A 139,203-nucleotide genomic window follows, 5' to 3' on the forward strand; every position below is an offset into this window, starting at 1 on the left:
AAATGACAACAAAACACACACACAATTGACCCCAACAAAAACAGAATTATTGAGGAAACGATTAACCAAATGACAACAAAAATACATAAAATGACTTGAAAAAACCAATAAATGAAAGAAATGTGTATAAAATAACACCAAAAACACAAAAGATGTACTCCAAAGACTCAAAACAATAACAAAACAAAATACACAAAATGACTTCAAAAACACGCCAACTGAGAAACTCAGACAAAATGTCGACAAAAATACGAACAATGAGAGAAAAATAAACAAAATTACTGCCAAAAACACCACAAAACAACCACCGTATGCACAAACCTTTTGTGCTTTCTTGTATTAAAGCTCAGGTTGATCATTATTCTAAACACTGAACCCCCCCCACCCCCACCCCCCCAAGAGACAATCACATTTTTGTGGCCCTTGCTGCAATTGATTGGTCTCACCCCTTTAGTTTGTGCCCTCGATGTTAGAATATCACATTTCATAAACTCATATTTAAAAAAACAAGCTGACACATGACATGAATGCTTCAGAGAGCATCTTTAAAATGATCCTAAAAACTCATAAATCAACTTATTTCTGTCTATATTTGCTATCTAAACACTCTCTGACCTTGTTCAGAAAATGATAAATTCCCAGATGAATGTATGGGAATAGCCTGTAATGTGGTGCGTTGTTGTTGTTGTTGTTGTTGTTGTTGTGTTCAGATTGTTTCTTCTCTTCTTTTTCCTCCTCCTCCTCTCCCTCTGTTTGTTTTCTCGTGTTAATCCTGTGTCTTGCAGCAGGAATACACCCACTTAGTTAGTTACGTAAGAGGAGAGAGGCTGAGGATCAGCAACAATCTATAGATATACAGCAGATTACAGCACATCTATCTATCTATATCCATGTCTGTGAAAAGGCTGGTGGCTGATTGACTATAAATGACTGAAACAGGTTGAGTTGTCAATGGCAACCCTTTGTTTTCTCTATTAATATTCAGCACACACACACACACACACACAGAAGCAGACATTTCTCTGAAAGTAATCCACTAATCTGCTCTATTTAAGGAAATAAAGTGTCTTTAATTACAGCCCATCAATCAGAAAGAAGCACAGTGGTGTCCAACATCAGGTCAGGGGGGTGTAAATCTGTCATAAATTGTGATTTGAGGTGAATCTGTTATTATGGAGTCCCTTTATGTTCTATGAGAGCAGCTTTCTCAGTAAACTGTTATATAAACAGTTTTATCCTGTTGGTGACAGAGCTGTGGCGCCCTCTGGTGGCCTAAAAAGCAACAGCACGTCACAACACAAGTAGCTTCAATATTATTAATAATAATAATATATGAGAACACGTGAACAAATACAAAATGAAAACATCCAACGTATTTATTTGATTCATTACATCTGTTTTAAGTTAAAAAAAAAAAAATAAAATCAAAGTCCGATTATCAAAGGCTGTTTCAGCCTCATTGGTTCTCTTTGATGTCACTCTTAGTGAAAATTTGACATCTTTTTTTTTTTATCTAAATTGGCATTTTATACTCAACGCATACATGAGGGAGGTTTGTGTCATTAAGGTAGTGTTCATTCCATTAATATAAAAAAATATATATAAAGTAAGATAATCAGTTTTTTAAAGATGTTTTTGTAAGACGTATTTCTATTTATTCTAGATTTTTATAAATGACATTAAATGGTGTTTTTCCTCAAATTCTCAACGTGTTCCATGTTAGCTTATGATGCTATTAGCTACTATTTGGTTTTATGTATTGTTTTTAAGTCCACATGTTCAGTTTTTTATTCTTATAATATTTGATATTTTTATTATATATTTTAGTTACATTTAAAAAATCTTTTTTTTTTTCAAACAAAAAAGTTGAGAAAAAAAACGTTTGCGTGATATATATATATATATATATATATATATATATATATATATATATATATATATAATGTAAAAATATCTGTTTTTTAAAGATGTTTTTGCAAGACGCATTCTATTTTTTTCTGAAAAATTCCCATAGTTAAGTTACAATTGTAGATTTAAATAAATTACATATTCAATGGCAATTATTTTAGGTAATAATGCTATATGCTACTATTTGGTTTTACTTGCATATTTATTAAAATCAAAGTCAGCTTTATTGTCAATTTCCACTATATGTACAAGATACGTAAATATTGAAAAAATTACAGTTTACTCTGATCGAAACACAAAACACAAAAACATGACAATGTAGAATATATAAATTATAAAGATAGAACAACACAACACGTATTTACACTATGTACAGTGAGATAAGATTATGAAAATATACATAATATAATATATTTATTTAATCATTCATAGTTGGGGGGTAGTGTGGGGCATGTATTACTTCTAAGTAATACAATTAATACATGCTTTTTGGTTTGTTTTTTCACACAAGGTCAGTTGTTTATTCTTTCCTTTGGATCATATTTTTCCAGACAATATTTGATATTTTTTGTTAAACTGCATTTTTTTTTTTTTTTTTTTAAATTGGGGGTGGGGGGAGTTTAAAAACAAGTTTTAAATCTAATTTACTATATTGTCTGTGGGTTTTACTTTATTTATTAGAAGGATATAAAACATTCTTATCTGAATTATATCCAAAGATTGTGCTATACATGGAAGAAAAAAAAATCAGAGGGCAGTAAAGATCAATTATAAGCGACCATAGTCAACAACACCATTACTACAAATTCAACAAACTTAAAAGAGGCGATTTAAAAAATAAAAAATAAATACATTTAAAAAAAAAATTATTAAAACCCATTTTGATACACCTTTATGATACATTTTTAGTGTGTTTTCCCATTGTAAATATATAAAAGTACAGGCTAATTGTACTCCCATATTCACGTAATAACCAAATAGGAGGGTGTGACCCACACGTATCAAACTCAAGGCCCGGGGGCTAAATCTGGCCCTTGCAAGCATCAAATTCGGGCCACAGGAGAAAGTAAAAACAAAAAAAAATCACAAATCATTGTGGAACTTACCAAATAATTCAGTTGTAGATGATCTTAAAAAATCAGAAATTCAATAACACTGCACAATATTTGCAAGGGCTCCGCCTATATCACATGACTGCAGCCATTTTTAATCACAAATTGTAGTAAAAACTCAAATCCTGCAATTTCTGTCAAACAGTGGTACAAAATTCCTCTAAATTACATTAAAATTACTGACTTAAATGTTTATTTTTGTAACATACACAGTGTGTTAATCCAGTGAGGATGTTTTCTTACCTTTGCTGTTGTTTCCTGTTCACGCTGTCACTTGCTTCCTCGTGTGACCAATTAACGTGGTAAAAAAAACAGCTGATTGGGCCGGGAGACTTTTCAAAATAAAAGCACCCGACCTGGCCATGTCAGCTCTCAGCAAGCAACAGACATCCTTACTAGATTTACTGAAAACGACAACAAAATGACTCCAAAAACACAGTAAATGAAAGAAATATGCATGAAACAACAAAACTATTACAAATGAAAACAAAAAACGGCAACAAACAACAACAACAATAATAATAATAATAATAATAATAATAATAATAATAATAATAATAATAATAATAATAATAATAATAATAATGCGCAAAATGACTAGAGCAATACAATAAATTAAAGAAATATGTATAAGTGACAACAAAAACGTACAAAATAGACTCCAAAAACAACAAAAAATACACAAAATGATGTCAAAAACACAGTAAATGAAAGAAATATGTAAGAAATGACAACAAAAACGCACACAATTAACCCCCCAAAAAATAGAAACAACAAAAATACACAAAATCACTTCAAAAACACAATAAATGAAAGAAATATGCATGAAACAACAACAAAACTATTACAAATGAAAACAAAAAACGGCAACAAACAACAACAATAATAATAATAATAATAATGCGCAAAATGACTAGAGCAATACAATAAATTAAAGAAATATGTATAAGTGACAACAAAAACGTACAAAATAGACTCCAAAAACAACATAAAATACACAAAATGATGTCAAAAACACAGTGAATGAAAGAAATATGTAAGAAATGACAACAAAAACGCACACAATTAACCCCCCAAAAAATAGAAACAACAAAAATACACAAAATCACTTCAAAAACACAATAAATGAAAGAAATGTGTATGAAATTACAACACTAACACACAAAATTGACTACAAAAACACAATATAACAAAAAATACACAAAATGACTTCTAAAACACAGAAAAGATTTACCAAATGACAACCAAAAACTATCAAAACGTAAAACACAAATACACAAAATTGACTCCAAAACCCAATACAACAAAAGAAAAAACAAAAAACACAACATGACTTCCAAAAAACGTTAAATGAGAGAAACTAATAGAAACTGTCACCAAAAATACAAAGAATGAGAGAAAAATATACACACAACAAATACATACACAAACCCTTTGTTCTTTTCTGTGTTCTGGTGTGTTACTGGACTAACACATTGTGTCTGTAAAAAACAATTAAGTCAATATTATAAAAGAAGACATGACGAACACAATCGATTTATTAAATGAAAATTGGTCACAAAAGCAAAGAATTGTAAAGTGGACTGATTATGAAAACTATAGTGCACAGTGATGTAGAAATGTATTCATTTTTACACCTAAAATCTGTGGCCCTTTTAACATCAAACTGCTTGTGAAAAATGTCAAATTAGCCACACATGGGCGTGGCCAAATAATCTGTGTAGCATCATGTGACTATTTACACGTGCGGATGAAACAAGCAATTTCGTCATTGACTAGAATTTTTTTAACTAAACTTTGACTTATTTAAAAAAAAAAACACACACATGAATAAAAACCATATCAAAATATATTGATACTTTTGTGAACTAATAAAAATTTTGTCTCATGGGACGAAATCCAATCAGATTGTGATTTTTACGCATTGATCACATTAAATGTGTCAGTGTAAATAATAATACCAATAATACAATAATCCCATCCAATATCAGGCTAATCAATCAACTCAATCTTTAGGTAAAAAAGATCTATAAACTCTTATGATTTATATTAAGTCGACTAAAATCTTGATGATATTTAACTGACTAAAACGATAGACTAGAACTGAAATTGTATTATATTTTGACTAAAACTAAGTAGCATTTTAGTCAAAACACTGTGACTAAATGATCCGTGCTGAGTGACAGCAGAGGTTCACAACCTACGTGACCCCATTTTTATATCACACATTTATGGCGACCCCCAAAAAAACATTTAAAAGCCAGTTTTATTATTAATAATAATAATAATAATAATAATAATAATAGTAAAAATAATAATCATTACAACAAATCATAATTATGAGTTAGTAAAGTCATAACTGAGATAGAAATTATGACTTTTTAATAATTATGACTTTACTAACTCATAATTATGACTTTTTATCTAATAATTATGACATTACTAAATCACAATTGTGACTTTCTTTCTCATAATTCTGAATTTATTTCTCATAATTATGACTTTTTATCTAATAATTATGATGTTACTAAATCACAATTGTGACTTTCTTTCTCATAACTATGAATTTATTTCTCATAATTGTGACTTTTATCTCATAATTGTGACTTTACTAACTCATAGTTATGATTTTCTTTCTCATAATTGACTGTCTTTCTCATAATTATGACTTTAATGCTCATATTTATGAGCTATTTGTGTAAAAGTTATGACTTTTTATGTAAAAATTACGACTTTTTATCTCATAAATATGATTTTCTTTCTCATAATTATGACTTTTCTCTCATAATTATGACTATTTATCCCATAATTGTGACTTTTTTAATTAGTGGAAACAAGCTTCCATTAAAAAAAAATGCATTTTTAATCATCAGTAATTATTTTTTTAACACATTCCAGGTGACCCCAATTAAAATTTCAGGCGACCCCACATAGGGTCACGACCCCCAAGTTGCCTTTCATAGTGTCCGTCAGTTGTAGTGGTTATTGATGTTGTTCACACAGCTGATGTGTGATGGGGACACGGTCCCAAAGGGGCCCGCGGGCTGCAGGTTGTGGCCGTGGTACAGTGAAGGAGACCCGGGCCAGTAAGAGAAGCCTGACGCCCCCACACCGGGGGCCACCAGGTTGAGTTTGGAGATCCCGGGGAAGGGAATGGGAGAGAAGTTTCCCTGGAACTTGTAGATGGCCTGTTCCGTGCACGTGGACGGCTGGCACACCTGCGCGAGGCCGTGGAAGTCGAACTTGTAGGCGTAGCGCTTCCCGTGCACTTTGGTCATGATGTTCTTATCGTAGTAATAGCGCAGCGCGCGGCTCAGCTTGTCGTAGTTCATGTTGGGTTTGCTCTTGCGCTCCCCCCAGCGCCGGGCCACCTCGTCCGGGTCGATGAGCTTGAACTCCCCGTTGGTTCCTTCCCAGGAGATGCACGACATGTTGGAGCTGTCCGACAGGAGCTCCAGGAGGAACTGCCACAGCTGGATCTGACCACTGCCTATAGGAGGAAGAGGCGGAAAAACACATTTATTATTTCTAATAAATAAAATATATCATAAAATATCACATGTTCAATTTATTTTTGGCCGTATAATATAGTAACACAAAAAATAAAAGAGAGAAGAATAGAAAAGAGAGAGAAAAAAGGAAGAGAATAAAGAGAAAAAGAAGAGAAGATGAAGAAAAAAGATAGAAAGAGGGGGGGAAAAATCTAAGAAAAAAGAAGGAAGAGGGAGTAATAAGAAATAATACAAAATCAAGTAGAAACAAAAAAGAGAGAAGAAAAAATGGAAGAGAATAAGGAGAAAAAGAGATGAGGAGGAAAAAAGAAATGGAGAAAGAGGAGAAAAATCAAAGAAAAATGGAAGAAAAAGAAAGAAAAAGAGCGAGAGAGAGAAAAGAAAAACGCAAAGAAACAAAGAAGAGAGAGGGAGGAAAGAAAAAGAAGAAGAGGAGAAGAAAGAAGAAGAAATGAAACAAAATAAAATTAAACAAAAAAAGAGAATAAAATAAGAGAAGAGAAGAAAAAAGGAAGAGAATAAGTAGAAAAAGAGAGAGAAAGAAAATGAACAAAGAAAAGAAGAAGGGAAAAAAGATAAAGAGAAGAAAAAATAAAATAATAGTGACAATAATCTACTCTTACCCTCACTCATGTGTTTATTTTAGTACTTGTTATTTATAATATCACATGCTGCACGTGCAAAATATGTATGTTATGCTTTAATTTGGCCTCTTTATTAAAAATGAGTATTTGTCATTTTCTCTCCTTACATATAAATAAAAAGACATTCATGTATATTTTTTTTTTAAAACCTGGTTTTTTATGTCCTTTGTTCCACTGAAATAAAATAAAAACATTCTCCTAATTTCATGTCTATCCTACTGTTCTTACTTTTTTACACTATTATCCCATGGTGGTATTTATTTAATTTCTTACTTTCTGCTCTTTTTATTGTATAAAAATGTGTTGCTGCAACACGTGAATTTTCCCTCTTGGGATCAATAAATGCATTCTATTATTCTATGATAAATTACGCAAGGATTCTGGGTTATAAAAAAAAAAAAAAACATTTAAAGATGCTCTTTTGCCTTATACTGTTAAGGGATAAAATACAAAAAAAGCAATAAAATGTTATTAATATTTGCATAGTTATATAAAACAGATATATTGTTATCATAAATCATTACAAATTAAAACAGTGACTGTATTTATGATGCTATTGAGATGTCATAGATTCTAAATATTGTATCAATTGCTGCTTAGCTTATACTGTGACATTTGCGTGATAATTCTTTAACAGAAAACAACCCTAAAATTCTTCATTGTATGTCTAATAAAGTATGAACCTATTATCTGATTTATTTATTTCTATTATAGATATTTATTCTGTTTGTGTTTGTTTCTTACCTTTTTGCACTCCTGTGTTTAACGGACCCCAAGACGTTCCTTTGCTCTCTTTCAGTAAATTGTCTGTTGGGTCTGAAATGGAGAAAAAAATAAAAAATAAAGTCTGCAAAAATTGAAAATGCATTTATTGCAATATATATATATATCTATATATATACAACGATAAATTAATAGCAACAAAAACCCTGGCAATTATTTTTTTTTATTTTAACACAACGTATAATAGAGTGACTTAATGATATAGCTTATATATTAAAAAAAAAAAAAAAAAAACAGGGATATTTTAAGGCCTTTTTAAATGACGTATAAATCAAATATTACGAAATGTGTATTATCTCATCAACTCAGAAAAACCGAAAAATATTTCCTATAAAAAAAAATTTTTTTTAACTCGGCCAATTTTTATTTATTTATTGTACTTATCACTTATCTCATAAATTCAGGAAAAACGGGAAATATTTCCTATAAAAACCAAAAAACAGGGAATTTTTTTTAAAGCTTATTTTTATCTCATCAAATCAGGAAAACCGGAAAAAAAAATATCCTATAAAAACAGGAAAAATGGGGTCAATTTTGTATTTACTTGTCTCATCAATTCAGAAAAAAAAAAATCTGTGAACGCAGCTTCCATAGCTAAAGAAAAAAATAAATAAATAAAAAAGCTTTATAATATCCGTATCCGATCTATATTATTACATCACACTATTTATATGCTGTAAGGAATCAAATAGTTTGAATTATCTGTTATAATAATATAAATAATCATAATAATTTCGCTAATATATATTTTTGGGGGAAAGTAAAAATACTATTCTGTGTAAAAATGAAAGTAAAATAGTTTAAAAAAAATAAATAAATGTTTGGAAATCAATTAGTTTGATTGAAGTCCTCTGTGCGTTCCGGGCGCGCGCATGCAGCCATGTCTCCACGTGCGCTCCTCTGCGGCGGGAGAAAGCTGCAGGAAACGCGTGCAGGAAAAAGGATTTCCGATTTCCGACAAAAGAGCAGACGGGCTTTCAGATTGAAAAAGGCTGAACAAAGCTGTGCCCTCGAAGGCAGCAGGAGGACACCTACCGCCACCCGGCACAAAAAAAGAAAGAAAGAAAGCACAAAAAAAAAAAAACCATTGAAATGTCCCTCATGAACGAACCTGAGAGATACATGTTGAACATGAGCTTTCCTCCACAGTCCTGTCTCATTGTGCTCACTGCTTCAGAATGGCTTGGATTTCATTTCGTTGGTGCATCAAGAAAAAAAGAAAAAAAAAAGGATTTTTATTAAACTTTATCTCATAACTGAGATCTGGAATAAACGCGGGTGGACAGATTGAAGTTTCCAGGCAACTGTCACTGGCCCCCATCTCTGAGACAATATTCAGACAGCAATTTCCCCTGGTGCATTGCTTTAATTAAAAGAGCAATTTACCTCTGTCAGCCCGCCTGGTGCCCACAATAAAAAATAAAAAAAAAAAGAGCGATAGAAAATTCGGCCCCTTATCAATCCACCATCACAGTCTAATAATAAAGTTTCCGCGTTAAGATCTGAGTTTCTATGGTGAATTGAAGTGTTTGACATGGAAACCAGTTCAGATCCAACCCCCACTTTTCCGCCTCTTTACCTCTGGGCAAACAACAAAGACCTTTTTCATGTTGGTCAAAGAATATTTACCTTAAAAACACGCTTCAGTGCACACGAGAAAACAAGCTTTAAGGTTATATGGCCTCCATCAGGAGACTAAATGAGCTTGTAACTTTAAAATCATGGTTTCAGCTGAAGGGGAGAGATTTTTGGGGCCCATCCACAAAGTCAGCAAAATGATGGTCCATTGTTCTATGATTCTGTGACATTCACATTTATTTATTCATCTGAATAACATCCACTGTTATCCAGGAAGTTTATTATTATTATTTGCACTATCAAGTCATCTTAAATATGTACATCCTTGCTTTAATCAGAAATATAATGGGGTAAAAGTCACCCAAAATGGTGGAAAACGTGGTGAAATAGGATTTTTAAAACCACAGAAATTGGTTAAAAGATGTAGTGTAAGCTACAATTTGGCTTAAGAGTTCCAGAATAAATTAGGAACAATTAGTTTAAACTAGCAAATGATGGTCATGACAAATTGTGAGTGTGGTAAATTACAAAAATAAGCATAAAATATGGTGAAAAAAGGTTGAAATGGGTTAACATATGCAACATTAGGTGGGAATAGTGGTGGAAAGCATTTATAAGTGCCAAAAATGTCTTGAATGTGGAAAAATGTGCAGAAAAGGTTTTGACATTTACAGGAGAAGTGGCAGAAATGGGAGTAATGCAGCAAAAAATGCATTAAAAGGAGCAAAAATATGGCAAGAAAAAGTGATAAAAATAGGTGAAAATAGGGCAAGTTTGGTGTAGTTGCAGATAAAGGGTAAAAATAAGCAGAATTGTGCTCAAATTGTTTAGAAAATATTCTTAGTTTCTTGAAGGCATCTGGCGACCCCCTTCTATTGTCTCGCGATCCCAAATGGGGTCCTGGCCTCAAGGTTGAGAAGCCCTGCTATATAGGTCACACATAGTAACAGACACTAAGTCCCTTATTCACTTTTTTTTTCCTATTTATTCATCTCGTCTGTTACCATATACATGATTGTATTGTCTTTGTGCTTTGATGATGGCTGTTACAGGTGGAAATCCTTGTTATGCACATGTACTATTTACATTTTAGCTCATTTATTATGATATGTAAAAGCTCAGCTATAGGGCAAGAGTTCGTGTGCATTCATTGCACTGGAACTATGAACGTAAAACTGTATCGGAAGTCGAGGAAACATCAAAGAAAACATCAAAGTGATCAGCAGACACCTCTAACGAAGACTGGCAGTTGATTGTCGAAACATGTCAGGAGATCAAAGTGCATTTCCTGAGGAACAGTTGTCTGAACAAATGAAACCATATAACCTATAACCGTATATTATAGGTTTTATTTTGGTTTTGTTTGTTTATAATATGGACTAAGAGTCTAGAATACATCTATCTATCTATTTCAATTAAATTCAATACAGCTTTATTGGCATGACAAACAGGTTAAATATAAAAATCATCATTTGTGTTGTGCAAAATAATAAAATAAAAATAGGGTTTCACTATATAAATGTAGAACATATATATGCATACATGTACAATATATCTATCTATCTATCTATCTATCTATCTATCTATCTATCTATCTATCTATCTATCTATCTATCTATCTATCTATCTATCAATCTATCTATCTATCTCTCTATCTATAATTATTGATTATACGTGACAGGAAAACTTAATAAGGGGGTACAGAGCAAAGCTTGTTATGTTCTTCATTAAAAATAATGACGTTAGAAATAAATTCAAAGTCCTAGTTTTGCATCCCGTCAACTGAGTGAAATTTTGGCCTTATCTTTATTTATTTACTGACATATTTACTAAATCAAAAATAAAATGGGTTAAAAGTGACCAAAAATGGTGGAAAAGGTGGTGAAATGGGAATTTAAAAACCATAGAAATTGTTTAAAAGTTGCAGTATACATATTGGCTTAAAAGTTGCAGGAAAAAAGAATGAACAATTAGTTTAAACTGGCAAATAATGGGCATGACAAATTGTGAAGGTGGTTAAATTGGCAAAAAATAAAGCATGAAATATGGTGAAAAGAGGTTAAAAGTGAGAATAATGGGTCAATATATGTGACATTAGGTGGAAATATGGTAGAAAGGGTTTAAAAGTGGCAAAAATGCATTGAAAATGCTTTGAAATTGTATGGAAAACTCACAGAAATGGGAGTAATGTAGCAAAATTACATTAAAAGGGTCAAAAATATGGCAAGAAAAAGTGATGAAAATAGGTTAAGCTATGACAAGTTTGATGTATCTCACTTCAAAATCCAAAAACTGTAGATACTGAAATTTTGTAAACTTAGTTATTTTATTTTTTTCAATGAATTGCCAGACAAAGAAAGAGGCGATAGACGTAAAGGTACAAATGTATTTATTGGTAGGAAAGGTTCCACTTGATCCATCTAAAACATGAACTCTAGTCGTGCACATATCAAGACTTTATTATCCCAGAGAGAAATTGCTTATGTTACAGCCGCTCAAGAAATACTTGAGCAAACACCAAACAAGAAGAAAGAAGAGAAGAAGAAAAGAAAGGAAACGTTAACCAATAATGAGTCAGGAATAAATACACTCTCCAACATATGGCATTACTTGGTTACATGCATTATAAACATATTCACAACTGATCTCAAAGCACATAAACAGATTTATTGGATATCAAACATGTTGGAGTAAAGTTTCGTCATCTGCTGATAAGGTTGAAGGTGTGTCTAAAGCGTCCCAGGCTTGCTTTAGCTGCCTGTGTCAAAGTACCCGTCGCAGGCAACTTAAAACAAGCCTGGAAAACCAGACCTGAGACCATATGGATGAAGTGGGAAGTCCAAACATCAAGGAAAACATCCTGGTAGCCTGCAGCCAATCACAGGTGAAGACAGGAAAAAAGTTGGGTTTTTCATTAAATTGCACTTTTATGGAAATAAGAAACCTGATAATCTAACAAGACCTTAGAAAGTAAAGGTCAGATAAGCTAGATAAGACATAATATCGGACATTTTCTCCAATTGAATATCTTCAATTCTCTTAGCAACTAAAGTTCTCAACACCAAAGTTCTCTACAGATATTCCACTTACCTTGAGCTCAGAGTTGTGCACTCGTACTATATCGTCCCCCTCGCTTGCCATTTTCAACCCAAGTGTCAGTCGTCTGTAGGCTGCTGTGGAGCGACTGCTTTATTCACTCTGCAGAGGAATGTATGTTTGAGAAAGGTGTGTGTGCATTGGTTACACATTTATTAAAAGATCCTGTTTTTTTGGGTGTGGTGCCGCGAGAGGCTGCGTGTTTTTGGGTGTGCAACACGGAATCAGACGTCCTGGACCAACAGGAGAAGTGTGTGTGCGAGTAAACACACTCCAGGAACCTGTGTGGTGTGTGTGTGTGTGTGTGTGTGTGTTTCTGTGTGTGTGACTGTAAGACAAACACAATGATGTTATATCAGAATAAACAAACAAAATGCTGACAGAGATAAGTATGAACGTCTCATTCGGAGAGGAAAAACCAAACTGTAAACGCTGGAATGGGAATTTTCTGCATGAAATTCTTTATATTTTTTTTAACTGTGTATCTTAATATGAATAGATTAATCTGTACAGCACTAGTTTGTACAATTGGAACAATAAAGAATGAGGCAAAGGTGGCGAAACTGTTTGACAATTAGGAATTGAGTTATTTCATGTCATTTCAACACATGGCCTAGGCATTATGGTCTAAAAAAATTTGAGAGCAAAGTGTGAAAAACTGATAAACAACAAATGCTTATAAGACACAGAGGAAAAGCCACAATAGCCTCATGTAAAGGACTTTACATTTTTGTAGTGAAATAGCCTGAAAGTTGGAGTCCAAAATAAAAATGAAGAAGTCGCATAAAGAAGAATTGTGGGGAAATGGGAATTTTCTGCATGAAGTTCTTTAAATTCATTTTAAGTGTTTATCTTCATATGAATGGATGAATCTGTACAGCACCAGTATGTACAATGGGAATAATAAAGGACCAAGCAAATGTAATAAAACTGTTTGACATTTAGGAATTGAGTTATTCCATGTCATTTCAACAAATGGCCCACGCACTTTGGACTCAAAAAAATACTTTCATTTGTTACTTGTAAAACACTAATGAGCAACAAGCTACAATGGCCTCATGTAAATTATTTTTGATATTCATGAATGGTGAAATAGCCCAAAGAATGGCATCCCAAAAAAAATTGAATAAGTCGCATAAAGAATAATTGTTTTATATCCCAAGAAAGGATCATCTTGATACTGTAAATTAAAACAAAACATGTGAACAGTGTATGTTCATAGCTCAAAGCTGATCAAATTACAGGTAGCTGAAACATATGCTAAGTTATTTACTGAAGGCCCAAACATGTTCCAGACCCAAACACACAATAACTTTTTTCCAATTTTGAGGAGCTGTTATGTCCACCAGATAGAATGTATAGCAGATATTTTTATATATTCTGAGAGAGTAGGTGGAGCTGTATTACTATACCATTTTTTTAGTTTCCTATGTGATGCAGTTCCTTGGATGTTGGAAGCTGAAAATGGAAGAAAAATAAGGACGAGCAAAAATTGACACATACCCCCCCCCTCACTAAATTGGCCATATCTCAAGAAGTATTCATCTGATCAAATAAAAAATTTACAGTGTGGATATTGAGTTACTTACTGAAATGACTTGAAATGACCCAATTAGAAAGATTGGATTTGTGTCTCCTTTATGTAAAACTAGTGCATTGTTTGATATCCGTTACATTTAGCTTTATGCTACATGCTGTTTATTTCCTGTCACTGGTGGCAGGGGAATCCCAGCACTAGAAAATGCCTTGCCTAGAGGCAAAAGTACTTCAGGAATTCAACTGCCAACAAGTAGGAGTCGTTGAACTTGTTTCCAAGTAGGAAAGTTTAAGATCAAAGAAGGAAAACATGAAACAATAAGAAACGAGAGCTCTAATGCAGAAACCTGAGCCAAGCTCCAAATCTCCTCTTTTCCATATATTGGCATTTATCTGGATCAATGCTTCTGATAGTAGTACCATGATCAATCACACTTTTAAGGCTTGGAAGACATTTAAATCCACAACTATAGGTCCAAATGTATGGACATCCTTGTTTTTAAAAAAGGCAATGAAATCAAGATCAGTGAGGTAATTGAAAAACCAACCTTATATTCACATTTCCTAAAGGTTACTCAATTACAAACAGAGATATTGATTTTTTTTAAACATTTCGCCAATGATGGAAGATCAGGGTTTTTTGATCCCTTCCCAAATTTAATGGACTATTCCACTGCGTAAGGTTGAAATTTGGTCAAAAACTGTTGAGTACACATGACGTAATCCTGCTAACAGACAAACAATGAATAATACATATTTATTAACTTTTTCTGCATTATCTTTTCCTCTTGTTTCTTTTTTTTGACACATTCTAATCTCTAACCAAGCACTTCAGTGAAGCACTATAACATCATGGTGAGGCTTAATTATAAGCACCTCGGGTTTTCTGCCTCAATGGGAAAACAACTGCCCCCTTTTCTCTCATTTTGGGCTTATTTTAGATGTTTTTAGTGTAAAACATGCTCTGAATCAATTCGAAAACACTTATTGGTGGATTGTAACTGGTTTCAGGCTCCATATGTCATCAATGAAGACGACTTCTGCATCACTTGATCCAACTAATCCCCGTGTTCTGTTGGGGTCCCCTTTGTATTAATTTACAGCAGTTCTACATGGTATAAAGTCACCCACTATGACAGCTGATCAAAACATTTGTTGATCACGACTTCTCTTTAGAAGATCGAGAAAAGTGCAGACAATTACAGAGGAACACAGAAACAGAGAAGAAGAAGAAAATGACATTTAATATAGTATAATAAATAACTCTTGCATGTCAAACAACTGCAGGAAAAGCAGAATAGCCTTTCTAACAAGAATATTTAGTGATAACTTTTATTCAGAGGCGTTTCTGGCTATACGCGTACTATGCATTTGCATGCGACCTCATAAGGCACTAGGGACCCCAAAGCTGAGTTGTTGGCCTCATCTCTGAATATTGAAATCTACCAGTCTTTATCCCAGATTTACTTAGAAAAAAATATTGGACAGAAATAGCTAACTGGCTATACGCACAAAATGACTAAAAATACCCAATAGACAACTAAAATAATCAAGATGACTCCATAAACAAACAAAACAACAAAAAATAATACATAAAAGAACAAAAATACAGAAAATAGGAACAGAAATCCACGATTGATCAAAAAAAATGCTGCAAAGTAACACAAACTGCTGCTGTAGGCTATAGAAATATGATAAAACACAATTATAGTGTGGTTACAGTTTGTGTTCTTGCTCCTAAAGCTTTAAATACATTTTTTAACATCTGCTTTATTTACATATAAAGGATTGTTTCTTCTTGATTTTTTAAAAAAGTTATACTCATCTTGCATTCTTTGCTCAATTTGAACTGGGGGCCCAGAAATAGCATATTGCCTATAGGGGAAAATCATTTTTATTTCTTTTCTTTTTTGACAAAACCATTGGCAATTATCAATCTTACCAGTATTGAGTGAGAGAAAGGTATAAAAACGTATAATAATGTACAATATTTTCATTTAAAACTAGGCATTGCTTTTAATACAGGAGAAAATAATATATTGATATTTTTATTCCACTGCAAGCATGACATGAGTATTCTTTTTTAATGAATTCAAAGCTTGTGCACGTGCCAAATGACATGTGCTAAAAACATTTTTAATAAGCAACGACAAGATATTCAGAGTTTATGTTATTTATTTACTGGAATCAAGCAGATTCACAAAAAGAGACGGACAGGCGTCTAGTTTGGAGCAAAAAGCCTTTATTTCCTATTCCTAGAACATGCATCAGCATGGTATAGAAGTAGGTACTTTATGAAATCCATACATGCAGAGCCACAGAGAGCTATAGAAACATCTACTGGTCTGTGACAGCAGCCCGTCCAGGGTTCAAGTTAGCGACATTAGCAATGATGATGATCCCAGGAAACATTTCTCCTGTGTTTTGGGTTTTTTTTCAGGTGTGGAGGGGGGCGATGTCACTTAGTGCTGGATCCTACGGATGGACTGCACCTGGTTGGTGTGGGCCTGGGTGCTGAACTCATTGTAGTTCCTGTAGTCGCCTTGGTGTCTGTCTCTCTCCAGGATGTACTGGTAACCACGGTAACCGGGGAACTGATAGGCCACCCAGCTGCAACAATGGAGGAGGGGGTTGGATCAAAGCCAAGCATCTTCACTCAGAATAACCAACAAAAACTAGAAGGAAAAACATTGTTCTGCTACTTTTGATTCATATATTCTGGTATTTTTAGTTCTTCTAACGACAATGGTTCTCAACCTTTTCAGCCCGCGGCCCCAAAATAAAGATACCAGGGAACCATTGATAAGGGGGAATAAAGGGGAGAGCTTTTTGGGGTTCATCCATGAAGTCAGCAAAAAGATGGTCCATCGTGATAACCACATTTATTTATTCATCTGAATAATATCCACTGTTATCCAGGAAATTCATTGTTATTGGTGCCATAGTATATATTCATCTTAAAGATGTAAATCCTTGTTTTAATCAGAAACAAAAATGTGTTAAAAGTAACCAAAAATAATGGAAAAGGTGGAGAAATGGGATTTTAAAAACCACAGAAATTGGTTAAAGGCTGCAAATTAGAGTGGCCAAAAATGGGCAGAAAAAATGGTTAAAAATGGTTTAAAATGAAATGTCGGAACAATTAGTTTAAACTGGCAAATAATGGGCATGACAAATCGTGAATGAGGTTAAATTGGCAAAAATAAGCATGAAATATGGTGAAAAGAGGTTAAAAGTGACAATAATGGGTCAACATATGCGACATTAGGTGGACAAGTGGTAGAAATGGTTTATAAGTGCTGAAAATGTCTTGAAAGTAGAAAAAATGTGCAGAAAAGGCATTGAAATTTGATGGAGAAGTGGTAGAAATGGGAGTAGCATAGCAAAAGTGCATTAAAAAGAGCAAGAAAAAGTGATGAAAAAAGGTTAAAACATGGCACTATGTTAAAAATATTGCTAGTTTACTGAAGGCATCTGGCAACTCCCTCCCAGTGTTTCGCAACTCCAAGGTTGAGAACCCCCGTTCTGACAAATGAAAAGAATTGAAAATGAACTGAATGTGTAGATACAGTAGAGCAAGAGGGGAAAGATGATACGTCAGATTCTGTTTTAGTTTCAATCCCTGAACAATGTGAATTGAAAATAACTCAAATAATGTTGACAAAGGCAGGAAACAGAAAAGCAGATGGATTATAAGAAGGTTCTGAGTGACTCACGCTCCTGAGTTGACTTTGATGGAAGGAACCTCCTTGCTGCACCAGCCCATGGCCTGTAGGGAGGGGTAGTCGTCACACATCTCAAACTTACGTCCCTGGAAGTCCTCGCACTCGTACAGGGTCACCTTGCTGTCGCTGTGGTTCTGAGACAAAGAGGATGAGGACATGTGAGGATGATGTTGATGATGATGATGATGATGATGATGATGATGATGATGGAGCAGACAGAGAGGAACCTTGTGGTATTAATCAATAGAGGTGAAAGTAATGGATTGCAAGTACTCATTTTATCATAGCTGAGTTGCTTTTATTGGTACTTGTAGTTTTTTGAGTATATTTCTAAATCAGTCATTTACTTTTAACCTTGCTATTAGCCTTGGGGTCACTTTGACCAAATTCAGTGTTTACGATTAAAAAAATAATAGACTTTGTGTTTTTTGCTTCATATTTCATGACTTTTCCTAATTTGATCAATTGATTAAGCATAAAATTATCAAAATGATATTTTTTCCACTCACTGAATGCATTTTGTATCATTGGTGTTCCACTGGGGTCATTTTGACCCCAAACTGTTTTAGCTGTAAAAAATAAGTTAATGTTGGTAAATTTGAGGAGGTTTGACCTAATGATGGCGCTTGAGAACAGACGAAGGTTTAATTATCAACGGGTTATTTATGTATTCAACAAATAAACCAAATGCCTGACACAAAAAGTTGGTCAACAATTTTCGTAAAAAAAATCATTTTCTGGAGGTAAATATCCCTGGGGTCATATTGACCCCTAGGGTAAATTAGGTTTTTTGAGGATAATCGGAGGGTTAAAGTATTTCTGATTCGGATTCTAAGCTAAAATTAAGTTTTTAAAGTTGACAAAAAGTATCAAACTAAACCTTTTTTTTACCCTAGAGATTTTCTAAAATAAATTCTAGAGGCCCAGCTTTGACGCAGCTTCACTAAAATAAGAAAAGTAGGTTCTAGACTTCCTTCACTGAAGCAGAAATCTGAATGAAACTCCCTCAGAACTTTAAGTTCCTTAGAAATATAATTTTCTTGGTGTCCGAAGGTGGATGGTGGACTCACAGCACACTTGATGGGTCTGAAGGAAAGCATGTGCTCTGTCCTGTAGCTGCTGTTTCCGCTCCAGGCCTCGTAGCGAGGATAGTCTCCCTTCTCCAGGATAAACTGCTGTCCCTGGAACTCTGGGTACTCATAACCCACCCAACTGTGGAGAAGACACAAGCATACGGAAGAAACATGATTTTAAATGAAAGCTCTAACCCTCCTCAGACATGGTGGGCAGCTGGAGGCCCTCAGTCGAACATTGTGTGGCCCCTAGAGGTACAAAGTGACTCTAAAAACACACAAAAATAAAGAAAGGTACACAAAATAAGAGCAAAAATTCTCAAAATGACTCCAAAAAGATAGAAAACACCAACAAACACACACAAAATGACAGAAAAATACACTACGACAAGAAAAATAGACAATACAACAACAAAGACACACAAAATGACTCCAAAAACACAGGAAACACCAACAAACACACACAAAATGACAGAAAAATATACAAAACTACATTAAAAATACACAATACAATAACAAAGACACACAAAATGACTCCAAAAACACAGGAAACACCAACAAACACACACAAAATGACAGAAAAATATACAAAACTACATTAAAAATACACAATACAATAACAAAGACACACAAAATGACTCCAAAAACACTGGAAACACTAACAAACACACACAAAATGACAGAAAAATATACAAAACTACATTAAAAATACACAATACAACAGCAAAAATACACAAAATGACTGTAAAAGCACAACTGACAGAAAAATACACAATACGACAACATAAATACACATTCCAACGACAAAAATACACAAAATGACTCCAAAAACACAATATTACAACAAAAAACATGCACAAAATGACTCCAAAAAAGCATAAAACACTAATAAACACACTAAATGAGAGAAAACAATACAAAAAACGACATTAAAAACACCCACCCAACCATGGAGAAGACACAAGCGCATGATTTTAAAACAGTTGCTATGTTAGGGTCCTAATGACACTGAAACTGTCTTTTCTTTTTGTTAAACATGAGCAGGAGGCTCCTTTTGTTTGTGCAGAGCGTAAAGCAAACAGTGCCACCATCACTATAAGCTGTTATCTGATCAGCAGTCACTCAGCCATGTTGGCTCCCAGCCCACAGCTGCACACAGCACAGCTCATATCACAAAGATTCATGAATACAGACGCACACAAACACAAAAACGCCGGCGAGCAACGCAATAAGACCACAGGTTAGAATCACAAGGTTTGGTTCTTCCTTTTAGTGAGAGTGAGATTGTGAGGCAACAAAAAAAAGCCATTTTAGTGCAGATATTGAGTAGTGTTGATATAAATTACTATTCACTGTTTCTTTTTGACATACTCTAATTATATATCCCTTTCCTAATTATCATTTTACCAAATATATCCTTACATAAAATAGTTCAAACTGGTCAACCAAATTTTTTGAGGCCTAAGTCAGATATAACAACCTCAGGGACACTCAGTTTATCAATAAAGACAGTTTGAGAACTGATCAATCAATAAATATTGCATAGTAATTAATTAGAAATGTTTTATTCAAAGACTTCTAATTAAAGCCTAATGTTAGATATAAACTTTTGAATTACTGCCTGGTTCAGTGTCTTTGTCTCTTTTACCTTATTATAATGTGCGACGGCTAATGTTTTGACTCTGACAATTAGAAATATGAAAGTATTACGTAACTTAAAATAAAAGAAGACACGTGGCCAAAACCATGCGCCACGCCAAAGGGAGGAGGGACCAGATAACGACTGATAAAAACTACAATCTGGGCCTGTTGGTTCGAACAATGTCTTTGCACATTTAGAACGTGTGTCTACTCCAGATGTGGTCGACAGCTGTGTTCGACGAGTGCCTGTTTTCCTATTGAATTGATATTCTTGCTGATTCATGTTCTGTTCATTGAAAATCTAATAACAACAACCGATTGATTGATTGATTCAAGCAAAGCAAAAACCTCTGACTCTGATCCATCTTAGGTTTGAACAACTACAGAGTCACTTCACCAACACGGTGCCCATGGACCCCAGGTTGCCCGCATGGACCATGTGAGGGGCCCTTAGGGGCTCTAGTCACAATGAGCTCCATCTAAAATCTGATAAATATATAAGACAGATGTATTTAATAGTTTAAGTTAAATAATGCTGCATGTAATAAAGTTTTAGTATTAAATATTAAATTACCTATCTTTAAATGATTATTATTTTCACTTAAACATGGTGACAAATGTTTTAAAGTGTAGCAGATCTGGTGTATGGTCAGTGGTATATTGTATATAATATGATAAATATAAAAAGGATTTTTTTTAAAAATGCAATATGACATAATTGTTCCATTTTGAAAATGTTACATGTTATACAATTAGTTATAAGTTGTTTGGTAATAGCTAGTAAAATAGGAAGATGATTGTTTTCAATGAAATGTAATGAAAATTAAACAAATGCAATAATTAGGAGAAATAAAGCATTTCATGTCCTACCTATGTAAGTTACAGTGAGCCTTCCTTATTATCTTACCCTCTAATTAAAGTGAAACCATGAAAATGTAGTTATTTAAGAAGTGCTTTTCTAACTGGTAGCCGTACGGACTACACAGTATCTATGAAGTAGCGCACAGTGTCAGAAAGGTTGGTGACCTCTGCTCTATTCTAACAGTAACCTATCAGGCTATTGTTGGATTACAGTAGAGACGTAACTTTAATAGTTTGTGACGCAGGAGGAAAAGCGGTGAGATGTTGAGGATGTGGCGACTTACGGGCCATTCTCGACCTTTATGGAGCGGATCTTGGCGAAGCCTCTCTCCATGATGTTCTGGCACTCCAGCATGAACTCACAGCGCTTGCCCTGGAAGTTCTCCTCCTCCCACACTGTGATCTTGAACTGACCCATCTGCTCCATCTGTTGAGTGTTCATTCTGCTGCTGATGCTTGTTCTCCTTCCTTCAAGGTCACTCTCTGAAAGCATGAAGGTCAAAACATTTTTGTTTTAAACTCAAAGGTTTCCGAATGAAACCTTTTCACCAATCAAATGCCCAGTACCAGGTTACACCCACGTGTGGCTGAACTTACAAACGGTACTGGGGGTGGGACAGATCCAGTGTAATAATTTATTTATTTTTAATTCTTTATTTTTCTGTATTTTTGCTTGCACAACTACAAAGTTTATACAAAGGGTGACATACAACACAATTTGATCGATAAATTAATAATAAGTAAAGAGATGCCTGTGGTCTTTGAGTGTTTTGTTTTAGGAAAGAGGACTTGCAGAGAGAAATAATAAATAAATAAATGAAATAAAAGGTTCAAGTCACCCTTTTCCATAGGTTTCAAAAAATATATAATTAAATAAAATAAAAGAAGAAGAAAAGTGTACATAGTTTTATATATCAACATACATACCCACAAACACATAAGTTGATTAAATTAAATGTCCAAATTTTTCAGAACTTAAAAAGTCAGATGACTAGCTACTTGTACTTTTTGAGAACAACTCAATTAAAGTGCTAAATGAATGAAGTTTAATTTGAAATAATAATTTGAAACAACAGGACTTTATCATTCTTACCATGTATGTTGAACTTAAGTTGTGATTTTAAGTTATGCTTACTTATAAACAAATTAAAAATTATCAGTTAAAGAAACTCAAAAAGGAAGAACATGTTACACCTACTTGACATAATTAAGTAAGTAGAATTTTTTTCTATAACTTTGAATATAAACTACTTAATCTATTTAATTACTTTGAATGTTTGGGTTTACATGCAACACACAAAAATTTTAATTTACCATAGCTATATGCAACGCAATTACAAATTAAACGGAGATGGACAAACCTGAGCATCTTTTTTTCTACTTATTTGCCATTAAAACCTTTTATCTTCATACTCAAAAGTTTAAAAATAAACAGAATTAATGTAGCAATGTTCTCTTTTCCTGTTTTTTGTGGATTTCTCTTCTTCTGAAAAACACTTTTGTGTAAAAATGTATGATCAACCATGGTTTTTTTGTTTTTGTTTTTTTTTTAAATCAAAGGTTTCCAAATCAAGCCAATCAAATGCACAGTACCAGGCCCCACCCATGTGTGGCTATACTTACAGACGGTACTGAGGTGGGACAGATCCAGTGTAATCAATGTCGGGAGTGGGTGCATGGGCCGGTCTTTTATAGGGTCGGGCCCCCCTGGATCCGGCAGCCTTGCACACTCAGCAGCTGAGCAGAGCCGCTTGCTTTGTTGAAGCCTCCAGACCCCCATTGTCCCCCAGAGCCCCAAAGTGACTGAATCATCACTATGGCAGCCATGGTCAGAGGCAGCCTGACCCACGGCTACACAATGGTAACACACTGACACAACAGTTTGATTGGTGTGGAAGGATAATAGTAACATTCTGGGAGCTGATCCATCCTCTGGCTCTCACTGAGAGGAAACCTGGGTCCACACATGGTGAGAGATTTAAAATATTGTAATATATGTCTCATTAGGGGACACACTTGTCTTCTTCAGGTAAAACATACTGAGAGGCAGGTTACTCCAACTCAAACATGGACCTTCAGTCTAATATTTAGTGGTCCCCCAAAGGTAAATGTACAAAATGGCTTCAAAAATTCACAAAATTAAAGAAAAGTGCACAAAATAACAGCAAAAATACACAAATGACAACAGAAATAGACAAAACTACCCCAAAATAACATGTTACGACAACAAAAACATTATACAAAATATTGACAAATATACAGTACATGAAAATGCTTTTTAAAACCAAATATGACAGCAAAAAACACAAATTGACAGAGATATACACAGTATGACAACAAAGACAAACAAAAAGAGAGAAAAAAATCAAAATTAACAACAAAAACACACTTGATCTAAAAAAAAATAATCAGAAAACACAACAAACTGACACGAAATGAGAAAAAAATATTGCAAAAGGACATAAACATTACACAAAAAGACAGGCAAGATGAAAATAAAAACACACAAAAATGTAGCCAAAAACACAATATGATAACCGAAACGCTCAAAATTACTTGCAAACAATAAGACAACTACAAGAATACATAAAAATGACACTAAAAACACAAAATGACTCCAGAAACACACAAAACAACCACAAAAACACACATAATGATTCCAAAAAACACAACAGACACAAATATGCAAAATTACACAAAATGACAGAACATATTTAAAGCTAAAATAAAAAATACACAAAACTAAATACAAAAACACAATATGACAACAAAAATGCTCAAAAATATTTGCAAAACACACAAGACGGCTACAAAAATAAACAAAATGACAGAAAAATTTAGAATTTGGCGACAAAAATACAAAGATGACTCGAAAATAGCATTTTACCACAACAAAATACACAGAATTATGGAGAAATATACAACATTGACAAAAATACACAAACGTGACTCCAAACACAAAATGTGACAACAAAATGATGGAAAAAAACAGAATAGGACAACAAAGACACACAAAATTTAAGATAAAAACGCAGAACGACAACAAAATCTCTCTTAATGACTTCAAAAAGACAGAAAACACCAACAAACGCACAAATTGAGAGATAAAGATACAAAATTACATTAAACGGGAATAAAAACACACAAAAATGACTCCATAAACACAAAACAACAACAAAAACACACCTAATGATTAAACAAACCATTTACAAACAACAATTAATACACACAACATGACAGTACAAATACACTAAATGAATCCAAATACACAAAACAACAACAAATGAGAGGAAAAATATACCAAATGACTACAAAAACACACAGAAACCCTTTGTTCTTTCATGTATTAATGCTCAGTTTGCTCATTAATCTAGTTGCTGTGATGAATGTTGATAATGGGAGCCTGCTGGGATAATAATCTCTTTAATCTGCTTTAACCTTGTGATGTCAGCTTTTATTTGCTACATTTGGTGCCTCTAATTAGATTTGCTTCGCACCCTTACTACAAAATAAAAGTAGACTATAGAAAAGACTGATTTACATGGTTTTAGTGTTTTTTGCTATGAATTGAAATTTAAGCTCGTCTTCACATTTAGTATTTACTGCTTTCCACAACTGTGTTTCCATCAAACTGCAACTTTTTGGTATCTTTACCACAGGATTAAACAGTTTGTTTAGTAAATGTACCTAAAAGGATTAGCAATAAACATCAAATATCATTATGATCATATATGAGGATCATGACAGGGACCCCAAACAGATCGAAAAGCCTTTGTATCACTGTTAATTTTGTATATTTGCTCTACTTTTAATATATTGTTAACACATTTGACAAAGTCTAGAACCATCTCGCACTCATACAGCATATGGATCAGTGTACCCCGTTTTCTTAATATTTTAATGAAATCAAACATGTCTGCATGTCTCGTGCTGTGGAGTACCATGACTGTAAAACTTTTACCCAAGTCACTTAACACCATCATAGTTTGGAGGTTAGTATGTTTTCTCAACTCTATAATATAATTGTACCATATTGATGATCCTTAAAAGGTATGTCCCCCCCCCCCCCCAAATTCTGGATTCACCGATTTATTCAAACGACATAAAACTGTACATAAGCGTCCGCAGTGTGGCTTGCAGGGTGTTTATTCCAGCAGTGACAAACATCTCACTCGCACTGGACCATCTCAGCCTCCTGAGCAGCACATGCAGAGCATCGTTATAGGCAGTGTTGGGCGGTAACGCGTTACTTGTTACTTGGTGAGTCAATGCAAGAGCAGGACGAGCTTCTCAGAGTGAAAATACGCGCATTATTTTTGTCTCCAAAAGATGCATCAGTGAAGCTAAGCTAACGCTGCGGCTGGATTTTAACGGACTGTGACTATAATCCAGGGACAGGTCAGCCAAACTATTGCACGGTATGTTGTTGTAAATGAGAAGCCTGTCGCTACTGCTGAGTCACTGCTAACAGCAACTCATTAGCCTGATATGTTTAGCATTGTGTAGCTGAGAAAAATGCTGTGAATTAGTTTTTCCACATTTATTTTTATAAGCATTTTCAACAGCAGAATGTGCACCTGGAATATGCACAGCTTACTTTACATTACTGTGCAAAGGCTGAAAATGTACTGTTTTAATTTTGGAGCAGCTGTTTTGTGCTTTATATGCACATCATTTATGGTTGTTTTATAGCAGTTGATCAACAGTGGATTATTATATTATTACAGCACTAATATGAAGCTGTATGAACACAAATGACCGAAAATAAATAATACATTCTTTAATTCTAAGTAACTCAAAAGTTACTTTTTCCAGTAACGCATTACTTTTTGGTGTAAGTAATCAAAATAGTAACTGAGTAACTTTGTTAATGGAGTAACTGAAAAAAAAAAAAAATGAAGTAACGAGTAACGGTAACAAGTTACTTTTTTTTAGTAACTAGCACAACACTGGTTATAGGCCACCTGCAACCTTTGCAAAGTTCCTTTTTTATAGTTCGACCAAAGCTACGCTGTGTACAGAGCTGTACAATATGATTTGAACAACATTATTGTCACTTTGTTCGTACAAAATCCAAATTTATTCACCAGCGTGTTCGCATGGGCACAGTGTCGCCGTCGTGGGGGGGCATTCGCGGGCCGTCGCAACTGACTGTGTCCATTCACTGACAGCGGACGGGAGTCTGCTCCATAGATATAATATACTGTGGTGTAATTGTTTTACATTTGTGCTATTGAACGTACCCTAGAGCTGTTGCTAAGATCAACCAATCGAATGTGTATATGTCTATGGCCTGCTCTGTTGATTCACGTGACGTCACTCATATTGCTGCATCGTGACAAAGCGAGAGCGCTAAAATCAGATGGAGGGCAGGAAGTGAAGCTCGAGAATCTGCCGTCTGAAATCATCAAACTGCTCATGTTTTGTGGAGTTTACGGCTGCTCCAATCGTTCTAATCGTTCTAATAAACGAAGATTAAACCTACGTCAGCGGTCGGGAGGAACAGAGTCTGCTGATGCCCGTGTCTGTAGCGACCACTTCATCAGAGGTATGTTAGCGAGCTAACTTCGTTTTTGTGGCTGTGTTTATATAGCATTAGGTTGTCGTTTAATGCTCAATTACTATTATTTACTATTCAGAGAGGAGTGTTTTTGTGCCCCCTGCAGTTTTCTTAATGCCCCCCCACATTTAATACTGCCTGGCGCCGACTTTGCCTGGGCACACAACGGTCTACATTGTCTGTTTATGTCGGCATCATCAGACACGTCCTCTGGGAATATATACCCAAGATATTTTGTTTTGTTTGTAATATTAAGCATTGTGTTAGACAAATACAAATCAGGAAATGTTGTACTTTTATCCTCCTTGGTTCTACAGATCATAACCAAACTTTTCACTGCATTATATTTGATGCTACGCTCCAGGCCATGGCGTGAACAAATGTTAAGCAGCTGTTACAGTCCAGTAGTGCTCAGACTTAACACCACTAGATCGTCTGCATACAACAGATGATTTAACACCAGAATCTACAGTACATCCAGCGTTACAAGCCTCAAGTCTTGTTGACAGTTCATCCAGATACAAGTTAAAGAGAATCGGGGATAACGCCCCCCGTCTGACCTCATTGCTGACCCTAAATGGAGCAGACACACAGTTCCCCCACTTAATCTGCATCTTATGCTGAGTGTACCACAAGGTCAAGATATGCACAATGAATTTAGGAACACCTTTTTAGAGTTAATTTAATAAACAATTTCCTGTGATTGACTCTGTCGAAGGCCTTAGAGGCGTCTTAAAAAACACATAAAAACTGAAGAGTTTTGATTCTTATATTTAGCAGTAATTTCTTTGAGAGCGTATATACTGTACACATATCTGTGTCCAGCTTAGCTTTGAATCCAAACTGCTATCTGAACACAAAACAAATTTTATCCACTTTTAGACACAACACTGGCCAATGCTATTGGTCTATAATTGTCTGAACAGCCAATCTTCCTAGATTTATCTTTCAAAACAGGGACTAACAAAACAGTTAGCGTAGCTCAATATATATTCTATATGTATATACGCTTTGCTTTTTTGTCATTTGTTTTTTTTTTATGTTTGGATTTTTTCTGTTGTGTTTCTCCTGACTTGCTTTGATATGTGTACATGATTTGTAAATCTGTGATGTATGTTAAAATGTGAAAAACACAATTAAAAAAAAAAAAAGCTCTGCACTGCCCGGAGTGATGGTGACATCCAGTGGCAGAATAAGATAATACACCCTTTCTTAATAAACCACATTTATAATTTTCAAAATAAAAGCTCATTTTTCCCCCACTCTTGTTTGACTTTCGAGTTGTTGGTTTGAATAAAATTAAAACCTTTGGACTTCTTTAGGAGTCGTGTACGCCTGCGTGTGAGCCGCAGGGCATGATGGGATCTGTTGACTTGTATGAACAACTCCTCTTTGTCGTGTGTGTGTGTGTGTGTGTGTGTGTGTGTGTGTGTGTGTGTGTGTGTGTGTGTGTGTGTGTGTGTGTGCAGGTGAGAGGAAGGGCTGTGTGTACACAGATGTGTGTGTGTGTGTGTGTGTGTGTGTGTGTGTGTGTGTGTGTGTGTGTGTGTGTGTGTGTGTGTGTGTGTGTGTGTTTTCATTCATAATTATGATCCATAAGTCAGTTTGTGTGTAGATTGTAGAAAACACACACACCTCATTTCCCTTGAAAATGCAGCAGAGAGAAATTTGCATTTATTTGCACGTGTTTGGGCCCGATTTGAACAACATACATGTTTTCTATAAGCTTTGTGTGTGTTTTTGTTGTCTTTTTTTCATTTTATTTTGAAGGTTGTGTTTTTTGTGTGTGTGTAGTTTGTGGTCCTTTTCAGTATTTCTGTTGTAATTTTCTGTATTTTAGTTGTCAGTTGGTGTACTTTTCTATTTTGTATGTTTGATGAGTCATTTTGTGTAATTTGGTCGTCCTTCTATAACATTGTGCACAAAATGACAGAAAATTACACAAAATGACGACAGAAATACACAAAAAAAACAACAAAATTACACAAAATGAGTCCAAAATAACATGTTACGACAACAGAAATGCACAAACTTATTAAAAAAACACAACGAAACACCACAAAATCACAGCAAAATTTACAACACGACAACAAAGGTACACAAAATCTGAGAAGCAATATATGAAAAATGACATTAAAATAACACAAAATGAAACAAAACATGTAAAACAAAAATACAAACACACAAAAATAAATCCAAAAACATGATGACAACAAAACACCCCCAAAAGATGGAAAAATGTACAATACGACAACAAAAACACACAAAATGGCTCCAAAAAGACCTAAAACACCAACAAACATGACAATAAAACTACACAAAATGATTTATATTTAAAACAAAAATAAAAAAAAAACATGTTACGACTACAAAAATGCACAAAATGACTCCAAAAACACAACATGACAACAAAAACAAAATTACTTCTAATCTATTCTCCTATGGCAGTAAAAGGACATTGTTCGGCAGGTTGTTTTTGTGAGTGTGTGTTTGAATAGGTAATGAACACACACACACAAAATGAGTGAAAAATATACAAAACAACATTGAATTTATACAAAATGACAGAAAAGATTTTTAAAAGTACGCAAAATAACAGCAAAAATACAGAAAATGACTCCAAAAACACACAAAATGACGACAAAATAATATGTTACGGGAACAAAAAAGCGCAAAATGTCTCCAAAAAGACAATATAACAACAAAACAAACACAAAACGACTCCAAAAAGACATAAAACACCAACACCAACACACAAAATCAGAGAAAAAAATATGAAAAACAACATTAAAATGACACAAAAATGGCATCTCTTCTCTTCTCTTATGGCAGTAAAAGGACTGTATTACGCAGCTTGTTTTTGTGAGTGTGTGTGTGTGTGTGAGTCTGTTTGAATAGTTAATTAACACACATACACACACACCTCCTACTTTCTCTCAGTCCTGACAGTTGGTGTGTTCACTCGTGCACACACTGACACACAAACAGACGTGTGTGTTTTGTGTGTGTGTGTTTACTTCCATGCCCTGAATAAATGCCCTTCCTCCACAGCTTCAGGTGGAAGGTTACCGTGGCGACTAATCCAGGTGAGGATGATGTGAGGAGGACATCTGCTCACTCCTCCTACACATGTTTGGACGACACTGGGCGACCAAAGCACCTGGATTCATACGCACGCTGGAAAAACACCAGGAGAAAAAGCCACGTTATTGTCTGTGTGTTTGTGCTGCTGTGTGTTTAAGAAGAAGGAGTTTAGGATATGTTAAATAAATGCTGACTGTTTACTCATGGAACAGCTATTCTAACTACCACACAGAGCAGAGAGAGAACGCCAGGGTAGGGAAGGGAACGGAAGGGAAACAGGCCTGGGGGGCCATTTGCATGACTCGTCATTATGATCAGTAACTGTCAGAGGAAACAGCACACAGCCTACAGGCACCATGCACAGAAACACTCTGAGTACTGCTCCAAACTCAAATAGAATCATCACGGCCCAGCTGTAGAGATAGAAACGTCGCTCTGAGGCAACAGGCGGAGTGAAACAGGAGACGATCAGGCTTAGGGCCACTTTACTTTATCCATGGAACACATCAGTGTGTAGGTTAGCTAAGCGTATCCATATTCAGCTCCCTCTGTTATTCTACTGCTGACCTGTGGCCGTCAGGAAAGAAAAACAACAAAACACATAACGTATAGATAGCGATTCATCAATTCGATTAGTGGTTCTCAAACTGTGCAGCCCACAAACCCCAAAATAAAGGTTCCAGAGTGGGGACCCCCACTGTTGCTAAAGGTGGTTCAACACAGACATGAACATTGAAGAACATGTGTAGACAGGACCATCTATAGGAGGAATAAAGGGGAGAGATTTTTGGGGTCCGTCCATAAAGTCAGTAAAATAATGGTCCATTGTTCTATGAATCTGTGATAACCACATTTATTTATTCATCTTAATAATATCCACTGTTATCCAGGAACTTTTGTTATTATGTGTGACCCAGTATATATTCATCTTAAAGATGGAAATCCTTGTTTTAATAAGAAATAAAATGGGTTAAAAGTGACCAAAAAATGATGGAAAAGGCAGTGAAATTGGTTTTTAAAATACAAAGAAATTGGTTAAAAGTGGCAGAGTGGCCAAAATTAGACAGAAAAAGTGGTTAATGAAGGTTGAAAGTGTCAATAATAGAGCAATTAGTTTAAACTGGCAAACAAAGGGGGTCAAATTAGCAAAAAATAAGCATGAAATATAGTGAAAAGAGGTTAAAAGTGACAATAATGGGTCAACATATGTGACATTAGGTGGAAAATGTGGTGAAAATGGTTTGATATTTAATAGAGAAGTGTCAGAAATGGAAGTAATGTAGCAAAAATGCCATAAAAAGAAGTGAAAACATGGCAAGAAAAAGTGATGAAAATAGGATAAAATATGAAAAGTTGAAGTAGTTGCAGAAAAATTGCGAAAATAGTTCTCATAGGTAAAAAAAAGAAATTGTTTTTCTTAAAGGTATCAGGCGGTTCCCTCCTAGTGTCTGGTGACCCCAAGGTTGAGAGCCCCTGCTTTAGATCAGTATTTCTAAAATAGGTGTCCCAATCTTTTCTGATGGAATCGCCCTAAATTAACCAATATCATCCATGTATCGAATCGGCAACAACAAATCATGACTTTAATCGAATCGACTGAATCGTTACACCCCTAATAGACCAGTATCAACTCTCTCTAAGGCTTTCATTATAATACAACATATTCAACCATTTTCAACCTAAAGAACTCTACAAAAAGTGATCCAATACATTGAGAGATGGTACAAATGTTCACTAATAGTCCAACCTATTCAATTTGCATGGACTGACTCATTATTATTATTATATATAATAATATATAATATATAATAATAATGATAATATATAATTATTAATTATTATTATTATTATTATTATTATTATTATTAATAACTCAGACTGAAGACAGAGGGATTTGGTTAATGCATTGAGTAAAGAGAGAAGCAGTTTCCCCTGCAGCCTAAACCTAAAGTAGCATAACTACCAAAAACATTGTGAGGTTAAAGGGATCCTCCACTATTTTTACAAATGTGGCCTAAAATATTTGAAATGCACTTATTAGAAGACCTACGCCTAACAAAACACATTATTTTGCACCATATTCATTGATGATTGATGATGTCACACTGCCTGTAAACATCCCATTGTTTCTATTGGAGTTAAACATTCAACCCAGCAGCTTTTTTCAGTTAAAATGACAACTTGTGCTGCTTTTGGTTGTTGTAAATCAGGGGTTCTCAACTAGTCTCACCCTGGGACCCACATTTTGCCACTGTCATTAAATTGCAACCCACTTTAGTTTTTCAAAAATAGCTGTTGAAAAAACATACAGTATATAATCTTTTTTAAAACATAAATCTATATATTTTCCTGTGCAACATGCACTTCACAGCATGCCTGTCAAAAGAAAAGTTTCTTTCAAAATGAAAGACAAGTCCAAAATGAGAAACATTAAGTATTTATTTATTTTTGACCAGCCATCCGTGACCCACTTTTGGGACCCGACCCACCAGTTGAGAATAACTGGTCTAAAAAAGTAATCATGAAAAGTCAAAGATGTCGATGTAAACCTCTTTTGTTTACTGAAAGAGGATAAAAACAGAAAAATCTTGCAATTTTGGTTCCAATTTACACCAAATTTTAAATCAACTTCAGATTATTTCTTAAAAAGTCAATCATTGTTGGATTCCTACCAGTTGCGTCTTCATGTCGAGTACAATCTGTGTGTTTGTCCTTTCTCAGTTGGTCAAAAGGCCAAAGGAAAAGACAGACAAACATTTTAAGGCATGCTCTGGAGGAGAAGGTGCTCCGGGAATAAGGTCCCTGAAGGAAACACTGGTGGATGTTTTTTTAAGTCCCACTTCCAGGATTTGCTGTTGCTTCTTCAGGCTTGGAGTGAACTCTACTTTACACTTTAAAATAGTTTGTAGCATTTTTGTGCTCCAACTCAACAGTAGTGGACAATGAAGCAGAGAAGAAGAGCTCTCCTAATGGGCCTTTACTCTTCCTTAAATAGTGCAACGCTGACACTCTGGTGGCTGAAGTTATTGAGTAATCACAGACTGCTGAAGACACACAAACCCTGAGAATAACCTCTGTCTTAGGGAGGGTAAAGGTCCTTTAGGAGAGCTCTTCTTCTCTGTTTCATTGTCTACCGCAAAACTACAGAGTTGGAACTGTCACCACAACTGTTTTTATCCTCTTTTGGTCAACAAAAGACGGTTACATTAGCATCTTCAACTTGTCCTGATTATTTAGAGCAACTAAAAGCAGCACAAATGGTCATTTTGACAGAAAAAGCTGCTAAATGATCTGAAAAGCTGCTGAATGATGTATAGATGAACTCCGATAGAAAACAATGGGATGTTTACAGGCAGTGGGTCCGTGTGACATCATCAATCACGTGATTTCAAGAATTTTTAAAAGTTAATAAAACTATGGTGTGATTTCAGCGTATAGGCGTGGAGGCAGACTGTAAGACAGCAAGACTGTAGGAAAAGTATTTCCCCCATTAATAACAATACAGTAGGTCCAAATGTAAGGACACTCCAATTTGTTTTGAAAAATCGCGATCAGGATTGATTGAGGAATCAATCCGACCTAAAAGAGCCAAATTTCATAAAGATCGTTCAACTACAAATCAAGATATACATTTCTGAAATCTCGCCAAATGATGAGAATGATTTTTACAACTGATCTAGAATTAGCACATTGATCCGGTTCCCCTCCAAAAACAAATGGACTCTTCCGTGGCCCAATATCTGTCTTTTGTCAAAAATCTCTTCAAAACTTTTGATGTAATCCTGCTAACAGACAAACAAACATGACCTCATTGGCTGAGGAAATATATCAGGTGTTAGGTGTGATTTATTTTAGTGTTTATTCCGTTATATTTATAGTTATAGTGTATTAATATTCTCAAATAAAAGCTTGGATTGATTGGGGCCAATTTTGATGGAGAACATTTTTTCATGCAAATCAAGAAGAAAATCAAAATGTCAAGATTAAAGTTGAAAAGATTAAAATATACAGGAAATTTCGAAAATTAACTTAAAATATAATATTGTGATAAAAGTTGAAGGTTTGCTAATAAAGTCAAAACTATGGAAGCTGACTAGAACCAATTCACCATATGACGACAAACAGCAGATCGTGGCCATCTACAAAATGCCGTATATCGATGTATGTGTTAAAATATGTACTATGCGTTCTGCTTTAGCTCATGAGCGTTATAATCTCTTTAAGGACTCTAGAGAATTGTCGTTTTGGCCGCGCTACCAACAGCTGCCACTAGTGTCAGTCCGTTTGTGGCGTTTGAGGAGCTACGGAAACAGATTAGGGTCAGTTTTGATGGAGACTGTTGTCGTACATGGTGAATTGGCCCTAGTCAGCTTCCGTAGATTTGACTTCATTAGCTCACATTTGACTTTTATTACAATATTGTAGTTTGAGTTCATTTTCTAAATTACAACTTTAATCTCGAAAATCTCAATTTTAATCTTGACATTTCAACTTTATTCTTGATTTAACCAAAAAGGATTTTCTCGTTCGACATTGGCCTTAATCCGCTTCCGTCGGATTCATCCTTCCAAGCACGTTGTGTCTTTTTTTTCCTCCCACACGTGGAAACTAAAGCCTGTGGTTTGTTGCCTGAGCCTTGGTTTGGTTTAGTTGAATCCTGGAGAGATTATTCTAATGTGGAACCTGAGGCTTTATTATGGCAGGAAGGAGCAAAGCAGCAGGACCAGTTAGGATGGTCTAACTCTGAGCTGTATACGCATACTGTATATACCAACGTAACCAGGATATACTGGGGGGGGGGGAGGGGGAGAGCTCGCTTCCCTTTGCCTTTAAACAAATATTGACTGGAGTTTTAAAGCAGACAGAAGAGAGGCGGAGAGGAGAGGCTCTCAGGTAGAGCAGCAGGTGAGACCGACTGCACAGTCAGCAGAACATTTGGGCTTTTTTAGGTAGAGATAATGAAGGGATTTCATAAAAACACTAAAACAAGGGTCTCACTTCAGCTACTGCTTGATAATTCACATTAAAGATATGTTGAAAAGTTGGAACATTTGCTAAATTTAATTTAATTGTCCTTTTTTTTTTTTTTTTAATAAACTGTGGAATAATCTTGAATAAAACAGTAATTTTATGCGGATAACTGTTTTTCAACACAACAGGCCCTTGATTAAAACCAGAATGAGTTGAAAAGTGTGTTTCAAACATTATTATATTGGACATCCTGCTGTTTACACACCTGATCTAAAGCATATGAGTGTATGTTTGTTCTGTTAATTATGTGTGTGTGTGTGTGTGTGTCATCATCTGACACTGTGTGCACTGCTCACACTGTTTCGTTGTGTACTTCATAATTTATACATATATATATATAAACTGAAGATGTATATCAACATGTTGTTTATATGATAAAATACGTTGATTGTAGGGAATTTATAAAGTTCACTTTATTCTCTGAAAAACAACAGCTTTATCGATGTGTCACACAGTCAAAGCTGCAGCTTGTCGACAGAACTTCAAAATAAAATACGCAGTCACGCCAACAACATGTCCACGGGAATAAATGGAGGGTGAAATGGGATTGATCGCTGATGGCAGATGGCTTGTATTATAGAAGCCTGCTGTGTGTGTGTGTGTGTGTGTGTGTGTGTGTGTGTGTGTGTGTGTGTGTGTGTGTGTGTGTGTGTGTGTGTGTGTGTGTGTGTGTGTGTGTGTGTGTGTTCAGGTAATGTTTAGTGAATGATTAACCAGGTTTCCCATCAGGTCCCATCTCTACTCCCCCACCCCCCAACCCCTCACCCCTTATTGTCTGTGTGACGTAGGAGATAAAGCAGTGAGAGAACAAATGCAGCAACAGTTCATGCATCAAAATATTAGATTCACAAACAGAATTTATCAAAACTTCATTTTACATTTAAAAAATGTTATTTATTCTACATGTTATTGTAAAAACAGGTTTTACCCTTTAAAAAACATACCAAATGTTTTATATTAAAATGCCATGTACAATTTATTTTGACATGACATATGACATATTTAATTTCTCTAAACAGTTCCAAAAAATAATCCAAAAATATTCAAATCCATGCAGAATTTCCAGAAATGCTAATCTCCTGACATGGTTTAGACTGCCAACTGTCAGTCTTCCTCAGAGGTGATTGCTTTGATGTATCCCTATTTGAGTTTTTTCATAAGGAATGCATGAAAACATCTACTGATCACTTATGAAAGAAGTCGTATGGGACCCATCAAAGCAGTCACCTCTGAGGAAGACTGACAGTTGGCAGTCAAAAACATGTGAGGAGATTGCATTTCTTGGGATAAAAAAAAAAAAGTCTGAATAAACAAAACCGTAACATATTATTTCAAAAAAGAAGACAAAATTAACTTTTCTGGAATTACAAAGCCTTAATTTTACAATTAAATTTTTTTTCTTGATTCTATATGTTACTGTAAAAAACTAAACAAGAAAAACTACAGGTTTTAGCCTTTAAAACACATAGTTTACTTAATGTTTTACATTAAAATGCCATTTACAATTGTTTTGGTTTTTTTGCCATGACATATGACAGTTTTTTTTTTTTTTTTTGCTTGATAATTAACAGTTTAATTGTTGTAAATCACCCAAAATTGTTAAGATTCGTGCAGAAATCCCCCTTTCACAGATGTTTCTGAGTCTGTTGCACCTATTTTATTTGCTTTTTAACTGGTTAGATTTACCTGCTGCAGACAAACTGCCACCTGTATGCAAATCCACACACACACACACACACGCACACGCACACGCACGCTCCTACTGGCTGCACAGCTGTTTCATAGAAATCCCAGTTTATTATCTCTGTCTCTTCCACTTTGTAACTGCACCTCCACGACTAGTAAATGATCAAAACACACATTATAAAACCATCTCAGTGGTCATGATGTGGATCTGAGCTGAGGAAATGGAGGAAAACCTTCTTCCATGATGGAAAAACATGAGTTTCTCCTCCTGTTGCCAACCTGTACCTGCGTAACGCGAGCCGAACGAACAAAACTTCATCTTTAGGTATTGTACGTGAGGCTCAACGTGAAGCAAATACAGACGGACGGACGGACGGACGGACGGAGTGCTGCTGATGCTTCTCAACCTGAGGTCCACCTGAAGGAGAGAGAGAGAGAAGAACTGGATGAAGGTGAGGCATCACATGGAGAAGTGTGAGGAAGGAGAAGAGGAAGAGGAAGGTCTGGCCTACCTGTGGACGGACGCGCTCCATGGCGCAAAAAGTCAACTCACAACTTTTACGCACAGTGTTTGTGAGGCTTCAGTGACAGGTACACACCTTTTATACCCCCTCCCTCCCTCCCTCCCTCCTCCCTCTCCATCTCTCCATCCAGGCTGTCTTTTTCTCCACCCCTGGAGGTGGATGGGTGGATGGTGAGGGCGCACACGGACACCTGTCGCACGGTGCGTTGCTCTAATTCAATATTGACTCCAAGTGGGGGAGGGGTTTTCACAACGTTTATCTCTTTTATCGCTGCAGGGGCCTCAAAAACACGTGATCAGTTTTTATTTTCAGGCACTTTTGTGCGTTTTTGTTACTTTGGTATATATTGTTATTTGATGTCGTAAGTTTTGAGAGTCATTTTGTGCCTTTTGAGGCCGCACAAAAATAGACAGAGGGCCACATGTGAGATGGTCAACTTTGATCACTATTATTATGGCATCGGGGGCCATAAAGATGTAATTGTTTGATTCGAAGGTCACATTATTAACATTTAGAATAATGAGCAATCTGAGCATTGACAGGAAATTTCTGTTTAGTTTATTTTCAGATCATTTGTGTGTTTTTCCGCTGTTTTGTATATTTTTGGAGTCATTTTTGTTTTTTTCTATCTCATTTGGTGCGTTTTTGTTTGTTCGTTCATATTTTTCTTCTTTCATTTTGTGCAGTTTTTGTTGTTTTGTGTGTCATGAGTCATTCTTGTGCATTTTGTTGTCCTTTTGTGTATTTTTCTGTAATTTTGTATTTTATATACATATATTTATTATTTTGTGTGTACAGTAAGCTATATTTGTTGTTTTGGGAGTCATTCTTGTATATTTTTATCTCATTTTGTGTGTGTGTTTTGTTTGATGTTTTGTGTATTTTGGTGGCATCTTGTGTTCTTGGAGTCATATAGTGCATTTCGTTGTTTGGTGTATTTTCCTGTAAATTTGTATTTTTTATGTATTTTGTTTTGTGTATAGACTATATTTGTTGTTGGCTTTGGGAGCCACACACAGACGGAGGGCCACATGTGGCCCCCGGGCCACCAGTTGCCTACATCAAACCCCTCTCCTCCATAGAGCCTTCCTCCTCCTCCTCCATGCCCATCACCCCTCCTGACCTTTGCTCCTCCTCGTGTTGCCGTTTTGGCTCCATTTGTCTACTCAGCATTATTTCCATATCATATGACTTGCAAATGCTTCTCCACTGTGGCTGTATTCTCATTTCTCTATGTGATGTGTTTAGATAGTGAACGGCCACAGTCATGGGGCGTTAACAAAGGAGTATTTTCCAATGTTTAAAACAGGGATGGACAACATTTATTACACTGGGGGCCACAATTATGTGATTGTATCTGATTCGAGGGCCAATAATGATCAACATTGATGTCAGCATTTAGAATAATGACAAATATAAGCTTTAATATAGGGAAGAACAAAGGGATTTTGTTATTTATATTATTCTCCAATTATGTGTATTTTAGTCATTGTTTAGTAGGTTTTTGGAGTCATTTAGGAAATTTTTCTTAAACTTTTTGGATGTTTTTGAGTAATTTTGTTGTCGTTTTGTGTTTTTGGAGTCATTTTGTACTCATGTTGTATTTGTTGTAATTATGTGGGTTTTTGGAGTCGTTCGGGAAATATTTCTTGAAGTTTTTGGACCTTTTTGAGTATTTTTGTGTTTTCAGAGTCATTTCGTGTGTTTTTTTCAGAACGACAACCAAAATTGGAGTAATTTTGGTTGTCGTTTCATGTGTTTTTGCAGTTTCTGGACTCATTTTGTGCATTTTTGTTGACATCATCCAGGTTTTATGAGTAATTTTATTGTTCTGTGTATTTTCCTAATATTGGGAGTAGTTTATGTGTATTTCTGGTGTTGTTTTGTACTCGTCTTGTGTGTTTTTGTCAAAGAAATAGTGAATTTTTCTGTCAGTTTGCAAGGTTTTTTGGAGTCATTTTCTGTGTATTTTATATCACTAGCTGATACAAAAATGTATTTTTAAAAAAAAAAATTTTAAGTATTCATTTGTGGTAAATTCTTAGTGTCCAATTAGACACTCAGTGATTCATTTCCACAGTAAATTATGATTTATTTTGCATTTATTCATCCCAGGTCACATGGCAACAAAACAGACGGTGGAACAAAAAACAAAAGACCCCATGATGACAACATTATAGCACCTTTATGATTGTAAAAACAGTGAATAAACACTGTTTAGAGCAAACTTTAGTATAGAAATGCTCCTGTATCGTCAACTTGCAAGAAATGCTAAGATGACATTATGTCAATCAAAGGCAAATGTTAAATTATACAATAATGTGTATGTGTGTGTGTAAGCATTAAGAAAGAATCCTGGTGATTTAACTGGTCCAGAGCAGCTGCATATACAGTCAACTATATGCATTATTAATATTAGAAGTCTTTACATTAAAAACAAACCAGACATAGGAAAACATCCCTATTTAATCTGTCGTTAGAGTTCGATCATGAAAACCTGAGCCACTCGTACGTTAACAAGCTTTTGCCAGAGTATTGTGTTTAACAGAAAACCCTTTCATTTCACAGCGTTCAATGCATTTAAAGGGGAACTCATAGTTTACACAGGACAAAAATCACCAGCTGTGTCCATTCTTTTAAACATGTGTTCTGAAGTCTTCTCCTATTTGCTGCTCTGGCTCAATCTCTTCTCGTATGCGTCCCAGCCACATTTACGGTACGACTCAGCAGCTTTCAGCCTATCAGAGGCTTCCAAAATCCCTCGTCCCACAATGATGATGTCAGAGCCTTTGTGGTAGATGACGTCCTCTGGGGTGGAGTACCGTTGGCCCAGAGAATCACCTGGAAACACAACGTGTTAAGATGGAGGACAGAAAGAAGTGTGAATGGGATGGAGACATTAGTGATAGTGCTACAGCTCCCTCTGGTGGAGAAGAGGAAGAACAGCAGATCAATACGTTTCACTGTAGTCTGAAAGTTTATGGATCTTTTTGAGTAATTGTGTGTATTTGTTTTGTCATTTTGAGTGTTTAAGGAGTCATTTGGTGTCACTGCAGTCATTTTAAAGTCATTTTGTGACTTTTTGTTGTTGTTTTATGTGTTTTTGGAGTTGGTCTGTGTATTTTTATAATTTTGGGACTTGTTTTTATGTATTTTAGTGTCATTTCATGTGTTTTTGTTGTAATTTTGTATGTTTTTGGCGTCATTTTGTGTTTCCAGAGTCATTTTCTCATCATCTTGTGTGTTTTTGTTGTTATTTTGTGTATTTTCTTAATTTTGGGAGTCATTTGTGTGTGTTTTGGAGTAATTCTGTGTTTCCAGTCATTTTATAGTCATCTTGTGTGTTTTTGTTGTTATTTTGTGCCTTACTTGGAGTAATTTAGTGTTTGCATGGTCATTTTGTGTGTTTTTGGAGACTTTTTGTGTATTTTCGTAATTTTTAGAGTCATTGATGTGTATTTTTGTTATTGTTTTGTGTGTTTTTAGAGTCATTCTGTGGATTTTCATAATTTTGAGAGTCAGTTTGTATAATTTGGGAGTCATTTTTTGTGCTTACATTTTTATATCGTTAGCTGATACAAAAAGTGTTTTATTTATTTTTGAAAGTATTTACTTGTGGTAAATCTTTAGTCTCTAGTGGAGAAGAGACAGGAGAGTGGAAGACTTCACTGCAGTTTTTAAATGTGAAATAAACGGTTAATAATCCAACATTCACAGGGAAACATGAGGGATCATTTTTACCTCCAGTGTGCATCTGAACACCAGGTGTCATATGGATAAACTCTGGCCTCTTTGTGATCCTGGAGCCACAGATGAACCCAAAGACAAAGTCTAGATGCTCCTCTGCTATCTGCAGCTAAAACACACACACACACACACACACACCAGTGTGGATATAGAGTCTCTGATGACACATCATGATGAAGTCCATTAAAGAACTAGCTCTCCTACCACAGCCTGTGTGTATTCTCCTGAAGCCAGCGAGCCCTGGGAGCTCATCTGAGCGATCAGCAGGAGGCCCCGACCCAGAGGTTTCCCCACAGCGCTCAGACCCTTCACCACACCAGGGCCCGGCACGCCGTGGGCGTTCACCATGTGGGACCACGAGGAGATCTGGTAGATTCCACCTGAACAGAGACGCAGTGTCACTTTCACTGTAACCTGTGTATAGGTTTATTAAATTAGAGTAGGAAAAATGTGATTGATCAACGTTCATATCAATATTTAGAATAATGAGCAATCTGAGAATTAACAAAGGAAAAGACAAAGACTTTGTGCCTTTTTATGGTCATTTTGTGCTTTTTTGGAATATTAATGTACATTTCTGTTGGATTTTTTAGCAATTTGGGTCAGAATGGCTGTGAGAACCTATTGTTCTTGCTTTTCTTGGATGGAACCGCACGACCGCCAGGTTTGCCTGATTCAAACAAAATTCGCCACATGTATTCTTGACCCCAAGATGAACAAAAAGTTACCCGATGACCCACGCCAAAACCAAACAGGAAGTCAGCCATCTTGAATGAAAGGTCAAAAACGGTGAAACGCATTTGTGTGAACTAGTCTGAGGGGCTTCAAACTCGTCCAGAACACTTAGGACCCTCTGAAGATTAAAAATCATCAAAAATAATTTGCGTATCTCGAACAGTTTGGTCGTGGCGCCGCCGAAAAGTTGCAATGCTAATTTCAGAAGCCCGCCACAATTTTAAAAACCCAGAACTCTGACACATAGTTCAATCAGACAAAAACTTTAAACAAATGACATTTGCCCAAGCCTATTCCTGACTGCCATAAAACATTTCCCATCATGCCTTGTGTTTTCGACTGGCGCTATTTACAGTCATGTTCACTGTTAGCAACTATGGCTCGCCATAATGGAAAACTACATATAACTCTAATGTACAAAGTTCAAACCGCTTCATATTTGATACACATGTTGACTGTCCATCCCTAAACAACACAAAATGTGATAATTACCCATCATGCCTTGCGTTCTCAGAGGGCGCCGCATTTAGTGACACCTTCGGACCCTGCGATGCTGCTCGTGGCTTTAATTTATTGTTATTTATATTATTTCTCATTTTGCGTGTGTTTGTTCTTGTTTTGTTTATTTATCTATATATGTGCTATTTTTAGTAGTTTTATAGTAATCTTGTGTGTTTTTAAAGTATTTTTTTGATTTTTAGTTGTTTTTTCTATATTTTTCTTGTTTTTGAATCGATTCACTGAACTCCAGATACGATTTGATTCACGATACAATTCTGTCACGATTTATTTTACAAAAATGAGACTGTAGAGTAGACAAATGACTGAAAAATATTCATTTTTTTTCTTTGAAAATAAAAAATACTGTACAATTTTCTTTTATCTTTCATTGTCAAAAGCATCCCTTGATAAACTTGGCAAACCAATGCAATTAATTAAAAAATAAATCCTGAATTAAATAAATAAAGAAATAATACAAATGAAGAAGAAGACTATTCGTTTAAATGCTGGTTCTATAGTAAACAATGCAAAACTGCATAAAAGTTCCTTTTCTTTTTAAATGTGCAACTGAAAATGTATTTTGTGCCTCAACAATTGGACTTTAAAACAAATCTAATATCAAAGAAATCTAAATAAATAAACCTCTTTCATTGTGTCTTGGAGAAGCCAAAATGCTTCCACACTTCTGATTAAAAACACGGTGGTGCGTCCTGAATTTCAAATTCTAAATAGATGGCGCCCTTTACGATAAAAAAAAAAAAAAATTAAAGTACTATTAGTATTATTGTGTTATTTCTTAGTTGCTTTGTAGTCATCTTCTGTTTTTAAAGTTTTTTTTTTTTTTTTAAATATTTTAGTTGTCTTTTGCATATATATGTTGTCATTTTCAATATTTTGTTTATTATCTCTCATTTTGTGTGCTTCTCTTTTTGTTTTGTGTATAATTCTGTTACTTTTGTAGTCATCTTGTGTCATTCTTAACTTTTTTAAATGGAATTTTTGCATATTTATCTCATGATATTCAGTATTTTTTTGTTTTTTTGTATATTATTTCTCATTTTGTATATTTTCATTGTTGTTTTGTATTTATTTCAATTGGTTTTTTAATCTATCTACATCTTGTGAGTCATTTTGATTATTGAAGTAGTCTTTTGTGGTCATTTTGTGTATTTTTCTAAAGGTTTTAATGTTTTCATAGTCATTTTGTGTATTTACTTTGGAGGCAGCCAGTTACCCATGTCCATGAGTTTGATGAATCCCTGGAGTGCTCTCACCTTCGTACTGATGCTTCACTGTGTTTCCAATGTCTGCAAACTTGCGATCTTCAAAGATGCAGAAGTTGTGCTTCTCAGCCAGAGTTTGGAGTTTCTGTCCCAGGTCAGAGGTGAAGTCCTGTGTGAACACGGCGCACAAAGCGTTCCCATCATGGTCCAGATAAACCTCACACACCCCCTCCTTTCCCTTTCCCCACCTTCAGGATGTCCACGTGAGTCTTCAACACACAGATCTTTGAACCTAGAGTCTCAGCGAGCTGCAGCAGCTCCTTGGTGGAGGTGACGTCTGCCGACAGACACAGGTTGGACTGTTTCTCCTCCATCATCAACAGCAGTTTAGACGCCAGAGGGTGAACGTCTGCAGGGAAGGAGCAGCGTAGAGGGAAACTCATCAGCAGTTTGACAAACACTCACAGAGATCAGCAACTTTTATCACAGCGAGGGCCACAAAAATATGATTATCTGATCGATCATTCTCCAATAGAAGAATGATCAATCAGTATTAACACAGGGAAGAACAAAGACCTTTGTCTTTATAGTCCTTTTGTGTTTTCCTTATTATTGTTGTTGTTTTTAGACATTTCATGTGTTTTTTTTTTTACTCATTTTGTATTTTTCGAGTCATTATGCGTGTTTTTGTCATATTTTTTGAGTTATTGTTGTCATTTTATAGATTTTTCTGTCATTTTGCTTAATTTCGTTAGAATTTTGTGTTTAAGTTGATGTTAAGTGTGTCTTTGTTGTCATTTTGTGCGTGTGTGTTTTTTTTTAAACTTTATCTTTTTGTTGTTAGTTTGTGTAGTTTTCTTGACATTTTGTGGCCGCCAGTTGCCGATTTCTGTTTTATCTTAACATAATAAAGCAGTAAATGGTCAAATATCTGACTACAATTGGAGTAAATTTAATGCAAAAAAAACTAAAATGATAAACTATGACAAAATATGGGACATCTTTGTATGTTCCTATATTTATTGTTTTGTTTGTTGTGTGTTTTTGAGTTTTTTTTTTTTTTTTAATTTTAGTTGTCTTTTGTGCATTTATGCTGTCCTTTTGTGTATTTTTCCTGTAAGACGTTATGTTTTTGGGGGTTTTCTGTTGTTCTTTTGTGTGTTATTTCTGATGTTGTGTGCATTTGTTGCTGTTTTGTATGCTTTTCTAACTAATTTTGTGTTTTTGTTGTTTTGTGTGTTTTTCAAGTCATTTTGAGTATTTTACTGTTATTTCTTTTTAAAATGCATAGTCATTTTGTGTATTTTGAGCTGCATGTGGCCCTATTTCCTCACATCTGCTCTATAAATACAGTTAAAGTTATTCTGTGGCTTCTTTTACCAACCTGTGCTGATGTTAAACTAGCTCTGCACCTGATCATCAGCCACATTTAGGAACTCAGAATGATTGTAATTTGCTATTAAAACTAAGTTTAAGCTACTCTTTCTAGATCCAACACGTGTCCCTCCTCTCCAATGATGTATCACAGTGTTGTTCTCACATGTGTAAACGATGATTTATACAAAAGCAGTAAAACCGTTATGACTCTGGGTTAATAAAGTCAGGATTTTGAGCCCAAACCTGGTAGTTTGGCTCTCTCTGCGTAGCTCAGCTGCTGCTCCAAACACAGCTTCTTAGCAGGAGAAACGCCATTTCCATTTTTCTCTTTGGGACTAAGGACGGACAAAGATGGTGGTAAGGTCACAGGCTCGGTTACACTCAGCTCCACAGGGTTTACCTGAAGGTGTTGTTTTCCTGGATGAACTTGCGAACACTTTGAGCGGTTTGTGCTGTGATGCGTTCAGCTGCTAACAGCACGTTGACCAGTTTAAACATGGAGATGATGGGATGGAGTCGAATCCCTTTAGAGGCCAACATGTCCACACCGCCCTGCTCTCTGTCCATCAGCACAATGGCATCAGTCACCTGGACAGAAGGAAACCATTAAAGGAAATCAAATATGTTAAATGTATTAATAATAAAGGTCAAAGGGAACAGGGAGGAGAGACTCAAGGGAGGACAAGGAAAGGGTGGGGAAGAGTTGATTATTTTAAAGTGAGATGTGATGTTGTAGTTGTGCATATAGGGCTCTATTCTTCCATGTGCGTAAGTCCAAAAAACTGTGAAGGCGCTGTTTTTGGCTGTGTGCTATTCTCCCCCTGTACTTAAATCAGTCGCTGCGCGCCTTCATCCCAGTTACGCACTGTGGGTGCAGCAGCCCTGAAATGTGGGCGTTCCCATTCAAATCTGGCTTTAGGCGCATTCTCCGGTGTGCGTAAGTTATTTTCCTCTTACGCGCTTCTAACCCTGGAATAAGGGCAGCGCCCCCATTAAGTGAAAAATTATATTGCACTAAAAATATGGACTTAATTACATTTGAAGCCACACGGACACGTGCGTCACGCAGCAGCAGTTGTGATCACTCAGCTGCTGCGCGATGAATTAAAACTCTGACAGACTTCTGTCCACGTTGGTCACAGTGATTCAACTATTTTCATACTATGTCCAACGTAAAATCACAGTTTGATCCACTACAGAGTGAAACACGCTGTCATATGTGGATGAGGATGGACCACAAACTGTTCCCGCACATATATTAATGAGGCTCAGCTCAGGTCACTTTAAACAATTTATATTTAAAACTGTGTATTATGGAAGCCAATAGTTCTGTTTCACTGCAAACATAAGCAGGACGCTCTGCGGCCGCGTTATTTCCTCATATCTCCAGCATCTAACTCAGTCACGATTTACAGGGACAATGATGATGATGATGATGATGATGATGATGAAGCGCCTAAGTTCAGACGGGAGAATAGAGCGCTTAGTGACAGGTGTGATGCTTAGGTATAATGGTGGTGGTGTCTGTGAACAGAGGGAAGGAGTGAGTGGTTCTACCTAAAACAGGTATTTATATTGTATATTGTCATGCTTTACTGCTACTTACCCATCCTGGACGTTTTGTTTTACTTGGTTGTGTACGTGTATATTTAAAGTTCAATAAATGTTAAGAGTTCTATTGGTGTATTTAATTTAATTTCTAATATATACATTTACATCATATGAGTGTTTCAATTGTCTTTCATAATCAATATTAGGGCTGTAGTCAACCAAGGAAATGGTTGGTCAAGACTATGACACGTAGCAATTGTCGTTGGAGAATGAATGATCAGGTGCAGAGGAGGACGACGAGAAAGGAATAGAGTGACAAATATTTAGTTTTGGTGTTTCGTGGTGCCGATTTGCTTTTAAACACAGACCATTTATGATACAAACCTTATTCGAGCTTTGACCAGAATAAGGCAAAGGTGAAACCTACAGGTCTGACAGACATTAGGTATTTATATCAGAGGCCGACCTGAAACCAACAATTAAAACCTATGTTTCCCTCATACAAATGACATATTTACGTTTGTTTTAGTGTTAAGCCTGCTTTTATTAATAAACTATTCATGTATAAAAACTAGAAATTTGGTCAAATGCACAGTTGATAAATAAGGGCCAATGTGTGCATACTCTATGTATTAAAATGTGCATCTTTAGACAATTTTCCATCTTAAAAAACAATCCATGTGGAGCAGCCATGTAAAGTTGTTTATTCCTCTTTATTTAGGTGTTTGTAGTGCTTTTAAATGACGCGTTATATTCTATGATAATTTGTTAGAGCTTGTAAATAAAATCCGTCATCCTTCTCTTGCGTATATTTGAACGTGTGCGCCCTCACCTTCAGTCCTTCCTGGTAGAGAACTTCAGCCGTCTCCAGGATGCTGCTGCCACTGGTCACCGTGTCCTCTATGATCAGACAGATGTCCCCCTCACGGTACGAGCCCTCCACCAGGCGCTTGGTTCCTGGCACGGGACAGAACATCAGTCAGAACTTCAACAAACACGTGAGGGGTAACTTCCTGTTTGGGACTGACCGTAGTCCTTGGCCTCCTTCCTCCTGATGAGCATGGGTAACTCGTGTGTGGAGCAGATGATGGTGGCCATAGGCAGGGCGGTGTAAGGGACCCCACACACTGAATCAAACTGAAGCTCCTCCTCCAGCACCCGCTGATAGATCAGAGCTGATACCTGCATCAGGATTAAGGTCAATTACTGTACACTTTTCAGTAGTGGTGCAACGGATCCCAAAACTCACGGTTCGGATCGTATCACCGTTTTGAGTCACGGATCGGATCATTTTTCAGATCAGCAGAAGAAAAAAAAATGGCAAGACAAATAACTTTGCTCTCCATTCATTTTGTAGAACACTTTGTGGAAAATTTTTCTGCTCATTTAATACAAACAACACTTAACTTGAGGTGTCAATCCAATGCTTAAAGCTAGGGTAGGTAATTTTCTCCAGATACTTTTTAAGCTTTTGGGTGAAATTGTCTTTATGTCCTGAGAGAAATTAAGATCTTATGTGAAGGAATGAGGAAAATAAATCATCTGTAGCAGCTGTAAATCTGTAATAACTTCGACCAATGGAAAAAAAAAAAAAAAACGTTTTTTTCAATCACGTCTCCCTGCTCGTTTTTCTGATTTATTCTCTGCTCTTAGTAGTTGCAAGCCAAACTTTCCATTATTTCACTAATGCATAATTAATTACATTACTTGTCATTTGACGTCAGCATCACATGAGACTGCACAATGAATCAAATTTTAATCGTGATTACAATTTGGGCCTCCATGATTAAATTAACCTGATTGTCAGCGTTTTTACGTTTAAAATGCAGCCTCTGATGGATATAAAACTGGAGTTTTAGGGGTTTTTTTTAAGGTGGGGCACTCGTGTTGAACGTGTCGACACGCCCCCATGAGTTATTTGACACAAGTACCTAATTAATTAGTATTAATTAATTAATCCAGCAGAAACTCACGCCAGAAACCTCTAGCTTAAGCCTAATGTTCTTAACTTTTATTTATAATATACGCTGTAATTGTTTTCGAGGAGTTTTATTCTGTAACAATGTATTTATAGTTAATGCAGACAGTAAATGTTTGCAAATTCTTGTTTAAATTTTAAAACATTTCAATATTCTTGTGTAAAGCTTTTCTTTTGCACTCTTAACCGTCCACATATTGTTGGCCATGGCTATTCATATGGAACGCCCCTCATTGGCCAGTTTAGGTCATGTGATAGGTGCACCACGTGACTTAAAGTACAGTCTTTTTTTTTTAACTTGTATTTATTTTTAGCTACCCCGCAAACCTTTTTATTTTAACCCTGATTAGGGATGTAATGATTAATCGTAAGGCAGTTAAAAATCAATTCATAGGTATCACGGTTGATATTGATTTTTTGATAATTGAAACGCAGTACTTTTTTTAAACAGCAGAGGGCGCTATATGTTTATCCTTCTCTTGTCCAAATGCTGAGGCGGCAGGTGGAATCTGCTACTACTTTATTTCTGGCCGCCTTATACTCTTAAACATGTTCCTAAATGATTCCTTACCCCTTTAGCACCAAAAGAATATCTGTAGTATTACGTGAATACTTCTAAAAGTTAAGTTTTTCTATTAGCTCTGTCTGCTAGCATAGCATCTCTTCTTCACTGCTAGAATAGCTGCATCTCAACCGACCACTGGATTAACAGCGATCTCTGCTGGTCCAAACAAATATCTGACATAAATACAGTGCAGACTGGTTTTTTTTTTAAAGTCCAATTCTTAAGGCACAAAATACATTTTCAGTTGCACTTTTAAAAAGAAAAAGAACTATTGTGCAGTTTTGCATTGTTTACTATAGAACCAGAATTTAAATTAATAGGCTTATACTTCATTTGTATTATTCCTTTTATTTATTTCATTCAAGATTTATTTTTAGCTAAATTGCATTGTTCTGAATAGTTTATCAAGGGATTCTTTTGACAATGAAAAATAAAAGGAAAATAGTACAGTATTTTCTATTTTTCCCCCCAAAAAATAAAGGAATATTTTTCAATCATTATTTGTCTACAGTCCCATTTAGTAAAATAAATCGCGAGAGAATTGCATCGTGAACCCAGTATCGTGAATCGAATCGTATCGGGAGCTGAGTGAATCGATACATCCCTAGCCCTAACCCTAAACCAGGAAATACCCTAAAATGTTTTTTTTCTTCTTTCATATATGTATTTCTAAAGGTGAAATTTGATGTGTTAAATATGTTAAAATGCAAAAATATATATGACAAAAGCGGGATTCGATTCCGAGGCAGAGGAAGGATGAATTCTAGACAAGCGCTTTGCATATTATTTGTTAAAAAGTTGTTGAATAAAGATCCAATTAATTAATTATAAATAATCGTGATTAATGAGTGTTTAAAATATTGATCCAATTAATCGTGATAATCATTTTGGTCATAATCGTGCAGCCCTAGCATCACTTAAGCATTAGTACTGCTGGTAGTTTTATATATAAGCACATTTATCAGTAAATACGCATAAATTAGAGGAAAGTCTGACCACAGTGAGATCATAAAATGCCATAGAGTCGTAGTTTTTTTTTTTTTATAAATTGTATGTATTGATAACAGATTAAATATGAGTAACTTTCATCAAAGGGGGGGACATTAAAATGTGACACCCATGTATTCAAACAGCAGCTCTTAAACCTGCTGATGTGTGTTGAAAAACAGAGCTAGTTGCATATTTAGATCCTGTTTCTGATTCGCAGCTGGTTTAAATAAACATAAACTGTTTTAATGACTGTGTGTGTGTGCATGTGTTGGAATGAGGGCAGCACGTGTTTACCTGGTTCATGAGAACAGGATGCGACACCAGAACTCTCAGGTCGATGTAAATCGGCGTCATCATACCGCTCTTCAGCTTATAATCTCCAAACTTCACCGCGTTAACATCGTGAAGCTTCAGGATCAAACTGTCGATGCATAAATTGTCCATTCTGACCGACTTGGGTTATTTTTTAAAATACCTCCTTCTCCGTTTCTACCAACTTCTCTACAACTTCCTGTCAAAGCGGAAGAAGCAGCCATGGCCAGAGCCGGACTTAAAGCTTTTCAAAATAAGGCTTTACGATAGATTCAAATTTTAGAAATGTATTTTTCTGTCAGAAATTCATTTTCAATGACTTGAAAAATAAAATTGACTGAAAACTCACAGAGTTTATAAAAAACAAAACAAAGAAATATAAAAAAAGATTAAGAATAAACAAATAAACAAACGTATAAACACCGTCTCTTTAAAATGAAAATGACTAAACTCACTGATCGAATCCAAATAACCCAATATATATATATATATATATATATGATGACGGTGAATCCAGCCTTGGTGTTGTTCTGTGTTGCCATGTCTGGGTTGCCACGTTGGGTGTTTCCCGTGTGTGTTTGCCGCCCTGGGTCGATGTATGTGATTGTGACGTTTCCTTTTGTTGTGTCCTCACTCTCGCGTTAGTTCGTGGCGGGCGGGAGTAGAACGAGATTTAGATGAGTGTTGGCGGGAGGAGAAGTTAGTTCATGTCTGACAGTGTGGATGGTGTGTGTAACAACACTGTGTACGATTGTCTTGCTCTATAACCAGCAATTAAAAGCGACTTCTGACAAGACTTCAGCAATCCTTATTTCACGGCTCATCCACACTACAATATATTTTTCTTTATTTATTTTTATTATTTATTTTTTATTTTATTTAAAATTTAATTTGGTCAAACGTGTTAGAAATGTCTTTATTATAGAAATTCATTTTAATAAATTAAAAATAAAAATGACAAAAAATTCACAGAATCCATAAAAACCAAAAAAATTATTAAAATACATTTTTTTTTTTTTTAAAGACATTGGTCAAAAATGTAGATAGGGAGGATGACCACTGCATTTTCATATAGTGTATGCATCGTAGTTTTTGTTTTTGTTTTTTTTCAAACAGCATTATTTATTTTTCATTTTATATATGCAACATTTACATGGACCATCATTTTTGGTATAACAAGTATACAAAAAACATGTCAACATTCTTTTTTAAAACTACAATTAAGGACATGGGAAACTGCTCTAATTTTGTGCAAATACACAAAATAACAAAAATACATCAAAAAGACAACAAATTACACAAAATAAAAGAAAAAAAACACAAAAAGAACAGCAAAAATACACAAAATGACAACTAAAATACCAAAAGGGAAAACAAAAACACATAAAGGACCACAAAACTACACAAAATAATAATAAAAACACACGAAATGACCAAAAGAAATATAAAAAATGACTCCAAAAATAGAATAAAAATACACAAAATAAGTAGATTGGTAATTATTCTCAATACTGACATTAATATTTATAATGTGGCCCTTGGATCAGACAACATTCACTCACTGAAATGTTAAAATATTTACAAATGTCACTGTATACTTAGTGTAAGTTTCTTAAATAGAGAAATTTAATTTAAAATACTTTAAAAACCACAAGATATATATATATATATATATATATATATATATATTATATTTATAAAATATTAGGAATAATTATTGATAATTTAAAAATAGAAATATGTCTATATTAGAAAGTTAATTAAGTCAGTCACTTTTTGTGTCTGAACAAATATTTAATTTACTTCTTTAAAGAAAACATAAAAATCTACTTTTTCACCCTAAACTTTTAGTAAATTGTTCCCAAAGAAAAACAACAGGCTTGTTTTTTTAATTAAAAAAAAAAAACTTTAATAAAAAGTTCAATCCACAGTAGTCAAAGTTCAGCACCAACAATAGAAAAACAAGTTGATCACAAATAAAGTTTACACCTTAAAAAAAAAGCACTGAACAAAAGGCCGTAATAAAAAAGGGGATAAATAAAAATGAGTAAAAAAAAAAAAAGGCACAATGCGCTCGTTTTGAAATAATGATGTTTCAGATTTATATTGAAAATAATTATTTTGCACTTTAATCTTTCTGCAGTTGAACATTTATGGGAGTAGAGTCTTGATTTATTAATCATATTCATGTGAAGAAAATGCACAATTAAGGTCATAAAACAAAACAAAAATTGCGTTTGGGATTTTATGGTAAAATTCCCAAAAACTTAAAAATCTCCAAGGAGCCATAAAACTCATTTTAGTAAATATATGAACATCTGATAAACATAAGTCACAGTGAAACTTGATAATGGAAGGAAATCCATCTCAATTGTGATTGAGTGATGTTGTGTATTATTTAAATTTGGAAGAAAGATTCCAAAAGTGAAGAAGAAGAAACGACAACGACAGAATAGCGCTGCATGGTGAGCATTGGCTTTGGTTTAAAGTGAAGAAGCAGCAGCTTTTGCATCAAAACTTCATCTTTTGATGTGATGGAAACCTTTGAGGCTCAAATTAGATGCAAAAAAATAAGAAATTTTGATAAAAGCAAAAGGGGATAATGTCCTTCTTCATCTAATTCTGTTGTTGATGATGTTGGTGATGATGATGATGATGATGATGATAAAGGTAACAGCGATGGTTCTACTCCAAAGGACTGTTTGCATCTGCCAGCAGCTCAGGCCTCAAACATTCAATGGGACACTGGATGTTCTGCAGAATAACACAAAGTAGGGCGGGAATAAAAACAAAATACAGGCATTTTTACCAAAACATACTTATATACAAAAAGATAAATATGCATGTAAACAATTGTAAAAGTGTAGAAGCTTTTAATTTATGTACAAAACCATAAAAAGTATATTTTTATACTGTATTTTTTTACTCTTTCTTCCTTTTTTTATATACCACGTCATTTTATTTGAACTACATTTATATTTGAGAAAGTGAAAGAATAGAATACAGTTGTTTAACATTGTGTCTTGTGTTTTATTTTAAAAAAGAATAATAATAAAAAAAAATTTTAAATAAAAAAAAATGATGAAAGCCCGTTTCCGCCACAAATTTTATTTATTTTTTTAAATCACTGTGGCAAGTCATAGGTATAAGTTAGTAAAGTCATAATTATGAGATAGAAATTATTACTTTCTTTTATCTCATAAATATGACTTAACTAACTCGTAAATATGACTTTTTATCTCATAATTATGACTTTACTAATTAATAATTATGAATTTTTACCTCATAATATGGACTTTCTTTCTCATAATGACTTTTTATCTCACAATTAGGACTTTATTTATCATAATGACTTTTTTTATCATAATTAAGGCTTTTTGTCTCATAGTTATGACTTTTTATTTCATAATTAGGACTTTATTTATCATAATTACTTTTTATCTCATAATTATGACTTTTTGTCTCATAGTTATGACTTTTTTATCTCATATCTATGACTTTATTTCATAATTATGACTTTCTTTCTCATGAATTTTATTTATCTCAAAAATATGACTTTACTAACTCATAATTATGGCTTTCTATCTCATAGTTAGGACTTTCTTTCTCATAATGACTTTACTAACTCATAATAAGGACTTGCAGTGGTGATTTTATTTTAAACTGGCAGAAATGGGCTTCCAGAAAAAAATGCATTTTTAATCAATAATTATTTTTTTGACACATTCCAGGTGACCCCCATATTTAAATTTAAGGCAACCTCACATGGGGTCACGACCCCAAGGTTGAAAACCCCTGCCCTAACCCCTGTGATAGCAGCACAACTATCAAATCCATCATATTAAACAAGAAGTTTGTAAAATTTTAACAAATATTAAAGACTTTCAGCATGTTAGCAAATAAAAACAAAATCATAAATAATAAAATCAATAAATAAAATATAATGGACACATCTTTTTTTTTTTTTTTTCACAGAGCCGAAGCCACACAAATTATGTTTGTGTTTAAAAATTAATGTTTGCTTTTATTGTGTTTATTCCGTACTGTATTTTAACTGACTTATTTTATTTTATTTAGATTTTTGTACATTGTTTGTTTCTCTTGTGTCAAGTATGGATTGTGTTCCAGTTATAATTGTGAGAGTTTTAGGTCAGGCTTTGTTTTTATCAGTAATTATTTTGTTATTTGTCATACTTGTTCTCTTCTGGATTTTAATAACGTTTACATTTTAGGTTAGCCAGGGATACCAGATGAAAACTAGCTTGTTTATTTGTCCCTTTAAATTAATCAGTAAAATGAAATAAAACTAGACTAGATGAAACTGTATGAAATACTGTACGCTGAGACTGACCAGTTTGCGTCGAGCATTTTCTCGGTAGCGGTCAAAGGCGTCCGTGTGCACCGGCTGCAGTAGATCCGCCTCCACATCGGTGTGCGTTCCAGGCCTAATGCAGTTCTCACATCGCCAGCCCTTAACGAAGACAGGAACGCTTTTATTTTGTAATTCTCAGGTTGCTTCAACACAACAGAACATCATTAGCTTCTGGTACCTGCTGTCCTCCATGGCACGTACAGGTACAGATCGCACCCAGGTATTCCTTCTGCCACTGGTTTCCAACCTGGTACATTTTTCCATCGTCGTAGCACGTCGACTCATCTGGGAAAAAAAATTGCATGTGAAATTAGATTTTTTTAAAGTCAAACTGTGTCACCATGCAGTGTCACCTGTCCCTGACTATATATCTGATTATATTAAATTATCCCAATCAATGTGGGTCACATTCATTTCTGCCTCTGGTTTGATGTAGAGAAGTAAACTACAGTTCAGAAGACAATAATAGTATAAAAATAAAAATAAAAAACAAATAAATGACCACAAAACGACTCCAAAAAACATACAAAACAGTAGAAAAGTACATAAACTAACAACAAAAATATACAAAATAAAAGAAAAACATTATAAAGAGCACAAAATCCCTAAAAAAACATACAAAAGGGAAGAAAAGTATACAAAATGACAACTAAAGTACACAAATTCATAAAAGAAGCAAAAAAACTATAGAAAAAAAGAAAAACACACTAAATGACAAAAAGAAATACACGAAATGAGTCCAAAACACACACAATAAAAGAAAAACACATAAAAGATCACAAAACTACACAAAAGAAAAGAGTTACACAGTAAATGATAAAATAAAAGACACAAAATGACTCAGAAACACACACAATAAAATAAAAATATGCAAAAAGACCACAAAAGAAAAGAGACACACTAATAGAAAAGAAAATAAAAGACACAAAATGACTCAAACATTAGAAATGCAAGAAAAACACATAAAAGGGAAACAACAATACACAAACACAGATTACAAAAAGATCACAAAACTACAGAAAAGAAAAAAGACACACAATGATTTAAAGTACACAAATGACTCCAAAAATAACAAAATATAAGAAAATAATATATAAAAAAATCACAACATAAATACACAAAACGACTACAAAAACACCCAAAATGACCACAAAACTACACAAAAGAAAAGAGACACACACTAAATGACAAAATAAATGCACAAAATGAGTCCAAAACACACAAGATGAAAGAAAAACACATAAAAGGACGACACATATTCACAAAATGACTACGAAAACACATACAAACCCTTTGTTCTTTCCTGAATAAATTCATTTAGTGTGTTTGTGTGCGTCTGTACGTACGGGGTTCACATTTGAATTCTCCTTTTCCGTTTCCCAGACATGTGCAGCTCATCATGTGACCATTCTCTCCTTGGCGGTCCCACTTTTCCCCGATACGGTAATTATTATTGTTGTCATGGCACCACTCTGTTAAACAGAAAAATAACATACAGGAAAACCGGCACAAATAACAGATGTGGGATTATTAAAGAGTATGAGGTACAAATATTTACAAAAAAACCACCAATAACACAATAATCACATTTTGTGAGGATGATAACAATCTTTTAGTGCACACACACACACACACACACACACACACACAATGAGCCAATGTGGATCCCAGTTTCTGGTATTGTTACGTCAGCTTTTGGATGTTTATAGCTAATACAAGAACTGGGAATGAGGCATTTTCTGCTTTTATTTTGAAAGGTTAACAGCAGAAACATCAGCAGGGGCAGACTTCAGGGCGAACATCTATTTAGGAATATGAAATAATCATTTTAGTTCAGTAGCAGTAGTTCAGGGGGCCAAATATGGAGTTTGACCTCAAGTGGGCCACAGATTTTATGCGAGAAAACGAGTAATTTCAACATTTTTGTTCCACGTAAACATAAAATACAACATATGTAAGTGACAGATATCAGTCCCAACAGGATCTTCACTTATGAATTTCCCAGATTTTGTGACCAATTTATATTTAATTAAGTAAAATGTTGTGTAATAATTTGAGGAAAATTAAAAGATTTTGTAAGAATTTTGAGTTTTTTTCAACAGTTTAACATTAAAAATGACTGCAATTATGTGATATAAGCACCGGGAAAACTGTGAAACCCTGCAAATATTGTTGAGTTTCATTTACACAATGATTCATGTTTTCCCTGTTTTCTCCTGCGGGCCAAATTGGATGCTCCAAAGGGCCGGATTTGGCCCCCGCGCCTTGAGTTTGACACAGGTACATTAATGGTTTGTCTGATAACACAAGCTGCCCGTGGTGATGTGTTCCTCATAGAATATTACTGATGATTCTATGACATTTGAATAAAAGCAAAGGAATTCCCATAGAAGTGTTTTTTTCTATGTTGCACTGCGGCGTGTGTGCAAAGCATGATGGGTAAGGGGTTAATAAGCCACTCACTGGATGAATCACACCTAAAGTGACCGCTGCCCAGCCCCAGACAGCGGCACCACAGCTTGAAGCCCGTCTCAGACATGCGCTCCCACTCAGAGCCAATCTCATGGTAGGTGTGTGTGAAGGTGTCATAGCACACGTCCTTGTTGGGGGTGACGGAGACGTCACCTGGAACTAGGAAAGAAAAGAGAAAAAAGGGGAAAATATAAGTAAAATTAAACGTTCGCATTAAAAAGTAAAACAGAAGTAAGCACCTCCCCTTTTTCAATCCATTTAATATCAGATATAACAATAGTAAAATAGTTTACTCGTGCACAAGTAGACTTTATGAGTAAAGCAGGAAGTGTCACTCGTAGCACTAGTGGGGTCAACCTTGGGGTCAAGACCCCATTTGGGCTTGTGACACAGGGTGGGGTCACCAGATGCCTTCACGAAGCTAAAGAATATTTTCTGAACAATTTAAGCCATTTTTTCAGCCTTTTTCTGCAACTATACGAAACTTGCCATATTTTAACCTATTCTCATCACTTTTTCTTGCCATATTTTTGCTCTTTTTAATGCATTTTTGCTACATGACTCCCATTTCTGTCTTTACTGCACATTTTTTCCACTTTTTAAGACATTTTCTGCACTTATAAAACCTTTCCACCACTTTTCTACCTAATGTCACATTTATTGACCCATTATTGTCACTTTTAACCTCATTTCATCATATTTAATGCTTAGTTTTTGCCATTTTAACCACATTCACGAATTGCCATGCCCATTATTTGCCTGTTTAAATTAATTGTTCCAATATTCACACTTTGAACCCTTTTTTTTTTAACCACTTTTTCTGTCAGTTTTTGTCCACTCTAATTTGCAACTTTTAACCAATTTCTGGTAAAATCCCAGATCACCACCTTTTCGGTCACTTTTAACCTATTTTATTTTTGTTAAAAAACAAGGATTTACATCTTAAAGACGACTTCATATCATGATGCAAATAATAAACTTCCTGAATAACATTCAGATAGATAAATACATGTGTTTATCATAAAATCATAGAAAATGGACCATCATTTTGCTCTAAGCATGAGTACTAGTAGAGCTTCCCTGTGGTTGTCACATTTATACTATACTATATTTATAGTTTTTCATCTAAAAGTCTTTAACAGAAGATGTAGAACTTCAGTCAAATGTTTGTACCAGCGTTCCCAACGGTTACAACTTCCTCCAGAACCTTCTCCTTAGCTCCGCCCCTCATGGCCTCCACTACAACGTTATAGGAAGCTCCAGATGTGAGTCCAATCAGGGTGGCGCTGTTGGACGTGCCGGGAAGACGCATCTGTGCGAAAATAGTAAAAATGAAGTTCATCTTTTCCCATGATGTTCGCTCTGTGAGACGTTCTTTCTGTGGCACCGATTGTAAAGTTGCGGACGCTAAAATAAACAGCAGTTTTTCGCAACATTAAGCAACAAACCATGTGTTACTTTTGTGTAAATTTACTTCTCTCGTAAAAATATGTCAATGTTAAATGTAAACGTTACATCTCAATCAAAATGTTTAATCTAAATCTAATGCTAAATGTTGAATCTAAATATGAAATGTTAAACTAAATGTTGAATCTAAATCTAAATGTTGAATTTAAATCTCAACGTTGAATCTAAATCTAAATATTAAATGATAAATCTAAATGTCACGGGGAAACTAAATATATAGCTAATATGCAAATTCACGGGAAGCATAACAAAATAAATGCAAACAAGGGTTATCCGTGGTCTAACATTTAACATTTAAATTTAGATTTAACATTTAGATTCTGATTTCATATTTAGATTTTGATTTCATATTTAGATTTTGATTTCATATTTAGATTTTGATTTCATATTTAGATTTTGATTTCATATTTAGATTTTGATTTCATATTTAGATTTAACATTTAGATGTAGATTTAACATTTAGATTTCATATTGCGATTTAACATTTAGATTTACCATTTAGATTTAACATTTAGATTTAATAGTTAACATTTAGATTTTGATTTAACATTGACGTTATATTGTTACGTGAAAAGTAATTATTACAAATGTAACAAATATTGTAAATCTGGTTAAAAGTAAAATTCACATGTTTTTTACACGTGGTTTGTTACAAAAAGTTGCTGTTTATTTTAGCATGCAACTTTACAATGGTCACCCCATAGAGCTCTGTGTGTTTGTACCTGGAAGCCACTTTCCTCTAGGTGTGTGATGGGGTTACAGGACACCTCGTACTCAGAGGTCTGAGGAATGGGCTGCCAGGAGATGGATGTGATGGTCTGGGCTTCCTGAGGGAACTCCGTTTCGTTGTCAGGGAAACCAAAGGCGAGTCCTGGCAGGGGGCCGTCGCTCACCTCAAAGGGGTGGAGGGGATGGATGATTAAAGAGCAAAAATGAGGATCATTTCTTACTCAATGTGTGAGTTATATTCCCTTACTTTGACTAAAGGCACCCTGTGTCCATCAGGCCCTGCTGCTGGAATATAAACCAGAGGTTCTCTAAGCGTGGGTCTCTGGCCTTCTTTGGGTCCACTGAAGGGCCCGTGCAGGCCATTATTGGGGCCCAGGCTCTGGAACTCAGTGTAGATGTGTTGACCGTGCTGGCCTGGATGGTTCTGACCACTGGTACCAGCCAGGTGGACATAGTTAGTGTCAAAACTGGGGAGAAAAAGGAGGAATGAACAGAGGGAATTCTGATGAATATACAGTGGCGTGAGGACACAGTGTGGGTGCAGACGTGTACATTTTGTCGTTGAAGGACTCGGGGACGTCCAGGATGTCGGTGGCGGGCTGATGAGGGACAGGAAGGTGAGGAAGCTCAGGGACAAGGAGCTGGGCATCTGTGGCTGGTTCTGATTGGACGAGAGAAACAGACAGAGTTAGAGTGTTTTAAAGAGAGATACATGACAGCATAGGGGAGTGAAAAGAATTGATTTCACGATATATCGCGATTTTTTTGGGTGCCAATTTTTAATTTTTTTTTTTTTTAATTTTTTTTTTAAATAAAAAAAAAAATCTATTTTTTGTTTGACATTTCATCAATAATTACTTTGAGACTTCTACACAGTAGTTTCAGTGAAAAGAAACTTGTTTCACTTTTATTTATGATGGCAGTGTGTGTAACACTGCATTTTCTTTTTTTCAGTGAAAATGTGCAAAAACACTAATAATAAATAATAAATAGGATGTTTTGAAGCAAATACTTTTGACTAAATTTGTCCTCTGAATGATCAATATTTTCTGATGAACACATACGGCAATTTCATTTTTCATCTTTACATTTAATTTTGATAACTGGGTAAAATATCGCAACATATCATGATATCGTGATAATATCGCATCGTGACCCAAGTATCGCAAAATCCCTGCCAATACTCACCATTTCAAACACACACATTATATAAATTGACTCCTTTTCAAACAATAAAATATAACTGGAATTGTATGAAAACGCTCATTTAAAGCAGTGGTTCTCAACTGGTCCCACCCTGGGACCCACATTTTGCCACAGACATTAAATCAACCAACAAAATTTTGTTTTTTAAAAATAGCTGTTGAAAACACATATATAATTTTTTTTCCAACATAAATCTACACATTTTCCTGTGTAACATGCATTTCACAGCATGCATTATTTTCTTCCAAAATAAAATACAACATGAGAGACATTAAGCATTTATTTAATTTTGACCAGCTGTCCGCGACCCACCCAGTACAGGTCCGCGACCCACTTTTGTGTCCCGACCCACCAGTTGAGAATCACTGATTTAAAGCAACTCTTTCTTGTAAATATTATGACCGGCTTTCACTCACTTAATCGTTGCGTTTGTTGTATTTTGGAACTAATTAGTATCAACCAATAATTTTAGCAAGTGAAAATGTCTCCGAAGATATGTTCCTTAATTCAAAATGAAAGATTCATTCTTCATTCATTTTAGTGCTGTAGTTAAAATAGACAAATTAACATAAACTTTGTCTCTGTCACCTTTGACTCCAACAACCAAACATTTTGACTTATCCTCTCGTAACTTCAGCATCCTTGAGCGTGGACTACAAAATAAAAGCGAGAAATAAAAATGGCGGATTGCTCGAAGTGTTGGGCCTGGAGTCGATGTCCTAATTTGGCAGTTCCGCTGCAAATACTGTGACGTTATTGTTCAAAAAACATAATAGAGAATAGAAAAATCGAAACAGATTGTAAAATATGACCAAAACAGAATATAAAGATATCAACGGAGCACCTGAAGAGACTAATTTGAACTTTTCTGTACTTCTAAACACTCTAAATATACAACAAAATGCATTTAAGGGCTAAAAAAGTGGATTTAGCATGATATGTCCCCTTTAAGTGGGCCGCAGATTTTAGGCGGGAAAATTATCGGTCGTAATTTAATCATTATTGTGCTGAAGTTTGCACTTCCACGTACGAATAAATGATAAAATATATATGACACTGATAATATCAAAGCAAAAAGTGACACAGTGACATCAGTCGTTGTAGGATCTTCTTTTTGAATTTGTGGAAATTTTGTGGAATAATTTGAAAAAAAATTGCAGGATTTTGGAAAAATAGATTGTTCTTTCAACAATTTGAGATTAAAAAAAAAAAAAACAACTGCCAGCATGTGACATAAGCATGGGGAAAATGTGAGCCCTGCAAATATTTTGGACTTTAATTGAATTTGTGTATGAATTTGGAGATATCTACAACTTCAATAGTTGGGAATTGACACAATAATTCATGGCTTCTCTGACTTTTTGGCGTGCTGCCGTCGGCCCAATTAGACGCTCTGAAGGGCTGGATTTGGCCCTCGGGCCTTGAGTTTGACACGTGTGCACTAGAGGAGGGAGATAATTTATGTTCCAGTAGAGGGCAGCACTTCAACATGTGGAAACTGTTGCCGCCTCAAGATTTTGGTCATCATTTGGAGTTTCTAAATCTCTAATCTTAGCTTTATCTTTAGATTTATGGCTTAATTTAATGCATCCAGTCAAAAAACAACAACTGCCATAATAAACATGGTTTAAAATGTAACATCATTTGCAGGAAGTTGATATAAATACATATAAATTCTGGATTTTGGAATGAAAAAAACAATCATGACTTACGAGTTCTGGCTTTTCCCACTAGAGGCGTGCTTCTCAAGGCGTTCTGCAGAGCAACTATTTTAATAACGTACTCTGTCCCTGGTTTCAGACCTATAATCAAACAGAACATTAGGAACCAGGGGTATATTAATAGTATAAGATCCACTCCTCCTCACCGTCGATGCTGGTGTAGGTCTGGCCTGCGTGAGGTCTGGGAATGACTTCTCGGGGCAAACCACCAGCTTCCTCATAGGTGACGTAATACCCGGTGACCCTGGGGCTGCGTGAAGGCTCCCACATGAAAGAAATACTGCTGGGGTTCAGGGAAGTGAAGCGAATGTTGGTGGGTGGAATGACCAGAGGCTGAGCTAGAGAACAGAAAAAGGAACTCATTAAAGAAAGTATAACAAACATATGCATTTTTACTTATTTATTTTTTAATGTTTAACCATATGATCATGAAACAATTACAAAGATTTTCAACAATACTTCTTTTAATGGAACAAAGAGAAAAACTTAAAGTCCTTTCCTCAATATCTACCTTAAAGCCTAAAACAAAGAGTTATTTTTTCAGACTTTAGCTACCTTTTGCCGATAAATATCACTTTTTCCCAATTTTTTGTCCCTTTTTGCAAGTTCTTTTTGACACTTTTATCCAAAATATGTCCTTTCTTTAAATTTTTGGCCACTTTTAATCCATATGAGCTAACTTTTTCCAAATAAATACCACTTTTTTTTTCCTTTTTTCCCTTCATTTTGCCTCTTTGTTCCACACTTTTGACCTTTTTCGCTATTGTTTGCCACATTTTGCACATCAAAGCTACCCTTTTACATTCCATATCAGCTGGTTCATCTTTATTTGCCCATTTCTCTGCCACATTTGTCACTTTACACTCTTATCTTGCCATGTTTTTGACACTTTTGGACCATTTTTGGCCACTTTTTAACATGTCTGCCTCCATTCTCACTTCCTCAGAAAAAACAAAACAAATATGTAGCGGACCGTACAAACTTCAGGTTGACGGCCCACCAGGACAGTGCCTGAAATTTGCAAGATGTCCAGTCTACCCCTGCCAACAAGCTACAACAAATATTCACAGGCTTCCACCAATAACATATTTATTAATGTATCGAATCACTTATATACACACATATATATATATATATATACATATATACAGTATATATACAGATTTTAAAGGGAGATAGTCATCTTTAGCCAAAAGCTGAAACCTGTCTGGTTGCAAGGGGTTCTCAAGCTTGGGGTCAGGACCCAATGTGGGGTCGCGAGACACTGGGAGGGGGTCGCCAGATGCCTTCAAGAAACAAGAATATTTTCTGAACAATTTGAGCCCATTTTTGCTTATTTTTATCCTTTTTCTGCAACTATGTCAAACTTGCCATATTTTAACCTACTTTCATCACTTGTTCTTGCTTTTAATGCATTTTGCTACATTAGTCCCATTTCTGACACGTCCCCATAAAATGTTAATGTCTTTTCTGCACTTTTAAGACTTTTTCAGCACTAATAAATCCTTTCCACCACTTTTCCACCTAATGTCACATATGTTGATCCATTATTGGCTTATTTTTGCCAATTTAACCACAGTCATGATTTGTCATGCCCATTATTTGCCAGTTTTTATTCTAATTGTTGCTACTTTTTAAATTACATTACCCCAACCCTCCATTTCACCACTTTTTCCACCATTTTTGGTCACTTTTAACCCATTTTATTTCTGATTAAAACAAGGATTTACATCTTTAAGATGACTATATACTACCAGCGTTCATTGTTACCTGTGGTAGCAGTGAGTGTTAGAGGTACGCTGCGTCCATTCCCCTTCAGTGTGTACAGGTTGATCTTATAATTGGTTCCAGGCTCCAGACCTTCAATGATGGTTAGAGAGAAAAAACAAAACAACCTGGTGTGTGTTTTTGTGATTTTCAGACTAATATTCCATGGTTTTATATACAATTTAAAATACTGTATACAGTATATACAGTACATACCTGTAATGCTGTATGACCGCGACTCCGGACCAATAGTTTTCTGAATGGGTTTATAGCCAGAGGAGGAGGATGTAGGTGTGGCTTCTACCAGGAATCCGGAAATGGTTTCCATCTTGGACCGCCAGGTCAGCAAGATGGAGGAATCGTTGACATCGGTGATGCGAACGCGACGAGGGGGGCTGATGTCTTCATTAAAATCAGAAAAATTAGGTTTGTTTTAGAAAGAAAACAAAATCCACAATGTTGTGCATCAAGTCTAGACAAAGAAGTTCTTTAAACCAGTGGTTCTCAACCTTTTCAGGTTTAAAGGTTCCAAAAACCGGGGACCCCCAATGTACCTAAAGGTAGTTGAACACAGACATGAACATTGAAGAACAGTCATGTGGAGACAGGACCATCTATAAGGGGGAATAAAGGGGAGATATTTTTGGGGTCCATCCATAAAGTCAGTAAAATGATGGTCCATTGTTCTATGAATCTGAATTTTGCGTTAATGCAATTTAAAAAGTGGGAAAAATGTGTTTAAACTGGCAAATAATGGGCATGAAAAATTGTGAATATGGTTAAATTGGCAAAAATAAGCATGAATCATGGTGAAAAGAGGTAAAAGTGACAATAATGGGTCAACAAATGCAACATTCGACGGAAAAGTGGTGGAAAGGGTTTATAAGTGCTGAAAATGTCTTAATAGTGGAAAAAATGTGCAGAAAAGACAGTGAAATTTGATGGCAAGCTGGCAATCATGGGAATAATGTAGCAAAAATGCATTAAAAGGAGCAAAAATATGGTAAGAAAAAGTGAGGAAAATAGGTTAAAATATAGCAAGTTTGGTGTAGTTGCAGAAAAAAGGTATTAATAAGCAAAAATGGGCTCAAATTGTTAAAAATAAATAAATATATATATTGATATATATATATTCTTAGTTTCTCAAAGGCATCTGACAACCCCCTCCCAGTGCCTCGCGACCCCAAAGTTGAGAACCCCTGCTTTAACCATTAATGAACGTATGACTCACTCTCCAAGGTGGTGACCACACCCTGAACGGGTCTACTTGTAAGAGAGTTCTTTAAGGCATAAACATGGACTTCATAGGTAGTCGCAATCTATAGTGAAAAAACACAGGTCAGATTAAATATTATGACTTCAGAAATTTGCACTTGTATAATATTCATGTGAGACAAATTGGATACATTGATTGTCCACTCACCATGAGTCCTGAGATGTGTGCCTGAGTCGCGTCTGGGGCCAGGTTGATCTCTTTCGTGGGACCGCTTTTGTTCTTTGGGTTCACAACAACCCGATAGCCAGTGAGTCCCGGGGAGCCGCTCAGGTGGTTCTCCTGACCCGGTACGGCCCAGCGCATGATGAAGGAAGTGGGGCCGACCTGAGAGAACTGGAGGTTTGTGGGAGGAGCAATCGCTAGATGAAGGAGGAAAAATGACATTGGGTGAGGAGAATTTGGATGATTCTTGTTTATTATTATATTGACACATGGGGTCAATGTGACACCACAGATATTTGTCTCCAGAAAGTGATTGTCAGAAGTTTTTTTGTGTCAGGCCCTTTGTTTATTTGTTGAATACATAAATATTTGATAATGAAACCATGACCTGTTCTCTAGTGCCACCATCACAAACTTTTAAATTACAATTAATTTATCTTGAAATGTGTTCATCCAAATTTACTGACAACATTAATGACTACTAGAGTGTGAACCCTATTAGTTGTGGTGATAATATGACCTCAGGTCAAACTTTCAGTTTTAGAGTTAGTGTATCTTCATTGCAGACACATTTTCCTCTATGTCACTTTCACTGTGAAAGAGCTGTTCCAAAACCTCTACAGCTTTGTTTCCATGACAGATTTTTGCAAAATTAAAGCAATATTTCTAAATGTCGATAAAGTATAGTTGTGCTTTAAACGTGTTTCCATTGAAGATTGTTTTGGAGCCTCGTAACTCCCTGTGAAATCTCATCCCTCGTGACTTCGCTGCAGAAATATAGACGCTCCAAACTTCCTTATAACACCAAACATTCCTTTGTTGTTCATGTCTAATGAGGCAGTAATAATTTTAAAGTATAATGCTAAGAAATATCTTGGTCTCCTTTTCTGTCCACACGTACTGCACCACGTTTTCCCAGAAAGAAGTGGTCATATGACCAGTTACGTTCTGTGACGTGTATTTGCAGAAAAAGTGTTTCCACTGAGCTTTTGCGATACATTTCAATCGAAACTTCTGAAATTCTTTGAGTGGTTTTTTTTTTTCGAAATGCAGGTGTTTCCATTAACAGTTTTTATTGCGCATTTCCAAATGTAATGGAAATGCAGCAATTGACAGTAAGTTTTTCCTTGAGGACATTTTCAAGAGAGAAAGAGAGTGTACAGATTGCAATCCACAGACAGACACGTTTTACACAGCTAACACAGCTTGGGGTCAAATTGACCCCAGAGGAACACAAAAAAAAAATATTATCATGATAATTTCATGGTTCATGAATCGTACCTATCAAATTAGGAAAAGTCGTAAATTATGAAGAAAAAAAAAAGTCAATTATTATTTTTGGAATGATAAACATTGAATAGGGTCAATTTGACCCCAAGTAATATTTAAAAAATCCTCCTGTTTTCATACCTGTGGCTTGTGTCCCAACCAGTGGTACACTGGCAGTGTCGTCATGCAAAGCGATGACCTTCACGGTGTATTCCGTGCCGGGCTGGAGTCCATAAATAACCGTGGACTCGGCGTCTCCTCTGGGAGCAGGACGCAGCTCTCGCTCACCCTCCTCTGAACTGGAATAGAGAACCCGGTAGGAAGTGACCACGCCCTCAGGACTGTCCCAGGTGATCCTCAGGGAGGTGGAGTCTATATCCGTGAAGGTCATGTCCTTGGGTCGGTCCACATCTACAGGTGATAGTGTACGGTTGGTCATGGTGTTGACATGTTTGCGCTAACATTCAGTAGAAACTATGGGTATTCTTTAACATCAAACATCTTCCAAATAATACACACTTACTTGTAAGAGCATTCACCACCATTGGAGAGCTTTCTCCATCTTGTCCGAGAGCAAACACACTGAGAACATATTCTGCAGTCGGCATCAGGCCTGAGAAGGTGAACTCTGTCTGGTCTGAGAGAATGAAACACATTTCAGTTTATTTCTAATCTGACGCATTTTAATAAATAAAGAAAAGACGAACTGCATGAAACAGATATGGCCTTTTGTACAGCTCTAAAAACAAATACACAAAATGACAGAAAAGTGACAACAAATATGTACAATGACTCCAAAAGCACAAAAAACAAGTCAGAAAGCACTTTAACTCTAAAAAAGCACAAAATGTATTAAAAAACACACAAAAAATGAATGAATATACAAAACAAGTCCAAAAACACAAAAGTGACACAAAAAAACCCACGAAATAAGAAGGGCAACACACAAAATACCTGAAACCACACAAAAGGAGAAGAAACACCCACAAAACAAGTCACAAAACGCACAATTTCTTTGGAAAAGAACACAAAAAAAATACACAAAACGATTCATAAACACACATTATGGTTTCATATTCAAACACAATGAAACAAAACCCCCAAAATGTGTTCAGAATCAATAACAACAATACAGCAAAAACAGACAAAATAACAACGTAATACACAAATTGTGTCCAAAAACATACAGAATGTTAGTTTGTTAGTCAAAATAGTTTATGCAGCAACAAAACAACACGCTAAAATGGCCGCTAAAACACACAAATTGATTTAACTCATAACGACAGAAAAACACACACTAACTCTAAAAAGTCTAACAACACAAAAACAGACACAAAACTAGAACAAACCAAACCCTTGGTTCTTTCCTGTATTCATGCTCAGATTGGTCACTGTGGCCCTCATATCTGTGGCCCTTGCTGTCATAAAAGACACCCATCGCTGGTTATATAAAGTGAATGACGTACCTGGAGCCACCACCTCCGTGAAGGAGGGTCCCTGTCCATTTTTGGGGTTCCCAGTCACCCTGTAGCCTTTGATTGGCCCCTGGGCGGGGCTCCACTTCACCGTCACACTGTTATCATTCACATCCATCACCTCCATCTCAGATGGCGCGTCCACACCTTGGAGAGCAGACCGTACAGATGAAGAAGGAAACACTCGGAGGACAAGTGAAGGTACAGTATGTGTGTACTGTGTGTGCGTACCTGTCTTGTGTGTTACGTAGATAGGGATGCTGGATGCAGGGCTGTCTCCTCTTCCAGTCACAGCGTAGACAGTGATTGTATAGTCAGTGCCAGGTTTAAGGCTAGTGATTGTTGCTGTAGACTGAGAACCAGGCACTGTGAACTCCTTTAGGTTACTGCTGCCTCCTGGATGATGAGAGACAAGAAGGGAAACTTGAATAAAATGTTCCTCTGAAATTGGAGTTTCCCCTCCATTCAGCGTGTTGTGGGTGTACTGGGAGGATACCTGACTCTCCATGGGTGATCCTGTAGTAGCGGACAGTGACTGGGGGGGCATTCCAACGCACAGTGATGCTTGTTGGGGCCGAGTCAAGCACTTCAAGTTCAGTCGGAGCGTCAGAAACTGAGGAAAAACAAGTTCTGTTAACACGTGACATTTTGTTTTATCCATCAGAATTCATTTTTTTGTCTTATTTTTGAATAACATGTTAAGGTTACATTTATTTGGACATTTTTTTTTCCAGGAAATGTACTTTGATCGCCCGACATGTTTCGACTGTCAACTGCCAGTCTTCTTCAGAGGCGTCTGCTGATCGCTTTGATGTGTTTCTTGACTTACGCGTAATAATTCCAGCATGTTCTTTTTGAGCAATTATTTATAAAGTATGTATAATGTATAACGTAGTATAAAATGTTTGAATAATTATTCAAGAAGAAGACAAAATGAACTTGCTGGAATTATGTTTAGGTCAAGAAAACATCAAAGCGATAATTTGTACTAATTACAGCAAGTTCATTTTGTCTTCTTCATAAATTATTATTTATTCAATTGTTCAATTGAAATGAGATTATTACACGGAAGTCAAGAAAACATCAAAGCGATCAGCTGACGCCTCTGAATAAAACTGGCAGTTGACAGTTGAAACATGTCAGGAGATCAAAGTAAATTAACATATTATTAAAAAAGAACATGGTGGAATTATTACGCGGAAGTCAAGAAAGCATTAAAGAGATCAGTCAGATGCCTCTGAAGAAGACTGGCAGTTGACGGTTGAAACATGTCAGGAGATCAAAGTAAATTAACATATTATTAAAAAAGAACATGGTGGAATTATTACGCGGAATTCAAGAAAGCATTAAAGCGATCAGTCAGATGCCTCTGAAGAAGACTGGCAGTTGCTGGCTGAAACATGTCAGGAGATCAAAGTAAATTTCCTGAATAAATGAAGCCTTAACATATTATTCAAAATGAACTTGCTGGAATTATTATGCGTAAGTCAATAAAACATCAAAGCAATAAGACGCCTTTGAAGAAGACTGGCAGTTGACAATCAGAACATGTCAGGAAATCAATGTAAATTTCGTGAAAAAAACCGTAACATATTGGATCCATGATGCCTACTTGTTTTCTGGTTCCCGCTGAGCGGTAAACTCTCCTGTCGGCCATTCACTGCAAATATGTTGACCAGGTAATCAGTGTCTGGATTGAGTCCCGTTAGCGTGAAGTGGCTCCTGGAGGGGGGCAGCCTCTCCTCCTTGGCCCGCCCACCGCTGACCATGTGGTAGCGGATGCGATAGCCGGTGATTCTGCTCTTTGGGGCGAGCCAGTGGATGGTGAAGGAGTTTGTTAGGATCTCAGAGAAACGTAGGCCAACGGGAGAGTCCAGAGCTGAAGGATGGGAGGAAGTAGTTTGATAAAGGGGAACAAGATGTGACGTCAGAAACAGAAAGCAATGATCACCTGTCCTCATGGTGCCAACTAGGGGTGAGCTTTCCCTCTGCTCATAAACACACACCACGCTCACCAGGTACTCAGTGTTCGGCTGTAAATCTGTGGACAAAACAAACAAATAATCACCAAAATAGGCCATTGTTTCAGTGTGTGTTGCCGACTCTTACTCTTCAGCACCACATTGTTGGTTTGGCCTCCAACGCTTGTTTCAACAGCTTTGTGGTCATCGTCAGTGGGGTAATATCTGAAGAAGAAGAAGAAGAAGAAGAAGAAGAAGAGCAGTGAGAGCTCTATCCTCATTATTACAATCAAACATTACATGTATTTGGTTTATTTTTACCTAATAACGAAGGTGTCGATGGCAGAAGGGATGGGGACGCGGGGGGCGACCCAGGTCACGACCATACTGTCCGCCCCCACCTGGCCAAAGGTCAGATCAGTGGGAGCTGGCACCGCTGTTTAAAAGACACAAGACGATTGGTTACTGCTTGAAAAAGCTAGTCAGGGAATTCCACATGAATATGTATGATGTTGTAGTAGCTGCTCTTACAGGTCTGCTGGGTGATCGTAGTCGGTTCACTCTCTCCATTCTCCGTCACGGTAATCACACTGATGTCATAGTCGATGCCAGGTTCCAGTCCGTACACCGTGTAGTACCCTGACGTGGGCATGATCATGTCCTCAAAGATGGGCACGCTCTCCCCGGCGGCCACCACCGTCACCCTGTAGCCAGTGACGGCGCTGGTGTTGTGTGGCGTCCAGCGGAGGCTGATGGTGGTGTCGGACACGTCCTCAAAGCTGAGGTCGGTCAGCTGAGGAACCTCTGGATGGTTGTAGGGGTGGGGGGGGGGATTCACCAGAGACACACAAAGAGAAGCAACGGAAGTGGAGAGGAAAAAAAAGCAAGTTTGGAGAAAAGAAAAGAAAAAGAGCAGAAGTTACTTCCATATCACGGCGATGGAAGAGCAGGGGTTATGTTTGCGTCCCCTTTGTGCACATAAAAGCCCAATGAAGGATGGGCTCATGTGTACATTTATTATTTAAGAGAGCGTGGGGTTGCACGTGGTGCAGTATCACAAGGGTGCACAATTTATTTTGTAAGAGTCATCACAGACAAACAGCCCTGCAATACTACACAGACAGTTAAAGCTGCTGAGACGACATTTTTATGATCAGATAAAGACGCAGTGTAGGCTTCATGGATCAATTAATCCAAGATCATTTGCTAAAAAAAAACAACATGCTTGTTTTGATCTCCACTGTAAACACTCTCACTGACATAGTCGGAAAAGTTTGGTGCAGCTCAACCTTGGGGTCAGGACCCCATTTGGGGGGGGGGGTCACCAGATAACATAATATGTTTTTTTTTACCTATCTGAGCCCATTTTTGCTTATTTTGAGCCTTTTTCTACAACTACACCAAACCTGCCATATTTTAACCTATTTTCATCACTTTTCTTGCCATGTTTTTGCACTTTTTAATGCATTTTTGCTACATTATTCCCATTTCTGACACTTCTCCATCAAATTTCAATGCCTTTGTTGCACATTTTTTCCACATTTTGGCACTCACAAACCCTTTCCACCACTTTTCCCACCTAATGTCACATATATTGACCCAGTTTTAACCTTGTTTCACCATATTTCATGCTTATTTTTGCCAATTTTAAGCCAATAATCCCATTTCACCACCACCTTTACCTTTTTGGAGAGAGGTGATATCACGGGGAATACTGGGAACAAACTAGAACAAGCCAAACATCCACATCATGCTTCAAAACTTGTTCTGGATACTGTATCTAAAGTACCTTCAAGATCATCTCCAAAATCTAATTACTTCTTCCTTTTGAATGTGTCTATGAGCTCACCATATTTGTTTTAAATTAATTCAGAACTTTTTTCTGAGGAAGTAAAACATGACTTCTAGGGGACTCCACATCTCACAATGTCATGCACGAAACCTTTCCGACTTTTACAGTGGAAATAAAAATAAAAAAAAACTTTCAAACAGCAATTTCAACCTCTTGATCAAATCATCTTTGATTTATTGACCTATGAGGCCGACACTATCTGTCTGTCTTTATCTGGACATCTTTAAATATTGAAAGCTACGTTATCCTTCAGACTTTCAACATTATCGATGTGCTGGTTGTCATGGTGACAGGTTGATTGTTAGGATCGCCGTGACCCTCACCTGGTGTGACGGTGCTGGATATGGGAACGCTCTCCATGTCGTCCTTCACCGTGACAACGCTGACGTTGTACTCCACGCCTGGACTCAGGTTGTCCAGTGTGCACGAGCTCTCCCCCGCCTCCACAAACACCTCCATGCTGTTCCCCTGCTGGCCGTTTGTGGGCGTGGACGTGACTCGGTAGCCGGTTATGTCTTAGAGGAGAATGAGAGAACGTTTTTAGCGACCTAACCCTTTATTACTAAGGTACAATAGTTTGTATTTGAAGTCATTTCAACACACTTTCAGGACATCCTATGCATTTTGGTCTCAAAAAATGATGACATTTTGAGACCAAAGTGCGTAGGTTGATTATTGAAATGACATGGAATGACCCATTTGCATTTGTACCTGGTGTACCAGCTCCATTCCACTGGATTATGAGCTCACCAGTACCAGGGTTAGACTCTAGGTTGAGGTCAGTGGGCGGAGACAGAGCTGGAAAGGAAGAACACAAAAAGAAATATAAGTGAGAAGGAAGGATAATAAGGATTTATCAGTGGGAAGTAAACATACGCGTGACAACGTGGCGTGTGATTGGCGCTCCCTGCTCATGGCCGTTGATGACTGGTTGAACACTGTAGGTGTATTCCACTCCAGGAGTCAGGCCGGATATGTAGATACTTCCTGAGTCGGAGGTCACGTCTCTAGGAGCCTCTCCACCCTGACTGGGTCGCACTGTCAACTGCAAGCAAGCGCACACACAGTCAGAGAGAGGAGAGAAAGATGAGGAAAAGGGCAGAGGTCTGAGTTTTCCCAAGAACATGAATGTCAGGAGGGCATTCTCATCTGTGGTGTGACATATTCTGGGAACTCAGAATTACCTCCGAGGTCAGATGTTAGTAAAAGCCTAAAGACGCTGAACCAGGAACAGCTTAATGTAGTTTAATAAACTCATTTACTAAAACCATGATAAAGTTGTTATTAAGTCAGTGATACTCAACATGTGGCTCTTTATGTCTTCATTTTAATTATTTCCCAAAAAAACCTTAAAAGGGGGAAACTTTTGAACTCATTTTAACCTTTTTCTTTGGCCATTTTGACTCTTCCTAAGTCCCATTTTCATTTCCAATAAATAACCCTTTTTCCTAATTTTTGTCAATTTTTCCAAGTTCTTTTTGACACATTTATCCTTTTGGTGATTCTTCAACCATTTTTTTTTTTTTTGCCACTTTTCATCCAAATAAGCTACCTTTGGCCCAATAAATACCACTTATTTCCTTTTTAAACTAAATTTTGCCCCTTTTTGTTCAACATTTTTGTCCTTTTCCACTATTGTTCGCCACATTTTGCTCATTTAAGCTTCCTTTAGCCATTACATACCACTTGTTTCTTCTTTTTTGTCAATTTTTTTTGACTCATTTTAGTCAGTTTTTACAAATTTTTTTTGCCACTTTGGAGCATTTTTTTCCCCACCTGTTACTCATCACTGTTAACTCTATAGTTACCTTCTCAGAACGGCGGCTTCGTCAAATTTCTGACTGTGATTGGCTTTGATCACCATTCAATCAATCGAACTGGACCAATACAATAAAATAAATCAACAATAAATCCCTCTGTAAAACGTGAGGGAGATGATTTTTTGTTTTTTAGTGAAAGTGCGGGTGTCGCATTCCCCGCATCCCCTATGGGTGACACGCCTGTACTGAACCCAGAATAACCAGGCTTAGCCAAACAACTACAACCATTGGCTTTACCTTGTATTCAACACGAGGAACCGGTGTCCAGGAGATGATAATAGACGTGTCGGTGACATCAGTGTTGAAATGAGGAGCGTTACCCATTGCTGGGCCTGAAATAGAGAGGAAAAAAGGGCAGAGTGACGTTTAAAAAGAAATACAGACTTTCTGCAGGCAAAGATTACAGGACTAACAAATGGAAACAGGAAATCACTGCAGTGGTTTTCCACCCCGGTGCTGGAAACGATCCTCATTTGTATAAAATGTGTTATTGTCATTACTATTATACATTTTTATTAAATCAAGGCTCTTAAACTTAGACTTTAGCAGCCAAATTCACATGAATAAAAAAAGGGACACCAGTGGAAATAATGCATTTGTTTTTGTACTTTAATAGGAAAACATTTGATTTTAACTCTTGATACACGAAGGCCAGTTGAAACACATTTAAAACATGACATTAAATTAGGTTGACCTTGAGTGTTGAAAGAGGCACCTATCAATGCATTATTATTTAAATTATTATCATCAATAATAATGTTAATTAAAATTTTACTTACTCTTCATGCATTTTTGCTACATTACTCCCATTTCTGCCACTTCTCCATCAAGTTTCAATGCCTTTTCTGCATATTTTTTTACACTTTCAAGACATGTTCAGCACTTATAAACCCTTTCCACCACTTTCCCACCTAATGTCACATGTGTTATTGTAACTTTTAACCTCTTTTCATCATATTTCATGCTTTTTTTGTTTTTGCCAATTTAACCACATTCATGATTTGTCATGCTCATTATTTGCCAGTTTAAACTAATTGTTCCTATATTGACACTTTAAACCCTTTTTACCACTTTTTCTGTCTGTTTTTGGCCATTAATTTGCAACTTTTAACCAATTACTGTGGTTTTTAAAACCCTATTTCACCCACATCCTTGTCACTTTTAAACATTATTTTTTTCTGAATGAAACAAGGATTTACGTCTTTAAGATAACCATATAGTGCAACACAAATATTAGTAAACTTCATGGATAACAGTGGATATTATTCAGATAAATACATAAATAAATGTGGTTATCACAGATTCACTTTATAGACGCTCTCCTCTTTATTCCTGCTGTTTTTACTCACCGGTGGTGAACACGACCGTCTCCCCTTCACTCAGCGTGTTGTCCTGCTCTGCGTGCAGCGTGGCCGTGTACAAGGTCTCCGGCTGCAGGTTGAGGATGGTGTACTCGGTGAGGCCGGCGGGCAGGCGCAGCTGCTTGGGATTGGAACCTTCCACCGTGAGGAGAAGGCGGTACCCGGTGATTTTAGCGAGAGGCGCGAACCACATCATCAGGGCGCTGTCCTCGGTCACGTTGCTGAAGTGGATGTCGGTGGGGGCGTCGGGTTCTGACCACAGAAACAAACAGGGTGCATGTTAGAAGAATTCATTCAGTCCTCACACACACATTTCACAGCATGTGTCGTACTCACTGGTGGTTTGCTCGCCAACAAGAGGAATACTTTTCTCTCCATTGTGGATGGTGTAGATGTTAAAGCGATACAACGTGCCAGGCTGCAGGTGTTTCACCTCAATGTAGGAGTTCTGACTGACGGGCAGATTCATCTCCTCCTGAGGGGAGACGGACTCGTCCACAGTCACCACCGTCACCTGGTAATCAGTGAAAGGACCAGCTGGGCCTGTCCAGGTCAGTACCACCTTTCTGTCAGTCACCTCAAAGAACTGCAGGTCAGTGGGGGAGGCCACTTCATCTGTGGAAGAAGGTTTTACAAAGCATTTCATTAACAATTATGGTAGGATAACCACTTGGGCCGACCTCTTCATACTCAAAGTACTCGACTTTTTCTTGAATCTACCTTGTAACGGCAAAATACAATATAATAAATAAATACTTTTAGGTTTAAAAATACATTTCTCTCTCTTTATTATAGATCATAATAATCTACCCTCGAAAAATCTCATTCTGTATACTGGCTAAAAATCTCTCATTCATTGAAACAATATGAGAAACATCTCCTCCTAGACATTAAAACTATAACAAAAAACTCAAGGCTTACAGAACAACAAATAATCATTAAATATACACTTGAATAAATAACTTTTTCAATGAAATGTAATCTCTCCCTTTATTTCTCTTGGACTTTCCTCCTCTTTCTCTTTTCCTCGTGTGACGATTTTGTCAAAACAAAGAGGCATCGTCAATGATTCTGTCACGTGAAATAACCATAATGAACCATATTGGCTTTAAACAGCAACTATTTAGCTTTCAGAAACTGGTGGAATTTCTCCAATAGAGCAAATATTAGCGGAGTTACGTTCATTTAAATGAATGCGTTCCCCGAGATGCGTTCAAGATTCCACATTTTCATTAATTTGTAGAATATCCCCAGACAACACGTGAAAAGAGGACATAAACTGGACGTATGGTCACCGTAAAGAAAACCAATATGTTAACAAGAGTTTCCGATGCTCAATTCATCATCTTATCGTCTATATTCACATATCTACTACAATAGATACACGGTACACAGAGAGAAATACGCACGCACGCACTGACTCCTGGGACTGAATCCAGCAATCTGAGAGATTAAGTGTCCATATTTTTGACTGAGAAGTAAATCCACATACAGTATGCAAAGGAAGAACCTGTAAACCATAGGTGTTTTTCTAGGTCCTGGAGGGCCACTAATTCATTCTTTCTACGTTTTGAAGAACCAGCCATTTCTGAGTGGAAAGCTGGAATATCACTTTTTAACACTCCCCAGTGGGTGCATGGAAAAATGTGTGAAAATATCCCATTATCTGTGATTTATATCCAAAAATACAGAATCTCTAAAATATATCTAATGGCTACAAATTCCTGCGTACAGGCATAAATAAAAAAAAAACACTAACTCACAGGAAGAGGCATTTAACACTCCCATAAATACTGTGCAAGGTTCAATAATGACATTTAATGCATTGAGAGGAATTAGATTTTTAAAGTGCAACAAAAAGTGCAAAATGAATTACTGGTAAAAATAAATCAGAATACTCTGAAAAATAGCATCAATAAATCCAATAATTAAACAAAAACATATATTTTAAAGTGTAAAATAACCACTAGTTTAACTTAAACATGAGAATGATCTACAAATGAATAAAATAAATTAGATTTGTCTGAAAAATAGCATCAATAAATCCAATAATTAAACAAAAACATATATTTTAAAGTGCAAAATAACCACTAGTTTAACTTGACCATATGAATAAAATAAATAATAATAAATAAATTACAAGACCCTGAAAAATTATTCCCTCAAAACCAATAAAAACAAATTATATTTCTTAAATAACAATTCAAGTAGTAATATCATCTGACTAGATTTTGTATTCATTTTTTGCTAATATTGGACTTATTTTTGATAATATTCAATTGGGACACCCCTAGAAACTATAAAAACTTGTGTATTATTAAACGTTTATTCCCATGCGGTCGATGTTCAGACTTACAGTTATCCACGGACATGTTATACAAATACCTGCCACAAAGTCAGACTAATTCATCTCAGAGCAAATGTACCACAGCGAGACAAAGACCCCATGTGTGCTTCAAAAACTATCCAGAGACACTTTTTACAACATCTGCTGGAGCTGGCAGAGCTTTGCAGACGTTCAGACGAGCAGAAGAAGAGTCCAACAGCTATGGACACAATGACTTCACTTTCCACTGGAAAAACGACTTCTAAGCTCAAGCGTCGACAGTTGGAAACTTTTACACAAATGGCAGAAATAGGCGTAAAAAAAGTGTTTGCAGGTTGGAGCTGAATAGCGCCTTAGGGGTAAAGGAAACAAGTCAGGCTTATTTGAGCTTATAATCATGGGAACGGCTTAGAAACATCACATGATTCTCATTAAAAAGACTAACATTTTACCTCAGGTGAACCATTTTATTTCTGTTAATATAAAAGGTACAGTATTTTTCTGCTGGCCTGGAGGCCTATTCAGGCCCGGGGTGGCTCCTGGGTTCGCAGTAGGGCTGAACGACTAATTGCATTTGCGATATCATAAAACGCGATTTTCTAATCACAAGGGCTGAACTTTATTTTATTCATTTATTTATTCATTTATAGGAGCGGCCGCTGCCGTCCTCCTCTCTCAGCCGCCCGGCGCTCCCCTCTTACTCCCTGGCCTCGCCGCTGTCGTCGGCCCACTTCACTGGGGGTCAGCATGGCGGTTGGGGTCGGGGTGGACGGGGGACGGGCAACCCGGCACCGGGCGGAAGGCAGGTCGGCAGAGGCAGCCAGGTCTTTTTAGCCTCCTCAGAAGCAGTTTCACACTTTTTCATGCCTCGGCCATGATCAGGGTGTCGAACAGGTGGAAAAAAACCAACAAAAGCCTTAGCCTAACGAGTATATCAGAGCCTGTGGTCACGTGACTGCCATAAAGTGATATGTTCTCCAGGCATTCACCAGATAACATGACCTGGCCAAAGACGGTCCATCTCTCCAAACTTACTTGGGTGGTATTTCAAGAGGGCATCCCCAATCTGAGCATTGATACTGTCAAGCCCTGTATATTGGCCTGAGGAATCATTTAAAATAACTCATATGGGTCACAAAGTCCATGGCGTGCCTTTAAGTAAATCTGAAATAGTTTATTATGAAACAGATTGATTTATTGCTTGTGTTCATTGAAAAACACATGACAAGAGGACCTTGAAAAAAGAATTGTATCTTAAATTGCAATCGTAATTTTGAGGAAAAAAATCGCAATCAGATTATTTTCCAAAACCGTTCAGCCCTAGTTCACAGACTTGGATCTTGCACAAACTTTGGTCATGGATGAACTGGCATGTCTTGGTCTGTGGGATAAACTCGTACTGGGCATAAACTTTGACACGTTGATCCCAAATACCAGTTTTAGGTATTACCACTCACTCCTTCCCTCTAGTCACAGCCACCACCATTATACCTAAGCTTATCACTTGTCACCAGAATGGCTGAATGGATTTCACAACACAATAAGCACAATATACACAACTATAACATCACATCTCACTCTCAATTTAAAGCAGTCACCTCTTCCCCACTCTTTCCATGTCCTACCCTGACTCCCTCTTCCCTGTTCCCTCCCCCCTCACCTAGGTGCAACACTGCCCTCAGTTTTTATATCCTCCCTATAATAAAGTTCTTACCATTCCTTAGGGAGGGCTGGTGATGGTCACAATTATGCAATAAAATAAATTCATTTACCGGTATTTAATTGCAATAACAAAACATGCATTGCTATAAAAGATTGCACTTCTTGCAGTGTTAACCTTCAACAACATGTGCAGACAATGTAATATATATATATATATATATATATATATAAGTAATTAAATGTGCATTTAATTACCGTATTTTTCAGCGTACAGGGCGCTATTTTTTTCTTTAAAGTTGAGGGTGCCCTTGGCTCTATGTGTGTATTTTTCAGTCGCACACGTGTGAAAGCGGGTGTCGGGAGGCAGAATATTACAGTGGAATGACTGTACTGTAACATCCACTGAACATCAAGGTGAACTGAATGTTCAAAAACAAGCTTTGGAAAATATAGGAAAAGGGAAAGCACTCACAGCTTTAATTACAGGATGCAGAACGCCGTCCGAGTGGAGGAAAATTGCGTAGGAGCGAGTGACAGCAGACGTCCTACATCTGTTGAATATTTGTTTTTATTTTCTGTGCCTCAAATAAGATGTTTGCTGAACATTCCATTTGAATGTGTGAAAATGTATTTTTGCTACATAGAACATGAGGGATGAAAAGCTGCAGGTGGTACTGTTGGTAGCCAGCAAGAAAGCCATCACCAGGGAAGGGTTAAAGGCAGATGTTCCCACCATTGAGGAATGGATAGAAATCATCCATGGCATTATTGTGATGGAGAACATATCCTCATCCCTCAGAGTTGAAAAAGACAAATTCTACCAGGTCTGGAGCAAATGGACTAAGTATGTGAAGCCAATCTGATCTGATTCATCCCTGTTTTTGTATGAGAATGTGTTGTTATGAGTGCGCTTCCCAGTTATGTTCTGTTTCTCATTGTTTTTGACTATACTGTTGTATGATATGTTAAAAAAAAAAAAAAAAAAACCGGAAGGACAGTATGGACAAAATTGCCTGAATTGAACTATATCTATAGTTTGTATGTATGACTATTATTGTGAATAATGTATGTGATGGAAATTTGCCATTCTGAATAAAAACAGAATAAATAAATAAAATACTGATAATATATTGAAGTTTGTAGAGTGGGTAGCTGTGCACACGTATGCATTTACGGTGGAAAGAGCGTATAAAAATATAAGGTAAGATATCTCAGCTAGTTTTTAATAGCAGGAAATAATAAACGGAATGCACGGATATGCAGACGTAGAGCAGTGACGAGGAGACTTCATGCGTAAATGAAAATTCATCAGTTGAAACTCATCAGAATACGTGGAAATACACAGAAATCTCCATTAAACCAAATGGGCGTATCAATCCTTTGATTGTTTGTAAACATTGTGACATATTTTGATGGGCGGGGCTTGGCCTGGAGGCAAACCACCATATATACACTGTATAAACACTAGATGACTTACCAGCGCTGTTGGGGAGCGATGTAGCAACGTGGCAGCCATCTTACCTCAGACAGATGGCCCTGCTCATTACGTCGATGTCAATGGTGCATGTACTATTTAAATAACCCTAACTGGCTCAATTTTCAACCAATTTTCAAATGGCAAGTGGCAAATTTAACATATACAGTACAAGCATCCTATGTCATACCTACGTATAATAAGGTTTGTAACAAGGCAAACCATTTGTAAATCCGCCAATATTCTGTCGAGTTACGGGTATTTTTGCTGAAGCTGATCACTCACCTTCCTACAGCTACCGTAGAGCGCGTCAGAATGTCAGAACGTCAGTTGTCTGAGGTAAGATGGCCGCCGTAAGCTACGCTGGCGAATCCCGCTTGCGTCATCTAGTGTTTATATAGATCTATGCTTTAGCCAGCGGCGTTTCCTGTTTTTGCCTCCAGCCTAGTGACATGGGCTATTAATGGGTCTATTGCAGCCTGCCTACCAGCCCGTTCTGATTGGCCGAGTCATTTAAAGGGCACCCTCATCAGCCAATAGAATGCAGCATATGTGTTACTGTTTGTGACTTTTTCTTGGAAAATGGCAAAATTATTGGAATGCGGCCAATACAGCGGTGCGTTTAAAAGCCCGGAAAATACGGTAATACGAAGAGATGCTTAACAGAAACCTACTGAAGAATATTTGGAGCCCACTTTCTCTCGTGTCACACGTAACCATTAACGTAAAAAGCTGATTTACCAGGCAGTGGGTCTCCAGATGTGTTGACCTGCACAAAGATAGGCTCACTCTCCAGGCTGTCCTCCACGGCGTAGATGCTGATGTTGTACATCTTTCCAGGCAGAAGGTCACTGAGGGTCACAGACGTGGCCGTGTCAGGGAGGGTGAGCTCTGTGCTCTCGCCTTCGATGGACGGCGTGTACACGACACGGTAACCTGAGGAGACACACGTGGAGTTAGGCTGATGCAAGTTCTAACACCAGTGAGATTATTATAGCAGCTGTTCATGCATAACAAGTAGGATTTCCTCGGAGAAAAGAAAGAAAAAGACAAATACCGAGACGAATATAATGGTGTAACATACCAGTGATGGGAGCCAGAGGCTTTTCCCACGTGATCACAATAGAACTTTCTCCAACATCTTCCACTTCGTGCTCTTTAGGAGCATCAGGTGCTGTTGTTTGTGAAGTAGTCAGGATGAGGTTGTTTTCCCCCTCGTCTGTGACCTCATACACGTTAACTGTGTATTTCCTCCCAGGAAGAAGCTCCTCAATATTCACTGAAGTTGTAGAACGAGGCAGATCTAAGAAAAGACAAGAAAAGAGTGTCACGTCAACACTTTGCAGACAGTTCAGGGTTCTTGTGGCGTTTCTTATCTGTTGAAAATCCTCTCCTTACCCAACACAACAGCCTGACCAGAGCTCTGGCCCTGCTCAGTGAGTTCATACTCGACTCTGAAACCAGAGACTGTGTCTGAAGCAGAAACCCAGGAAACGACAAAGCTACTCGACGTGATTTCAGTCACAGACTCGGAAATGTCGACCACAGGAGGAAGAATGGTGGTTTCACCTTGAGTTGTAGCCACTGCAGGTGAAACAGAGATCAACAATTCAGAGTAATGACTAAAAGCTTAAAAATAACCAATATAAAGAGAGAAAAATACCTCAATTCCCAGATAAAACATAATATATTACGGTCTAGTTTCAGTGTTACACGTTTAAATCTCTACTCACAGGATCCGTAAGTGGTGGTGAAATCAAAGCGTGTGATCTCTTTGCGTCCGAAACGCAGTACGCTGATCAGCTGACCTTCGTAGGTGATGCCTGGTTTCAGACCAGAGATGGTGTAAGAGTTCAGATGTCCAGGAATCATCACCTCCCTCCACGGGTTGTTGGTGTATTTCTGCAAAAACGGAACAAGCAAGAAACGCAGGAAATGACACCGATCTCATCGTCAAGCCACATAATTATTTAGCGGAAGTCAAGAAAACATGAGAACAACCAGCAGACACCTCTGAAGAAGACTGGCAGTTGACGATGATGTCAGGTTGTCTGAATTTAACATATCACTCTAGTGGGTGTGTTTATGTGTTACCATCCAAAGCAATATGGCAGAAATTTTCATTAGGAGCACATTTGGGAAAAAAATACGTTTGGGTCTGATTCTTTTTAAAATGTTGTTTTAAGGAAAAAAATTACCCACTAAAATATCAAGTGTGTATTGCTTAATAAAGCAGAAAAATCCTAGCTTTTTAGATCCAGTTGTTTTTTTTTTGTAATGTAGATTCGTTTGACAATTTTCAGCACTTTTCTTTTTCCTTTCCACTCCGTTATCATCAATCGTATCCATGGAAACCACTCCGTTACCTTTTTTAGTGGAATGGACAAGATTACATCATTCAACCCCATGTTAAACAAAAATTAGTAAGAATTCAGCACAGTTAATATGGAATATTGAGTGCAAACTTTAAATTCCATGATTTTTAACGTCTCAAATGTGCCTTTAATCAAAATTTCACCCTTACCCCTATGTAGACAGAGAATAAAAAAATGTTTTAAACTAAATGGTGATTAAATGAGCAACTGGGCCAGTTATTTCCCAACAAGGATATTTGTTTATACTCAATCATTGTGTTATTCCAACACATTTGTTACCGTGTGTATCAACTGTTGTATTAGGCTGTTAAACTCACTGTTCTCCATTTAAGGATGTACTGGGTGATGTGTGCAGACGATGGAGCGTCCCACTGGATGGGATGGGAGTTGGGCTGGTTTCCAGACTCAGTGATGATCACCTGAACTGGGCGTTGACCACCTGTTAGTAAAGGACCAATCAGAGAAAGAGGAGTGAGGACAATCATGCACTTGATAAAGAGGAGATTTTAAGCTAAACAAAACAAGAAGGCATAGTCATCAACATCCTCCACCAGAATGGTTCTCATTAGAACTCACAACCTTTTCCTAAATGTCCTAAATCTAAGAACTTAGATGTATACATAAGAAAATATTATCACATCAGAATATAAAATTACTAACTATATTAAACGGTTTCTAGGGAAAGCTGTCCACTTTGAAGATACCTCGAACAGAATAAAGAAAAATGGAATAAGGGCAATAACTCCGTAAAAAATAATTGCGCTCTTCTCATTTTCGAACTCCATCAACATATTGATAACCTAAAGCCACACACCAAATGTGGTTATCCTATCTTTTCGGCTGCAACATAGAAGACCACTTTTATTTTGAATGCAGTTTTGAAGCAGCAGCTGGACAATAACATAGTGGTTGACTTTGGTCAGCTGAGGAGAAGGAGACAGAAGACGCTCTGTCTCTATCTACAGCACGTGTCAAAGTGCCAAATGTGGGTGTAATATATCCATGAATATCCACATTTACGCTTCCGTCCACGAATCTTTGTATTTTATCTGTGTCTTCTAAGGCTTTTATTAAATTGATATTCTCGGCTCGAGTTCAACGCTTGCTTCGGGCGGCCATCTTAGATTATGTCGTCACCAGTGCGTCAGGACGAGCATGCGCAGAATGACCGGAATTAATTTAAAGCAGAATTAAACGTTTACAAGATCGAGGAATTATTCAATTTGGAATTATGAATAAACCAGCCACTTAATTTGGATTTAAGTTCAATTTGGAATTGCCATTTAAATTCGGAATAAGGTACACAGGTTCGAGTGATGATTTTCATCACTTTTCCTTTTTCCTTTCCACTCCGTTACCATCAACCGTATCCATGGAAACCTGAGAACAACTTTTTGATGTCAATTCTTAAAGAGGCAATGAAGGACATAAGGCATTACAACAGGAACCATTGAGTTGTGCCTCAGTGTGTGATGTCACCAACGTTCATGTTGTCCATTCCACTCCGTTAGCACAAAAAGGTAACGGAGTGGAAAGACCTTCTTCGTATACAAGATCTAGGAATTATTATTATATAATAATGTTGCATCATTCAAATTAACGAGCCTATTATTTTGGACTTAAGTATAAATCTGAATGGCCATTTTCATTCGGAATGAGGTGTTTAAAGAGGACTTTACTTTTATTCTGAATTAAAGGGGAATTAAAACTCTCACGTAAACGTAGCCACTATCACTGTGTTCCTGTGCAGAATATAGAATGAGTCGGGGGGGTTGAAACTCACAAGCCCCTGTTACATTCCAACTGCTGAGAGCCTGGAGGAATTTCCCTCTGCTTTTTAAAATCTAAAGTTTAAAACATCCTCTTCATCAATTGCATCTGCAACACTGCAAATAAAGGAAGGACTAAGAGATTTACAGCTTTTTACATTCTCAAAACACACATTCTCATTCTCTTTTCTACAGGCTGAAAGAATAAAGATGAAAAGAAAAAGAAGAATAGCCAGGCATCTAGAATGGCTTTGAAACTCTAAGAAGGGTATCGAGTCATCTTTAATGTAAACACGCGTCATGTGGCGAACACATTTCTGACAGAAGCTGCACTGGTAGAAACTAGTAGCTTCTATAAAGAGCTGAGGTTTCCTAACCGCGTTTCCAAATAGCAAAGCTTCCAATCAAAGTTTCTGAGCAAGTGGCTCGGTTAACCGTAAAGTCTCCCAGTGCACATACACAAACCTCAAAAACAATCTGGGACCAATTACACAGCCATAGGCCACTGGTTGACTCGGGTATCAAACGTGGGAAGTAGCTGCACATCCATCTTCACTAGCTTTAGACACAACATTGATACATTCTGCACGTTAACAGACAAACCCCCCCCCCCAAAAAAAAAACCAAGGGGCTGATAAGGACGTGATGCTTGGATAGCGACAAAGGACTGAATTGCACCTCAGCGTAGGAGACGTAAACACTGCACAGCAGACAGGAAAGACATTTTTAGGGGATCTTATCAGAAACGTTGTGCCAACGTTGAACACATTACAAAGGCTTTTTCATCTTTTTTACCTTTTATGGTTTGGCAACGCGATAAACCGACTGAGTTCAAGTCTGGATCTGGCTCACACTGGCCCCTTAAATCTTCACTGGCTCGAGTTTGTGAGCTCAGGCACACATAAACACACACACACACACACAAGTTCACAGCTGGTTGCTATTACGACCAATTATGGAGGAATACTGCCCTACATTTTATATGTGCCATCAACCTGCTTCACAAACAACACAAATAAGGAACACTTTGGATTGTTCCTGATGAACCTGAAGAAGAATTTTAATACCGCTATGCAATCATACACGCCAACACCGTGACAGAATTCAATGCTTTTACTCTCAATAAATCATGTGTCATTGGCTATGTTTACATGAGTGCCTTAATTCAGAATAAAAGTTAAATCCTCTTTGAGAACCTTGTAAACACTTAATTTAGAATAAAAATGACCGTTCCAAATTAAACTTAAATCTAAAGTAAGTGGCTGGTTTATTCTGATTTAAATTCCAAATGGCATAATTCCTTGATCTTGGATATGTTCATTCCGCTTAAATTAATTCCGCTCATTCTGCGCACATATGGGTGAGCACATAATCCACGATGGCCACCCAAAGCAAGTGTTGGACTTGAGCCAAGACTATTTATTTACTAAAAGCCTTAGAAAATATATAACTGTAATATATATATACATATACAAGTATAAAAATAAAAGTGAAAAGGTTTGTTTTGTGTTTTTTCCCGATAGATGATAATGAGAACCCTTCCCAACTCCCAGACCTAAAGCGGAATTAAATAAAGCCAAATACACCTGCTTTCCATGTAAACCTCAATTCAGAATGACTATTTCCATGTAAAAACAAAGCAGAACACTTTAATTACGAATCATTTATTTCCAAATAATCAATTCTGAATTAAAAAATATAATGTAACCGTGGCAACTGTGACAGAATTCTATGCTTTTACTCTCAACAAACCCTACATCTACACAACTGAGTTTCATTCTCACTTTCAGGTGAAGGAAATGCCAAACAGAATAGGACCAAACAGAAAACCTCTCTAGGAATTTCATACGAGGCACAGCATGTAGAGCTTTGAAGGCAAAGGTGAAAACAAAAAGTAGTGAAAAAGCACAAAACATGATAAATAAAAAAAACACAACATCATTCAAAGTAAGTATACGGTTAAAAGAAACAGCCTATCTGTGTGTGTGTGTCTGTGTGTGTGTGTGTGTGTGTGTGTGCAGCTGTAGAAACACAGCGATGTACCCCATGCGGGCAGGAACAAAAGCTCAAATTGGGGGGCCGCACTTGTAAAAGAGGAAATCACACCCCTCCCCTCTCGGCCTGTTTCACATCAAAGTCAAGGGCCCCATTTCCCAGGTGACTTAAACTAACGTTTCTCACTGTGAGCGCTGGAGTCGCTACAATTTGTTCTGTCCACAAGAGATGCAACAAAGAATGAGTGTGACACACAGAATGGGTGTGTACTGGTAGTTATGGTTAACTCTTACCAGGGTAAGACTGCTGGGGCTCACAGCTCAGCTCTCCAACACCGTTCCCATAACAGTAGCACTTGTACATGATTCCGTGGATGACTTTGTCCCAGGACTCTCCGATCTGATAGAAAACTCTGGTCTCTGGCTCCTGGCACTGGTCTGTAGAGTTTGGAGCACAAGATGTTTCATTACAAAGATTCTTTTTTACAAGCTGCAGCTGCTGCTCTGAGGGATTTTTCCAAAGCAAACTTTGTTTCTGAAATACACAGAGCTATTTTTAAAAGCTTTCACAGTCCAAACAAAAGTAAAAAGATAACACAGTATTCTAAGGGTAGAGCAGCAACATCGTTACATAATGGGAATGCAAACAATCTCGTTATTTTTAGTGTGTGCTGGATAGGTGTGAGTCAGTAAGCTAACAAGCTATGCTAACAGGTCGATTAAGGACCTCTCGGCATGTCTGAGAAAGGCAAAAATGCCGACAAACTCTATGTGACTCCGCCTCCATAGGCGGAGCTGTATCATTTACAAAATAATGCGTACTGCTGTCCAAGTCGCATAATAATTAAACTTTCATTATCACTTTCACTAACCCAGTGGTTCCCAAACTCTCTGATGCGACCCCCTTTTAAAGAATAAATTTTTTTTGGGCCCCCCAATCGCAACAAAATGTAAACAAAATGAGTAAAAATGCTATCTATATTGAAAAATGGTAAAATTGTGATTCCTCTTCAAAAAACGCATTAAAAATGTGTAATCACGTATTTTAAAACAGTTATAATAAAGTTGTTTGAGTGTAAAGAAATTTTAAAAATACATATTTTCCATGCTTGATGACCCCCGCCCCTCCTTCGGGGGGTGCGGTACCCAGTTTGGGAACCACTGCACTAAACGTATACAACCAAACTGCATCATTGATAAATCAAATCTAATTGGTTGAGGCTGTGAGAAAAGTGACATCGTTGGTACGCATCTCGGTATCATGTCCAATACCCGCTTCCGAGCTCTACATGCTAGCTAACATGTAAGCTAACCTATATAGCACCCTGGTCTCGCTTCTAAATGTTGTCTTTCAAACTAAAGTTTGCTTGAAGACAAGAGAGAAATTGAAATGTGAACAAAAGCAACACTCAACTATCACTTGATACCAAATCAAAACAATATTGTTAAATCGATTTAAGGTGGAATATAAATGGAAAAAAAACATGCAGCAGGTTAATTTGTGACAGTATTTTGAAGCTAATCAAAAAGTACACATCGGCGCAAATCAAGAATATTGACAATTGTTCCTCAACAGCTCAAAAAAAATGTCCGCTAACAAGCCAGAACGAGAAGGAAGCTGTGAAAGTGTGTGATTTTGTCTGAACCCACCGATGGCGTCACACTTCCAGCGGCCACGCCCCTGTCCGAAGCAGCTGCAGTTCATCAGGTATCCTTCCTCGTGTTGTTTGGTGAACGTCTGATTCACTTCATACGTCAACCCATCCACACTACACTGGTCTGCAGAGTACACAACAGCTTCATCAGCGTAAAAAAAACACGTGTACTGCTACTATAATGCAGTGTTTTTGCCATACTGTGTGTGTGTGTGTGAGCATGTTTCCATAACCTTTCCTTTGTGTAAACCCTGCAGGTGGAGCTAAAGCTCTAAATAAGTTGCAGGTGCGCAGATTTCCTGTTGACCTTTTTTGCTAGCTGAGAGATGGTGTTACACAGTGACCTTTGACCTCTTCACTCGGGGAACGCTAAAATGAGTCGTCAATTGTCACCCCTACCTTTCAGTTGGGAGTACGCCACACAGCTCCATTCTCCTCTGCCGTTGCCCACACAGGTACACCTCATCATGTGACCCAGGACGTCATGGCGTTTGTCCCACTGGTCGCCCACGCGGTACATCACACCCTCGCTAGAGGTGCAAACTTCTTCATGGGCTGGAAAACACCAAGGACAACTTTAGATACACTCTGATAGTTAATATTTGTAAAGTCACTGTAGAGCGTGAATAGAAAGTTACACAAAACACACCTGTGTGTGTCTAGACTCTATAGGAAAGAAAGACTGAATACAACGTAGAAAACAGCTGTTTGAAGTTAGTCTTTAATACCTTGAAGGTGGAGCTGTGCAAAAATCTGGAAAGGTGGTAATTATTGTTGAAATTAACCTGGCAAAAGCCAGATTGATGTGAAGCCCCTCCCTCTAACTCTGTGTCTGTGTCCCTAACCCAGGGAGGGACATGAACAGAATGCTTGAAGCTGATTGGGCGAAGCGCCTGTCCACCATGATTTGTTTTAGCCAATCACACGGTAACAAATGATGATGTCGTCATCGGCATGCGCCGCAGAGATGCTGCTACAACAACAACAAGGCTCCGCTGGTGAAAGCTCTCTTTTAGGACAGTAATGATGGTCGTTATGTCGTTGAGTGACTTTTGCTGTTTTTGCAACCCGAGTATGTGAGTTAAGAACACGTTAACCATCCTCCTGTTTTGATTTGTAGCTATGCTAATAGCGGTAGCCCAGCTAGTTCCTCTTCCCGCAACTGCGCATGCACCAGTTTTGCTTTTGACGCTTCTGTCTTCGTCACACCAGGATATCCCGCCCTAAACCACAACGCTGCCTCGTGATTGGTTCAAACCGTTTTGGTTCGGGTTCGAAAGGCAAAGGCAGGAACAACACAAGATGGATTCTGGTATTTGTGAAGAGAATCCATCTTGCAGGCAAGGTTATGTTGAAATGGCCTGTAGGTAAAGTATTAAAGTCATGGAACAGCTAACCAGCTGCCATACCTGGTCAGTGATGGTTATACTCAATGAGTATATACTGTCTACTATTTACTATTAGTATGGTTAGGATGATGAGTGTTCCCACTGAAGTATACTTCCAAGTTTCCCAAGATGCATTTGGAACCTACAAGAAAAACCTGAGGCTAAATATCTGCCCCTACAGGTCAGCAAAGGAAGTGTATATGGATCATAAACAATCTATGGTTCTAGTTTCAGACTGGAATTAAGTTTTTGCACTTTAAGAAAGAAAGCATTTTTTTTATTTTTCATAATCAATTTGAAACTTCAAAAGCTCATACAGAGTTCAGTCCAATATTTTTTTTTTAATTATGTATGCTAATAATACTGCTGATAAAACAGTGTGGGGTTTTGTCATTTTTTCCTGATAAAAGTTTGGCATTTTGTCCGATTTGCACAACAGAAAATAATAATAATCTATTAGAGTAGGACAATATCTTGAGTTCAAAATACGATATGCGTAAAAAATAGTAAAATAAATAAATAAAATAAAAATAAAATAAATAAATGAAAATAAATAAATAAATAAACAAACAAAATTTAAAAATACATATAAATATATTAATATTGTACTGTATCGATCGCACAAAACCATTACGTATTGTGTCTTCAATTTTTAATTTTATTTATTTATTTTTCATTCATTTAATTATTCATTTTTATTTAATTTTTATTTATTTATTTATATTGTTTTTTTCTTTTTACATATCGTATCTTGAACTCAAGATATTGTCTATTAAAATGAAAAATTTTTATCAGGAAAAAAACGCCAAAATCCCACACTTTTTTTATCAGCACAAAATAATTACTCATATTTAATAAGACAACCTTTTATTACAGTTACAGTTAAAGTAAATGGTTTTTTGTCATGGATTCATGAAGAACACAGTTTGGGGTTACTTCAGTAATCAATGATTAAACACAAATTTACGGCTGCTTGTGAGACGATCTGGATTTATAGTCAACAAATCTCCCGTTCACGTTCTCACACTGACTAATGTGCTGTGCTCCTACTCTTACCTTGTCCTTATTTAGAAGCAGCTTGTGTTTTGATATCTTGCCCAGAGATACTTCAACACATGCACAGTGAGTTCCAGGAAAAAAAACCGCTGTGACTTCATATCGTTAAAAACCTTTTAGGAGTAATGGCATTGTTGGCTTTTCGGTAGAAACACTTTTAGATTTTTGGGGTCCATCAATAAAGTCAGCAAAATGATGGTTCATTGTTCAATGAAGCTGTGATAACCACATTTATTTATTCATCTGAATAATATCCACTGTTATACAGGACATTTTGAGTTATTTGAGCCATAATATATACTGTAGTCATTATCAAGATGTAAATCCTTGTTTTAATAAGAAATAAAATGGGCTAAAAGTGACCAAAAGTGGTAGAAAAGGGGATGAAATGGGATTTTTAAAACCACATAAACTGGTTAAAAGTTGCATATTAGAGCAATGGACAGAAAAAGTAGTAAAAAGGGTTCAAAGTGTCAATGTTGGAAGAATTTGTTTAAACTGGTTAAAAAATGGGCGTGACAAATCATGAATGTGGTTAAATTGGCCAAAATAAGCATGAAATATGATGAAAAGAGGTTAAAAGTGTCAATAATGGGTCAACATATGTGACATTAGGGGGAAAAGTGCTGGAAGGGGTTTGTGAGTGCTGAAAATGTCTTGAAAGTGGAAAAAATGTGCAGAAATGGCATTGAAATTTGATGAAGAAATTAGAGTAATCTAGCAAAATATGCATTAACAGGTACAAAAATATGGCAAGAAAAAGTGATGAAAATAGGTTAAAATATGGCGTGTTTGGTGTAGTTGCAGAAAAAGGGTGAAAATAAGCAAAAATCTCTGAAGCGTGTCTTCAAACCAACAGTGGAAACAGCTGTGAAATGGGAAATTGAATCCAAAGAGCCTTTGAAGAGGATTACTGCAGGTCGAGGAGGGAGGAAGACCCCGACCTGTTTAAACACCCCCATTAACATGTTAACGGCCCCCATGTTTGATGAGCTCTGTGAAGTAATTACCAAGCCCCGCCCACTCCTTTGACAGCTGCCTTGTTTAACAAGAACAAACTCGTGTAACAACAACAACCAATGGCCATTGGTCACCAATAAACCCATAACGTTGTTGTGTCAGCTCATTTTGGTTGGAACGTAGAGGAACACTTTGGCTTTTCTACATCTGGATAAAACATCTGGGAACTGTCAGACAAGGACAACTCAGTGTAAAGCAGAAATTGGCAACTTATCACAGTAGGGGGCGGGGTTATTGTCTGATCCCAAGGACACATGTCGGCATTTACAATAATGACTAATCTGAGCATTAATACAGGAAAGAACAAAGAGTGTCTGTGTGTTTTTGCTGTCATTTTGTGTTTTTCTCCTTTTCAATGTGTGATTGTGTTCATTTTCATTTTGCAATTTGTTTTTGTTTATTTCCTTTTTGTCATTTTGTGTGTTTTTGGAGACATTTAGCATATTTTTCTATCGTTTTGTGTATTTTTGTTGTCATGTTTGTATATTTTTCTATCATATTGTATATTGTCAGATTGTGTGTGATTTATAGTGTATTTTTGTTCTCATTTTGTGTATTATTGCTGTTGTTTTGTGTATTTTTTTTTTGTCATTTTGTATAATTTTTTGCTCATCTTGTTTGCACTTGTTGTTATGTGTTTCTTTTGTAATTTTGGGCGTTTTTGATGTTGCTTTGTGTGTTTTTCTGCCATTTTCTGTATTTTGTTGTCGTCTTGGGTGTTTTGTAAATAATTTTGTTTTTTTTGTTGCCATGTTATGTTTTTAGTGTCATTTTCTGTATTTTTTGTTCTCGTTTTGTGTATTATTGCTGTTTAGTGTAGTTTTATTGTCGTTTTATGTATTTTAATTGTCATGTTTTCAGAAAACTTTTATGTATTTTTGTTCTCATTTTGTTATTACTGCTGTTGTTTTGTGTATTTTTATTGTCATAATGTGTGTTCTTAGACTAAATTTGTTCTCATTTTGTGTTTTCAGTGTATTTTTTTTGCCATTTTGTGTGTTTTTGGGATCTTTTTTTGCAATTACTTTGGGGACCGTATAAAATTAGACCAAGGGCAGCATGTGGTCCCCGCGCCAACAGTTGCCCATGTCTGGCGTAAACGAAACCAAATAATACAAGAGAGGAAACATTAACCATGTATAAACAACCCCCACTGGCTCAGCTCCAGTGAGACAATGTTTGTATTCCGACTTAAAAAAAAAAACATCTGCTAATTAGTTTCTGTCTGCTAGCTTAGCTCAATTGAGTTAAGCTAATTAGGCTAACCTGTCAAATCCACTTTCTGTTGCTGTATGCAAATGTACATTAAAAAAACCTCATTTCAGTCTGAACGGCTAATGAATGAATGCTAATCTTGTTATCTGTGAAGAACCTGATTTAGTAGTACTGTTAGTAAACTGTTACCGCTAGCAGTTAGCATAGAAGCCAGTGGTTCTCAACCTTTTCAGCCTAAAGGAACAAAATGGTGGAAAAGGTGGTAAAATGGGATTTTAAAAACCACAGAAATTGGTTAAAAGTTGTAGATTGGCCAAAAACAGTAAAAAAAAAAGGGCGTCAATATTGGAAGAATTAGTTTAAACTGGCAAATAATGGGCATAACAAATCGGGAATGTTGTTGAATTGGCAAAAAAAAGGAAGAAATATGGTGATAAGAGGTTAAAAGTGACAGTAATGGGTCAACGTGTGACATTAGGTGGAAAAGTGGTTGAAATGGTTCATAAGTGCCAAAAATGTCTTCAAAGTGGAAAAAAATGTGCAAAAAAGGCATTACATTTGATGGAGAATGCAAAAATGGGAGTAATGTAGAAAAAATGCTTAAAGAGGAGCAAAAATAATGCAAAAAAAGTGATGAAAATAGGTTAAAATACAGCAAGTTTGGTGTCGTTGCAGAAAAAGGGTAAAAATAAGCAAAAAATGGGCTCAAATTGTTCAAAAAATATTCTTCTGGCGACCCCTTCCGAGAGTCTTATGACCCAAAATGGGGTCCTGATCCCAAGGTTGAGAATCCCTGGCCTAACCTAACAAGTCAATCAGAGCAAAGAGAGATATGTTCTAAAGCTAGTTCTGTTTGTTTACTCTTACCAGCCATGGGACAGAATCCAAACCGCTGCTCTGCGTCGTAGTTCTCGGTGGTGCCGCACCACTTCATCCCGTCCCTCCGCCCGTCAGCAGTGCAGTCCGTGTAGTTCCGACCGTTGTAGAGGTACGGGAACTGACACAGGGCCCCGTTTGAGTTACCACCACGAGTTGTTACGAATACTGAAGAACACAACAAATATAAAATCAGACGGACTCTGAAGTAGACTTTAAAGTTCTGCTGCTGGTGTAAAAATGTGTGAATGGTTTGGTCCAGAATCCATCAGTGAGATGAACTCTAATGGACTCAGGTCAGATAGTCGAGCCCAGAGTTCACAGTAAACATGGTGATTGTAAAGTTGCGCATGCTAACATAAACAACAACTTTTTGCAACATTTAGCAACAAACCACGTTTAAAAAACATATGAGAATTTTTTTTACGTTACTTTTGACCAGATTTACAGCAATATTTGTAAAATTTGTAATAGTTTTTTCTCATAAAAATATAATGTCAATGTTAAATCTAAATGTTAAATCTAAATATTACATTTAAATATAAATGTTAAATCGAAATGCTAGATGTTAAATCTAAATGCCAGATGTAAATCTACAGTTAATGATAAATGTCAAACGTAAATCTTAAATGTTAAATCTAAATCTAAATGTTAAATGTAAATATGAAATGGTAAATCTAAATCTAAATGTTAGAAGATAAATCTAAATGTGAAACTAAATATTTAGCTAATATGCAATTTCACCAAAAGTACCAAAAGAAAAGCTTATTATCATTTAGCTTTAACATTTAGATTTAAAATTTAGATTTAACATTTGGCATTTAGATTTAATATTTGACATTCCTATTTAAATGTAACATGATGATTTAGATTTAATATTCAACATTTAGATTTAATATTCAACATTTAGATTTAACATTGACATAAATCACAAATTTCACAAATATTGCTGTAAATCTGACAAAATACATGTTTTTTAAACGTGGTTTGTTGCTAAATGTTGCAAAAAGTTACTGTTTATTTTAGCACACGACTTTAAAATCGTCACCCTATAGCCGTTATCTTTAAACATGATCAAAAATTAAATAAATAGATCAGCTCACCGTTCTTCTCAGTACAGTAGGAATACTTCTGATCCGTCTCATAGTCGGAGGATGTGGAACACCACAGTTGTCCCTCACTACGTCCATCAGACGTACAGGAGTGGTAGGTTTTCCCTTTGTAAACAAACGGAAACACACAAGGCTGCCCTCCAGAGTTTCCTCCATACACTGGGGCCGGTCCATCTGAAAAACAAAAACAACAACATACCAGGTTCATTATTTAAATTACCGCCCTCATCCTTTTTTTATTGATTTAAATAGAAGTGAAACGAACCCCATTGATCACAGCTTATTCCATTTCCAAGGCAGGTACAGATCATCTGCTTCTGGCCTTGGGTTTTAATCCAGCGCTGACCGATGGAGTAAGAAAGCCCTGAATCTGTCCTACAGGATCCGTCCTGAGAGAGCTGTGGTACGGAGACAGGCTGGTAGATCGCTGGCTGGATGTTAGTGATCACACGAGAACCTGTGCCTAGAATAGAACAGAGAGGTTCAGGGTTCAGGGTTCTCATCAGGAATTTATCACAACATAGGGGCGGGATCATAAACTATTATCACAGCGGGGCCGCAAAAATGTGATTATGTCAGCATTTAGAATCATGATTGATGAGCAGTAATAGAGAAAGTCATTTTTTGTTTTCGTGTTGGATTTGAATGTTGTATGAGTAATTTTGTGTATAAAAAAACAAGTAAATAGAAAACGAAAAACAAAAATAAGGAGAAAAAAAAAGACAAGTATTTTTTTTTTTTGGGATAAAAAAGTAAAAATAAACAAAAACCAAAAAAATAAAGAAAAGTGATTTGTGTATATTTGTTGTTTTGTTTTCCCTTTTGTGCTTTTTTCTAAGTTTTTTATGTTTTTTGGAGTAATTTTGTGTATTTTTCTCATTTTCTGCTTTTTCTTCTGGGGTCGTACCAAATAATACAGATAATTATGAGATAAAAAAGTTATGATTACGAATTAGTAAAATGACTCTCATAATTATGACTTTACAACTTTAATTATTACATTTATCTCAATTATGTCTTTACTAACTCATAATTATGACTTTTTATCTCATAACTATGACTTTTTAAACTTATAATTATGACTTTTTATCTCAATTATGTCTTTACTAACTCATAATTATGAGTTTTTTTATCTCATAACTATGACTTTTTTAACTATAATTATGACTTTTTATCTCAATTATGTCTTTACTAACTCATAATTATGACTTTTTATCTCATAATTGTGACTTTACAACTTTAATTATGACATTTATCTCAATTATATCTTTACTAACTCATAATTATGACTTTTTATCTCATAATTGTGACTTTACAACTTTAATTATGACATTTTTTCAATTATGTCTTTACTAGTGAGTGTATTTTGTGGCGGAAACGGGCTTCCATCATTTTTTCAGTAAAAAATAAATAAATTAAAAAAATGTAAATATTTTTTCAAATTAAAACACAATCTTAAACGACTGTATTCTATACTTTATCAACTTTATCAAATATAAATCTAGTTAAAATAAAATGCAGAAAAAAGGGAAGAAGAAAAAAGACATTATTTTTTACACAGTATAACAAACATGATCAAAAAGTAATTATATAAAAAACATTGTTGGGGGTCAGCATAAATTTGTGATTTAAAAATGGGGTCACAAACCCTCTGGAGTAGGGGATCAAAATCACATTAGTGTAAGGACGAGAACAAACGTACAGTATTTGTAAAGCAGAGCAGAATTAGAGGAAATAAACAAGACTATGATGTAATCGTGTGATGTATTTTCACCGTTCCTATGGCAACACAAGCAGATATATTTATCCAACGCTCCATAATCACAACAAACCACTTCAAAAACACACATTCATTCCCTCATTTACTTCTCTCTCTCTCTCTCTCTCTCTACATTCTCCTTCTCATGAGGTCATGATCATGAGTTTGAAGACTCTTATCTATCGCTCCTCACAACATCTGTCTCGCATTCTTCACCCCACGCCGAGGAGGGGAGCAAAACAAAAGGACGGAGATGTCGTCACTTCTCACCCAGGCCGGTGGTGTGAAGGGAGGCGTGTCTCTCACACTTCCACTCCCCTCGGCCGTTACCCGTGCACACGCACTGGAGCAGGTGTCCCCGAGCGTCCGACTTGGTCCACGTGTCCCCGATACGATAGGAGGAGAGAGTGTCCTGGTCGTTACAGCGATCTGAGAGAAACAGGAAGAACGGACTCTGTGAGACATTGTCTAAAGCAGAGAATATACACATTTTTAGAACAATTTGAGGCCATTTTTGCTTATTTTTATCATTTTTCTGCAACTACACCACACTTGTCATTATTTAGCATATTTTCGCCACTGTTTATTCATTTTTGTCACTTCTAAATTAATTTTCAAATGCCTTTTCTGCACATTTTTTTTCACTTTTCAATACATTTTCAGCACTTGTAAACCATTTCCAACACTTTTTCCACCTAATGTCACATATGATGACCCATTATTGTCACTTTTAACCTCTTTTCACCATATTTCATGTTTATTTTTTGCAAATTTAACCTCATTCACCATTTGTCATGCCCATTATTTGCAAGTTTAAACTTACCGTTCCTTTTTTCTGCCACTTTTAAGCCAATATTGAATCATTTTTACCACTTTTTCTGTCCATTTTTGCCCAGTCTAATGTGCAACTTTTAACTAAGTTCTGTGGTTTTTTCACAAGCATTTCCACCATTTTTGGTCACTTTTATTTGTGATTAAAACAAAGATTTACATCTTTAAGATTACTTTATTCTATGGAGCAAATAATAATAATACACTTTCTGGATAACAGTGGACAATAATCAGATAAATAAATGTGGTTATCACAGATTAATAGAACAATGGACCATCATTTTGCTGACTTTGATCTTAAAAATGTAAATCCTTGTTTTAATCAGAAATAAAATGGGTTAAAAATGACCAAAAAGGTGGTGAAATGGGATTTTAAAAACCACAAAAATTGATTAAAAGTTACAAATAAAAGGGGCCAAAAACTGACAGTGTCAAAGTGTCATTATTCGCTTAAAAGAGACAAAAATGAGGGGAAGGCGGGTTGGGGTAATGTAATTTTAAAAGTAGGAACAAATAACGGGCATGACAAATCATGAATGTGGTTAAATTGGCAAAAATAAGCATGAAATATGGTGAATTTTTTTTTTTTTTTTTTTTTTTTCAAAAAAAAAAAAAGAAATATGGTGAATTGAGGTTAAAAGTGACAATAATGGGTCAATATATGTAACATTAGGTGGTAAAAGTGGTAGAAAGGGTTTATAAGTGCTGAAAATATCTTGAAAGTGAAAAAAGTGCAGAAGACATTGAAATTTGATGGAAAAGTGGCAGAAATAGGAGTAACGTAGCAACAAAGCATTAAAGGAGCAAAAAAATGGCAAGAAAAAGTGATGAAAATAGGTTAAAAAATGGTATGTTTGGTGTAGTTGCAGAAAAACGTTTTTCTTTGAACGTGTCACCATTTGTGAACTTTTGAAGTGATAAAAAATAAGAAAAACATTGGGGACACTTGGGGGCGTGGTCTTACTTCTGGAGGTGCATGTGATGCGTCCACTTCCCTCCCCCAGACACGTGCAGTCCACGATCATCCAGCCCTGGTACGGCTTCTCCCACGTCTCACCCACGACGTACGACGTTCCCGCAGAATTATCATAACATCTTTCAGCTGCGCAAAAAAAAGAGTTTTTATAGCAGAAGAAAAACACCTCCCTACGTCTTCATCCTCCAGTCAGCTTCTTTTCTACTGATGGTGACTTTTATCACAGCGTCTGATCCACATTATCAACATTTATGACAGCATTAAGAACAATGAGAAATCTGTTTTTGCATTTTTTGTTATCATCTTGTATAGTTTTTTTTTCTCTCATTTTATGAATTATTTGAGACATTTTCATATGTTGTTTTGTGTTGTTATCCTTTGGTGTACATTTTTCTGTCATTTTGTGTGTTTTTGGAATCAGTTTTTTGTATTTTGTTATTTTTACGTTTGTTTTTTTGTCATTATGTGTATTTTTGTTGTTTTGTGGATTTTTGTTATCATTTTCTATAGATTTTTCTCTCATTTTATGTGTTTTTGCAGTCTTTTTTGGGTATTTTGTCATAATATTTTTGTATTTTTCTATGATTTTGTGTATTTTTGTTGCTTTGTGCGTATTTGTTGTCATTTTATATAGATCTTGTTCTCATTTTATGCGTTTTTGAAGTCATTTTTGTGTATTTTGTTGTCATTTTTATGTTTTTTTTCTGTCATTATGTATATTTTTGTTGTTTTGTGTGTTTTTGTTACCATTTTGTATAGATTTTTCTTGCATTTTGTGTGTTTGTTATCAATTTAAATGTTTTTGGAGTTATTTTGTGTATTTCTCTTGTCATCTTTTGCATTTTTCTGTAATTTTGTGCATTTCCGAGTGAATTTGTGCTGTTTTTTATAATTATTTGCATTTTTCGGTAATTTAGTGCGTTTTTGGAGCCAATTTATGCCTTTTTGTGGTCATTTTAGGTATTTGGAATTATTTATGTTTATTTTTGTTGTTATGTTTTTTGACATTTTGTGTATTTTTTGGAATCATTTTCTTCATGTACTTTGGGACCTGTTGCCTGCTCTCGATATAGAGTGAACTCTTCATCTGATTTACTCACCCACTGGTTTGCAGGTCCACTCCCCCTTTCCGTTCCCCAGACACACACACTCCAGCATGTAGCCTCCTGTTTCATGGGGTCTGCTCCAGGTGTCTCCTATCTTATACGACGCTCCGCCTTCATGGCAGCGATCTACACACAGACGTGTGAGAAGAAATGTGTGAGAGATAATTAAACAATCCAATATGTTTCCACCATTATCCAACCAGTGGCTATAAGTGCAAACAGCTGCACAGCTACATTTGTCAATCTGCATCTGGTCTCGTATGGATAAAAAGATAAATAAAAAAGTTTACAGCATCAGTCTGGCACATGGCAATTTAAAGTGGGACAGAATAAAAACACTAGCTGGGAAGTGTGGTTTGAGGTTAGTGGAGCTAAGGATGATGTGTTAGATTCTAGGTTCTGGTTCCTACTGGCGATGGTGCAGCTGATCTTTCCTCGTCCAGAACCGATGCAGGTACAGTCCCAGATCATCCCGTCCTTAGGCCTCTCGTACGTTTCCCCCACGGAGTAGGACTGCTGGTTGATTTTATCAAAGCACTTTTCCTCTGCTGCACACACACAAAACACACAGAGATGTAGAGTAACGATAGTGCAGATAGCACTAAAATAAACCAAACTTCAGGTACTTTTGTAGAGAATTTTCTCTCATTTTAAGAGTTTTTGGAGTAATTTTCATGTGTTTTTTTTTTTATTGTCCTTTGGTATATTATTCTGTCATGTTGTGTGTTTTTGTTGTTTTTAATATTTTTGTTATCATTTTATGTGTTTTTGGAGTTAATTTGTGTATTTTTCTGTGTTTTTTGAGTCATTTTTGTTGTCATTTTTTGGTCATTTTGTATATTTTTGGAGTTTTGTGTAATTTTGTTTTCATTTTGTATATATTTTTCTCGCATGTTGTGTGTTTCGCTTATTAATATACGTGTTTTTGGAGTTATTTTGAGTATTTATGTTGTCATTTTTTCCAGTTTTCTGTAATTTTGTGCATTTTTTTTTTGTCCTTTGGGTTTTTGGAGTTACTTATGTTTATTGTTGTTCTTTTATGCATTTTTGTGTATTTTTTGGAGTTATTTTGTGTATTTTTTTTGTCATATTCTTCATTTATTTCTGGAATTTTGAGCATTTTTGGAGTCAAATTGTGCATTTTTTCCAGTTCCGCAGAACTGAAATGAACCAACCTTCAGGTTTACTTTTACACTTGATGCCTGTGACTCCATGGCAGGTACAGACTAAAGTGCTTCCCAGATACGGCCTCTCCCATTGGTCGTTAAGCTCATATAGACGACCGTTCTCGATGCAGCCGTCTGAAACACACATGATGAGATGTTACAATGCACAAGCTTCAATAGGGTGTTTGTGTGTGTGTGTGTGTGTGTGTGTGGGGGGGGGGGGTTGCTTTCACTTTGGAAAGACAAACAAAATCACTGGAAAAACAGTCAAACCCAAAGCAAAGGATTAAATGATTAAAATGAGATAACTGAATAAACATTTTATTTAAAACTGTAAAGTCACCAGCATGCGTTAGTTTATCTTCAAAGACCCCCCCCCCCAAACAAAGCAGAGTGAGTGATAACTCATTTACAGTACACAGCATGACGATCAAACACCTTCTTTGTTCACGTCCCATGATTTCATCTCTCTGTGTTTGTCCTGATGGTTTCACGTCTTCACCCAAACGTCAGTGACACCAATCACCAAAGTTCATGCAGCAGTTACAGAAAGTAGCTTTTCTTATGTTTAATCCTAAAGATGTAAATCCTTGTTTTAATCACAGGTAAAATGGGTTAAAAGTGACAAGAAAAGGTGGTGAAATGGGATTTTTAAAAGTGAGAGTGGCCAAAAACGGACAAAAAATGTGGTAAAAAGGGTTCAAAGTGTCAACATTGGCTTAAAAGTGGCAGAAATGTGAAGGAGGATGGTAATGTAATTTAAAAAGTCAGAATAATTAGTTTAAACGGGCAAATAATGAGTACGACAAACAGTGAATGTGGTTAAAATGGCAAAACGAAAAAAAAATGGCATGAAATGGTGACAAGAGGCTAAAAGTGACAATAATGGGTCAACATATGTGACATTAGGTGGAAAGGGTTTAAAAAGTGCTGGAAATGCCTTGAAAGTGAAAAAAAAAATGTGCTGAAAAGACTTTGAAATTTGAAATTGGAGTAAAGTAACAAAAATGCATTAAAAGGAGCAAAAAGTATGACAAGAAAATGTGAAAATAGTTTAAAATGTGGTGTAGTTTGGTGTAATTGCAGAAAAAGGGTAAAAATATGCAAAAAAAGAAAATAGGCTCAAATGGTTCAAAAAACATTCTTATAGTTTCTTGATGACATCTAGCGACCCCCTCCCAGGGTCTCGCGATCTCAAATGGGGTCCTGACCCCAAGGTTGTGAACCCCTGCTTTAAATTTGGCCCGTAAAAACGACAGAGAAAACATGAGTCTGTGCGTAAAACACCAACTATAGATGTCTCAGCCTCTCCAAACACATACATTCAACTTTTTTCCCCCAATGCTTATGTCACATGGTGGAACTCATTTTTAATCTCGCATCTGTATTTTCCAAAATCCTGCAATTTTCCTCAAATGATCATATAGCATTTCCCTAAATGAAATAGAAATTGGTCAGAAACTCAAGGACATTAAAGTGAAACTCCTGCAGGGTTTGATTCCTTCCATACTTTACATATATACTGTATATTTAATATACATATCTGATCACGTGTCTTACCTGGGGACACTGAGGAGACGTGATGCTGCTGCGCCTGCCGCCGCTCCCTGTGCGTCCCTTTGGGCATGCCGTGCACTGCGCTCCCCAGGCCGACCCACAGAGCGACCAGCACCCTGACCACCACCATGGTGCTGCCCGACACAGCCACTCGGTCCATGGAAGACGTTTTAAAGTCACCGTGGTTTTAAAGTCTGGTTTTACGCACTCCACAGCGCGCTGGACTGGGACTGGGACTGGGAGTGACTTATCAGGACCAGGCTCAGGGTTTAGTCCACATAATGTGGAGGGACGTCCTATCACAGCCCCTACCCACCCACTAGTGCCCATAGTACCACCCACCCCCACACACACACACTGTGTGACACACACACCACATGTCCTCCTCCTGCACTTTTACATTCATTTAGAATTAAAACAGTTTCACTCTTTCACTAAAAATGAATCTCCAATATGAAACAAGTCCAACAAACTTCTAGAAAAGTAAAAAGTTTATGTGGTAAACAAAAGTGTTTATGAAAATCATGTATAACAACCATTAGATCAGAGATAAGTAACTATTATCACAATATATTCCTATAATTTTGTGCGTTCTAGACTAATTTTTTGTATTTTGTTTTTGTTGTCCTTTTGTGTTTTTTCCAGTCATTTTATGTATTTTCATTGTTTTGTAATGTGTTTTTGCAGTCTTTTTGTGTTCTTATGGAGTAAATTTGTGTATTTTTGCTGTGGTTTTGTGTATTTTAGTTTGTTTTTGAGTAATTCTGTGTGTATTCTTGTTCTCTTTTTTGCGTTTTTGCCATTATTTGGTTTATATTTGTGTTATTTCGCGAGGTTTTTGTCAGGGACTAGGCTGAGGATCACCTTCAGCTAGTGGGAGGGTCACATGTTCTGGGCGTTCCTGTCAGCACCACACCTGTAGTCAATCTGCTATAATCACGTCACCTATATATATCCTGTCTGTGTGTATCTCCCTTGTTGGTCTGTTAGTCTTTCACGTCTGGTCCGTCCTACTCGTCAGTCTGGAGTCCAGGTCGGCCGCACACCCCAGGTTGAGGATCGCCCTGTTCCTCACGTCAGTCGGTGCTATATGTTGTTAAAATAAAGATTTTGTAACACAATCCTGCCTCTGAGTCCTGCAATTGGGTCCTGTCTGCTACCCGTGACAGTTTTGAAATAATTTTGTGTACTTTTCATCTTTGTTGTGCTTTTTCCAGTCATTTTCTTTCGTTTTTGTGTGTTTTTGGAGACATTCTGTGTTCATACTCTGTTTTTGAGTAATTTTGGACCTATTTTCTTTCTCCTTATGGCGTTTTTGCTGTTATTTGGTGTCATTTTGTGAATTTTTGCAGTAATATTCTGAATTTTTGTTTTTGTTTTGTGTGTCTTTGTTATCTTTTTGTTCTTTTTTTTTGTTCTTTTGCATGCCTTAAAATAAAACCAATGAGTTTTTTTTTTTTTTTTTTGGGGGGGGGGGGGGGGGTTACATAATAGTTCCAATACTACTGCAGGTCCCACATAATACATAGTTTAAATTAGAAGAATTTGTCTTTGATGAATCTGTCTTATGAATAAAATGTCATTTCTTGTTTCTTGGAGGACCTATACTAACTCTCTAACTTAATTCATCATCACCTTCACCAGTTCAACAAATCACTTTTAGCTCCGAGGGGACGGATTACACCCAGACCCCCCTGCAACACTCGTGCTGGCGGCGCTCCTGCACCTTGCGATCCCCTTACACTATGAAAGATTCCTGATAATGAAAGCTTTTAAAAAAATGTCCAAAAGGCCTTGACTTTTCCTGATGACAGTGATGCAGCACAGTGTGCACGTCTATAAGTTTTACATACTCTACAAGAATTAGGTCACATGGCGTCAGTATCTGGAGAGTCTCCAGTAGCCCAAAGTGTCAGTGAGTGTTTTCTGGTGCTGGCTGGGTGTTTTATTGCTGTAATGAAAGCTACACTTTCTTTGAAATGTGCAAATCAGCAGGTCAGATTTGACTCTTTTTTCTCTCTGGGTCACCCATCACCCTCTTTCTCTTTGCTTGTGTTCAGTGGATTTATGAACGCACGATGGTGGAAACACGACCATTTGAGTTTGAAATGCTTTAAAACTTCATCTTCGACCCCCCGTTTAATGTGAGCCAAGAAATACTTGCATTGCACAACAGTGGCATATGCTTTGAATTTAGATCCTGTTGAACAATGGCAGTCATACGTTACAGGGATGCTAGCTGCAGTGCCATAGTATATAGTCATTTTAAACATCACATTTAATCAGAAACAAAATGGGTTTAAAGTGACCAAAAATGGTGGAAAAGGTGGTGAAATGGCATTTTAAAAACTACTGAAATTGATTTATATTGGCAAATTAGAGTGGACAAAAACGAACAGAAAAAGTGGTAAATAGGGTTCAAAGTGTCAATATTGGCTTTAAAGTGGCAGAAATGTGGGATGGGTTGGGGTATTGTATTTTAAAAAGTAGGAACAATTAGTTTAAACTAGCAAATAACGTCATGACAAATCGTGAATGTGTTTAAATTGGCAATAATAGGCATGAAATGTGGTGAAAAGAGGTTAAAAGTGACGCTAATGGGTCAAAATATGCAACATTCAAATTTCAAAGTGTCAATATTGGAACAATTAGTTTAAACTAGCAAATAATAGGCACAAAAAATCGTGAATGTAGTTAAATTGGCAAAAATAAGTGTGAAATATGGTAAAAAGAAGTTAAAAATGACAATAATGGGTCAACATGTGTGACATTAGGTGGGAAAAGTGGTGAAAAGGGTTTATAAGTGCCAAAAATGTCTTGAAAGTGGAAAAATGTGCAGAATAGGCATTTCAATTTGATAGAGAAGTGTCAGAAATGGGAATAATGTAGCAAAAGTGCATTAAAAGGAGCAAAAATGTGGCAAGAAAAAGTGATGAAAATAAGGTTAAAATATGGCAAGTCTGGTGTAGTTGCAGAAAAAATTAGCAAAAATATGCTCAAATTGTTCAGAAAATATTCTTAGTTTCTTGAAGGCATCATGGAGATCCCCTCCCAGCACCAAGGTTGAGCATCCCTGCTTTAGAGCATCAAATTTGGCTCGTAGACAAAAGTAAAAACGACAGAGAAAAGGTGAATCTGTGTGTAAAATGACCAACTAATCCAATGATAGATGTATCAGCCTCTCCAAATACATCCATTATGAATGCATGATGGTGGAAACACGACCATTTCAGTTTGAAACGTTTTAAAACTTCGTCTTTGACCCCCCGTTTAATGAGAGCTAAGAAATCATTGCATTGCACAACAGTGGCATATGCTTTGAATTTGGATCATGTTGAACATTGGCAGTCATTAGTTACAGCAAAGCTAGTTGCAGTTTTAGCACAAAAAGACTTACTTAAATGGTGTAAAACATCCAGAAGAAGCTGTATTTTTACCTGGAATACAACAGTGTTATTATTATTACGTTTCTAATAATCCAGGGATATCCTGATTATTTGCGTGTGCGAAGTGGAAACTTTCATCAGAAAGGAGCCAATCCACACGCGTCACAGTGTTTTCCTGCAATAATGAACACCTCATCCTAATAAATCTGATTTACTGTCTGCATATAATTACATTTTAATGAAATACTATTAACGGGCTGTATTATGGAAATTGCTCGCCATGGGACTCAACTTTTATAGCTCCGTCACTAAATATACAAGAGAATTAGATTTGATTGCTTGCAACTGTAGTTCCTATCGTTAATGTGCATTTATTGAACGTTTAAACATTTAGGTGCCACACAGATTATCCTGGACTCTGAACATCTAAAGGTTTTCACCTTTAATCTACCTTTGATTAAAATGAGACCCAAACTTGAGCATAGCCGTGTGATTGGCCCGTGAAGAAACACGAACCCAGATAAATAAATGTTCTGCAGATACAACAGATTGATGGATTTTGGAGTATTTTTCTAATTATTTTGTTTATTTTTGGAATACATTTTGTGTATTTGTTTCATGGAGTAATTTTGCGTAATTTTGTTGCCGCCCTGTGTGTTTATTCTGGCGTTCTGTGCATTTTTTGTTGTTTAGTGTGTTACAAGTCATTTTGCAGTCATTATTGTGTATTTTTGGACTCATTTTTTTGTGTTGTCATTGTTGTTTTGTGTGTTTTTGGAGTCACTTTGCATATTCTTGTGGTTATTCTGTATATTTTTACGTCATTCTGTATATTTATGTTGGTCCTGGGTTAGGTTTCCGCACACAAAGAGGATAGAATTGTTTTAGGATTCATTTCAGCTGGTGTCCAACTTGATTTCTACCAGTATTTTCCTGTTTTCATGCAGTATGTGTTTATTTCAGCTCATAAAAAACCTGCTCACATTAGTTCTGTTTTGCTGTGTCATGGTCCAAGTAAAAAAAAACTGGTGACTATCGACTGTGTTGCTGATGCAAAGCAAACAATATTTGATGGAAAATTCACAATTAAGTACATTTACAAAATAATGACAGTTTTTGCGAGGGAAGTAAAAAATGTTTTAATACATAGCGCTACCATTGGCAGCCGTCAACACACTTCTGAAGTTGATCACAAGAAACGTGGAGCACCAGTAGATACATAACACCAACTAGTTCCTTTAATCACATATATAAATAAGTGTTTGGATGTGTTGTTTAATGTCAAAATGAGTATATAGTGCATTAACAGATAGTATGAAAAGACCAGGATGTATACTATATAGGGAAATGTTTTGAGTATGCAACGTGGGCACACTAGTCGTACTCAACCACCCCGTGATGCATTGCGAGCGGAACATAAAATGGTCTTGAGACCAACTTCAAGCTAAAAATAAATCATCCCCTTTTCAAAATAAAAACATCTCTTCTTGTCTTCCATTGTTTGTTTTTTTGGAAATAGGACTTTTGTTTTGAAGTTAACTGGACGTTTTTTCAGCGATACAATGACGGGTCTCCGAAAATCTCCGGAAATGTCTAAATGAAGCGTGTTTCCGTGAGTTTTCTGGATCAAATGATCACGTGTTGATATTCTACTTGGTCACTTTCTCACTTCAAATGTTTTCAGAACTTTCAAAGTAAAGGTGGAGAATCAACAGAGATATTTAGCTCCAGTGTGATTCAGGTTTTTGCCGTTATAGGATCCAAATGCATCTTGGGAAACGTAGAAGTATGCTTCAGTGGGAACGCTCACCATCCTAATCACTCTTATTGAGTTTGCAGTGTGTATCGTACGGAGTGTGCCATTTCGAACACATCTAAATATTTTATTTTGATTTAATCATGTATTCATGAAGTTTCAATTCTATAGTAATCCAGCCATGTGACTTAATGTGTTGCTCCTATTGGCCAGAGAGATATTCTCCAGAATGATCCGACATCACTGCAAACATCAAAATGGTTTGATTTGGCCAGGTCGGCTCCGAACTTGATCCAGGACCAATAACTTCTATCAGCTAATAGCTCCATTCTGTTGGCGTCCTTTAGACTTAAATCATGAATATCTGAAGACTTCTGTGTAAATGTGCATCAAATTTGGTCAAACTGCAGTTTATTTCTTGATTGAAAGCAAAGATTCTTCTTCTATCTACTGAAATCTGGAAGAAGAAGTAAAAGGTCAAGCATTGGGATCGTCATGGGTTTTAGTTCTTTTGTTCTGGTTGTCTGAAAGCTGTTTTCTATCCATACACCTTCAGGTCATACTTAATCCAAGATATCTTTCTAATCTTTCTCAACATCTCTTCTCTTACCCTCCCCCCCTGCCTTGCACTAATTTTCCTCCTCCTGCCATTTTTTCTCTCCTCCAGGGAGATGAGGTCAGAGTCTGAAGGAAGAGGAGGGGGGGATTAGGGGCTCAGACTCAACACTTTACTTTGGTGATTAGTCTTGGATAACGTAAAACATCGATGGTTACAGCTGCTAACGTTGGCTTGGCCACTGGAGTCACTTTATAACTTTGCATTTGATCAAATTTGCTACAAGTTGCCACTAGATGTATAATCTACTTATTCAGGGGTGTCCTGCTATGTTTTTCTGCTGTATTAAAGAACTCTAAAGTATTGTTGACCCAATGACCTTCTGGAGCTTCGCAACGTGTAAAGTCATCCATGCAAACGTGGGAACGACTCGGCCTTTGCCGCCTCCACAGCCCGTTAGCTACAGTAAAAGTACACCACAGATATGGTGATTCAGAAGGTGAACCTAACCACTCAACCAGTAAAAGCAGGAAATTTCAAAATGTCTCACTTCCACCACCAACTACCGTACATGGAAAAAATGTTATTTCCCCAACCACAAGAAATGTGTGAAACCAGGGAGTTCCATGATAAACACTTTGTGACGAGAAGTCTGATGATTGGTGAAAACCAGAACCTTTATTGGTCTAAAAACACCAGGGTGCATTTAAAAAAATAATAATTTAACCGTCAGCTCAATAATTCAAAAACCATTTATCTATGTTTAAAATATTATTTTTATAGTATTCAACTCAAAGTGATCAAACATTGTTGTGGTAGAACTGAGTTTTAAACTCATTTTAGTTCAGGCACAAGACGGCCATAGATTTTATGCAGGAAAACAAGTCATTTAAACATTCTTATGCCCTAGTTTGCACCTGCACATGTACATAAAATACAAAATATGTAAGAAATCGACCATATCCAAGCAATAAGTGACAGACAACAGTCCCCACAGGAACTACACTTTACATTACAATCAATTAAGGGAAATATGTCATAAATTGAGGAAAATTGAAGGATTTTGTAAGAATTTAGATTTATAGATTGTATAACTGTGAGCTCCCGCATATATTGTTGAGTTTCGTCAACAATTCATGTTTTCTCTGTCATTTTTACCTAATCCTGCGGGCCGAATTAGATGCTCCAAAGGGTCGGATTTGTCCCTTGGACCTTGAGTTCGACACATGTTGTAGACGCAGTGACGACAGTGTTGGTGGCACTAAAAGACTGGATGATTTTTATTAAACTTTAAACAGTAAATAAACCTGAAATCAGCTTTTTTTTCTCCTCAAAACAAGTAAGTTTGTAGCATTCTTAATGAATTCCTGTTCAACTTTTGACACTTTAGTCAACGTTTTTAAATTTGGGTATTTTCTTAAAATAATTCATAAAAATGTAAGAAAGTTATGCTATTGGCTGAGAATGGTGGTTTGTGACATTTTGGTGGCATCTTGCATCATGAACCATCACTGTTGGCTCCGCCCCCTCCTATAAAAAATCACCTGTGGACTGTAATCTGTAGCTTGGATTGAGAGAATTGTGAATAGAGAGGAAATGGTGACTATCATAGGTTGTTCTTTGGAGATTTTTTAGTATAGACTGGGTGTGGCTTAAAATGATCCAAGAGCCACGCCCATAATCAAGACTTTTTTTTAGATTTCCAGCCGAGATGCACGTCAAGCTCGTGAGCTGTGAGTTTTAACTTGAACTGTTTGACAGTCCAATCAGACGTTGGCTCTCCAAACCCCGCCCACAACTGCTTCACACGCACTACCTCCCGAGTAGGCGCTCGTCTCCTTGGCCCGGATAAACCTCCCCGTGACCAGATTTAATGCAGTGGGATCACAGACAGGTCCAGGTCGGTTGGTAAGTTACTAAAACATATTCTGTGACCAAACACTAGATGAAATAATAGACATAAACGTTAAAAACAAGGCTCTCAGAAGGACAGACAAGTAGCCGCCAAGTAGATGGCCACACCTTAACAACAGTTAATTGCAGGGCGGGATCACCTGTGGAAGAAACAAGATGGAGGATTAATTAACTCAACACATTTACAATGACAAGACTCAGGATGGCAGAAAAACACACAATCTAAAGTGGATCAGGGAGCAAAAAACCAACATAAATGTGTGGTAAAAACCAGATAAACACTAGTGATGTGATACCAACAAGAAATAATAATAACCATCAGAAACAAAGTTTATAGAACCAAATTACAACATCGACAGGAATAGATACTGAAGAACGATGAAAGAAGATGCAAAATAACAACTAAAGAACATTAGCTGAAACAAAAATGCAGCACTAATACAGTATATCCAACAGTTTACCTCAGTAATGTGTCAATCTATATTTTGGAGATACATGATAACTTTTGGAAAAGAAACGGAAGAATTCAGCTTAACTGTATAGTAAAGACTAATGTGCAGGTTTTTACATTTTTTATTTTGTCATCTGAATGTCAAACACAACTATGTTGGGTTTAATGTGGACTATATTGTGAATTATGTGTGTGAGTTGTTTTCTTTATGTTAAAATACTGGAATAAACTGTCAATGTAATCGACAGTGATGGGAAAAAAAAATCCCAATGGACAAAATCCAATGGAAAAGATCCAATACCCTTCGGATTAGAAAAATTGACAACATTTTAAAAAAAAAAAACAATTTGGGGTTAGGGTTCTGCATTTGATAAATAGGAAAAATGTTTTGTCCACTTTTGGATTTTGTCCGCTGGTATTTTGTCATAGACTCCGCTCACACACCATTAGGACAAAGCTGCAATGCTTGGCGACAGGACAAAATCCCAAAAGAATAAAAGCCAAAATCCAAGTCTCATGTATAAACTGGGATTTCTTCAACAACTATTTTACACATTGTTAAAAAAAACATTCACAGGTCATGGTTTTCAGTGATCTCAATGGGCAAAATCCAATGGAAAAGATCCCAAAGCCTTCTGATTAGAAAAACAGACAAAATCCCAAAAATACAATTCAGGGTTAGGGGTCGGCATTTGATAAATAAGAAAAAGGAGTTGTCCACTTTTCTAATAATAGATTTAGATTTTCTCCATTGGGATTTTGTCATAGACTACATTCACACACCAATGGGACAGAACTGCCATGCAAGGCGTGGCAACAGGACAAAATCTCAATGATGTAGGTTATAAATGAATAAGAATTTTACATTTTTGTCTTTTTACCAACTTTTTTCGCAGTTTTGACTTTAATAACCATTCCAAACCTTGTAAAAAAAAAATAATAATAAAAAAAACCTTCACAGTTCATGGTTTTCAGTGATGGGGGAAAAAAATCCCAATAAACAAAATCCAATGGAAAAGATCCCAAACCCTTCTGCATAGAACAACAGACAAAATACATACAGATAAAATCCAAAAATACAATTTGGTTTTTGGGATTTAATAAATATGAAAAAAAAATGAGGGATTTAGATTTTGTCCTTTCGGATTTTGTCATAGATTCCATTCACACACCGATGGGACAACAACGCCATGCACAATGTGGCGACAGGACAAAATCTCAATGCTGTACCCCAAAAAAATGTATGGAAATTAATAATAAAAACTGGGATTTCTTCCACTTTTCTAATAAGGGTTTGTGAATTTATCTTGAAACATTCCAAACTTTCACAGGTCACGGTTTTCAGGAGCAAATATCTTAAAAATGCGTATATCATATAGCTGTTTTTATTTGTTCACTTTTTCTCACCTCTTTCACATGTTTCCATGACTTTTTAAAAACTCATCAAACTAAATCTTCCATCCCGTACTGACGCCTCTGTCAACTTTAAATAAAAACACACACATATAAACATTGGGTTATTGAATCTGTCAGCCACAGACTGAGCAGTTTGGCTTTTAAAGCAAACAGGCAGTCAGTAAAAACACAGAGTATTTGGTTATTCAGTGAGTTTAATGTCGGCTAAACAAACTAAGGGGGGAACGAGGATTAGAGGTACTTTGGGTGTTTTTTAACGCATCCCATTTCATTTGCTGCACTCACTCTTTCTGCTTCTCAGAAGAAAAAAAACAACCCAATACTTCTCTCCTGCTCTGTTCATCATGTCTTTCCATTTTTCCCCCTGTGGGATCTTTCACTAACAAACAAATAGACAGGCGATGTCATCACGGCAGCATTTGGTTTATCTCCTGGTGACAGACCACAGTGCAATGAGCTGGAGACCCCCGCAGGGATCCTGGACCGCATGGGAGGAAGTGTAGAGGGGCTTCATGGGTTCTACTGGTCTGTGTTACAGACACATGTGGACTCACATCTGTTCTAACGGTGCCACGGAATAAAAAACAGACTACGTCAAATTAAACTTTACCTTTTGAATACACAAGAAAAGAAAAGAAAAGCAGATCCACAAACATCTCAGATCAGATCAGCGATAGTTGCTTTGTTTCAGTGAATTGTATGACCTGGAGTTTATTAAAAATGTTTCTTTCATTTTTATGTATCATGACATTGAATTGAAAATGACCAAACTTGGAAGAAATATGAAATGACACTAGCAACACAAATTCATAACAAGCAATCATCAAAGAATGACAAGAAAACACAAAATGACCCCTTGCCACACAACAAAAATGTCCAAAAACACAAAAAATTACAACACAAAGTAACAACAAAAACACACAAAAAAACTGAAAAGTGCACAAAAAAATCAACAAAAACACACAAAATGACAAAACAAATAACAAATTACATAAAACAAAATAAAAAATACAGAAAAATGACAACAGAAGTACACAAAAGTAGAACAAAAACACACAAAAGGGCAAAAAACACATGAAATCACATATAAATGCTCAAAACGACAACAAATATACACAAAGAAATCAACAAAAACACACAAAATGACAGAAAAACACAAAACAAATCACAAATTACATAAAACAAAAAAAAGATGCATAAAACGATAACAAATATACACAAAGAAATCAACAAAAACACACAAAATGACAGAAAAACACAAAACAAATCACAAATTACATAAAACAAAAAAAAAGATGCATAAAACGATAACAAATATACACAAAATTAAAACAAAAACACACAAAAGGACAAAAACACATGAAATCACATAAATGCACAAAACAACAACACATATACACCAAGTAACACCACAAAAACACAAAATGACAAAAAATACACAAAATGAAAAAAACAAACAAACAGATAAATCTCAGAAAAATGCAGTAAACAACAACAAAAGTACACAAAATTACAACAAAAACACAGATGAAAATAAAAATAACAGATGAAATCACAAATAAATGCACAAACCAACAACAAATTACTGCAAAAAAAATTTTCTGCCTTTAACATATTGAGATTTATACTAAAACTGACCCTCAGATCACACAACCACACTTTTGTACCCCCTGTAATAAAAATTGTCCTTCTCTGATTTGCACCATTTATCCTAACATCAGAAAAACTCCAAATTCGAGCTTACAAGTAGGAATCTGATCGATAACTTTTAAACCTGCTCCTCAGTCATAATGTCTGTTTTTAAAGCAGGTCTAAGAAGCTGGGGGGTTTATATATAGAGCTATGGTTTATTGACCAAGGTTCTTTGCATGCGTGAACAAAGATGCATGAAGCCATGCAATGACCGTCTGACCTTGCTGACCTCTGTCTGACCTGAAAACTATTTACTATTCTCATACGTTCATCCCCACGTTCAGTTTCCTAACAAGGACCTTACAAACGTGTAAAAGTGCTTTAATTTGTCTAAATCCAAAATTGTTTTAAATGAAGATAGACCACGTTATATGGGGTGCCCATTGTAAAGCTGCGCATGCTTAAATAAACAAGCAACAAACTACATTTGAAAAATGTATATTAATTTCATTTTGCATTTTTACCAGATTTACAGCAATATTTGTGAAATTTGTGTAAAATTTCTCATAAAAATACAATACCAGTGTTACATCTATATGTTAAATCTAAATCTAAATGTTAAACGTTAAATCTAAATCTAATCGTTAAATCGAAATGTTACATGTTAAATCAAAATGTTACATGTTAAATCAAAATGTTACATTTAAATGTAAATGATATAAATGTTAAATCTAAATGTTAAATCTAAATGTTAAATCTAAATGTTAAATCTAAATGGTAAATGTAAATCTTAAATCTAAATCTGAATGGTAAATCTAAATCTGAATGGTAAATCTAAATCTGAACATTAAATAGAAATGTTACATGTTAAATCGAAATGTTACATGTTAAATCGAAATGTTACATTCAAATATAAATGTTAAATCTAAATCTGAATGTTAAATCTAAATGTTGAATCTAAATCTAAACGTTAAATTGAAATGTTACACGTTAAATCGAAATGTTGAATTGAAATATAAACAATATAAATGTTAAATTGAAATGTTCAATGTAAATGTTCAATGTAAATGTTCAATGTAAATGTTCAATGTAAATCTTAAATGTTAATTCTTAATCTGAATGTTAAATCTAAATCTAAATGTTAAATTGAAAGGTTACATGTTAAATCAAAATGGTACATTTAAATCCAAATGGTACATTTAAATCCAAATGGTACATTTAAATCAAAATGTTACATTTCAATATAAATTATAGAAATGTTACATCTATACATTAAATGTAATTTCTTAAATGCTAAATCTAAAACTGGATGTTAAATCTAAATGTTAAATGATGCTCGTTTACGTCAATAAGCTTTTATTTTGGTATTTCCGGTGAATTTGTATATTAGCTAACATTTAGATTTAACATTTAGGATTCAACATTTATATTTAGATTTGATATTTAACATTTGTATTTAGATTTAACATTGACATTATATTTTTATGAGAAAAGTAAATCTGATCAAAAGTAATGTGGAAAAAAATCACGTTCGTTTTTTAACTGTGGCTGTTTGCAAAATGTTGCTGTTTATTTTAGCATTAACGTTACAATCGGCCCATAGTGTTAAACTAATTCCCTGTTCTATTGACAGGGATGGAAAGTATTGTTAATACATGCAATAAGTAATGTTAACTTTAACACTTGTGATTTAAATTTAGGTTTCCATGGTTGGCCTGAAACACACTGAGGAATTCAAGAGTCATAACATGAGTCCAAACAGGAAGCTGTAGGGGGAGGAACTCGGCCCAAAGGTGGAGGAGGTTAAGGATCGTGAAGAAAAATAGAGGAAGTATCTTCACCAAGAAGGATTGCCTCAGTCATTGTGATGCCTGAAAAATACAGTTACTAAGCACGGAGGGCAGGAAAGGTCAGCAGAGCTGGGAAATAATGACGAGTCATGCTGAGGTATAATTAGCAACGCACAGGGTTAGAGGACTTCTTCTTCTTCACTTGTGCATCAGTTCCTTCAGGCTTTAGTTGATGATAATAATAAGAATGCACACGTTAGCGCTGACGTTGTCACCAAGGAGACAAAATATTGCTGCTTTCCAAATCGTTTGCTTTCTTTTTCTCCGTCACGTCGCAACAACAAGAGGAAAGTGTTGATGAGGAGAAGCGAATGTTCTGTGTCACAACATCACATCAGCTTTTTTAAACAATGACTCCACAAGTAATTTATTTAATGTATTATAATCAGTGCTGGATGACACATAGATACACAATATAGAACAAGGCAACACAGATATAGCTTTGTTTTTCAATGAAATTCTAGTTTTAAATGGTAAATGGTAAATGGACTTGATTTTATATAGAGCTTTATCACCACTGAAACAGTCTCAAAGCGCTTTACATATCAGCTCATTCACCCAATCACTCTCACATTCACACACCAGTGGGACAGGACTGCCATGCAAGGCGCTAGTCGACCACTGGGAGCAACTTAGGGTTCAGTGTCTTGCCCAAGGACACTTCGACACATAGTCAGGTACTGGGATCGAACCCCCAACCTCTCGATCAGAAAATGACCCTCTACCACCTGAGCCACGGTCGCTCAGGTGGTAAAGGTTCTTCCACTGTTAAAATCTTTTAAATGTACTTATTAGTAGATCTATGCCTGACAAAACATATTATTATACACCAATATTAGTTTAATTGCCTTTTGAAAATAGGACTACTTCCGCCATTTTGAAAGCACGTGATTGATGATGTCACACGGCCCCACTGCCTGTAAACATTCCATTGTTTTCTATTGGAGTGAAGCGTTCAGCCTGATTTTTAGATCATTTAGCAGCTTTTTCGGTTAAAATACCAACTTGTAAAAACTGTTGTGACCCAAAAATAATCGTAGTTTCTTAGTAGAACATGAAGCAAAGAAGAAGAGCTCTCCTAAAGCGGTGGTTCTGAACCTTTTCAGCCTGTGACCCTCAAAACAAAGGTACCAGAGACCAGGGACCCCCACTGTAGCTGAAGGTGGTTGAACGCAGACATGAACATTAGAGAACAGTCATGTGGAGACAGGGTCATCTATAAGGGGGAATAAAGAGGAGAGATTTTTGTGGTCCATCCATAAAGTCAGTAAAATGATGGTCCATTGTTCTATGAATCTGTGATAACCACATTTATTTATTCATCTGAATAATATCCACTGTTATAAGGAAGTTTATCATTATTTGATCCATAGTATATAGTCATCTTAAAGATGTAAATATTTGTTTTAATCAGAAATAAAATGAGTTAAAAGTGACAGAAGGTGGTGAAATGGGGTTTTAAAAACCACAGAAATTAGTTAAAAGTTGCAAATTACAGTGGCCAAAAACAGACAAAATGGTTCAAAGTGTCAATATTGGCTTTAAAGTGGCAGAAATGGTGGTGGTTGGGGTAATGTAATTTTAAAAGTAGGAACAATTGGTTAAAAATAAATAATGGACATGACAAATTGTGAATGTGGCTAAATTGGCAAAAAATAAGCATGAAATATGGTGAATAGAGGTTAAAAGTGACAATAATGGGTCAACATATGTGACATTAGGTGGGAAGAGTGGTGGAAAGGGTTTATAAGTGCTGAAAATGTCTTGAATTGGAAAAAAGGAAAGACATTGAAATTTGATGGAAAAGTGGCAGAAATGGGAGTAATGTAGCAAAAAAATGCATTAAAAGGAGCGAAAATATGGCAAGAAAAAGTGTTGAAAATAGGTTAAAATATGGCAAGTTTGGTGTAGTTGCAGAAAAAGCTATGGCATCTGGCAACCCCCTTCCAGTGTCTCATGACCCAAAATGGGGTCCTGACTCAAAGGTTGAGAACACCTCTCCTAAGGGACCTTTACTCTCCCTTAAACAGTGCGCTGACACGCTCTGGTGGCTCAAGTCAGCGAATAATCACGAACTGTTGAGGACATACAGTATAAACTATGACATGACTCTTTGTATTGTATTTATGGTCAAACATAATTGCTGGGAAAATATATACAGAGACAAAATAAGAAAATGATTTATTAAAATAGATATGTAAATAGAAAGAGAAAACGTTGAATTATGCTGAGGTAAGATTTGTGAATGAGAGTCAAAAAAAAAGCTGAAGAGAGGATTTAAAAGCCTTGTGCTGTCAGATCTCAGGGCTTCAAACTTAATAAACCATGAAAGCAAACGCAGTGTATCCTCATCTTCACGTGTGCGCAGTAAAGGAGAGGAGATCAGGAGCTGGATTCGGCTCCTTTTATGTCCACGTTGTCAGGAGAAGCTCTGTTCCTGTGCTACCTAGTGTCCACTGAGGCACGACAGATAAATCACAGCCAGTCGTTTGATGTTGCTCACTCATCTACCTCTGATATAAAGAACAGAAGAGTGACTGTTTGACTTCGGCTCTTCATTAATCTGACAGATCGTTTGGTGCAGAGAGACAGGAAAATGGCACGTTAGCATAGACGGCCACTAGCTGTGTTTTAGCACAGGAAGAAGAAACAAGAAAAGTCTGATTATTCACACTTGAACTGCTGACAGTGACATAATAATTGAAATATAGGCTTAAGCATTACATATTTCTAAAACATGTGGAACGCGGAATCATGTGCCTGTGTCTTTAAGAGAGAGAGAGAGAGAGAGAGAGAGAGAGAGAGAGAGAGAGAGCTGGCATTGATTGGCTGATGTGGATCACGTGTGCCTGGTGTACCACATGGTCATTGAGGTGCTGCTCTTCTTCTCATGGCTCCAGGTTTGTTGGTTTTGTCTGACGTTATAACAAAGTCTTTTGTGCGTTTAGTAAGAACTAAATACTCAGTTCTAATACAAAAATATCATCTGAATCTTTTTCCTCCTCCTTTTTATTTAAAATCGGGCCTTAATATGGACAACAACACCGTTTTCTGCTGAAAATGGGTGACTAATTGTATGGTGTCACAAATGGACAAATATTTCAAAAGTTTAAAAATCTTGTGCTACGTCAGTGATTCCCAAACAAAGTGTCTATTCATACGGAAACGTATCAATAGACCCCGGGAACGTATATGTTGTGCTTCCTTCCGCTGCCATGGGTTCAAACCATGCTTTTTTCATATATATTTTTCATTTTAGCATATTTAACACGGCAAATTCCACCTTTAAAAATACATATACAAAAAAAAAGGTATTACCTGGGTTAGGATTAGGGTTAGGGCTAAAATATAAAATAAAAAAATAAATAGGAGCTAAAATAAAACTGACGGTACTTTAAGTCACATGGTGCACCTATCACGTGACCTAAACTGGCCAATGAGGGGGGTTCCGTATGAATAGATACTCAGGCTATTCATATTTTTCCGTATGAAAAACCACGTCCGTTCCCAAACTTGTTCTGCTGTCTCTGAATAATTTAAAACACTCGGGTCTTCCCCATCATAACAAAATGTATTAAAAATGGTACAAAGTGTGATCTTAAATGAAAAAAATTAATTAATTTGGATTATTTGAGATTTTTATTTTTATTTTATTTGTCTAAAATGAGACAATAAGTATTAAAAAGCTAGCTGCCTAATCCTATTTAGAATGTTTGGTATGATTTCAGGAACTTTAATAGCAAGTAAAGGGAAAGACTGTGAATTGAGCTGAAGCTAACACATTTTCATTATTTATCTCACTTTTCTCATATTTAGCACATTTTCCTACAATTAACACAACATTTAACCACATATATAGAGGTAAAAGAAGCATTAAATCTAAATATTTAAATCTAAATGGTATATGTAATATCTAAATGTTAAATATATATCTAAATTTTAAATCTAAATCTAAATGTTATGTAATATCTAAATGTTAAATCTTATATATAAATATTTAATCTAAATGTTTAAATCTAAATCTAAATAATATATGTTAAATCTAAATGTTTAAATCTAAATCTAAATGTTTTATATCATATCATATCTAAATGCTTAATCTTATATCTAAATGTTAAATGTTAAATCTAAATTAAAATTTTAAATGCTAAATCTAAATCTAAATGTTTCGCACATATGCTAATTGACTCCGCCCCTTGTAACCTCAACCAATACACAAGCAGAGACACACACAGCCGATCCCACCCACCTCTTCACCGATGCTTGGCTGGGTGATAAGCATGGCTGGTTCTCTCCCTTCGGCGGAGATCGAGCGCGCCGTCATGGCAGGTGGACGAGCTGCCCTTCACAGTAAACTCCCGCAACACAACAGTGCAACACCGTTATTAAAATGTATTTTAATGCTGTGAGATAAGTGAGATAAATCATGAAAATGTGCTTGCTACAACTTTTATACTACATTTTTACGTACCCATGTTTTTGTGAATCCACAACAAATGTTCTCTTTCTGTTTTAATCTTTTGATACAATTCTGCTCGTTCTTTTTTCTCAAATATGAAACAATGTAGTTTGGATTCAGTCGAATGTTGTTTGATTGCAGTGGAATATTTCATGTTCAGGATGAGGTCAGTGTTTCTATCTGCAGGTCCGTCTCTATGCACATACAACGATAGCTAACAGGAAGTAACCTGCTCGTCATTCCCAGAAAAACAAACTTTCTCCTGGGGTTGCCAGAGAGAAAACTAATTCCTCCTCTGAGAGTGTTTCAAACATCAAAGCCAAAGAGATGCTGCCCTAAATTGTCACGTTATCTCAGTGTCTTCCTCTTCAGCATCTCCTCCTACAATTACTCTCTGTTCAGCTCCCCGAGCCCCCCCACCCTGCTCCTGTTTTCCTCTTCGGCCTCATTCTCTCCTGCATAAACAAACAGGCAAAATGTTTCCGCAAACTCCACATTAGGCCGTTTGAATCCTAATCTAAACGTAATGTGCTCTCTAAACATTCATTTATCCATCCTTCCTTTGTAAATACTTGTTCTTCTTCAGATTTGCACTGGAGTCAATGCCAGTCGACCCGGGGCACGACACACCCTGAACATGATAGATTTCAAAATAAAAGCACCCTTACACATTTTCCTATATTTCAGTAATTCAAACACGTATAAAAACGTGTACCAGGGTTTTCGCCAGCGCTGTTGATCGTAAGGGCGCCCTACGCTGTGAATTTGATCCCCTACGCTGTGATATCGCCCCCTATGGTGTGTTTCAACCAGCATAGGGGGATTTTCGGTTTTTTTTTTAACTTTTTTAATTGGTATCGTCGTAATAATTGTTGCACACTTGGACTTCCAGACATGCTCGGGTTGTTTTAACTCTTTTTAATCTGCATTATCGAGAAACATACATCGGCCGCCACCATCTATTTAATACAAGCTATTTGCTCAGGTTCTCTGGTCTTCACCTGAGGACCCCGAGGACCCTTGCAGTCACTTAGCTGTCCCCGATGTTGCCTGTGTGCAACCTCCGCCAGGTAACCGTAATGAAGCTGCGTCTATAACTCGCAACAGTAAAATAAATCATCCTAAGTCAATCTACTGCAGTAAATCATCTCTCAACCAATAGAAAATGCTGTGAACACCTGATTCTGCATGAAAAAAAAAAATACCGTCATATACCGTGAAAACGTTAGAATTTTGAAAAATACCATGATATACATTTTTGGTCATACCGCCCAGCCCTAGCTGGAACAAAGTTTAAAAACACTAAAAACTTTAGCTTTACTTCACAAAATTTGGCTCTCATAGGCTTATGAATTTAAAAAATTTCCTGAGGCGATGCCCCCGTACCCCCTACAACACTCACGCACCTTGCGGTCCCCCTACACTGTGAAAAATTCCTGGTGAGAACCCTGTGTACTTTCTAATTTCATAAGTTCGTTTTTTGACTTAAAAAGCTCACTATTAAAAACACTCAACAATTTCCATCAAAGATTTGCTTTAATTCAGACTTAAAACGAAAGACACAAAGTCTGGCTAAGTTTGTTTTATCATAATTGGAAGTTTGCAACGGCCCTGATACCTGCCACAGACCTCGTGTCCATAATCTCTCCTCCTCCTCCTCTTCCCACTCATTCCCACCTCCACACCATTCCTCATTCAGGACCACTATCTTATCTCCTCACATCCTCTGCTCTCACCTCCTCTTCTTTCGTTTAGCCTCTAATTTCATCCTCTTCCTGCTTCCATCCCCTTTTTCCTTCTCCGGCAACTCCTTTTTGTCTCAAAGATCATTGATGTTAGAGAATTTTAAAGCCAACATCACCTTTTTTACAGGAGATTTTACAGAAACTGGTGGAAAAAGAAGTAGCTCTATGGGGCAACATATCCATGTCTTGTATGTAAACATATCTCCCCCCCCCAACCGTGTCTTCTTTCCTGGATGATGTCAGCGAGAATCTGAGCTCCTTCATGGCTGATTTGTGATGCGAAAGGTTTTAGGGAATCATAGCCAGGAATAACAAACTGGTTTTGTTGTCTTAAAGAAGTTTGATCCCACTGTGGGTCATTAGGAGTGGGAGGGGGGTTTCATATACGTAGGTCTTGTATCAACACTGAGTGGGGTTGGCTCAGTGAGGACAGAGGGATGAAGAAAAAAAAGGGAGGAAGAGGGAGTATAGAGCGAGGAAAGAGGGAGTAACAGGGAGAGATAATGGCTATTAGAATGGAATATATGCTAGATTCTAAAATGTAAATTCCACAGACATGGCAGTTTATCAAAAGCCTGTTGAATTCCCTTTAAAAATAGAAATAAACACACAAACAGCCAAGGATGTATCGCCATAATTGCGAAGTTGTTTTGGAGCCTTGTAACTCTCATTAAATCTCATACCGCAAGACTTCGCTGCAGGAAGAAGGACATTCCAACGAGTGTTGTTCCGTTACCTTTTAGGTTTTTTGTCCCGATGTCAATACGATACCCAGTTGCAAAACTATCACTACAGATACATGCCGATACTGCTGTGTTTAAAAAAAGATTACATGTTTTTTGACGAAAAATCAGCTTCTCTAAATCGCCGACATTTTCCCTCGTGTGGAGGGACGTTTGTTCGTTTTTCGGAAACATGAAAACGCAGTTTGGTTTAGAGTGGCAGCTTCTGGCTATTAGCAATAGCTTGTCTCACCATGCACTGAACACGTAACCATACGTGTTTCTGTTAACAGGAATAAGGGCAGCAGTGGAAGTCGGGAGAGAAAAACTCAAAGGCTCTGCGTTTAAAGAAGAGTTTGACGCTGTATTTGGCATCAGCGTGTTAATAGTTAACACTTGCCGATACCGATGCCAGCCTTTTAGTGCTGTATCGGGGCCCCTCTCGATACTAGTATCGGTATCGTCACATTATGTTGTTTGCTGTCTAACGTGACAGTAGTAATTTTTAAGTCTAATGCTAAGAAATGTCTCTGTCTCCTCTTCTGTCCACACGTAATGAGCCACGTTTTCTCAGAGAGAAGTGGTCATGTGATCAGGTACGTCATGCCCACGTCCGTGACGTGTAATTGAGGAAAGAGTGCTTCCATTGAGCTTTTGCAATGCATTTCAATATCAAAACGATACAAAAACATCCTTGTGAAAATATAAAAACTGCATTTTTGAAATTCAGGTTTTTCCCATTAGTTTTTTTTTTTTTGCGCTTTTTAGATTTTGCGCATTTCTAACGGTAATAGAAACACAGCTAGTGAAGGGTTGTGGAGAACATATACATGCAGATTTGGTGTCGATGTAATGAAGTCCTTAGAGCGTCCGCTATGGGTCCATGTTCTTTACAGCAGGAAGACTCCATGTCTGTTTTCCATCTATTTTGGATCTGGCATCACGCAGAACATCTTGTGGCATTTTCCTCCTTGGAATCACTAGAATGTGGTTATGTTCTCACAGGCACTATTCGTCTCTTGATCCAAAAGTTAACTATTCTCAACCATTTCATCACAGTTATAGCCACACACTATCTACAGTGTTCAGAAAAAATATTTTAAGGTGTTTGTGAATGAATGTGCACCTCTTTAGTATGTTTTTCATACATAAAACACAAATATTGTTGACTTTTGACTTGTACAAGCACCCTTTAATGTTCAAAATCCCTTGCAACGCTATAATTTAAATACCACTCCCTCATGTTTCACATTCTATAGCCTTAAAGTGCAGAGACTAGAACGCTCTGTGATTCCCATTAGCAAACATTAGCATCCATGTATAATTCTGGTCTTTCCCACAGCCACAGGTGTGTCATTATGTTTCAATTCACTCCTTTTTTCTTTTAGTGTCCGAGCAGCTGACTACACTTTCCACTTTGTCCTTTTTCCAAACTCTAACCACTGTGGAGTCCATGCTCTGTCATTGAACCATTCCACATTGGGAGACGCATGTGTGTGTGTGTGTCTGGGATGGGCCCAGCACTATGTGTGTGTGTGTGTGTGTGTGTGTGTGTGTGTGTGTGTGTGTGTGTGTGTGTGTGTGTGTGTGTGTGTGTGTGCATACAAATGTGTGAGTAGCATATTTTGCCAGAAAGGAAATGGAGGAGTTTTGTGCCAAGCTTAGCTTTTTAGGTAAAGAGGAAACTTGATGGGCTGCATTTCCTCGAATAGTTTGGTCCGTTTGCGTTGGTGTGAAAGCTTTTTTGATGTCCGGTGCAAACCAAACAAGCAAAGTCTGGTCCCCTGTAAAGTTTGGGTCTCGGTTCGCCTCAAGTGAAGCCTGGTGCGGTTTTTAGCAAACCCGGACCAAATATAGGAAGTGGGACTAAAAACAGGAGGCGATGCTTCAACGCAAGCAACATTGCACGTGTGGGGGAATGAGCGTGTGCAGTAAATAAAAACGGGACGCCATTGACGGATGAACTATAAACATGAGAACCGATAAGATTTGGCGCTTCTTCTTCTTCTTTACCTGAGTGAAGAAGAAGGAAGCGGAAGCATTCCATCCAATAGGCGAGCGACCGTTGTTTAGAAAGTTTGGTGCGCTTGGCAAAGAGCAGTGTGAATGCGAACCAGACCAAATGAAAATGCAATATTGTTGCAGATTCATGACCTGGACCGCACCAAGTTCAACGGAATATATGCTGACAGACACTGGAGCGGCTAAAAAGCCCTCGGATTTGTTTGCTTGGATAGTCTGCCTCATTTGGGTAGGGTGAACACGCAAAAGAAGTCGAGAGCAGATCAAACATCAAACAGGCAAATTCTAGAGTGGATTTTTTTGCCGGACTCGGAGTGTTTCCAATCTAAGTCTGGAGCGATTAGTAGCGCCATGAACACAACCGCTCTCAGAGCGGATCAAACACAGGAAGTATTGCGATAACGTAGAGCGCGAGGCATTGTGGGTGGTCAGGGCAGCCGGCGAATACTCAAAACAGTGCATTAAAACCACCAAAAGCACGACAGCTTGTTCCTGCTCCATTGTTGAATGTTGTTAATGAACAAACAGAGAAGGAAGACGTTTTAGTGCTGGCTTTGACCCAATGATGAGAGACTGTTTGTCTCTACTCCAGTAACGGTGCCGTCACGTTGTTAGCTCATGTACCTGCACCAGAGGCTGTTTGGAGTTGATCAGAAGTTGTTCTCTGAATGCAAATCAAGGTTATCAAATCATCAGCTGTCCTCCAACCATTGGGACCAGGTCTAGGACTAAACCGGTATAAAAGCAGTGGCACTCCTAGAGCCAACATATTGACTGCAGGATCTATTAATTCCCAGAATCAAAACTTTACAATACATTTCAAATCATTTCTGAAAACCAACCTATTGGAAGATCAGATAAATGTACGACAGCCCAACTGTTGAACCCCTTGGTTATTTACAGTCCTACGTCTTGATTTGGCAGCTACTGTAACACTATATGTCGGCTTGTGTCCTGAGGCGAGGTTTTTTTCCTTAACGCCAAAGTGAGAAATGACACAGGGTGTTTTCAATCATTCACATGTTTTCTGGAATAAGTCGGGTGAGGAGACAGGCCGAGGGTTACACATCCGAGGCCTTCCCCCTCGATTGACCTCCGTGAGCAAATGGCAGCTGTTTTGAAATGAGCTCATAATGGTGGAAGCCCAGTATTTGTCATGTCTCTGTGTGTCTGTAGACTTGAAGAGATGGGGGTTTCTGGCCAGTGACTCACAGAAAATGGAGATTGCAGAGTCAGGCTGATACATATCCCCGTATCCTGAGGCTAAAGAAAAACACCTCCTCCATCGCCTGCTGGCACACACACACACAGACACACACACAAAACATAATACACTTCAGAGGCTGTGGTCCAGAATTAGATGCGTATCTGTCTGCGTCTGTACCAACACCTTTATCTCAGATCCTGTGTTCCTGTCACTACATGTTGGAACCAACTCCACAACAAAGATCTTGTCGACTCAAGAAAGAAATGCATTAAAAGACCATTTCCTTCAATATATTTTGATGTATTTTTTTGCGTTATATTAGTAAAAGTAAAGGTATATTAATTTAAGATAAACGTTCTGATATTTGGGCTAGATTAGTTATATCTAATAGCCTTCATGTCATGAAAAGTACGATAATTCTTTCTTTAATTCCAGCAAGTTCATTTTGTCTTCTTTTTTGAATTTATATATTATGGTTTTAATTTACTTTGGCCACGCCCAGAAAAAAGTCATAAGGACACATCAAAGCCGTCAATAGACACCTCTGAGGAAGACTGGCAGGAGTTAGCAGTCAAAACATGTCAAGAGATCAGTGTAGATTTCAAAGTTAATTTCCTGAAACAAGTGATAAATAAATGAAACACAACACAACACAAGCGCAGGCCGGTAAACATCAACAACGGAAGTAAAAATCTACAAAGAAGAGTTATTTTTGTGGGTTTTTATTCGTTTTTGTGTTGCGTTGTGAGCTTTTAGGGCCACCGTACTAAACGCATTACACACACATATATTAAATACATGATCTAGATCAAACTCAAAGCCCGCGGGCCAAATCCGGCCCTTTAGACTGTTCAATTTGGCCTGCAGCAGAAAGTAAAAAAAAGACATAAAAAACATGAATTATTATGTAAATTACCAAATAATTCAGTTGTTGATATCTAAGCCCATCAAAATACACAAATTCAATGAAACGCCACAATATTTGGAGGATCATATTTTTCCCCAATGCTTTTATCACATGATTGCGGTCACTTTAAATCTCAAATGGTTAAAAAAAAACAAAATTTTCCTGAAATTATTTAACAATTTCCTCAAATGAAATAAAAATTGGTCACAAAATCAAGGAAATTTAACAGAGAAAATCCCGCTGGGACTGATTTCTGTCACTTATTGCTTGGATATTGTCGGCGCCTTACATACTTTGTGTATCATTTAAACGTGGAAGTGCAAACCTGGGGACATTAATGTGTAAATTGTTTGTTTTCCCACCTAAAATCTGCGTCCCACTTAGGATCAAACTACTCTGTGTTTGGCCCCAGATCTAGATTATGGAAAGTCAGGGTGAGTAATAAATCTCTATATTTGAACAGGAATAGTGAAAAGTACAGTATTTCCGACCAAGCGGTAACCTAAATTGTAAATTGAATGAAATGACAGACATTTAATTTAATTATTCATTATCTGTTTTTTCCCCTGATGCATGTCATTTTAAAATGAAATAATGATGTCCTCTTCAACTCAAACATCTTTTAAGTCCTGAATATTGGCTTCTAAAACCCTCTATTTCTCTATTTTGTGGTTATATCCAATGCAGAGGGAATTTCTGAGCTTTTAATATAAAACCCACATGTTCAGGAGAAGCCAGCGGGGACATCATGTGACAACATTTGCAAGGATGTTGAGCTTTTGGGTTCATACGTCACATCACATTACGCTCTGACTCAAGTTTGATTTGGATAATTTCACATTTTTGCTCTGTAATTACATAATACTTTACTGGAAACTCAATTACAAATACAGATGTCATGGTCACATAGTTGTGTCACAGCACGACCGATCCAATAGATCAAATCTGATTTAGGGTTTCATTGGTATTCCAGCTGTGTGACACACACACACACACACACACACACACACACACACACTGGATCTATGAAACAAGGTGCACTATATTCATATTTTGTGAGGACGGGATGACATTTGCGAGCGTGTGTGGCTGTTTTTCTTGTTTCAGACTCATTCTTCTGTGAAAAACACAACTTTTATAGATGAAATAATAATAAGTCTGTTCACCCTGATGATCCAGCTGCTGATTCAGATCACGGACTAATGAATGTAAAGTCTGTCTGATGTGGACGAGCATCATTTGTTGATAGAATACTCAGCCATGTGATCATGGAAAGGAGTGATTCACTGTCTGGCTTCAAACTGAGCAGGAAAACCTTATAAAGGCCTGTATTTCTCCTTAGTCGGCACTTTTTTTGTGTCTATTAACTTATGTATATTTGGGGTTTTCTGCTGAAATATTAACCTCCCAAGTCCAAGTATCCTTCTTTCCTGTAAAGTGTTGCAGGACTCTGCCTGCTTTGTCCTGGTCTGTATTGTATGGAGGACCAACCCTGCCACAATTAAAATTAATTAAATAAATAAATAAACGCAAAAAAAAAAAAAAAAAAAAAAAGTTAAATACAAGTAATTAAAAATAAGTGGGGAAAAAAATACAAAATATAAAATATAAATGCATCATTAAATAAATAAATAAATGCAAAACTTGAAAAAAATATTGTCCAAAAAATTAAATATAGATTTATAAATAAAAGTGGAAATAAAAAAATACAAAGTTAATTTATTCTTATTTTCTTTTATTCATTTAATCATTTATTTTTATAAATGTTGTGGTGTATATGATTTTTTTTATTTAAATATGTCTGGACCCAACAAAACATATTGTTTTCAGGAAAACTTTTACTTTTACTGAAATATCAAGTGTGTATTTCTTAATAAAGCAGGAAAATCCTAGCGTTCTAGTTCCGTTTCTAGTTTTCAGCACTTTACCTTTTCCTTTCCACTCCGTTACCATCAACCGTATCCATGGAAACAACTTTTTGATGTCAACTTTTAAAAAGCCAACAAAGGACATTAGGAATTACAATAGGAACCATTCAGTTGTGCCTCAGTGTGAGATGGCTGTGACTAAATGTGTGTTTTCTATGTTTTCCACTTGGAATGACCTTCATCATTCAACCCCATGTGAAACAAGAATTAGGAAGAATTCAGCCCTGCTGGTCATACAGCACATCTAACATCTAACATTCATGTCCTTTAAGACATACTAATCAGCTGGGTCTAATATGTGTGCTGTCATTTCAAACCAACTCACTCAACACTGAGTCATTTCCACCACAGACTAGCGATTCTGAGCGCTCAGGCTATCATAGAAGGGAAGGAAACTAATAAGCTGACGTTCCAGAATGTTACTGAGATGCATCCTGTGCCTCGACAAAAGCTTTACACTGGAAACCAGAGATGAGCAACTTTAATCAAAATGTCATTTTGTATTGGTGTTTTTGGATTTATTTTTTTTGTTGTCATTTTGTGTGTTTATGGAGTCATTTTGCATATTTCTAATGCCATTTTGTATATTATTCTGTCATTTCTATGATCGTTTTGGATATTTTCCCTGATTTTGTGTGGTTTTGAGTCATTTCATGTATTTTTGTAGTCGTCTAATGTGTTTTGCAAGTCATTTTGTGCATTTGTTTGTCATATTGTGTCTTTGGAGTCATTCTTGCATATTTTTGTTGTGGTTTTGTATATTATTCTGTTATTTTGTGTATTTTTGTTGTCTTATGTGTTTTGCGAGTCATTTTATGCTTTTGTTTTGACATATTGTGTTTTTGGAGTAATTTTTGTTGTGTTTTTGTATAATATTCTGTAATTTTGTTTATTTTTGGAGCCATTTTGTTGATTTTCATTGTCATTTTGTATATTATTCTGTCATTTTGTGTATTTCTATTATCGTTTTTGGATAGTTTCTCATTTCGTGTGTGTTTGTTGTTTTTTCATTTCATGTATTTTTGTAGTCGTCTAGTGTGTTTTGCAAGTCATTTTGTGTATTTATGGAGACATTTTCCATTTTTCTATTGTCATTTTGTATATTTTTTATTACATTTTGTGTATTTTTATTACATTTTGTGTTGTTTTAGTATGTTTTTCTTTGGCATTTTGTGTGTTTTAGGGTCATTTTTTGCTTTTACTTTGGGGGCCGGACAAAATCAGACCTAAGGCCGCATGTGGCCCCTGGACCGCCAGTTGCCCATGTCTACTGTAACCTCTTTATGACTGCTAAAACACAGGCATTGACCAAGAAAAAAGAGAAAGGTATAAATGCAGATTTATATTCGGTGGCTAATGCGCGAACAAAGGTTGGTGTCGTGCCAACATTAAGCTAGCTGCTAGCTGCTAGCTGCTAGCTGCGGGGGGAAACTAAAAACGCTGACATCAGCTTGTAAGAGGAAGACCTTGGGGCTTAGTCATGGATGCAGAAGTGTTGAGTCACCGTTTACCTGAACAGCAGCGTGCTGTCAAACATTAGATCAGCAATGGATGGAGTTTGTTAGATCAGGCAAACATTGGGAAGGTTAGCTTTAGATAAGAAATGCTAACACAAAAGCTAAAACACAAGGCCGACCTGCAGACTACAAACCAGTGTCGTCAACTTTTCTGTGTGGAGAAGTTGCTGTTGATGGTCCAGGAAGTTGCTAGAAGTTGTTGGAGAAGATAAAGCAACAAAATTTGTTGAGAGTAGGAGAAAAGTTGCTAAGGATGTCTGAAAATGTATCAACACTGCTCTAAATGTGAAAAAATCTTGTTAAAGTTTGGTCAAAACCTAAATTAAAAATAAAAATGTAAATCTAGGAAAAGACAAACCTGAAAAGCAGCTTGGAAGGTTTATTTTCAAATGAAAAAGGCAAGGCAAGGCAAATTTATTTATATAGCGCATTTCATACTCAAGGCAACTCAATGTGCTTTACATGATAAAACATTCAATTGTTTAAAATCAATAAGAACATTTAAATCAATAAGAACATTTAAAATCATCAGTAAAATCAATTAAAATCATCAGTAAAATCATCATTACATCAACAACATGACAAAAAATCTCTCTCTCAATCATATGCAGTAGAGAAAAAAAGTGCCTTTAACTTTGATTTAAAAATGTTCACATTGGATGCTGACTTCAGCTCTGCTGGCAGTTTGTTCCACTTCTTTGCAGCATAACAACTAAAAGCAGCATCACCATGTTTACTGTGAACTCTGGGCTCCACTATCTGATCTGTGTCCATAGATCTGAGAGACCTGCTGGGTTCATACCTGACTAACATGTCACTGATGTATTCTGGACCAAACCCATTCACAGATTTATACACCAGCAGCAGAACTTTAAAGTCTATTCTGAGGCTGACTGGGAGCCAGTGTAAAGACTTTAAAACTGGAGTAATGTGTTCTGACCTCTTTGTTCTGGTTCAGACCCGAGCTGCAGCGTTCTGAACCAGCTGTAGCTGTTTGATGCACTTTTGGGGGATTCCTGTCAGAAGACCATTACAATAGTCCAGTCTGCTGGAGATAAAAGCATGGACCAGTTTCTCCTGATCTTTCTGAGCCATTAAACCTTTCACTCTGGAGATGTTCTTTAGGTGGTAGAAGGCTGTTTTTGTGATGGTGGTAGAAGCTCAGTGAATCTTTCTTTTGTCTGATGGTAAAACTAATAAAGAAGCATTAAATTAGCATAACACTGAAATCTGCTTTCTCTTAGTTACATTATTAACGTTGAAAATCAGTGGATTTGACTTGAAAGCAACTAAATAATCTTACTTTACCCAAAAAGACTGGTGACATCTGACCTCCTGTGTGTGTGTGTGTGTGTGTGTGTGTGTGTGTGTGTGTGTGTGTGTGTGTGTGTGTGTGTGTGTGTGTGTGTGTGTGTGTGTGTGTGTGTGTGTGTGTGTGTGTGTGCGTGTGTGTTACCCAAAAAGACTGGTGACATCTGACCTCCTGTGTGTGTGTGTGTGTGTGTGTGTGTGTGTGTGCGTGTGCGTGTGTGTGCGTGTGGTGGTGTGCGTGTGTGTGCGTGTGGTGGTGTGCGTGTGTGCGTGCGTGTGTGTGTGTGTGTGTGTGTGTGTGTGTGTGTGTGTGTGCGTGTGTGTTACCCAAAAAGACTGGTGACATCTGACCTCCTGTGTGTGCGTGTGTGCGTGTTCGTGTGCGTGTGCGTGTGTGTGTGTGTGTAGCCTTTGGACAAGAATTGGGTTTACAACACATTTTATCTGCCTGCTAAATATGAGCTACAAAGTACATAAATATATAAGTTTTATCTAAAATAAAATGTTTCTAACAGGTTTTTACTTTTAGCGGTTCACCAAAATGTCACATAATAACTGAGTTAGGGTTAGATTTATTAAAAAAAAGCTTCTGTCTCCCAGTTAATAGATTGTAATGACGTTGTTTTTAAAAAAATAAAAAATATGAACCGCTTGTATTTATTCCATGAAAGGATCCCTCTCCTGCTCATGTTTACAACATCAATCATCTTTTATGTGTTTGTAATAAACTAAAGATGTGGACACTCGTTCAAAAGGAAGCTTTTAAGTTGATTTCTAAACAATTGTTTCTTGAAATAAAGCAACTGGAGCAGCCATTTTGGGTCAGACTCGTTGTTTTGCATTCGCTCCCACTTTCTGTCTTTGATTTTCTTTTTCCTGCGCGACAGGAGAAACTGGACGTTCTGACGGATGGGATGGAGAGGATGTTCTAATGATTTCCAGGAGGAAATCTTTGCCAGAGATGTGCACGATCAGCAGATCCAACACAATAAAGGTGCATCACTATCAGCCCACGAAGGAGGGAAGATGTCGCTGACGATTTCTTTGTGCGGTGCCGAATTTTTCAGCCCATCAGTAGCACCACTTTAAAAAAAAAAGGTAAAAAAGTGCACGTTGGCTTCTAGCTGTTACAGTACAGCTGATGAACAGTTAGCGTAGCAAGCTAGCAGCCGCTTGATTAAAGCAAAAGATTACCTTAAAAAGTTATAAACAGACTGATATGAGGAGAAGGTGTTTGATCGATATTTATTGGAACTCAGAGGAATACAGTGAAAGGTAATACGACCGGAACCAGACTCCGCCTCCAGGCATGATCTGATTGACCTCGACGATTGATTCTTCAGCCAATAGTGTAGCTTTTTTGAAAAAGAAAGATGTCAAACAGCCATTTTGAAGCCGTCTAACATTGGAGCATGCAAAATATCTTTTTTTTTGTTTTTTTTCCAAGAAAAATACATTTCTTGGAAATCAATCTGTATACCAGTGCAACCTATCCATCCATTTTTTAAATAGTCATCATAAAGATGTAAATCCTTGTTTTAATCAAAAATAAAACTGGTTAAAAATCACTAAAATGGTGAAATGGGATTTTAAAAACCACAGAAATTGGTTAAAAGTTGCAAATTAGAGTGGCCAAAAACAGACAGAAAAAGATACAAAGTGTCAATATTTGAACAATTATTTTAAACTGGCAAATAATGGGCATGACAAATGGTGAATGTGGTTAAATTGGTTAAAATAAGCATGAAATATGGTGATAAGAGGGTAAAAGTGACAATAATGGGTCAACATATGCAACATTAGGTGGGAAAAGTGGTAGAAAAGGTTTATAAGTGCAGACAATGTCTTGAAAGTGGAAAAAATGTGCAGAAAAGACATTGAAATTTGATGAAGTGGCAGAAATAGGAGGAATTTAGCAAAAATGCATTAAAAGGAGCAAAATATGGCAAGAAAAAGTGATAAAAATAGGTTAGAATATGGCAAGTTTGGTGTAGTTGCAGAAAAATGGCAAAAATAAGCAAAAATGAGCTCAAATTGTTAAAAAAATATTCTAGGTTTCTTGAAGGTGTCTGGAGACCCCCTCCCAGTGTCTCGCCTACTCCCAATGGGGTCTGGACCCAAAGGTTAAGAACCGCTGGTTTAAGGGTCTTGAAAACCACAGAAATTGGTTGAAAGTTGCAAATTAGAGTGGCCAAAAACAGACAAAAAAAGAAAAAGTGGTAAAAAAAAAAAAAAAAAAGTGTCAATATTGGAACAATTAGTTTAAACTGGCAAATAATGCGCATGACAAATTGTGAATGTGGTTAAATTGGCCAAAAAAAGCATGAAATATGGTGAAAAGAGGTTAAAAGTGACAATATTGGGTCAACATGTGTGACATTAGGTGGAAAGGGTTTATAAGTGCAAAAAAATTGAAATTGAAATTTGTATGTATGTAGCAAAAATGCATTAAAAGAAGGAAAAATTTGGCAAGAAAAAGTGATGAAAATAGGTTAAAATATGGAAAGTTTGGTGCAGTCGCAGAAAAATTGTAAAAATAAGAAAAATTGGGCTCAAATTGTTAAAAAAAAATATTCTTAGTTTCTGGAAACCCCCCTTCCAGTGTCCTAATAGGGTCCTAACCCCAAGGTTGAAAACCCCTGAACTACAGGAACCCTTTATCAGTGTTTTTACGATTTGCTTCCAAACAAAACATGATATTCACAGTTCATAAATGTTACTTTATCTTTGAGGAATGTATGTAAAATGTAAAAGCCAACTTCTCCTTTCAAACAGAAGGCTTTATTCCAACATGTGGCTCACAGATTGTATTTTTTTTATTGGTCTGACATTGATTTATGTGGTGTGGTTTTCAAAATATTACTAAATCTGCCACAAATGTGTTACCGAAGGCAGCGCTCGTCGACATTTAGGAAGTGTGAAATAAGGTAACAGCTCTAAAGATGACAAACGTGAACCTATGTTTAGTCTTTGCTAAGTTCCCACTTACTGTAACCACTCATGTTTTGACTTTTGTGTACGTGAAGATGTATAATAACCTTTAAATCCACATTCCTAACCCATCTTTATAAGCTTTGACGTCTGAGCTGTCTCAGACATTGGTCCCATCGCTGGATCTTAACGTAAACATTATGGTTCGTACACCATTCATCACATGGGTTTACTGGTTCCCTGCACAGCACTGTGTCTCTCAGTTTAGAGTTAAAGCTGCTGGAGAAGAAAACTGTTTTTTTTTTATCAGATAAAGACAAAGTGTTGGCCTTGTAGATCAATAGATCAATAAATCAATAAATCACAGATGATGTGCTGAAAAGAAATGATGTAAAAGTTTGAAATTTGCCAATCGGACGTTTGTTTTGATCTTTACTGTAAGCTTGAGGTTTGTTGACATAGTCGAAAAGGTTGTGTGCATTGCATTCTGGGATGTGGGAACCCGTAGATCAGGCCTTCTCAACCTTGGGGTCAGGACCCCATTTGGAGTCGCAAGACACTGGGGGGAGGTCACCAGATGCTTTCAAGGAACTAAGAAGCCCGTTTTTGGTTATTTTTTTACCCTTTTTCCACAACTACACCAAACTTTTTTTATCACTTTTTCTTGCAATATTTTTGCTCCTTTTAATGAATTTTTGCTACATTACTTCTCCATCAAATTTCAATGCCTTTTCTGCACATTTTTTTTCTACTTTTCAAGACATTTTCAGCACTTCTAAACCCTTTCCACCGCTTTTCCACCTAATGTCACATATGTTGACCCATTATTGTCACTTTTAACGTCTTTTCACCATATTTCATGCTAATTTTTGCCAATTTAACCACATTCACGATTTGTCATGCCCATTATTTGCCAATTTTAAGTAATTGTTGCAATATTGATCCTTTGAACCCTTTTTATCACCTTTTCTGCCTGTTTTTCGTCCACTCTAATTTGCAACTTTTAACCAATTTCTGTGGTTTTTAAAATCCCTTTTCCACCATTTTGGTCACTTTGAAGCCATTTTATATCTGAGTAAAACAAGGATTTGCATCTTTAAGGTGACTGTAAAAAGAATATACAGGTCACTTTCCAAGAAATTTATTTTTGCCAAATTAACCACGATCACAATTTTTCATGTCCATTATTTGCCAGTTTAAAATAATTGTTCCAATGTGACACTACAACCCTTTTTTTAACCACTTTTTCTGTCTATTTTTGGCCACACTAATTTTCAACTTCTGTCCCATTGGTGTGTGAATGTGAGTGTGAATGAGCTGATACAGTATGTAAAGCACTAACTGTGAAAGGTGCTACTGTATATAAATAAACATTACTTACTACTTTTAACCAATTTCTGTAGCTTTTAAAATCCTATTTCGCCACCTTTTCTTGTCACTTTTAACCCATTTTATTTCTGATTAAAACAAGGATTTAGATCTTTAAGATAGGGCTGGGCAATTTTGCCTAAAAAAAAAAAAAAAGGAAAATTTGAGTTTCGATTGTTTTTCAATGCACTTAAAATGACTGAAAACATCAGAAATTTTGTCAAAAGTGCAACTTTGATGCTGTGATTGTCGTCAACAGTTAAAATAATCCCAAAATAAAAAGTATTTGAGCCTCTGTCATTCAACAATTTCAAGCTTTAATCCAGATTTAAGCAAAAGTGCAACAGCAACTTCACAGTAGCTTAAATTTTCTGATTAAGAAATCAGATAAATACATATTTTATAACATATAACATTACAATCAAAAAAAATAATAAACTCTTCCCTTAGCATTAAACATGCCTGTGGCACACATTAGGGATGTAACGATTCACTCAACTCTCGATACGATACGATTCTCTCACGGTTTATTTTACAAAATGGGACTGTAGACAAGTGATGACTGAAAAATATTCCTTTATTTTATTTTTTTTTAGAAAATACTGTATTATTTCCCTTTTATTTTTCATTGTCAAAAGAATCTCTTGATAAACTATTCAAAATAATGCAATTTAACTAAAAATAAATCTTGAATGAAATAAATAAAGGAATAATACAAATGAGGAAGAAGCCTATTCATTTAAATTCTGATTCTATAGTAAACAATGCAAATCTGCATAATAGTTCTTTTTTTTTTTTAAAGTGAAACTGAAAATGTATTTTGTGCCTTAACAATTGGACTTTAAAAAAAAAAAAAAACAGTCATTGCACTGTATTTATGTCAGATTTTGGTTTGGACCAGCAGAGGGCGCTGGTAACCCAGTGGTCGGTTGGCATGCAGATATTCTTGCAGTGAAGAAGCTAGCAGATAGCGCTAATAGAAAAACGTGACTTTTACAGATATTCACGTAATATTACAGATATTATTTCGGTGCTAAAGTGGTAAGGAATCATTTATGAACATGTTTAAGAGTAGAAGGCGGCTTCTGGACAAGAGGATAAATATATTTTTTTTTAAAAGTACTGCGATTCAATTTTCAGAGTATCGATGTGAACCATAATACCTATGAATCTATTTTTAACTGCCTTACGATTAATCGTTACATCCCTAGCACACATATGGCCTACTCAAAGGGTAAACAAATGTATACAAAGAGGGGGCTAGCTCACGTCGCGCTACGGTAACCCACAAGGATGGAACGCGAAAAAGTCCAAAAAACTGGTGGGAGAAAAAACATAATTTTTTTTTCAACTCAAATTTGCAAAATAAAAATGCTTTTTATCAACAAATTCAATAAATCAATTTTTGGCCCAGCCCTACTTTAAGATGACTATATACTACAATGCAAATAATAATAACAGTGGATATTATTCAGATGAATAGATAAATGTGGTTATCAGAGATTCATAGAACAATGGACCATCATTTTGCTGACTTTCCCCCTTATAGACGACCCTGTCTACACATGTTCATGTCTGTGTTCAACCACCTTCAGCTACAGTGGGGGTCCCCGCTCTCTGGAACCTTTATTTATTTTTCTTTACTTTATCTCACTGAAGACGTTCTTTTTTTAACCTAACGATACAAATCCTGATTTATTATTTTCCTGCTTTCTGGAGAATGGAATGACAGTTGTGTTTTAGGTAAGGCTCTAATTTAATGTGATGCAGAATACTTGGAACAGATGTCATAAGCACACTAAAACACACACACACAAAGTAGATGTTCATTGTTAGGATGATGTGGGGTTTTTTTTTCCCCTCCAAAATCGTCATTCTTTAAAAATGTATGTTAGCACACTGTTAATCATCATCTTCATATGACAACAGGCCAATAAATGCAGGCTAATAATCACTGGTCAGTGTGTGTGGATGAATATTTCAGCAGAATCATGAAGAGTGACGTCAATACTACACACACACACACAATCAGAGGTTTTAATGAGAAAAAGCTGGTCCCCCCTCCCCCCCAGTGTTCCCCCTCTTTTACTTCCACATCTGTTTCCTCCAACCTTGGAGACAGACGACAATATCTGGGTCAGAATAAAAGGAGCGTGAATGCTCTGCAGCCTGCTTTCATTATCCTTCTTTCTTTTTTTAAAAAAACAATTATTTAGTTTTACAATGACTGTGATAGAATATCTGGATGTTCCACACCAATCCCCAAGATAGATTTAGTTCCTGACAAAACCCCCTTTTTTCCACCATTAACAGCAAATGCATGACGTTGTTTTATTGTGTTTAAGACACCGTTATATAAAAAGTCAGAGCCTTTAATTTAACTTAAAGTTGTACATCAGAGGTGAAGCACAGTGAAAGGAAACTACAGTAACACACACACACACATTTTTCTGACTTATTTCAACAACTTTGAATGTGATTGTCTATCGCCCCCTTGTGGGCAACAATGTTAATGCATTAACTTCAGCTGTAGAGATCACAGTAATCACATCTGCTGCTAATTCTGTAAAATGCTGTATAACATATTTATTTAAAAAGGTTCTCAACTAAAAACTGTTCCATGTAACCTTCACTAGTAGGAGTGTGAGGCTATTTAGGACTTTAAACTCACACTAGTAGAGGTCAGAATATTTCCACCGTAATGGTTCTGATTTTCTTAGAAATAATGATTAAACACCAAAACAGACATGGCCGACTTTTATCACAGGGGGGGGGGGTGATTCTGTTTCTCTTAAGGCCACATTTTGTACATTTTCCTGTCATTTTTGTGTATTTATTGTAGTAGTTTTTTTGTGTGTGTGTTTTGTATCGTAACTTTGTGTGATTTTGTTGTCCTGTGTATTTTTCTATAATTTGATTGTCCTCTCGTGTCTTTGTGTTGTCCTTTTGTGGATTTTTCTGTTATTTTGTTGTCCTTTTGCTTGTTTTTCTATAATTGCTTTGTCGTTTTTGTGTATTTTATGTACCTTTGTTGTCCTTTTTCTGTATTTTGTTGTTCTTTTGCGTGTTTTTCTGTCATTCTGTGGTCCTTTTGTCTTCTTTCTGTTCTTTTGCGTATTTTTGCTGTTCTTTTGTGTATTTTTTTGTCATTTTGTAGTCCCTTTGTGTATTTTTGCTGTTCTTTGGTGTATTTTTTTTGTAATTTTTTACTCCCTTTGTGTATTTTTGCAGTTCTTTTGCAGGTTTTTCTGTCACTTTGTGGTCCTTTTGTGTTCTTTTGCATATTTTTTGCAGTCCTTTTGTGCATTTTTCTGTCATCTTGTCGTCCCTTTGTGTAATTTTGTTGTCCTTTTGCATATTTTCGCTGTCCTGTGCATTTTTTTTTTTGTCCTTTTGTGTATTTTTCTGTAATTATGTAGTCCTTTGGTGTGAAGCAGATCGGCTGAAATCTCCAAAATGGCGACGCCCACATATAAAGTGATATTACGTGTAGTCTGAAAGTTGAAATAAATGACTCCAAAGACATTTGTGACGTAATTTAGTAACAGAGTTTTTTTATTCAGCT

At 36.4% G+C, this 139,203-nt stretch overlaps 4 protein-coding genes across 4 annotated transcripts; all 4 read right to left on the reverse strand.

The window, feature by feature from the left end:
- Positions 1-5,944: 5,944 nt before the first annotated feature.
- On the reverse strand, positions 5,945-9,159 carry LOC114458417 (protein FEV-like). Its single transcript, XM_028440784.1, has 3 exons — positions 9,071-9,159; positions 7,921-7,992; positions 5,945-6,510 (listed from the first exon to the last, which is right to left on the reverse strand). Exons 1-3 carry the CDS (start codon positions 9,117-9,119, stop codon positions 5,990-5,992), a joined length of 642 nt encoding a protein of 213 aa, XP_028296585.1. The 5' UTR covers positions 9,120-9,159; the 3' UTR covers positions 5,945-5,989.
- Positions 9,160-16,391: 7,232 nt separating this feature from the next.
- Positions 16,392-21,943, reverse strand: LOC114458413 (beta-crystallin A2-like). The gene is made up of 4 exons (XM_028440779.1): positions 21,754-21,943; positions 18,965-19,106; positions 17,886-18,028; positions 16,392-16,779 (listed from the first exon to the last, which is right to left on the reverse strand). The coding sequence occupies exons 1-4, from the start codon at positions 21,909-21,911 to the stop codon at positions 16,632-16,634; spliced, it is 591 nt and encodes a 196-aa protein (XP_028296580.1). The 5' UTR covers positions 21,912-21,943; the 3' UTR covers positions 16,392-16,631.
- A 17,576-nt stretch (positions 21,944-39,519) lies between these two features.
- Positions 39,520-50,553, reverse strand: LOC114458416 (uridine 5'-monophosphate synthase-like). The gene is made up of 10 exons (XM_028440783.1): positions 50,316-50,553; positions 47,517-47,670; positions 47,321-47,445; positions 45,338-45,525; positions 45,181-45,272; positions 43,809-43,969; positions 43,612-43,729; positions 41,306-41,481; positions 41,096-41,210; positions 39,520-40,195 (listed from the first exon to the last, which is right to left on the reverse strand). Exons 1-10 carry the CDS (start codon positions 50,463-50,465, stop codon positions 40,017-40,019), a joined length of 1,458 nt encoding a protein of 485 aa, XP_028296584.1. The 5' UTR covers positions 50,466-50,553; the 3' UTR covers positions 39,520-40,016.
- Positions 50,554-52,388: 1,835 nt separating this feature from the next.
- On the reverse strand, positions 52,389-102,720 carry LOC114458414 (fibronectin-like). Its single transcript, XM_028440781.1, has 48 exons — positions 102,564-102,720; positions 101,013-101,138; positions 100,248-100,385; positions 99,832-99,963; positions 98,720-98,857; positions 97,195-97,353; positions 95,431-95,628; positions 95,157-95,339; positions 94,045-94,221; positions 88,898-89,053; positions 88,494-88,622; positions 87,138-87,281; positions 83,398-83,519; positions 82,439-82,607; positions 82,104-82,289; positions 81,790-82,008; positions 81,447-81,641; positions 75,580-75,858; positions 75,232-75,495; positions 74,120-74,214; positions 72,939-73,107; positions 72,774-72,860; positions 72,386-72,577; positions 70,742-71,014; positions 70,532-70,646; positions 70,359-70,435; positions 70,201-70,290; positions 69,862-70,128; positions 68,746-68,862; positions 68,481-68,645; positions 68,241-68,396; positions 67,298-67,411; positions 66,916-67,185; positions 65,491-65,702; positions 65,299-65,386; positions 64,284-64,469; positions 64,071-64,160; positions 62,447-62,638; positions 62,292-62,381; positions 59,926-60,034; positions 59,621-59,840; positions 59,367-59,537; positions 58,351-58,489; positions 57,169-57,336; positions 56,052-56,177; positions 54,884-54,990; positions 54,685-54,804; positions 52,389-53,087 (listed from the first exon to the last, which is right to left on the reverse strand). The coding sequence occupies exons 1-48, from the start codon at positions 102,718-102,720 to the stop codon at positions 53,019-53,021; spliced, it is 7,545 nt and encodes a 2,514-aa protein (XP_028296582.1). The 3' UTR covers positions 52,389-53,018.
- Positions 102,721-139,203: the final 36,483 nt, after the last annotated feature.

The sequence above is a fragment of the Gouania willdenowi genome, unplaced genomic scaffold (assembly GCF_900634775.1).
Source record: "Gouania willdenowi unplaced genomic scaffold, fGouWil2.1 scaffold_118_arrow_ctg1, whole genome shotgun sequence".
NCBI lineage: Eukaryota > Metazoa > Chordata > Actinopteri > Blenniiformes > Gobiesocidae > Gouania > Gouania willdenowi.

What these genes read in the sequence shown, in the direction of transcription:
- LOC114458417 (XM_028440784.1), bottom strand. Translation starts at nt 9,119, where the DNA reads ATGAGACAGGACTGTGGAGGAAAGCTCATGTTCAACATGTATCTCTCA. An exon ending in GTTCAACATGTATCTCTCAG is followed by an intron (nt 7,993 to 9,070) that starts GTTCGTTCATGA and finishes TCTCCATTTCAG; the next exon opens with ACCCAACAGACAATTTACTG. An exon ending in AAACACAGGAGTGCAAAAAG is followed by an intron (nt 6,511 to 7,920) that starts GTAAGAAACAAA and finishes TTCCTCCTATAG; the next exon opens with GCAGTGGTCAGATCCAGCTG.
- LOC114458413 (XM_028440779.1), bottom strand. Translation starts at nt 21,911, where the DNA reads ATGAACACTCAACAGATGGAGCAGATGGGTCAGTTCAAGATCACAGTG. An exon ending in ATAAAGGTCGAGAATGGCCC is followed by an intron (nt 19,107 to 21,753) that starts GTAAGTCGCCAC and finishes TCTTCTCCACAG; the next exon opens with TTGGGTGGGTTATGAGTACC. An exon ending in TCAGACCCATCAAGTGTGCT is followed by an intron (nt 18,029 to 18,964) that starts GTGAGTCCACCA and finishes TCTTTGTCTCAG; the next exon opens with AACCACAGCGACAGCAAGGT.
- LOC114458416 (XM_028440783.1), bottom strand. Translation starts at nt 50,465, where the DNA reads ATGGACAATTTATGCATCGACAGTTTGATCCTGAAGCTTCACGATGTT. An exon ending in ATCCTGTTCTCATGAACCAG is followed by an intron (nt 47,671 to 50,315) that starts GTAAACACGTGC and finishes ATCCTGATGCAG; the next exon opens with GTATCAGCTCTGATCTATCA. An exon ending in AGTGAAGCATCAGTACGAAG is followed by an intron (nt 41,482 to 43,611) that starts GTGAGAGCACTC and finishes GTCTCTGTTCAG; the next exon opens with GTGGAATCTACCAGATCTCC.
- LOC114458414 (XM_028440781.1), bottom strand. Translation starts at nt 102,720, where the DNA reads ATGGACCGAGTGGCTGTGTCGGGCAGCACCATGGTGGTGGTCAGGGTG. An exon ending in CTGGAAGTGTGACGCCATCG is followed by an intron (nt 87,282 to 88,493) that starts GTGGGTTCAGAC and finishes CAAACTCTACAG; the next exon opens with ACCAGTGCCAGGAGCCAGAG. An exon ending in GGTGGTGAATGCTCTTACAA is followed by an intron (nt 67,186 to 67,297) that starts GTAAGTGTGTAT and finishes TATCACCTGTAG; the next exon opens with ATGTGGACCGACCCAAGGAC.